Source organism: Sander lucioperca, chromosome 7 (genome assembly GCF_008315115.2).
Source record: "Sander lucioperca isolate FBNREF2018 chromosome 7, SLUC_FBN_1.2, whole genome shotgun sequence".
Classification (NCBI taxonomy): Eukaryota; Metazoa; Chordata; class Actinopteri; order Perciformes; family Percidae; genus Sander; species Sander lucioperca.
The window spans coordinates 41,742,432-41,864,327 of NC_050179.1; the positions used below are offsets into that span (position 1 = coordinate 41,742,432).

The 121,896-nt window shown below is 40.7% G+C and overlaps 4 protein-coding genes and 1 long non-coding RNA gene across 6 annotated transcripts in view; 2 read left to right on the forward strand and 3 right to left on the reverse strand.

Annotated features, from left to right (window-relative positions):
• LOC116048675 (cholesteryl ester transfer protein, plasma) overlaps nucleotides 1-23,126 on the forward strand; it is a 28,821-nt gene extending 5,695 nt beyond the window's left edge. For both annotated transcript variants that reach the window (XM_031297872.2, XM_031297873.2), the window contains exons 9-17: nucleotides 8,415-8,514; nucleotides 9,618-9,697; nucleotides 9,984-10,034; nucleotides 10,123-10,275; nucleotides 11,474-11,541; nucleotides 16,319-16,361; nucleotides 16,824-16,896; nucleotides 22,713-22,798; nucleotides 22,895-23,126. In XM_031297872.2, the coding sequence (XP_031153732.1) occupies nucleotides 8,415-8,514; nucleotides 9,618-9,697; nucleotides 9,984-10,034; nucleotides 10,123-10,275; nucleotides 11,474-11,541; nucleotides 16,319-16,361; nucleotides 16,824-16,896; nucleotides 22,713-22,798; nucleotides 22,895-22,972 (732 nt within the window). In that variant the 3' untranslated portion in view covers nucleotides 22,973-23,126. The remainder of the gene's footprint in view (nucleotides 1-8,414; nucleotides 8,515-9,617; nucleotides 9,698-9,983; nucleotides 10,035-10,122; nucleotides 10,276-11,473; nucleotides 11,542-16,318; nucleotides 16,362-16,823; nucleotides 16,897-22,712; nucleotides 22,799-22,894) is intronic.
• On the reverse strand, nucleotides 13,264-20,190 carry LOC118495459. The gene is made up of 3 exons (XR_004897890.1): nucleotides 20,180-20,190; nucleotides 19,033-19,044; nucleotides 13,264-13,458 (listed from the first exon to the last, which is right to left on the reverse strand). It is a non-coding gene; the product is annotated as an uncharacterized LOC118495459 (long non-coding RNA).
• A 32,566-nt stretch (nucleotides 23,127-55,692) lies between the features above and the next one.
• On the forward strand, nucleotides 55,693-93,880 carry slc12a3 (solute carrier family 12 member 3). The gene is made up of 26 exons (XM_031297871.2): nucleotides 55,693-56,087; nucleotides 57,487-57,624; nucleotides 60,912-60,987; nucleotides 61,123-61,218; nucleotides 61,380-61,519; nucleotides 61,631-61,741; nucleotides 62,979-63,090; nucleotides 63,273-63,403; nucleotides 69,069-69,153; nucleotides 74,879-75,036; nucleotides 75,626-75,733; nucleotides 75,891-76,014; nucleotides 81,628-81,729; nucleotides 83,372-83,527; nucleotides 83,638-83,737; nucleotides 84,497-84,608; nucleotides 84,777-84,914; nucleotides 86,332-86,438; nucleotides 86,578-86,660; nucleotides 86,867-86,944; nucleotides 87,136-87,234; nucleotides 87,382-87,493; nucleotides 89,842-89,928; nucleotides 92,461-92,599; nucleotides 92,744-92,811; nucleotides 93,041-93,880. Exons 1-26 carry the CDS (start codon nucleotides 55,803-55,805, stop codon nucleotides 93,180-93,182), a joined length of 3,087 nt encoding a protein of 1,028 aa, XP_031153731.1. The 5' UTR covers nucleotides 55,693-55,802; the 3' UTR covers nucleotides 93,183-93,880.
• Nucleotides 93,881-94,632: 752 nt separating this feature from the next.
• LOC116048692 (perforin-1-like) lies at nucleotides 94,633-97,705 on the reverse strand. Its single transcript, XM_031297888.2, has 2 exons — nucleotides 97,596-97,705; nucleotides 94,633-95,329 (listed from the first exon to the last, which is right to left on the reverse strand). Exon 2 carries the CDS (start codon nucleotides 95,313-95,315, stop codon nucleotides 94,929-94,931), a length of 387 nt encoding a protein of 128 aa, XP_031153748.1. The 5' UTR covers nucleotides 95,316-95,329; nucleotides 97,596-97,705; the 3' UTR covers nucleotides 94,633-94,928.
• Nucleotides 97,706-98,899: 1,194 nt separating this feature from the next.
• LOC116048691 (perforin-1-like) lies at nucleotides 98,900-101,987 on the reverse strand. The gene is made up of 2 exons (XM_036003771.1): nucleotides 101,875-101,987; nucleotides 98,900-99,596 (listed from the first exon to the last, which is right to left on the reverse strand). The coding sequence occupies exon 2, from the start codon at nucleotides 99,580-99,582 to the stop codon at nucleotides 99,196-99,198; it is 387 nt and encodes a 128-aa protein (XP_035859664.1). The 5' UTR covers nucleotides 99,583-99,596; nucleotides 101,875-101,987; the 3' UTR covers nucleotides 98,900-99,195.
• Between the last annotated feature and the right edge of the window lie 19,909 nt (nucleotides 101,988-121,896).

Below are 121,896 nucleotides of genomic sequence, written 5' to 3' on the forward strand. Positions count from 1 at the left end.
AACAGGTAATTGCATTGTTTAAAAAATGAGTGGAATAATTACATCTGGCATGACCAGATATTTTATAAATATCTTAAATAACACAAAACAACTAAATGGTGATAGGTAATACAGAGTTCATATACTGTTTTAGTAAAAAAAAAATATTACCTGGCTGACGATGGGAGCAGCAGGACGCAAAAAAACAAAAGTTACTGTTGCACTAGTCTGGACATCTTGCCGTGCCAACCTTGCAATAAAGGTTTCCTAAATGCCATGTATATAAATGTGATGTCAGCTTACTAATTGATTGCGGGTTTTGTGTAGATTTGGACTTGTATACGTTTATTCCACTTTGTTTAAACGGCGAAGTGGAGAGGCCTCGTTCACCTGTTTGGAGCTGGCTGGTGAATGTGACGCTCGTATCGGCCTTGCTGGATACACCGTATCATTTACCTTTTTGTGGATCTACTTTTTATTCGTGTCATTGGATTACGGCAAAATAGGGATCTTTTTTCTCAACGTGTCTTAACGTTTTATGGTGAGTTTGGAGAGGCATCTCAACAGACTGTAGGTCGAACACTGTTCACTGTTACATTTTAGTTGAGTTTAAGCGTCTGTCTATTGCGTTCCAAAACAGCCGTGCCGCGATTGGATTTCATAAGGGCGAATTGTTAAATTGTTACAATGTAACTTAAAATCTGCTTTAAAAATAAACATATGTTTTGGAATATAATGTTCAGCTGGCAGCTTTACCTATGTGCTAAAATATACAATGACGAAGCCTAGTGACAAGTTCATAGCAACCAGTGTTGAATTGGTTAGCCTATATCCCAGTGTCCTTTGCTGAATGGTGTGTGTGTGGTGGTGTGAATGTTTTGTTTTATTGTTTTATTTCATGTGAATACTAGTTTACTAGAGGAGTAACTTAGGATCTGAAGTAATGCAGTAATGCATGAAGTGTGCATTTAGTTTCCATGCTTATTGTGTTACTGTGTTAGTGAGTAAATCAATAAGCTGTGTTAGTGAGTAAATCTACTGAAATGGCCACCACACCATAACAGAGGAGTGTGATGTGTAAGATGAGAAAGCAGAGGTTAACTCGTGTATGTCATGGCTGTAAAAATCAAATGGTATCTGTACTTCTTTGCTAAGTAGAAACTTGCATGCAAGGGGAGGGTCATTCCTCTTTTTCAAATCATTTTGGAGGGTCATAGGAAAATTATTACTGACGAGGGGAGGGTCACGTCTTTTTAGGTTAGAGGCCACAAAACTCCTCCGGTGGCTCCTTAAATAATGAGCAGTCCCTTAGTAGGCTCGGTGAAGCTGAGTCCAGCGCGAGGGAGATCCGACTCAGGAGAGGTTAGTGAGGCCAGCGTCTCTACGGCAGGTGACAGTGCACACGGATCTGCTGCGCCATGCATGGATGAAATAATAAAATAGTAAATAGGACTATACAGCAACAGAAATATGTGCAGAATTAAGACAGTCAAGACGGCCCAGTGTTTGGTGGACCGGGTACACCTTGTTCACTTAATAACCTACAAATCATCCACGGGATCAATATGCATAACATGAGTTTGCCCTCCCGACACAGTGTTTGTTCCTGGGGAAATGGATCTGTGCGTCCCGCCTCCTGTGCGCCATGGATGTCTGAGCCTGAGCAACTACTAACTATAAAGATACAATGTGCCTGTTCCCAGCATTAGCACAACACTTTGCGATGGTTAGCTTGTTACCTGTGACGATATATGCTAAATGTAACGTCTCTTTCACATTAGCGTGTGAGTGACTGACCTATTTGGGTGCGTTTTGAGATGCCTGATGAAGTTTGAAGTTGTTGATCCGGCATCATTTATCTTTGTGCCACACACCTTGCATGTAGCTGTGTTACAGTGAGCAGGGGATAGTGGACCCGAACGCAGGGAGAAGGCAGGCAGGCAGGCAGGCAGGCAGGCAGGCAGAAGGTTTGAACTCGAGGATTTATTGAACCAAAAACGGCAGTACAGAGGCTGGAAAAAACACAGGGAAAAAAATCATAGGGAAAACTTACAGGAACAAAAGAACGCAGGGAAGAATCCAAAACAAAAGCACCAGGCTAAGACATGCAGACAGGGCACAAACAGACAGGGAGTAAACACAAAACGATCTGACAAGACACAAGGGGAACAAAGAAGCTAAATACAAGAGGTGATGAGCAAACAATGAACAGGTGGTACAACAGGTGAAACACATTAGGAGAGGGAGAGTAATCACAAAAAGGCGGGAAAACATAGGAAGTAAAACAAGACAAGACAGAAAACCAGACTATCACAATAAGACAGGAAACAGAAATATACACAACAGGGAACAGAAATATACACAATGAAATATACACAGTCCACAGAAACAATATACAAAACAGGAAACATACAGAATTGTAATAACAGGCAACAGAAATATAAACAACCCCAACAGAAATGTCCATAACCACAACAAACTGTTCGCTTACTGCCACTGTTTACGAAGTTATTGAAAGCAAAACTAAGGACAAAAGGGACAACTCCGGGAGGACTTGATATCGCCATGTCAATGTATTTTGTTTTATGTGAGTGCGCGCACATAAGGCATAACGCATGCGTTACGTTGCACATTATGGCAAAGGGCAGGGGACATGAGGCTCGTCATACGTTTCCCCAACGTATATGTGCCAATAAAAGAAAATAGAAATACATGAATGAATTTAAAAAGCAATAAATGCATGAAAACATGTTGTTGACGAGTCTCGAAGCTCGAGTCTGAAGTCTTTTGGGTCGAGTCGCAAGTCAAGTCTTAAGTCTTTTGGTTCGAGTCCGAGTCAAGTCTGAAGTCAGCTGTGCGACTTAAGTGCGACTCGAGTCCCCATCTCTGCTAAAAGGAAGTAGGAATGCAGTACAGAATCAAACATAGGTATCCAAAAAACACTAGATTCCAAAACACAAAAGGCAAGTTCTAATTGCCAACTAGGAGAAAAAAATGGAACATCAGACAACTTGGGACAACTGAACTCCAAAGATGAACGTGTTCATATATTAACAAGTTAAACTGGACTCCCTGGGGAATGTAAACAGGTATTTTCTGTTACCACTAGCTGAGTTCCTTTTGTTCTACAGAAAACTTTCTATAGATTTTATACTGTGTCAGTATAGTTGTGTTTATCTTATTCTGATTTTGTTTTTGTATGTTCTGTTGTGTTCTTGCATAGCCAAAACAAATACGACCACTGCCCAGTTGGTTAATGAACTGCCCAGATGTTACAACCTTAAATCAAATGACAAACAAACTATTTTTATCTATAAACTATTCATGCAACAATGCCTGTAGGACCACACATTGTGGAATTCTGATGCCAATTGGAGGATGTTAAGACCACTGAACCAATGTCCACCAAAAATGAACTCATTTTTAAATATTAATTAATTATTATTATTAATAATTTCATCTTAAACTAGACTTATTGGGAAATAAGTAATAAAAAGAATAGTATAGTAATAGTAATAGTAAACAGGCATTTCCCAAAACCTCTAGAGGTCCAGTAAAGCCATGGAACTCAGCTTCCAAGAATTCTCTAATTTTCACATCTTTTAGGTCCCTATAAAGGCCCTGACACACCAAGGAGATCGTCGGCCAGTGGTCCAAGTTGGGCCAATAGTGAGCATCCGTCGCTGTAGTTTTTGCAGTTTGTCACGCACTGTCACCACGCATCGGCCTTTGTCTGCCCAGACTATACCAAAAAAAGGCCCTGATTTCCCCAAATCTTCCCTGCAAAACCCAAAGAGCATCAGCCCTGTTTACAGGTAAACAAAGTTTGACCTGGAGGGATGGATGAATGGATGAAGACACGGCCTGCAGGGAATTTACAATGAGATGTTGCGACAGCGGTTCTGCCGGGCCTGAGGCACTTGCTTTCCTCAGCTGGTTATTTCCCTCAGACTGGCTCAATAGGCTGTTACTGTCTGTCTGTGCAACAGCAGGTTAAGTTTTGAGTAAACTCAAGATGGTGACCAGAGAGGTGTTTAGCAAGTCGGAACACAAGGATGGCAGATCGACCAGCACTGTTTCTTCAGCTCTAAATATTTAAAGGATTGGAACTCAAGGCTAGAGTGAATGAAAGAGCTATTTCCATCTTTTAAATGCAGCTCCAATATTTACCCGTGTTACCACATCTCTGGTCATGCAACTCTTAAGAAAGTAGGGTATTTTGTTTCATCCTCTACATCGCGATGTGCGCATGTGCGATAGTCACATCGCAGAACGTGCAATGTTAACGCTACAACTTTTTTGCTACTTGATAGAAAAGTAAACTTTCACCATTCTCCTTTTACGTGATTGTTACCGGCTGACCCTTCCCCTTTAAGACAGGTGGCCATGTGGGTAACGTGTGTATGTGATGTAACGTTAGTCCGACGGGGTTGTGATGGGAAGTGAGGCTCTCTCGTGTGTAGAAATGTACCATAAGTGGCAGTTGTCGCAGACACAGTGATGTACATGCTTTTCCATGGGTAGTGAACCTACAGTAATCAGAGTTTTATGTTTGCTGCAAAGACAAAATAAATCACATAATAACAACGTCTCCTGGCCATTTTTCACCACAGTGTTGCAAGAAAGCTGCTACCAGCCAGGCTAAAGCTAATATAATTAGCCTTAGGAAACAAGGGGTCTGTCCCAACTAATGTTACGGTTCAAGGCCGCGAAGCTGGAAACTTAACTCTAATCTACAACAGAATAAATATCGCAATGTCAGTTTTTTCCTATATCGTGCAGCCCTATAAGAAAGATGCCAACAGTTTTTAGATCGGGTAGAATTAATCTATTTCTGTTGATCCTGTTTGTTTGGTTGCTGCTTCTATGGCTGCAGCACGCCGTGTTTGCGTTTCATATCTGGCAACCAGACCAAAACAAAAGCAGACGTTCCAGATTGGAATAGAAATTTTAAAGGAGAAAACACTGTCTTTAGTATTTTTGCCAAAGAAGAAAGTATTTCAACTTAGCATTAGAGTTTAGATTCTCTGCCTGAGCCCGAGCCCGATCTTGACCCAATCTGACCCAGGGGCCGATATTTCCCGCCACTATCCTTGGGCCCTTGATCAAGCATTTGTGTTTTTTTAATCATTAATTTATTAGCCTAATTGGGTGGGGAGAAAGCTATGCCATAATCCTCCACTCGCACGTATCCACTGGGCCTGCTGTGCTGTATTGTGTAGCTTGCAAGTGCAACATGGAGCTTGAAGATGTAAAGAAAAAAAGAAAAACAGGAGAATTAACTTTGAGCAAGTTTGGAGGAAAGTCGTAGGTATGGAACCATTTTAAACAAGTCGTGGGCAGTGACAGAATATGTGTTGGCTTTGTCGAGTGCATTTAGTGCGGCACGCTGCTCACCTATGACAGCAAAAAAACGAGGACGATGAACAGACTAGACACATGAAGCAGGCTTGCCATGGCAGAAAAGATGATAGTCAGCCTTCAATGTCCTCTTTTGTTACTTCTCCAAGCATACCCCTTCTAAACAGATTTCTGCAGTTCAAACAACTCGGAATTGTAGTTGAGAACGTCAGAACGGCCCACGTATTAAAAAATTGTCGGGTTAAAATTGGGCTCGGGCTCATAATTACAGTTAATGTGTCGGGCCGGGCTGGGCTGGGACACAATGTGCACGGGCTCGGGTAGGGTCAGGCTTGATTTTTTGGGCCCGATCTACACTTTACTTAGCATGTTTCCATAATATCTGATGACATATGTTCATTTTATGATTTAATACAGTAATTATATAACATATTTCTCCTTTAATATTTCAGTTCATAATTATTGTTTAAAGCTACATTGTGTAAGAATTTCTCCCATCTAGCAGTGAAATTGTATATGATAACCAACTGAATATTACTTTCTAGCCCTTCCCATTCCGAGCACATTTTAACTCCTACGGTGGCCAAACCCGAAGTTAGCTCTTAGTAGCTCCATCGTTTACACACAGCTGTTCTAGCTGTAGCCTAGTCTGTGTTACAACTACATGATGTGAGTTGTCTGCCAGGGAAATCACAACGTTATGCACAACCATGCTATAGTTAGCCAAGCAACTATAAAACTTTGAATTTACACAAATAGGCTGAATTACCTCGAGAAGAAAGCAGGCAACTTCGTCGTCCCCTTTTAAAATCCTTGCTCCTCATAGGCTCTTTCCATCTTGAAAAAGCTTACAATTTTCATTCATTTATTGGTTTATTATTATTATTATTATTATTATTATTATTATTATTATTATTATTATTATTATTTAAAAAAGAGACAGTGCAGAATAAGTGTATTGCACCAGATATATCACAATTCTTATTTCGATCTGTTGTCCCTGGGGGGGTATACAGTACAATATAACAATATTAAAAATATTATTCCACATAACACTAATTAGTATACTTGTAGGACAGACCAATGTGTATACAATACAGTCAGTGAGGCATCATTAGACCTTAATGACAACTACATTATTTTTTAGTTCAAACTAACCAAAACTCATGCACTCTCCAATATTTGTGGGGTTAGCATTCCACTGTTTGTTGCTGTAACTGAAAAAGTATTTTGAGCACATTTTGTTGAGCAATGTTTTATATAACAGTATATAACAGACTCCCCTTGTTTATGATCTTGTTTGTTTTATTTCACCACGAGCTGTTGTAATAAATTGTTTAAGTGGTGGGGGAGCTAAACCATGCAGTATATTTTAAAGTAAACACACAATGGTCATAAAAAAGCCCAATAATTTGTCTTTTTCAATTGCAATAGTGGTATGAGTTTGTTTTCTTTTGTCCAGTGCTTTAAAAGCTTGTTTAAAGGCTAAGCCTGACCTAGCATACAGAAAAAAGTATTGATTTAACATAACACTTCTACTGCATACTACTGAACAGTGCAATATGCAGTAGGTACTACATACTGTATTCGTTGGTTGTACTGTATGTAGTAGGCAGTCCTGAATACAGCCAAAGTGTAGAGTGCAGGATAAGTATTTCAAAATGAAACAGGAAATAATAACTAAGAACTAGAAACAAGAAAAACACTAGACCTGCAAGCACGGGTCCTGACTTTGAATGAAGTGTGTTTTACAATGATAAAATTAATGTTTATTTAATTTGAGTCTGGTGGATTTGGATAGGCTTTTTCATGTTAAACAAAAATTATCTTACTCTTCAACCAAAATATCGACTTCTGAAGGGATATTTTTACATACTGTTGTAAGAAACTTAGAATAGTAATCTGAGGATGTCAGTGGCAAAACAAGCACTTTTAGTGGAAATAAATTGAAGTTGCGCAATTGCCCATTAACGTTCCATTGCAGCTTGTTTCACTGCTGCCAACTGCAGTGGTATTGCTTAATATTGGAGAAAAAGATTGTTCCCATCAGTCACATAAATACAAAATCATGCGCAAATCGGTTCCAGGTTAAAAAAACAAAAAAACTGAGTTCCATTTAATAGGAGTAATTGCCAATATACCCAACACTTCCTGTAAAATAGCACCACCTAATGGATGATTGACATCAACACACAGCCTTAGTGGAGCATGGGGAACAACTGAGTCTGGGTTTTTTGGTTAATTGGAGTAATTGTTGCTAATATACGCATTACTTCCTGTTTTGACTGCAACCTACAGGAAGTTGTTCCTCCATAACTTGCAGATTTTTTCAGATTATCATAATTCTTTTGATAACTTTTGATCGAAATTGTCAACTTTGTCAAACATTGATAATACACAGTAGTTTATGGAGTTGGCTGTAATACATCATATACATAGGAATTTAGCTCTTGGTCAGCTCCCTGCCCACCCCTAATCATTTTTGTACAGTTCCTTCTGTATCATACATGGATAGCAGTAGCATTCAGAGTTTAACAATTCACATTGAGGTGTACATTGTTACGGGGAGGCGGAGGAAAGAGGACCCAAACGCAGAGAGAGGCAGGCAGGCAGGCAGGCGATGGTTAAACACAGGTTTAATGAACAAAAATGAGGAGAGCAAACAACGAAGGAAGTCCTGAAGGCACAGGCAAAAAGGTCCAAAATACAAAAACCAGAATAGGGAATCCAAAAACAAGGGCACACCTTACGACACGCTGACAGGACAGGAACACAAACAGACACAAAGTAAAGCTAGACAAGACAAGACAGAAAACAGACTATCAAAATAAAACAGGAAACCAGAACCACAGACAGGAAACATGAAATAAACTAAACACAGAGACTTGACACAACAAGATAAGACACAACAGGGAACAGAAATATACAGAATAATGCAAAAAAAACTGAAAATGTACAAAACCATAACATACATGTAGATAAGAATCACTTTGTTTTAGGTGTAAAAGCTCATATTGTTGTCTCTCTGTTCATCCCTCGCCTTATCTTTCCTTTTTTTTTTATAAATATCCCAGGGGCTGACCAACTACAATAATGCTTCCGCTGTCATCAATGACTCTGTTTTCCACCCCAAGCAGCTGACGGAAAACATGATGCTTTACTTTTGGGTCTCAGGTCAGTAGTTGGCTTAATTCAAAAGTGCAGGTACATTAGAAAGGAATGGAACAATAAAGCAAGTATCCAATGTGAAATGTCCCGATGTTCTTGTTGGTTTTGGGACTTAGGTTGTAGGTGTGATGCTGTGAAAGTTGGTCATTACATTTCTCAAAACTAGAATCAACAGCATCAAAAGTAATCTCTTGCCATTTAGATTTTGATGTATCTGTTTAGTCAGGTGTAGTATTTACACCCAGTCTGTCCTTTATGTAGCGAGTTGGATAGTGAGGTTAGGATGGAGGATGGCTGTGAAGGGAACTTTTATCCACACTTTGAATTTAGTGACAGACCTGCAATTAACTTTTGCACTTTTATTAACCATAACCTTAATCTTTCCCTAACCTTTTACATACCATAATTGATATGCGCAGATATATTTAGAAAGCAAGAATTAAATAAAGTCTGTCACTGAATGCAATTTCAGGTTTTAAAGAATCATCTAATTTTGTTGTCCTTGTCTAAGGTTGGTGTAGTTATTGATATTATTGTAGACAGCAACTTTTTGTTTTCCCTGAGAATCTTTGTGCGGTAAAATTATGTAGAAACTTGATTTTCTAGATATCTCTTGTGTAAGGCAGTTTTCACATGTATTTGTTTTCTAGCTGTTATGACTGGTAAAACATTTAAAGTAATCTACGGACATTTTAAAGCATAACCTCAATAAACCTAAAGTATAAATTCAGTAAGTAAATATATATCTAAATTACTTCACGCTTCTCGCTTTCTGTCTCATAGCCATCTGGTTCTGCCCAAACTTTCTACCTGTTAAAGGGGAATTTCTTCTTGCCCCTGTTGCTCATGGGGGAATGTTATGTCTCTGAAAATGCTAGGATGTAGTCTAGACCTGTTCTATATTATTAGATATCTTCTGTTATGATTTGACACTATAAATAAAATTGAATTGAATTGAATTCTCCAGTATGGTCAAAGAGCAGCAGCTCATGAGCAGCAGGGTAGGCCAGTGTCTCAGTTATAAAGATTATCTCCTCTCTTTGTGAGTTACAGGTGTATTTCTACTAAACATCTTGTTTAGTACAGCTATAACTTGTGTTTAACCCCAGACCAGGTCTTCAACCCCATGCTTACTGCTGCCCACCAAGATGGCCGTTTCCAACTCTACATCTCTGGAGCAGAGCTAACTGTAAGCACATCACTTTCAAACATGTACTGTAAAACATCCAGGTGGGGCACATTTAACATCACATATGGATGTGGTATCTTATTGATAAAATTGGCTTTGATGGTAGCTTACTTACTGCTTTTTTGAACCTGAGTAATACTCTTATTGGTTTTGCTTATGCAAAAAAATACTACAAACATAAAATATGCTATGTGCCTGTACATCTTAGCTAACCAGGTCATCTGGTCAGAGAAGTTTCAACTGTTGCAGTTTATTCTCTTGTTTATATTGATAAATGTGATTTCAGGAACTTTTCAAGACAAATCTCTCTAGTGCCATGCCTGAATTTATTAGAAAGGTAACACTTCTCATCCCTGCACACTCCCAAATGCAAACATATACACCTTTATCAGGTGAGACATATTATTTTGCGTTTGTGTGTTCAGTGTCTGCTGGAATCAGGTTCTCCAGAGCTAAGAGTCTGGAGTTCATCTGTTCCCTACCTGAACACCTCCACCTTGGGTACGACTGTCTGGGGGAAGGCCTCTGGGCAGCTCCACTGTGGGAGTCAAGGCACACCAACACTCTCCTTTCAAACGGTATTTTGCTACTTTTTTTGTGACAGGACATTTTCAGACATCTGATAGAAAGTTAAAGAAAACAGAATTTTTATGAGTTGAGTGTTGATGCTGTTTTGATGCATCCCACACTACTAAAAGACATTTTTCCTGAACACCACTGTACTGCTCTATGGTGTCGTGTGGTACAGTGATTCCCAATCAGGGGTAGTTGTACCACAAGAGGTGCTTTTCCAGTTTTCATGGAGTATGTGGAATATTGTAGAGCAGCTCATTCATTTGAAAAATAGAAATAATTATTGCATCCATCCATCCATACATACATACATGATTTTTAAAGGGATATCCATCCCATTATATGGATTATATTATCCATATATTTGTGTTCTATTCAAGGAAAAGGTCAAGGTAAACTTTATTATCTCAAAATACTGAAATGTGTGGTCAAGGTGCACTTACTATATATTCTGTTAATGCAATGCATATATCTATATCTATATTATTCTTACTACTAGTATAATGTCACTGCTACCACATTGCACATTTCTGTACATGTTGTTCATACATTGTTCATATTATATAGTTTAAGTGTTCTGAATGAGGCCTTTATTATAATTTAAATAGGCATTTTTTGTTGTTATTTAGTACAAGAACAAAATGGTTTAAAAGCAGACCAATGTACTTAGAAAGCCATTAATGTGTTATCAATATGTTTGATGCACATATGTGAATCTGCTGTGTTTGGAAAGCATTTCATACAGTCAAAATGGCGACATCTGCCAGGCAACCCTTGGTATTGCATTTGTAAGGAATGATAAAATTAAATACCACAATACCACTGAGATAGACTATAAGTGTGTTCTAATAAAAGAGTGAAAAAAAATGTTATTTCCCTTGTGGGATCAATACAGTATAAATTATTTATTATAAGAGGTCACAATTATACAAACTTTACAGTCTACAGCTTTGCTTTCAAATTCTGAGGCAGATTGACATGCACATCCCATATTAAAATCTGACGCAAAACCTTTCTGATGCGAATGCAACAAAGCAAGGCATTTAATAAAGTATTTTTACATCTTGGCATATTACGTGACTGAGGCTTAGTTAAAAAGTGAAAATATGACCATCTGTGATAATGTGATTATATAGTTGTAAATGTTGTGATGATTTCACTGTGTTTGAGTGACATTTTTATTGTTTGTTTTTTTATATCTAGGATGTGGCCATGGACGTCACAGTTTCCTATGCTGACAAGAAACTTTTCCTGCATGGTAACCCGTCAGAGTAAGACATTTCTTGTAGATTTTTACAAGACTTAGGGGCTTTGAACGACTTTCATGCAGAGTTTAGGCTGCAAATGAATTTATTATAACTTATATATATATATATATATATATATATATATATATATATATATATATATATATATATATATATATATATATTAGGGCTGTCAATCGATTAAAAAAATTAATCTAATTAATTACAGACTCTGTGATTAATTAATCGAAATTAATCGCATACATAATTAACGGTGCCTGAACCGATACTTTTTAAGAAAGTAAAAAAAGAAAAGAAAACAAAGGGTACTAAACAACAGTTGGTGACATTAAAGAACGGCTTGTTTATTGCTAAGGCCATATGGTCAAAATTAAATGATTTAATAATAATGTATAACAATAACAATAACTTATTTCACTAGTAAATTGCTGTTGAACGACAAAAACAACCACCGAGGACATTTACAATAACTTCAAATGCACCACGAAGCTGTAGTTTACCAGTTTCAATGAACGCACCGTCTGTGTTGTTTTTCCGGCGGCAGCTGCAGATTGTTACATCGCGCTGTTGAGTCACAGTCCTCTACAGTAAAACACAGTCAAACTTTACACCGTTCAGCGTTAGCTGTCAGCATTGTAAATGTGTTTAATCCAGCTACTAGCTAGCGGTAGGCTAACGTTAGCTGCTGTCGAGTATAGTGTTAACTAGCGTCACATGCAGCGGTGTTTGTATTGCCTGTATCATCTTAAGAGCACCAGAGAGAAGTGCAGACATATCAGTGGCACCAGATTTCGGTAGCCAGGGTTGGCAGGAAGAAGATTTTTACAAGTAAATGTTCCAGTTAATGATCCAGGCAGCGCATTCTCGTCTCCCTCCTTCATTTTTACAGTCGAATGGTGGCTAGAACGGCTCCGGGTCAAACGTCAATATGGAATGGATTAATCTGCGTTAATCTGCGTTATTTTTTTTAACACGTTATTTTTTCTCAGATTAATTAATCGAAATTAACGTGTTATTTTGACAGCCATATATGTATGGCATACATCTATATGTGTATATATATATATATATATATATATAGTTATATTTTTGGGTTTCATGAAAGCACCCACACATTTTTGCATTAATCAGTCAGAAAGCTATTGGTTCTACAATAACATAGATAGATGGAGAACTTGCTTCCGTACATAGGCAGACAGTCACAAATGTGTCAGTATGCTCAAAACAAACCATTTCATACAGTCATCCAATCGTGTCTGAGGGAAAGTTGTTACAAATGGCCTCACTCGAAGGTGCGCTATAAAGCCTGCGGTCATGGAGAGGGCAAAATGTGATATGTGTTCTAATGTAGATAATGGCGGACATTTCCCCAAAGGCATTAATGGTGTTGCACTTGATTGTACACACGACTAAGGTCTGGTAGAGAGCTTGGAAGAGAAGTTTAAACACTGTTTACTTTCTCACCTGCACATGTCTGGCCCATCTCTGTGTTAAGTCTGCCCGATTGTTGGATTTCCGGTTTTGGAAAGTTACAGAAATTATCATTTGCAGACCTTCCATTTATTTTCACCACAATATCAAGTCCAATTCTTATTTGTTTTACTGGATGACTGTCACATTCAGCACAAAATGTTCTACTCACATCGCTCTTATCATTTCAGACATATTTCCGTTTTGCTTTCATTAGCTCCACCCAAGCAGAAGTCTGCCATTTTGTATTTTGCGCAAGGTGTTTGCTAGAGGATTTATCAGATTAGTTTAATTTTTGGTTGGTATAATCATACGACTAATGTGACCCTAAATTGTGAAGGAATAGTCGATAGCTCGGACATGATGTCATAGGTCATGTGACAACATATACATGGAACTTTTTAAAAATTCCTCCTAGAGGCCTTAAAGGGATATTTCACCGCTGGAAAGCTGAATATACCTTTAAATTGGGTCACTTATGTAGTATAAATGTGATTTTTTTTTTTAAATTGGTGCCTTCTAGGCCGAGAAAAGCCAGGAAATGTGTTTTTGGCTCATGTGGCTGAAAGACACCAAATCCCAGAATGCACTTGCTTCGCTGCTCTGAGTATACTCCCAAGCCACGCCTACCGTTTACAGACAGACAGACAGTGAGACGGTCAACTCAATTCAACTGTGTTTTATTGTCATTTCAACCATATAGTTACATGAAACAACGTTTCACCGTGGCTCAAATGGTTACACAATTAACATATATAAAAATGGCATATAAAAACAACATACGAAACAGGCTACATTTAGTGCACACACATTATATGCTCCGTAAAGTTCAGCTAACACATACTAGCATTAGTGCTTGGTAGGCTGTAAAACACATTGGAGAGACAGCAGGTCTCATATTTCAGACACTGCAAAGTTATACATTGTTTGTTGGGCTATTTCGTTATTAAATTCACTTCTGATACTTTTTTAAGCGAGAAATCAACTATATAAAGCTCAATTATGGGCCGTTTTACGAAAATTGATGGCTAATTGTAAATTTGGTAAGACGTGTCGGACTTCAGGAGCTCCACACAGTCTGACGAGAAAGCTGCAACCTCCATACCCAGTGAAAGTCACCGTTTCTCGGGTTTCGTTAGCTGCTACTGTCCCTCCAATCCTATGTGTACAGATAGCAGCTAGTTAGCTTCATTTTCGGCATAACTTTCGTATATTTACAGTTTGAATTTCGTGACACCACTTACATAACATCTACCCCAAGGTCTTATAAAGCTAACTATGGTGTCCGATTTCAATTTAATGAATTTTTGTGAACATTAGGGGTTTTGTTAGCTGCGACTGTCCCTCTAATCCTATGTGTACAGATAGCAGCTAGTTAGCTTCATTTTCGGCATAACTTTCGTATATTTACAGTTTGAATTTCGTCACGCCACTTACATAACATCTACCCCAAGGTCTTATAAAGCTAACTATGGTGTCCGATTTCAATTTAATGAATTTTTGTGAACATTAGGGGTTTCGTAAGCTGCGACTGTCCCTCCAATGGACACGCATGATATGCTCCGTAAAATTCAGCTAACACATAGCTAGCTACTAGCATTAGCGCTTGGTAGACTGTATCACCAAGTATACAAATTTGCGTGTAATGTAGAATGGTCGGCATTTAACAGTCACAAACTCCACCAGCAGTTAGTTGGATACAAGCACCCCCATTTCTGCACTAGGCAGTCCGTGTTAACACAGCTCACCTCCACTAGCTAGCCTTACCTGGCGACAGAGCTAGTAGAGTAGCTAGACTGGTAGCTGGATAGTCCGTAGCTGGATATTCCGATACAGCAATTGTTTCCACAACAACAAAAACACAGCAGTCTCTGAACTTGCGTTGGGAGTTTCGTTGATTGGATGTAGTCCAGTTTGTTGTCTAATGGGCGGACAACAAACACGATTTTGACACCCACAAACTCGTTCAACGTCCCCCGCTGATGATGTCCCTTTACCGGCCAGAGGCATCGAGCTGCACAGCTGGTCTCCATAGCCAGCGGGCGAAGCTGTGTCGAGTATTCCGTCTGTAATAAAGTGTCCTGCATAGTCTCCGATTTGTACCAATGTATCCCGGTGGTACACGTGTGCGGTAGTTTGAATGCACATAATTGTTGTTCTAAAATTTCCTTCGGGACGAATAAATCTATCTATCTAAAGTTTTGATGCTGAGAAGCCACGCTACGCGAGGATTCAAGATGGCTGACAGTCGTTTTGGTTCGTAAAATTTCGGAGAATGCCGGAGTCCAACCCCCTATTGGCTATGCGGAAGTAGCTCCTAGTACTGGCTGTAGTCCTTTGCCTCTGGGCAAAAATCTTCCGATGACGCAAAAATCGTCGTTTTACGTCATCGGAAGATTTTTTTGCAGACCCACAATACAGAGATCTCCCCTCTCAGGGGGACATGAGGGGGGGAAGCACGATCATTCAAAAATACTACCGTGTTTCTACTGAGACAAAGCTTAATGCTAAATTGGTGAAGTATCCCTTTAACAGATCCTTCTCAAATCTGATGAGCAGTAGGTGGCACCTTGTATGGCAGCCTCTGCCACCAGTGTATGAATGTGTCTGTGAATGGTGCCTACACTGTGTAAAGCGCTTTGAGTAGTTGCAGTGCTTTTTTGCTTTTTTTTTGTGACCCTATACTTCGGGCCCTTACAAAAAACATTTTACGACAGGAAGTGCTTAATAAAATTGCAATACATAATTTCCAGTGCCACACACTCCACGCAGGAAATAACGTGTTACTAATGCAGTGTCAGATAGTCAAGGAAAGGCACAGTTTACATGTTCCTTGCTGCTTGCAGCTTTATTTATTATTATTACTGTTTTAATGCACAAAGTGAAAGAAATTATGGGATTAAATTTAACTGGAATTGTATTTTAAATAAGATTTAATTTGACAAATGTATTGATAGATTGAGCTAAATTAGGCATAAATCAACAGCAATGTTATTATTTATACACAAATATATCTACATACTGTAGATAAAAATAAAACTGAACTCACAGGCATTTAAGATATGTATCATTGATGACTGATTCAACAACATCAGGATGTCAGGAGAATGTCGAAAACACAAATTTTACGTATTTATGTCAGCCCCGTCATTTGTGTTGCCCAGCACAAATTTGCGTCCGTTCGGATCTTTGCATAGACTTTGTATGGAATTGCGCCGCACAAAATATTTGCTTTATGTTTGGTGTGAACACACCATAAGTCCATGTCCTGTGCTTGGTGTGTGTGATTGTGATTCTTCTTCCTCTCTAGGATCTTTGTATTGCAAGCTGAGCTGCCCTTACAACATCAACCAGTAAGAGCTATTTTCAGTTGATCTCACTAACCAAAATGTTCTTATGTGAAAAATACTATAGTTAAAACTGCATATGAAATTTGACATGATAGTGATGCAGATCAATTCTAGCTTAAATACAGCTAGAGCCACAGGACATGGAGGAAAATATTTAAGATGGGAGATGAAAAAGACCTGCTTTTGCTTTCTTTGACTTCGGCCATGACACGTGTATGATAAACAATATATGTCTGTTATGTGTAATCCCTAAAGTAAAAATGACACATATTGTAGTACATGATTATTCTTCTGATACCAATTAATAATAAGAAAAGAAACACAAAGATTTTACAAGAGAACACAAAAGTAAGTATTTTTCTCCCATTTCAATAATTTTTTGTCCATGTTGCTTGTTGGAACTATGCTGTTGTTTGAATGTTTGATTGGACTTGTTCAATCACCAATCAGTCTCTCTTTTTCCAGCTGCTAGATGAGGCACAACTGGAATTCATAAGAGAAGCTGTGGAGAAGATAGGCATTCCCAAGGTCCTGTCTGGTAAGGAAAAAAAAAATTACACACAATAAAGTGAAACCTGGCTTAAACTTCAACCTATTGACCCCACCATCAGAACGTATTCTCTTAGAATGGCTTTCATACAATTACTGTCAACATAACATTTTAAAAATATATGGACATTACTATAATAACTTATTTAACAAGCGAGTCAATTACTGAGATGAGAGATTTGCAGCTTCAACAGGCAAATGCATTTCATTTTACAATAATGATGATGAGCTTGATCTGCTAGATTGCCTTTAAACAAATGGTTCCTGCAGCTGATTTCACCATGGAAGGCTCCTCCTCAAATGTATTCATGTTAAATTGTTGGCTGTTCCAAATTCAGTAGAAAAATTAAAGTTATTGTTTTGCTATAGCAGTAGTAGTTGTGATGTTACAAAACATTTATATGAGCAATCATAATCAACAGCATTGCTAACTTGACCTGAAAATACCCTTAACTTGGAGTATCAACTTATAGCAGGGTCAAAATGTAACTTCAGGAGATGAAAGTGGAACCTATAATGGTTGCATGTTGTGTTATGTTTTATTTAATTCCAATTGTGTAAATAGGTAGATGCTAGAATGTAGGTAACCAAATGAGTCGCCGAACAAAATTGGCATACTGCATCAAGCATTAACACTTAAGTTAGCAGCTAGCTATGAAGGGTTAAAGGAGTAATATGTAATACTGACAGCTATCGTTTAAAATGGGTACTACAGTCCAAATTCAAAATACTGGAGAGAGTCGTCTCCTCCCGGCCCCTTCTCCCCCATACCGAAGCTCACGCAGTTTGCCAGGTTGAAAAAAGCTGAACCCAACACCACACAACATCAACGTTAGCTAGATGCATGCTAGTGGTGTAATCTGTGGTCCGTATGGATCAACACTCGCGTCTGTCTCTATCTTTCAAATGCATCTCCAACATTTACCTGATATGATATGATCTGTAGCCATGCAAATGTTTAGAAAGATGCCAAGGTTTTTTAGATTGGGTATAATCTAACTCTGTTGATCCAGTTTGTTTGGTTGCTGCTTTCATAGGCGCAGCACGCTGTGTTTTTGTTTTATATCTGGAAACCCGGTGTTTCAAAATGGGCAGTGGGAGGTAACACACAGGCCAAAAAAAAAGCAAACGTTCTGGACTGGAATAGAAATTTCAAAGGAGAACATACTGGCTTTAGATAGCTAGCTAGCTAGCTAGCTAGCTAGATAGATAGATAGATAGATCTTTATTGTCATTGTCATTGTATGCAATACAACGAAATTCTGTTGGAGCCATCCTCTCCAAATAGCAGCATAGAGTAAAAAGATTTTAAAATATATATATATATATATATATATATATATATATATATATATATATATATATATATACATATATGCACATACACCAGCACATTCTCACCCAAGCACATCTCGCACATACACATTCATCTCGTACATACACATTCATTCCAGTTCTCAAAAAATAGCTAAAAAACAGTAAACACAGCAGTTATTGCACAGAGTCCGATTGCACTGAGGGGGTAAGGGATGTGTGTATGTTTTGTTTTTTGTGTGGATCAAGCCCCCAGGAACAGCGCCATGTCTTAAAGCAACCATGGGCTTAGCGGCCAACGGTGGAACTGCACCCCTCTGGACCAGAAGGACTTTTCCCATAGAAAGATGTTTTTTTGGGGGTACATCAACTTACCTGCCCGAACACAACCTCTTAACGGTCACCGTACCGTCTACGGTACACCTTGTGGCTGTGGCGTCGCTGTAACCTCCACTCATAAACGTTTTTATAACTTTAAAGCATTAAATCTTCAAAATATACAGCCATGCGACACACCAATTGAAAGCTTAGACTCTCAGGATTCCATTAAGCCCACACACAAAGCATAAGATGATTTATAGCAGTTACACAACTGCTAAAAAGTTATAGAAAATAAAACAATACAGCGTAAACACAGCAGCTGGTGTGTAGTGCATGCATACCTTTTTCCTTGTCCCTTTAGCCACTGTGGGGATTTTTTGCCCAAAACTTTTTTTCTTAAATCCAAGTGTCCAAGGAAATGGAATATCCAAGCCATTATATCCAAAACAAGCTGTTCGCCTCACAATCTTGATGTTTCTGGCCGAATCACAATGGAAAATCGCTAAACTGTTTTTCATTTCCGTAGGGGAAAGTGGGGTGAGTTGTGCCAGTTTTTACTCAAAGTGACTTTAAAGTGAGGCCATGACAGTAATGCCTTTAACTTAAGGATGTACATATATTTCAGGATGTGGTGCATCCCTGAGAACAATAACTTTGGATCTGAAATAAATTGTTTCAGAAATATAGCTTTTGGGAAAAAAGTGGTCTCGTGGCACAACTTGCCCCTGGTGCGGGGTAGGTTGTGCCTTTGGGGGAATACATTGGGGTAAATTGTGCCAGTGATTTCTGAAGTAAAACAGAACATTTTAATGTTATGAACTGTAATGCTATATGAAAGCAAGACAAATTCAATACAAAATTACTCAGTTAAGGTTTATTTAGATATTGTCACCCTATTAAACTGTTGGAATGAAGTCATATTTTGTAGGTTTTGGGAAAACACAAAAAACCTAAATACACGATACAATATATGATATTTGTGAATCATTTCAGGCAAAAAGGCTTTGGCAATAGATGCCTGTTGACATACATAGAACGCTGTCTGTCAATTATGTAACATATAAGAATAAAGTGACTAGGCTAATTTCTAAACATTCTATTGTGACTTAGGCCACTTAAAAACTTAATAAAACTTTACTTTTAACTCTTTAATAACATAGTGCAAACTCAAAACTGAAATCAGTGTTAGCTAAATTAAACAAATGGCAAGTAGGCCTAAATCAAACACTGATGAGGCATGCCCATCTCCTCACTTCTCCAGATTATCCCCTGTGAGTATGTAGGTCTAGGTGGTCTGGATCTGGCCTACTAGTTAACATCCCACTTGTCAATGCTGCAGGGGAATATAAATGTCTGCTCCCTTCTGGCTCTACCACCAAGTTTTTGGGGTGTGGGTAGTTTCTTGAGCACATCACCTCTAGGGATGACTCCTTCATCACTGGCACAACTTAACACAGGCCCTTTGGCACAAATCACCCCAGACCCACAAGTTTGAAAAACTAGCATGATCCAGCAGTTAAAAGCTAACATCATGCTAACTCTATAGACTCATTGTGTAGCCTGCTAAAGCACTAAAACATGTGTGAAATGTTTTCAAACTTGTCTGTAGACAAGTATATATATATATATATATATACATTTTACTTTGAAAGGAAAAAAACAGTTTTTTGAGCTAAAATGTGCTTACCTCTCATGCCATGTGTCTCTTTTCTTTGGAGGATGAGTAAAATGGATGGCTTTTCAAAATGATGTGGTCACATGACCAATTTCTTCTATGGTTTTCCAGAAACAAGGGGTGGATCTACTTCCCCCCTGGCACGAATCACCCAAGGGGGTAAGCCTCTCCTCGGACCGCGAACCTCCTATGGCGCCATTATAATGCTACAAAGCGATCACCCCCCGTTAGCATCCCATTGACTGCCATTCATTTTGACGTCACTTTGACAGTGAATAACTTTACATCTGAAGAGTTTAAAGACTCTATTTGTCCATTGTTTATTTCTAAAGAAACACGACAATGTATAAAAGGCTCCATTACCTTGTACCTCACGTTATGGCTCCGTAGCAGACGTTTTTGTAAAAATAGGCTAACGATTGCGTCATAACCACGCGACTTACTGTCGCATAGTAGAGGAATTACCGTATAGTACAGGAGAAGTGCGCAGGCAGTTTCGTCTCACATTAGCTGTTTAAATGTAATTACTAATGTTAACTATCATTTTAGTGATCAATAATTAGCCTGTGCCTATGTTATCTCCTTACATATACCTACGCTCTCCGTCTCTGCAAGATTGGGAATGATTGAGATTTCTCTTGGCACAGCTACCAGAAGACTTACAACTTTCAGACACGTTGCTCACGGCACATTTACGTCGTCTCTCTCAGTTGGAGGCTGCGCAGTAACGCTCAGCGCTCACCGGAAAAGTGCTTCTAACGGCCTTCACTGGTCTCCGTCCAGAGCAACGGGATCTGTTGGTCCATTCTTATATACAGTCTATGGAATCACCCCACTCTCCCCTACTTGTATCGCTGCTCGCTTCTCTCCTGAGGCTCCTAAGCCAATCGGTAAAGGTTTGCCTGTGATACACCAATAGAAAGCTGAAGCTCTGACGCGATGTGAGCCCACGTGTACACGAGCAACATTTGCTCGGACCAGTTACATTTAAATGCTATAAGACCCATCTACATTTTTAGCCAATGAGCAGACAAGTTGATAGATACCAAATGTGCCACTGAAATTTTAACCCTGTAATGGCTGGAGCTGTGTCAAAGCAAAAACAGGGCCTCCTATAAGCATATGACAGCCTGTGCAATATATAATGACTTATTTCTATATATTTATGTATATAGTTATTTCAAGTATGTGTATGATTGATGTGGGTGTGATTGTGTATTTGAGAAGTTTTTTATTTTGTATTTTATTGGCTTTTTTCTTTGCACTTTTCAAATGGAAATCAGAAAAACGCATACACAGACATATATGTAGAAAAAAATTCATATAAAATCCATTTTTGAGTCTTTTGGCTTCTGGATTTTTTCTGTAGTACACTGAGACATGTGGCTATTACATTGTGTTGTATCTCTAGATGTGTTTACAGCAGTGTATTTTAATAATTTTACAGATGTATGACTTGGACGGAAATAAAAAACCTCCATTCTAGCCTCTGTAACTCTGTGTCAGTGAGGCCTAGAATCACCCTGACACTTGTAACAAACAGTGTTTCTTTTCCAATGATATCAGGCACACCCCAGGGTGTCAAAGTATATGGGAGCTGTACCACTTTTAATTTGGGTATGACGTTTAGACCAAAAAGCTTGAAAATGCAGCCGTTTGTAGGGTCTTTGTTTAAAACGTCACGTTTTTAACATTTTTAACTTTCACTAGTAGCCGAATCCAGAGTTATTAAACTAGGCATGATGAACGCGCGTAGTAGCTAGCTAGTAGCACGACATAATGATTACATCTCCTTGGTTCTCTAAGTACATCCATCGTTTATTTAGATAAGCATGTAAACAATCATGAACAACAAAACACGTTTAACATTAGTGAATATTTTATACAATGAAACAGCGAGTCCATGAGTTCGCCACGTATACCATGGATGTATTAAGAGAATGAACTATACTTGAGACACGAGAGAGAAGCTCATGAACGAGCATGTTGCTACCGGTTGCTACGACAACACAAACAAACTGTTGCTAGTGCGCATGTCCATCGTGACGTCATGGGCCAGTCAATGCGGAAGATCCGAGCTCCATGATTGCTTTTAGCGCTTTTGAGCACTCTCATTGGAATGAACGGGGCTTCCCGCCGTACGCTGTTTCCAGTTCTCTTAATACATCCATGGTGTGGATGTGTGTATGATTTCTGTAATATTTTCACAGCATTGTTGTCACAGAGTATAGTCACAAGTAGTATCTGATGACATATCATGGTCATTTTATGATTGAATACAGTAAATATTTGACATATTTCTCCTTAAAAGTTAGGGTCAGGTTAAAAGAAAGGGTTTGGGTAGACGTGTTGTAGCAGGGTTCAAATTACCAACTGTGTAGTTGTTCGGTGGCTACATTCAAGCATCTACTTTCAAGCATCTACCGTGGAAAAGGGGTAAAGTGGTGTGTTATATAATGTGGTTTTCTGTAATACCTTTGTGGCGTGTGTTCCAGTTCTTGAGATTGAGCTAACCAGGCTGTTGGACAAACAGGGAACTAACCTATTTGACATCATTAACCCAGAGGTGCTTCCATGGGATGTAAGTGTTCTCTTGACTTTTTTTCTTCTTATCATGTGCCTCTATTTGTTGTACTTCTTAGTCACATTGCTGTCTCCCCCCCCCCCCATGCTGCAGGGCTTTGTGGTGATTCAGATGGATTTTGGTTTCCCTCATCACCTCCTGGTTGAGTTCCTCAGGAAGACACTACAGTAAATGAGCACCCATAGGCAATTTGGGCCAGATTTGGTGTTGCTTGCAAAGAAATTGTACCTCTCAAAAGAATTATCAACATGTTAAGCCATATAAAACATGCTTCTGTTGCATACTAGTAGCACATTTTGATTTTTATATTTATACTACTGTCAATCGATTAAAAAATGTAATCAAGTTAATAACAGTCATGGGCTATGATTAATCACGATTAATTAATCCATTTACTTGTAAACATGCAGTGTTGAAATAAATAAATGCATGACAAACTGGTTTAAATAAACATATTCTTCAGTTTTATTATCTCAACCATTAACATTTATTAAACAAGTGTTCAATAACAATCTTAATTTGTTGAGGCATATGAACTGCAGACATATTTAGGAGTAACCAACAACTGTTAATGTGGGCTACAAAGCCACAAATAGCTTATCTGCAATTTCTTTGCATAGTAAAATCAACTCAAATGAATGCAACAATAAGTAGGCCCATTTTAGAAAAAGAATGCCATAATGTATGTGAAGGGACAGAGGGTCTCTACATTCTTGGTTAAAGATAATTACTTCAAACAGATGTGCATCATGCCTCAGGTCAACCAATCATACAGTCTAGTCTTCTTTCAACCAGTTGCTCAGGCAGACTAGCTTAAGATTTTCAGATGATAGAGCTGACCTCTTCTTCTGCAGAATTTTGCCTGCCAAAGAGAACAGTCTCTCACATTGCACTGTTGAGGGAGGTGTAGCCAAGTACGTTTTTTCAATATGGGCCAGCTTACCATATGCACCTGCTTGTGATGTCCATGTCCAGTGGTCTCCAGTAAGTGCAATAAAGGTACCTTCTGTAATTGCCTCACTTTCCTAACTTTTTCAGCATCATGCAGTTCATGTATTCTCGTAAAACTTGCCATTCAGCAGAGCGGGCACTGTCACCTCTGCTGTCATCGTTTACTCACGTTTGCCGTGCCACACGTATCACATGAAGCGCAACCATCGATGCAATAATGGGAAGATGTTGGGGTCACATTTGATAAAATGCTTACTTTGCGTCAAAAATAATAATGCATACATTTTTTTAGATTAATCTCATGTGTTAACGTTGACAGACCTAACTTATACAATATATCAGATCACCGGAAATATTCAATTTTTTCTCCTTTCTTTTTCTGGGGTTTGGGGTGGGTGTTAGTTCTGTTTAGTTCAGAGTGCACGTTACACGGAGAGGACGCTGGCGCTGTTTGTTCGCTGCTTCTCTGCCTATTATTGTCACGATTTACTAAAGCGGAACCCAGAAGCAGACCAGGACAAGGTGAGTAGAATAAAGGTGAGTATTTATTTAGTGACTTGAATGTGGAAGCAGGAGAATCCAGGTGACGGAGCAGGCAGTGGAGGTGAGTAGGTGGGAGGGAATGAGCAAGGGGCGGATTGGCCATCTGGCAACTGGCAAATGCGGGCTGGTCGGTTTTTAATGTGGGCCGGTCAGATTTTTTTTGTTATATATAGGCTATACAAATAAATTGTCTTTACAGGCCAACAGCGCAGAGGACGGGTTTTTATCGCTTGCACGATTTCACTATGGTTATAATAATAATAATAATAATAATAATAATACATATTAAGCATTTGGCCAGTCGGCAACGGCCGACCGACCCAATCAGAAGTTACTCAAATTGGGACATTCAGTCAAAATCAAGCACGTCACCTTCAAACGGAATCTCCGTTTGCAGGGTTCAGGCTGTACTGGACCCTCCCGGTGATCATGCTGCTCTGGGGGACCGGCTGACGGGCAGAGAGCTCGGCCGGAGCTCTGACTGCTGTCTGTCCGCGCAGCCGTCTGACGGCATCAGTATTAAATTGAGACAGTTTCATTACCGGTTAAAAACGTCTCATTGTCGCGTTAAATAGTAGTCTAATTAGGTGTTTTGGTACAGTTGGTTTAAACACCTGATGCGAAGTGTAGGCCTATAGGAGTACACATGAAAACCCTGAACAAGCAGCGTCGCTCTGCTCCGTCTTTCTGCTGCATTTTTGATCAATAGAATATAGAAAACATTACACTTCACAACGTTTTGTATCCATAACATGATTGTGTTATTGTACAATTTAGCAGTAAAAGCAGCAGCCTCTGTAAGTCAATCCTACATTTTTCAACTTGGGAGCAAAATGTGCTCCTTGGGGAAAAAAAGTGACCATAAAGCCCTGTTCATGCTAATTAAACAACTGGACTTTGGGGTCAAGTGTTGTTGTATCCGGCCCATGTCCCAGATGTGAAAGCTCCCTTACTGGAATACTGAATATAATAATATTCCATTATATTTTGTATTTTAAATTGTTACCTGCCACCAGAATTTTGTGATTTCCTTGCCATAAATATAGACGTTTTTACCATAAATTGGTGCCCAAAAATGTATCAGAATGCAGGAATTGAAGACTTTTATCCTCAAAATTTCCTGGGGGAGACCAGACCCCCCCTGCTTTATGTGTTCCCCCAAAGGCCAATTCTGAGCAAGGAAAAACCCTGAAGTATAATCACAGACAGCCATAAAAACATTAAAATTGCAGAGTTAGAGTTAAAACAGATGGAAAGATGGAGAACCAGACAGACAATATGTACAGTATCAACAGAGAGAAACATGGACAATCAAACAGACAGTGACAACAAAGAACAACATACTGTAGAGAATGATAGTAACAGCATACAAACGGCATAAACAGACAGTATGTGTACATTTGTTATAAACGTGTGCTCTTTAAAAAGTAGTAAGCATTGTTTGCCAGTTACTTACATTAAATGTTTAAAAATCTGTTACATAAGGTACTGCTTATATTATTTCACCATCTGTACACAAATGTAATTAGTGAATGCACGTGTCCGTGGGTGGGGCTGCATGGTAATGTGGGCTGGTGTGACTACAGTGCCAGGGCTGAATTTTGGTCCCAGTCCGCCCCTGGAATGAGCAGATCCAATGTTGTTTCTGATGCAACAGACGACCAGGCAGAGGTGGAGTGAATATCCTGGGAGAGTAACTGCAGACAGTGGAAACGAAGGTAAGTTCACAGCAAGCAACTTTTAGCAAACTGAGGCTGATACGCAGGCACAACATACTGTTAATGGCTAACGATCCGGCAGGGAATGGATGTCAGGTCAGAGCGTATGAAGTGAAGAGGTGATGATCAGGACCAGGTGTGCAGATAGCTGATGAGATGCAGGTGTGGGTAATTGAGAGATCTCCCGCCTTGCTTCGTCGCCAGGCAACCAGACAGGGTGCGTTCAGGAAACTCAGGAAAACAGACTCCAGGACAGAATACAGGCAAATCAGGCAGAAAACAGACTCAGGAAGCGGGATTCATGACAGTACCCCCCCCTCCGACGAACGCCACCGGGCGGACCACCCGGAATGCCAGAATGGAGGCGGTAGAAGTCACGAAGGAGGTCAGCATCAAGGATTTGACGCCGAGGAATCCAACTCCTCTCCTCAGGACAATAACCCTCCCAGTCCACAAGATACTGGAAACCCCGACCCCGCCGTCTGGAATCCATGATTCGGCGCACCGTGTAGACAGGACCACCTCCGATCATCTGAGGAGGAGGGGGCAACAGAGGACTGAGGAGAACAGGCTTGAGGCAGGAGACTTGAAAGGCGGGATGGACTCTGAGTGTCTTGGGCAATTTGAGTCGAACCACAGCAGGATTAATGACCTTCTCCACCACAAACGGACCAATGAACTTAGGTGCCAGTTTCCTTGACTCTGTCCGCAGAGGAAGATCCCGTGTAGCCAACCAGACCTTATCTCCGACAGCATAAGCGGGAGCTGGGCTACGGCGACGATTAGCCTGGAGCTGATACCGGTCAGAAACTCTAAGGAGGGCCTTTCTGGCTTCTCCAATAATCGCTGCAGGACCTGCTTGACATGCTGGATGTTGCTGGAAAGCTCCTTAGAGAAAATGAGAATGTCATCCAGATAAACAAACACAAAAAGACCGATCATATTTCTCAGAACGTCATTCACCATACTCTGGAACACAGCTGGAGCATTGGTCAGTCCAAACGGCATCACTTGGTACTCGAAATGTCCCATAGGTGTATTGAACCCAGTCAACCACTCGTCCCCCTCTCTGATACGGACCAGATGATACGTAAAGCAAGCTTAGTGAACACAGTAGCACCCTGTAAGGAGTCAAAAGCAGAGTTCATCAAGGGCAGGGGATACTTGTTCTTGACAGTGATAGCATTCAAACCCCGATAATCAATACAAGGTCGAAGAGAGCCATCCTTTTTACTCACGAAAAAGAATCCTGCTCCCAGGGGTGATGACGAGGGACGAATGACACCGGCAGCTAGAGACTCCTTTATGTAGGTCTCCATGGCTTCGCGTTCAGGTCGAGAGATACTGTATAAACATCCCTTGGGATAGGCAGCTCCAGGGATCAGATTTATAGCACAGTCATATGGTCGGTGGGGAGTAAGAGACAGAGCCTTCTGCTTGCTGAACACTTCACCCAAATCGTGATAGGTTTCAGGAACTAGGGACAAATCTGGGGGAGCAGAATCAATGACCTGACTGGGAACAGAATGAGAACAGGCAGTTTTAAGGCAGTTAGCATGACATTCAATACTCCAACTTGTTACCTTGCCAGTAACCCAATCGAACGTGGGATTGTGTTCCCTCAGCCAGGGGTATCCAAGAACCAGGGGGGCACGGGGAGATGGCAGAATGAAAAGGGAGATTAGCTCCGAATGATTACCTGACAGCAGCATTTTAACAGGTTTAGTCCTCATAGTGATACGTGCCAGAAGTCTGCCGTTCAGAGTGGTAGCTTCAATGGCTGCCGGTAACTGCTCCTTGGAAAGCCCCAGCTGTTCCACCAAGTTGGCATCCATAAAGCTGAGAGATGTTGGGAGACTGAAACTGGCTCGCTAAAAGTCCTCCCAAACTTAGCGAGCCGGGCAGTGTAACGGGTGCTGGGGACAAGCGGAGATGTAATGCCCCGGGTTACCGCAGTAGAGGCAGCTGTTGGTCTCACGTCTACGTTGGCGCTCCTCCTTGGTTAACCTGTGCCGCCCCAGCTGCATGGGTTCAGGATCTGAAGGTAGAAACTCTCTTTTACTCTCGTGTGGTGAAGAAAGATCAGCTCGTTCTGGTCTATTCCCAGACTTGGATGGTAACAGAGTAGATGACTGGTTGGAAGACCCCCATCGTTTCTCCCTCCTTCTCTCACGACATCTGTTATCCACCCGAATAGATAACGCTACCAAACTGTCCAGGTCACTAGGCTCAGGATAAGAAATCAGTTCATCTTTAAGTTGCTCCGTCAACCCCTGAAAAAAAGCCGCTTGTAGTGACTCCTCATTCCACCCACTCTCTACTGCCAATGTCCTGAATTCAATCACATAATCTGCTACACTGCGGGATCCCTGGCGGAGAGAAAACAGTAGTTTAGCTGCGTCCTTACCTCGGACTGGATGGTCAAAAAGCTTCCTCATCTCTGCCGTGAACTCCTGGTACGACGCCATACAGGTGTCCTGTCGTTCCCATAGGGCTGAAGCCCACTCCAGAGCCCTACCACACAGCAGTTCAATTACAAAGGCTATCCTGGCCTTATCTGTGGCGTAAGAGTTGGGCTGCAGGTCAAAAACTAATCCACACTGCATGAGAAATGAACGGCATTTTCCCAAATCCCCTTCGTACTTATCTGGTGTCGGAACCTTGGGCTCACGGAAAGAAACAGCTCCAGAAGCGGCAGGCGTGGGGGGTGAAACAGGTGGTGGATTCTCAGCCGGTAAACTGAGCTGAGCCTGGATACTCGTCAGACTGGCAGAAAGGTTCCAAACCGAAGACGCTATCTACTGAAGTGCCGTGCTGTGTTGTCCCAACATATTCCCTTGTTGGGAAATGGCATGGCGAAGTCCAGGTCCGCTGGGTTCATCCTTGGCCGGATCGTTCTGTCACGATTTACTAAAGCGGAACCCAGAAGCAGACCAGGACAAGGTGAGTAGAATAAAGGTGAGTATTTATTTAGTGACTTGAATGTGGAAGCAGGAGAATCCAGGTGACGGAGCAGGCAGTGGAGGTGAGTAGGTGGGAGGGAATGAGCAGATCCAACGTTGTTTCTGATGCAACAGACGACCAGGCAGAGGTGGAGTGAATATCCCGGGAGAGTAACTGCAGACAGTGGAAACGAAGGTAAGTTCACAGCAAGCAAAAATAACAGAGCAGCAAAACTAACTTTTAGCAAACTGAGGCTGAGGCACAACATACTGTTAATGGCTAACGATCCAGAAGGGAATGGATAATTGAGAGATCTCCCGCCTTGCTTTGTCGCCAGGCAACCAGACAGGGTGCGTTCAGGAATCTCAGGAAAACTCCAGGACAGAATACAGGCAACCAGGGCATGGAATTAACACCCGACCACCCGCCAAATGCGGGTGAATTTTGCAATTGGCGGGTAACACTGTCAATCTACCTGCCACATTGGCGGGTAGCCAATGAGAATTGAGTGATTCAGACGTGTAACTATTGGTAAGCAGGGTACACGGTTGCTCAGGGGCCCGCATCACTGGAAGACATTGATTGACAGCCGGGGCCCCCTCATTACTCACACAATCCCAGCAGTCCCATGTGCAGCCACTGAGCGAGCGGGAGTGAGAATGGGTAAAATTAATTTCCTAGTTTCTGATATGAAGACGAGACGTGTGTGTGACTCGAACATCTCACATTTACCAACAAAACATACAGCGAAAGACCATGCAAAACATTTCAGACCGTCCTGCAAACCTGTATATATTTTAACATTAATGTACGCTGTAACGTTTTTTCACTCTAAAGTCAGCGGCTGCTGTTTTAATCTGTTGGCTCTCTGCAGCGGGCGGGGCTGCTCCGTTTCCCCCGCGACTGACGCACACACTATCACACACAAACACACACACACACACACACACACAATCACACAAACACACGCACAGACACACACACAATCACACACAAACACACACAGTGGATGCAGGAAAACATGCAGATGAGACGTACAGGATGACCTAAATTGAGGACAGCTACACTCGTTATTGTAAGTGCAATGATAAGTACTTTATTAAACCGTATGAATATGTGTCCCAGGCCAGGATAGGAAATTAACTAACAATGTAAAGATCAACAAGCCACTGACAATGACAGATATGTTCATATTTGATTCATTCAATAAATTATTATTTTGTGTCTTAAATCCACCAGCCTTTTTCATATTTTACCAACATTTGCAGCGTCCTGAGCCTTTTTGGTAAGGTTCCTAATCTCAGCCCAGAATAATTAATTAATAGTAATAAGTATTATTCTCCCCAAAACAAGTTTCCTTTTTATTTATTTTTTTATTTTTAAGAACTATACAAAAAAATTCATGTGTTATGGTGCGCATTCACCAGTGTTTTGTTGTTGTTGTGGTGCGCGTAGGCTACTCCTGATTTTGTCAGTCATCTGTGGCGTAACAAGCCAACACCGTGCAGGATTATCAAGGCGGGCCCCCCTACTACAGCACGTGATGACGGCGCAATGTCCACGAGTAGGCTACCATCAGTAGGACAGGATAGGATCATAGAGACACAGCAAGTCCTGTTTTTCACCTTTATGACGCAAAAAAAAAACTGGCTGGTAAAAAGTCTGGTCAAAAAAGTTAACTTCATGCCCTGCAGGCAACTCAGGCAGAAAACAGACTCAGGAAGCGGGATTCATGACAATTATTGCCTCTTGTGTTCTTGTTTGTTTTTGTTCTGGATCAACTCTACCTGTTCTCAGCTGCTTCCCGAATGCGCTAAGGCTCCTTGACCAGACCGTCGCCTCTTCGGTTAGCCGCTAGCTAGCTGGCTGCCCTCGTTCACCCAACGAGTGGCAGCTAATTCTAGCTGCTACAGTGGCTAACCCGATTACCCCTGTCCTTCTCACAGGCAATCTCCACCAGATGCGAGCCGTGACCGAGACTGGATTTTCATCTCCTCCTATCGTGGCGTGGATCATTTTAGCACTCACATCTTTAATCCACCTCTGTGCTCCTAGCCCACGGCTAATCGCTATCATGGAGCTCTGGAGTCCGTCTGGTCATCATGTTCAATTCTGCAATGGTCGAACTCTTCAACTACTCCATTCCATCTTGCATCCTAGTCATCAAACAGCTCGGACTTCTACGTCGACCCCGTTACATCCACAGAAGCTCTCGCCGCAAGTTTACTATACTTGTTTACTTACTTTCACATAGGGCTGAACACACCGTCAGGCTGCACAGAAAACCCGGACTGAACTACAGTGCTCTCTGCCCTTCACATACACCTATTGTCCAATCATTTGCAAATCCATTCACTGTCCCCCCTCAACAACTATACCCCCCCTCCCCACCGACCACACGCACTGTTAACCGGGACAACCTCAGATCTCTCCAGCCTGCCCCCATCCTATCACCCTCTCACCATGCCAACTTTGCCCTCCTCAACACCCGATCGCTCAACAACAAAGTCCCTGCCCTTCATGAACTAATCCTGGACAACACTCTGGACTTCCTTCTGCTCACCGAAACATGGCAACAACCCAATGACTTCTTCAACCTCAACCAAGCATCCCCCCTGGCTACAGCTATATCTGCAAACCCTGCCCCTCCCGCCGTGGAGGTGGCCTTGCCGTTATTTTCAATCAGAACTTCCGGATCACAGAACTCACCCTCCCCTCAGTATCATCATTTGAATTTCTCGCTCAAAACTCCTTCCTCCATGACAGTCATCCTCTTTTACCGGGCACCTAAACCAAATCCCTCCTGCACCAACAGCGGTAGGTGCAACGACGTGACAGTGATCCAGCAGCATTGTTCTCCTGACCTGGAGTTTTCACCATAAACTGTAAGCCTTTTTATTCACCCCGTGAGTTCCATTCATTCATTCTGGTCGGTGTTTACATCTCACCGCAGGCCAACGTGCTTGACGCGCAGCGCATGCTTGCCGACCAGATACTGTGTGTGGAGCGGACCAACCCAGACTCCCTAGTTATTGTCCTTGGTGACTTTAATAAAGGGAACCTCACTCATGAACTCCCTAAATACAGACAACATATTAAATGCCCGACCAGAACATTCTGGATCACTGTTACACCACAGTCAGGGATGCTTATCACGCCGTCCCCCGTGCTGCACTGGGGCACTCTGACCACGTCATGGTCCACCTGATCCCCGCCTACAGGCAGAAACTAAAGCTCTGCAAACCTGTAGCGAGGACATCAAGGAAGTGGACCAGTGAGGCTGTGGAGGATCTCCAGTCGTGTTTGGATTGTACTGACTGGGATGTGTTCAGGACTGCTACCAACAGTCTGGATGAGTACACAGAGGCTGTGACGTCATACATCAGCTTCTGTGAGGACTGCTGTGTTCCATCAAGCACCAGGGTGAGTTACAACAATGACAAACCCTGGTTCACAGCCAAACTCAGAAGGTTAAGGCTGGCTAAGGAAGACTCGTTCAGGAGTGGGGACAAAGACAGATTTAAAGAGTCAAAGTACAAATTTAGCAAGGCAGTGAAGGAGGCTAAACATCGGTACTCTGAGAAGCTCCAACGCCAGTTCTCAGCTAATGACTCTGCGACTGTCTGGAAAGGACTTAGGCAGATCATCAACTACAAGCCTAAAACCCCCCACTCCTTCAATGACCGACACCTAGCCAACGACCTGAACGAGTACTACTGTCGATTTGAAAGACAAAAGGACACCATCCCCCACGACACCTCCCTACAGCTACAGCCACTGTGCATCACCTCCACCTCCCCCACCTCAGCAGGGGCCTGGGCCCCCCCACCAATGCCCTCCTTAAAGGTCCCCTCCACCTCCACCCCCCGTCCCACCTCAGTGACGACTCTCTCCATTCACGAGAGGGACGTCAACAGACTCTTTAGGAGACAGAATCCCAGGAAAGCTGCTGGACCGGATGCTGTCTCCCCATCCAGCTTGAAGCACTGCGCTGACCAGCTGTCTCCAGTGTTCACAGACATTTTTAACACCTCACTGGAGACATGTCACGTGCCAGCCTGCTTCAAGACCTCAACTATAATCCCTGTCCCCAAGAAGCCAAGGACCACAGGACTTAATGTCTTCAGACCCGTCACCCTGACCTCTGTGGTTATGAAGTCCTTTGAGCGCCTTGTGCTTTCACACCTCAAAGCCATCACCGACCCCCTCCTGGACCCCCTGCAGTTTGCCTACAGAGCCAATAGGTCTGTAGACGATGCAGTCAATTTGGCCCTCCACTACATCCTCCGGCACCTGGACTCCGCAGGAACCTACGCCAGGATCCTGTTTGTGGACTTCAGCTCTGCCTTCAACACCATCATCCCGGCTCTGCTTCAGGAGAAACTCTCCCAGCTTGGTGTGCCTGACTCCACCTGCAGGTGGATCACTGACTTCCTGTCTGACAGGATGCAGCATGTGAAGCTGGGGAAACACGTCTCCGACTCACAGACCATCAGCACCGGATCCCCCCAGGGCTGTGTTCTTTCTCCTCTGCTCTTCTCCCTGTACACCAACAGCTGCACCTCCAGTCACCAGTCCGTCAAGCTTCTGAAGTTTGCGGACGACACCTCCCTCATCGGACTCATCTCTGATGGAGACGAGTCCGCCTACAGGTGGGAGGCTGACCACCTGGTGACCTGGTGCAAGCAAAACAACCTAGAGCTCAACGCTCTAAAGACAGTGGAGATGGTTGTGGACTTCAGAAAGAACCCAGCCTCACCTGCCCCCATCACCCTCTGTGGCTCCACAATTGACACTGTGGAGTCTTTCCGCTTCCTGGGAACTACCATCTCCCAGGACCTCAAGTGGGAGCTGAACATCAGCTCCCTCGTGAAGAAAGCACAACAGAGGATGTACCTCCTGCGGCAGCTGAAGAAATTCAACCTGCCAAAGACAATGATGGTGCACTTCTACACAGCCATCATTGAGTCCATCCTCACATCCTCCATCACCATCTGGTACGCTGCTGCCACTGCCAAGGACAAGGGCAGGCTGCAGCATGTCATTCGGTCAGCTGAGAAGGTGATTGGCTGCAATCTGCCGCCGCTCCAGGACCTATACGCCACCAGGACTCTGAAGCGTGCTGGAAAGATTGTGGCTGACCCCTCCCACCCCGGACACAAGCTCTTTGAGACACTCCCCTCTGGCAGGAGGCTGAGGTCCATCAGGACCAAAACCTCACGCCACATAAACAGTTTTTTCCCCTCCGCCACTAGCCTTATTAACAAGGCCCAGAACCCATCCTGACTCTCTCCACACCCCACTGTAAATACTCTGTACCTACTGTACCTACTCTGTACCTACTCTGTACCTACTCTGCTGTAGCGTTCCTTTAGACTACTGTTTAACTTATTTTACTATTTATTTAATTTAATTTTATCGTTATTAATACATACTGTGTGTATATGTTTATACTTATATTGTTTATATTCTTTTTATCCTTCTTATATTTGTATGTGTGACATGCTCCAACAACACCATGACAAATTCCTCGTATGTGCAACGTACTTGGCAATAAAGCCCTTTCTGATTCTGATTCTGATTCCTCTCTGATTTTACTGACCTCCTCACACTGGCCTCATCTCTCTCTCCATGTCTGCTGCTACTCAGTGACTTAAACATCCACATGGACTCCCCCACCTGCAAGCTCTCATCAGAATTCAACTTTTTACTGGACAACTTCACTCTCACCCACCCATGATAAAGGACACATCCTTGACCTGGTCTGCTCCACAAATCAACCGGTACTCGACCTTTATCCATGCCTCTTTCCCCTCTCTGATCACAAACTCATACGGTTCACCATCCCTTCTCCAACCCCACGCCCCCGCCTTCTCACCTTCTGCAACCTTAAATCAATCGATCCCCACCATCTCTCTGACCTGCTCTCCACCACTCTCCACCTGGACTCAACCCTCACCTCACCTGATGACCTCACAAACCACCTCAACTCCACCTTTTCTACCTCCCTCAACAGTCTGGCTCCCCTCAAAACAAAAAACGTCACTTTTAACACCTCTTCACCCTGGTACACACCTGCACTCCGGAAAATGAAACAAACCGCCACTAGTACGTCTGACAAAGAAATCATTTCAGTTTGAACATGTATTTCGTTAAAAAAGCAACCCAGCGGCTGCTGTAAAAGAGAGAGAATTGGTGTGGGAGAAAATTGCTGCTCGAGTCAATGCGTAAGCATTGACAGTGTGTTAATTTCATATTTAATCACAGGTAACCTATAATATTACTGGTGAAAACTGGAATGGTATTACACTTTTTCATTTAGGTGCAATCCTGTGGGCGAAAAAGTAAGATACTAATCCCATTCTAAGCCTGGAGCAGCATGATTATTAACAGAAATATAATTTATAATCATTTAATTCTTTTTAATGGCTCTCACTGGTTTGTGGCCAGGGAACACTACAAAAACATTTAAAAAAAACGTTTCAGAGCGAGGCACACTTTTCTGATGGCTCTGCATACAGTGGCTTTAGTAATATTATCCGCATCACCAATGTTGTAAAGAAAACTGCCGTTTGCAAAAAAAAAAAAAAAAAAATCTGACAAAGAATCTGCTGGGATGCAGCATGAAGCATGTCCACGATAGTGGATGTTAGTGATATGAGGAGGGATAAGGTATCTACTAGGGCTGTCAAAATAACGCGTTCATTTTGATTAATTAATCTGAGAAAAAATAACGCGTTAAAAAAAATGATGCAGATTAATCCATTCCATATTGACGTTTGACCCGGAGCTGTTCTAGCCACCATTGGACTGTAAAATGAAGGAGGAAGACGAGAATGTTCTGCCTGGATCATTAATTGGAACATTTACTTGTAAAAAATCTTCTTCCTGCCAACCCTGGCTACCGAAATCTAGTGCCACTGACAGGGCATGGAATTAACACCCGACCACCCGCCAAATTCGGGTGAATTTTGCAATCTGCGGGTAACACTGTCAATCTACCTGCCACGTTGGCGGGTAGCCAATGAGAATTGAGTGATTCAGACGCGTAACTATCGGTAAGCACGGTTGCTGAGCCCGGTCCAATCAGGGGCCCGCATCACTGGACGACTTTGATTGACAGCCGGGGCCCCCTATCGCATTTTCATTACTCACACAATCCCAGCAGTCCCACGTGCAGCCACTGACCAAGCGGGAGTGAGAACGGGTCAAATTCATTTCCTTGTTTCTGTTATGAAGATGAGACGTGTGTGACTCGAACATCTCACATTTACCAACAAAACGTACAGCGAAAGACCGTGCAAAACATTTCAGACCGTCCTGCCTACCTGTATACATTTTAACATCAATGTATGCTATAACAACTTTCAATCCTGTCGGCTGTCTGCAGCGGGCGGGGCTGTTGCTCCATTCCCCCGCGACTGACGCACACACACACAAACACACACAATCACACATGGTGGATGCAGAAAAAAACGCAGATTAGACGTACAGGATGACCTAAATTGAGGACAGTTTCGCTCGTTATTGTAAGGGCAATGATAAGTTAACGTCCAATAAGTACTTTATCAAACCGTATGAATGTGTGTCCCAGCCCAGGATAGGAAATTAACTAACAATGTAAAGATCAACAAGCCACTGACAATGACAGATATGTTCATATTTGATTCATTCAATAAATTATTATTTTGTGTCTTAAATCCACCAGCCGTTTTCATATTATACCAACATTTGCAGCATCCTGAGCCTTTTTGGTAAGGTTACTAGGAAATCTTAGCCCAGAGTAATTAATTAATAGTAATAATTATTATTCTCCCCAAAACAAATTTCCTTTTTATTTATTTTTTTATTTTTAAGAACTATACAAAAAAAATTGCAACTTTTTTGCAACAACTCATGCGTTATGTTGTGCATTCACCAGTGTTTTTGTTGTTGTGGTGCGCGTAGGCTACTCCTGATTTTGTCAGTCATCTGTGGCATAACGAGCCAACCGGGCCCCTATGCAGGATTATCAAGGCGGACCCCCCTGCTACAGCACGTGATGACGGCGCAATGTCCACGAGTGGGCTACTATCAATAGGACAGGATAGGATCATAGAGACACAGCAATTCCTGTTTTTCACCTTTATGAGGCAAAAAAAAAACTGGCTGGTAAAAAGTCACTATGGCAGGTGTATTTAAAAATCCACCTGCCACAGTGGCTGGTGGTCAAAAAAGTTAACTTCATGCCCTGGCCACTGATGTGTCTGCGCTTCTCTCTGATGCTCTAAAGACGATACAGGCAACACAAACACCGCTGCACATGACGCTAGTTAACACTTTACTCGACAGCAGCTAACGTTAGCCTATCGCTAGGTAGTAGCTGGATTAAACATGGTTAAAATGCTGACAGCTAACGCTAAATGGTGTAAAGTTTGACTGTGTTTTACTGTAGAGGATTCAACACCGGTATGTAACAATCTGCAACTGCTGTCGGAGAAACAACACAGACAGTGCGTTCAATGAAACTGGTAAACTACAGCCTCGTGGTGCATTTGAAGTTATTGTAAATGTCCATTTCCATTCTGGTGGTTGTTTTTGTCGTTCAACAGCAATTTACTAGTGAAATAAGTTATTGTTATTGTTATACATTATTATTAAATCATTTAATTTTGACCATATGGCCTTAGCAATAAACAAGCCGTTCTTTAACGACTGTTGTTTAGTACCCTTTTTTTTTCGTTTCTTTTTTTACTTTCTTAAAAAATATTGGTTCAGGCACTGTTAATTATGTATGCGATTAATTTTGATTAATTAATCACAGAGTATGTAATTAATTAGATTACATTTTTTAATCGATTGACAGCCCTAGTACCTACATATCTAATCGACTGAAGAAAATACCTCTCAAATCGGTTATCTGGAAATGAGTCGGGACTCATAGCATCCCGACGTAAACTCTCTGTGAAGTAGGCCTAATACAGCTTTTTCATCAACGGGATCATCGACAAAAGGAGATGAAAGGTTTGAGAAAAAAACGTTTTATAATCTGCCTAACATAAACCAATACGTTTTTTTTAGTCATGCAGATAACAAACTGCGCTAAAATGCGCCTGATACAGACTGAATGAATGAATGAGGAAATGAAAGAGTGCTGTGTCAGAGGGAGGAGACTGAGAGAAACTCAAGGTTTCTTGAAGAAAACCTGCTCGACCTTGAGGTTAATACCACCAATACATCTTAAATAAATAAATCTGTAGCTATCCTCTGTCATTCAGAGCTCCAGAAAAGTTCCCAGATATTTTGAAACACCTGTCAGCAATACAATGCAATCTCTGATGGTGGAATATTCAGTGAATAGGCTTCCCGACAACATCGCAGTGCAAATTCCAAAATTGTTTGTCTATTTATTTCTACGGTTCAACACACGAGACTGAACACCCAGGTGTTGTTATCACTACGTGCACATTATAAGACTAGAACATAGTTTGGCTGTGCAATGGCTTTATTCATTTCTGCCAGTTAGTGCATTTTCCCTGTGTATAAGTTAAAGACTACATGCATTATTGTGTTTGACACTGAGGATATCTGAGACGGTGGTCTGGTTCATGAGTTACATTTTATTTCATTGTGAAATTGAGAATGACACTCAGACTAAATCGTTTAGTCTATTTCTTTGTATTGCGAAATTGAAATGAAATATGTACTATTACAATCAGTGATATGTTAAAATTAATTAAAAGGACTCCATTTCTGTAAAAAAACAAACAAATCTCTGTCTGTTGTGTGCGTGTATCAATATAATAGCCTAGGCCTACCGTGCACATATATTTTGCGCAAAAGCACCACTCGCGCCTAGGCTATTTAATTGTATAGCCTTGTAAGGGTGTGCCAACTTTCTTTTATGAGATAGAGAGACCCCCTTAAAGACAAAAAGATAATTCGAGCACTGTTAGGTTCACAGGCTCAGTTACCATAGTAACTGACTCTGAGGTTAAGTTACCTCTCTTTCTGAAACGGGCTGGAGTTACCCCTCTCTCAGGTTTGATTAACCTCCCTTTCTGAAACAGAAAACCCAGCGTTTCCCTCATCTCATGGTTAACAAACTCAGAGTTTTCACTAAACCTGCTTTCTGAAACGGACCCCTGATCTACCACTTTGGCTGAAACAAACTAAGATCTTCTGGGAAAAAATGGCAGCTTAAAGATATAATGTGTAATACTTTATTTATTTTTTCACAGAGAAATCTATAATGTTAATGACACGGACCGTGTGGTTTGGTCGATCTCACGCAACCTCGCAACATCATCAGTGTTTACATCAGGGCGTTTCTAGGACTTGATGAGGTTCCAGGCTTAGCCTGGACCTATTAAAATAAACTACACACAGATCAGATCACAAAAATGGCGTTTGGATTGCCCAGTTTGTTAACACCCGTGTGCTGTATGTTAATTTCAGCTGCCCAGTTTGTAGATGTTAGTTAGATGGCAAAAACATTTGGCTTAATCACAGCTGGTAAGGCAACCCAAAAGCAAAGGTTTTGTTGCCATTTGTGACACATGTGATGTGGGGGGTCTGGGGATCGTCCCCCAGACATTTTGAGCATTAAACACTTAATTTCCTGCATTCTGGCGAATTTTCTGCACCCATTTCTACCCTTTTCTGCATGAATTTATGCTGGAAATATCTTTATTTATGTAAAGGGAAAGAGATGACAATTCAAAAAATAAAACTATATTTGTATATAATGCAGTAACGCTCTAGGGCATTCTATATTGCATTTAACTGTAGATCAACTTTTTCCCCATTATCTTTGCTGACTGAGTCAGCACACATGAAGGGATAATGTACTCTTCCCTCCTCTTTTGCATCTTTTGTTGGAGAATTAACCTCTTTAAATGTGCATGTGGGGGTGCCTGCGTAGCTCACCTGGTAGAGCGCGCGTGCCCATATACAGACGTTTACTCCTCAACACAGTGGCACGGGTTCGACTCTGACCTGCAGCCCTTTGCTGCATGTCACCCCCCCCTCTCTCTCCCGTTTCATGTCTTCAGCTGTCCTATAAAAATAAAGGCCTAAAATGCCCAATGCCTCATTGATACATTAAACCCCTGGATTTTAATAGCAGATATGTTTCATCAAGATTTCTGCTCATGTTCAAAAACTTCTGCACAAAAAACTCATCCCATCTGGGTTCTCTGAAAGTGGAAGAGTCGTGATACTTTAAGTAAAATAAAGTTATAATATTACAAGAATAAACTCATAATATTTCAGAAAATCCACCTGCCCTATAGTCTGCTGTGCTTTACGTCATTGCTCTGCTGATATGGTAGTATCTCAGAACTTCTGACAGACACACAGAGCCCCATTTGGGTCTCTGGTCTCTGAATGAGACAAAGTTAAGGGAAGCGGCTATACACTGCTCTATCAGAGGTGGAAAACTGAAACTACAGCAAAAATACATGGAGCACAAGCGTGAGTTGTGACACGTCTCCTGCAGCTACGCTGCTCTTCTTTATTTTTACAGAGAGAGTGGACGCAAAGCGAAGCACGGGTCTGCTTCAGAGCTCTGTGTTCTGATATTCATCTTTTTCATTCAGCTGTGGAACCGGATGAACAGTACACGTTATACTACAGTGTTTCTCAGAGTCGGACCTTATTTCAGCTAACCAGCGTTGCCAACTCTTTGCCAATGAAAGTAGCACTAGCTCCAAAAGTCGCTAAAAGTAGCTTGATGACATCATACGTTATTAGCATATTAGTGGCGTCATTACGCAATCATTTCCATAAAGCTTAGTGGTTGTGTCAGGTGCAGCAAAGCAAAGATCAAGAGCAAGGTAGATAGAAAACTCACAGAAACACAGGAATTTATATTAAATTATAACTTAGGTATATTTGAGGGGAGGGAGAAAGATAGATAAAGAATTCTCAAAGAAGGCTAGCTTGGTTCACACAAAACACTGGATTCCCAGGCCAGACCTTTCTCCCGTCCCGCTGTCTCTTGTCTCCGCCGCAGGCAGGCCGATGGCCCAGCCCAGCCCCTGCGACCTGTCCCCCCCTTCTCTTCTAACTGCCTGTGCAATATTGCTGTACATGCGGAGAGAGCACAGGGGGGGGGGGCAGCCTGCTCCTCACTTACAGAAAAGAACAGAGAGGTGGCTGTTTTGGCGGCCACAAGAGAGAAAGATCTTGCATGCTCGCCGGACAATACAGAAAGTCGCTGATTTGTCGCTAGTCGCTTTTGTGAAAAAAAAAGTCGCTAAGGGGGTCTGAAAAGTCACTAAATCTAGCAAAAAAAAAAATAAAATCGCTAAATTGGCAACACTGCAGGTAGTCTTTATCCTTCGCGTTCCACTTCTGGGATTGCTCCTGTGCTGAAGGAAATTCCGCCGGCTGCATGTATTTTCCGTTTCCTTTGTGTTGGGATTTAAAATTCGGTGGATTTATGAGGACTATTGTTAACTGCTCCTCAGATCTCTGCATGGTAAATTGAGACAGCTAGCTAGACTATCTGTCTCGCACAACTTTTTTGCAGAGGCTCTGTGCGGAGTTTAGCACCACCCATGACGATTCTGATTGGTTTAAAGAAATGCCATTAAACCAGAGCACGTTTTCCTCCCAACCCTGAATGCTATGTGGCGTAGCCAGACTGTCCTTCTTTGGAGGAGGGTCTGGCAGAGCGAGACTACACTGCAGGTAACGCGTTAGCTAAATCTGCCAGATTTCTGTGCTTTTTGATGATTTTAAAAAAGTACAGACATAATAGGCCTACATTTCGTCTGTTTTTCTCCGTTTTATAATAGGTTAATGTTGGTGTTATTTCTGCCCGTTAAATTAACCTGTATGTTAATGGTGCGTTTGTCCGTCAAACGCTTAATGAAGCTCAGCGTAAATTCTTTCACGAAGACTTCTAAACTTCATCCAATTCTCTCTCTTCCTAAAACTGATCAGCTGTTTCGAGGCGTTCACTTTTCAGTTAAACCAACCAGAATTGGCCATGAATTTCACGAGCCAATCACAGCATGGTATCCCTGCTTTAAATGTTTCTCTCTCTACTGCTGTCAGTTGTCATTTCAGGCAAAAGCGTGCAACCCTCCTCCTCCCATTCCACCTCCAGTCATTGTCACCCACGGCACCCTGGGTCCTCCTCCGGCAGACCGCTCCTGTCGGCTTCTTCTGTCCGGTCTTCGAGCTCCTTCACCACCACCACCACCAGTGTCTAGACTCCATCGGGGGGATATGTTTTGGTTTCTCTACCCCTTTAAAATTATTTTGTAACGATGGAGTCCAATCTCCAAAAACTCTGTACATTTCATATTATGCATATGTACAAACCTTTAGCATATTTGCAACGAAGTCTCTCCTGATTGAATTAGCGTTAGCTGATATGAGATCGAAGAGACAGAGTATAGAAACTTGTTTACAGTTTTTATAACACTGCACTCTGCACACATGATGTGATGTGATTGGTCGCACTGATGGAACATAATTCCTTTAATATTGGTTAAACATTCGTTTAAAAATTTGTTTTTTTTTTATAATAGGCTTTGTATAGTATGGATGTGTTTTACCAGCATTTCAGTGACTTCGTTTTGATTGACAGTTTGTAAAACCTGCTTTCTGAAACAGGGCCCAGGAAACAAACACATTTAGAACGTTAACTTATAAAACTGAAATAACAACTGTTAGACTTTTCCATTTAATACTGTAGGTCGCCTGATCTGAACTGGAATCTGAACTCTGAATCTGAGCTGCAATCGAGACATTTTGGACCTCCAAACTCACCAGAGAGGCCTGCCACAATGACATCCGACCACTTGGACAAATTGATACCGCAGGTCATTGCGTTATGTAGAAAATACACGTGAATAAACTGCTAACCCTAGCCAGGTTAAAAGCTGTTGGATTTCTTTTATCTTTTCTTTTGGTGTACTGTAGGACTGACATTACTATATTATACTTAATACACAGTATTTGTTTGTGTATTCATCAATAAGCTATACTGCAAAAACTAAAGAAATGTGTTACAGTGTACACATTTCATCAGATGTATTGAATTATAAGTCCAATAAATGTCTTGAATCTATCTATTGTCTGCCTTTTTTAGTTGTGTGAATAGCATTCGGTATCTTCACTAAGATTAAGTTTTCTGTAATTTATCTTGTTTTTGGGATAGGTCTTTACGGAGCCCTGGAGTTGACATGGACGATTATTCTTTTTAAAGCGTGTGCACGCTTTACGCACGCACGCTTTACAACTCACACGCACGCTTTACTAAAGCGCATGCTTGCTTTAACTTGCATGCACGCTTGCTTTAACTTGCATGCACGCTTGCTTTAACTTGCATGCACGCTCGCTTTAACATGCATGCACGCTCGTTTTAATTTGCATGCACGTTTTACTAAAGCGCAGGCGCGTTTTACTAAAGCGTACGCTCACTTAAACTTGCATGCACGCTTTACTAAATAATAGGGCTGTCAAAATAACGCGTTCATTTCGATTAATTAATCTGAGAAAAAATAATGCGTTAAAAAAAATAACGCAGATTAATCCATTCCATATTGAAGTTTGACCCAGAGCCGTTCTAGCCATTTACCTTTTCTTCTTCCTGCCAACCCTGGCTACCGAAATCTGGTGCCACTGATATGTCTGCGCTTCTCTCTGATGCTCTGAAGACGATACAGGCAACACAAACACCGCTGCACGTGACGCTAGTTAACACTATACTCGACAGCAGCTAACGTTAGCCTACCGTTAGCTATTGCTGGATTAAACACGGTTAAAATGCTGACAGCTAACGCTAAACGGTGTAAAGTTTGACTGTGTTTTACTGTAGAGGATTCAACAACGGTATGTAACAATCTGCAACTGCTGTCGGAAAAACACAGACGGTGCGTTCAATGAAACTGGTAAACTACAGCCTAGTGGTGCATTTGAAGTTATTGTAAATGTCCATTTCCCATCTGGTGGTTGTTTTTGTCATTCAACAGCAATTTACTAGTGAAATAAGTTATTGTTATACATTATTATTAAATCATTTAATTTTGACCATATGGCCTTAGCAATAAACAAGCCGTTCTTTAATGTCACCAACTGTTGTTTAGTACCCTTTTTTTTTCTTTTCTTTTTTTACTTTCTTAAAAAGTATCGGTTCAGGCACCGTTAATTATGTATGCGATTAATTTTGATTAATTAGATAACATTTTTTAATCGATTGACAGCCCTACGAAATAAGTCTACATTTTGCACAGTTTCGATTTTTTTTTAAGATTATCTCTTGGGCATTATTCAACAGGACAGCTGAAGACATGAAAGGGGTGAGAGAGGGTGAATGACATGCAGCAAACGGCCACAGGTCGGAGTCGAACCCGGGCCCACTGCGTCGAGGAGGAAACCTCTATATGTGGGCACCCGCTCTACCAACTAAGCTAGCCGGGTACCCTAAAGTTTAGATTTTAAACAGGAACAAGACACACAAAAAAAAAAAAAAATTACAGAGCACAACGAATTATACATGAAAAGCAAAGGGGAAAAAAGAAGAAGAAGAAAAAAAATATATAAACCACATGTAAATATAAACGAAAAAAAGCACACAACCCACCCACCCCACCCTGGCTTAGTTGGCACCATATGCATACATACAAAATAAAACAGAACTTAGTCCGGTAAGAAAATATGATAGAAAAGGCTGCCATATATGAAAAAACTTTAGTGTTTCCTCTCATCATGTACTTTTTTTTTAAATTTCAAGACAAAGATTACATCTTTAAGCCCCTGTGAAACTGAAGGAGGGTTTGGAGACTGTAAAATAATTAGGAATGTGTAGTTCTAACTATTTTATCACACTTGTGAACTATTTTACTCATTGAAAGTACCGAAAGCATTCTGCTGTGGACAGCTTCTTTTCAATTGTAAGTTGATCTGGCGCTCCCCAGAAATTATCTCGCGACCCCCAGGTTGAGAACCACTGCTCTTGAGCAGCCGTGAAAATGTGCGGGCTGTCCGCAAAGTTTTGTCTGGCTTTGTAACTTAGCGAATTCAATCTGAAAAGTACCAAAACTCACCAAATATTTCAAAATAAAGTCTCTACTTCAGTTACTGTCCTACGTCTATGAAGTTGTCTATGAAACAAAACATAATTATATCTGCTGATGCACCATAAATGTTTGGTCATTTATGTGGATTTTGTTTTACATCAAAAGGCCAAAACCCAAACAGGGAATGCTATCAACTGTTTAATTTGTAGGCTACTTAATAACTTATAATAATAATAACTTGTTAAACATGAAGGTGTCAAATGAATAAAAAATCCACTTAGAAAATACTTTCAGTCACCCTATATTTTCCCACAGATGAAATATCTTACTCACTGTGCAACGACAAGATCGGCACGGACAAATGCAATCCATGACGCACAGCAGGCATGACGCACGGATCCACATCCCCAGGACGAAACACAGTGTAGGTTGGGCAAACTTAACTGTGATGCGTAACTGATCCTGTGTGTAAGTTAGTGAACAAGGTGTAGGAAATTAAAAACCTGGCATGCACATGAGGAGCAGGCGACACGACGCGGCCTCTTAAAAACTCACGAAAATCTTTTAAACTGACCGTTGTCGATCTAAAATAAAGACAGATTCTGCAACTGCATAGCCTATTTCTCTCCTATTTTCAGAAACTAATGTCGATTAACTATTTTCGTAAAATAAGAGATTGTTTTTTCAAACGAGCCGCCATTATGGTCTGCATTGAAATCTGGAAGCAGGCAGCCCCACGTGAAGCATTCGTCCATTCAGGTGCAGCCATCACGGTTGTAGGAGGGTGTAGCTTATTTTCTTTGCTTGTCCGTGGTCAGTGAAGAGAAACTGATAACAGTCCTTTTTACACCTGTGCGCTGTCCTCGTCTGAGACAACAGGTGAAATCACTCAGCCATGAAGTACCAACACTGTTGGCCTTCAAAGATCATGTGACAAGATGAGTTACTTCAAACTCCCTTTGTCAAAGCAAACTCTGTCCAGACAGGTTTAAAAAAACACAAAAGGTCAATGGTAACTAAAAGAGTGGCCACAGCTCTTATAGGGAAGCAAACTAAAGCCAGTTTCAGCCAATGTTATGCCACCTGCATCTGTGTCACTCAACTTTAGTAAATTAGTGTCATAGAAGAATAATTTTCCATCACCTGAACTCAACAATTAAATATTCAAGGGTTTTATGAAGTATAATAAGTATTACAGTACAGCAAAAAAAAAAAATGCCAACAGCTTTTGTACTACCTAGGGTTAGCAGGAGGTACAATTAATGATTTTGTGTGTTTATCTGGGTTACATATAATTGACACACAATTTGCAGAGCTAACACATTTATGTAGTAAGCCATGTAACACTGCTGGCGTGTAAAAATGGTTTACAGCTGACGTCAGAAGTCAGTCTAACAGTCTTGGGTGAATCCTTTATTTCTTTACAACAGAATCTGATCAAATATGTAAGAGATAAAATAGAGTGAGCCAGTGTTATTGCGAATAGAATTTGCCAATCATATTAATTAACGGAATAATCGAAAGTGGTGGAACGCCGTTCCGTATCGTTCCAGCCTACTTTGCTTGTCCCTGTCCAAACTCACTTACTTACCACCAGTTCCACAGGAACTCCTACAGGTCATCAATGCACCTGCAAGAAAGACTAAAGTGCACATGCAAGAGACATGACATTGAGTGGTCTGTTGCATGTATCATCTGCAAAGGATCAGGGTGAGCAAATTCATCTCAGGCTGCATGTGATGACGATGAAGATGAGTCAGAAAACTTACACTGATGATGACCAGCAATGTCAAAGTCACAGGAAGCTTTAGTATTGTAGGTCGCCTGATCTGAACCGGGATTGATGGCTGCAATTGATACATTTTAGACCATCAAACTCACCAGACAGGCCTGCGACATGACAACAAAAAGGGATACATTGCATAATGTATGGGTCTCCATACATTCACGCGTCATTGTGTGATGTATGGTTCTCCTGCTAAATCTAGCTAGTACAAAAGCTGTTTATGCATGTTGCATGTTTTTGCTGTACTGTAATACTTAGTATACCTAATAAAACTCTTGAATATTTCATTGGTTAGTTCTAGTGATAGTTAATGCATTGAGATTATTTTATGACACACGTATTTACTGAATTTGAGTGACACAGATGCAGGTGGCATAACATGTGCTCCCCCATAAGAGATGTGGCCATGTTTATGACAGTTAACTATTTACCATTGACCTTTTGTGTTTTTTTTTTTAACTTGTCTAGACAGAGTTTGCTTTGACAAGGGAAGTTTTAAGTAACTACTCTTGTTACATGATCTTTGAAGGCCAACAGTGTTAGTACTTCGTGGCTGTGTTCAGGGACGTCACTTGAAAGACAGGGGATCTTAGCCCCCAGGTTATGCAAAACTTTCCCTTGCAAAATCTTACTTACAAACGTTATTCTAATGTTAGCTTTTAGATACATCAAAGCTGCATGGGGGGAACATACTTAGGCCAGACTGTGCTCCTGCTTAGTTATTCTGTAGGCTATGACTTAAATGCTATCCATCTGCTCGTGTAAATGTGTGATAAAGTAATACCATACCTAATTCCTCTCTCTATTAGATAAGTTGCAGGTCAAAATAAGACTATTTAATTACACTAATTACTGTTACTGCATGGTAGAGTAGTTGAATCAGTGTCATGTCAACATCCAAAATGTCAGGTCCAGCACAAATCAGTAAAACAGAGGTCAGTGTACCATTACAAATGACAGTACTAAAAGAATAAAATAAGAAATAGCCATTGTTGCATACTTTATCATGTAAGCTGTTGATAAGGATCCTATTTAAAGTAGTTACTTTCTGAATGTAATAAAATGATGGCGGAGGAATAAAAGTTTCAACGATTACTATATGTCAGTCCCTCCAGGTTTTCGCAGCCTTTTTTTGAGATAGTTGCATCCCAAAATGTCTGATTTTGCGGCAGCTTTTGTAAAAAATTGCGATAAAAGTTGCGATGTCTTTGGTATTTTTGTTGCAATGAAGTTGCGAGACAGTGAAAATTGCACAAAAAAGTTGCGATTTTTTTATTTTTTTATACTTACTTTTATAGTTAAAAAATAAAAATTAAGGTGATTGGTTGAACCTGTCTGACAGGAAACAGCATGTGAAGCTGGGGAAACACGTCTCCGACTCACAGACCATCAGCACCGGAATCGCGCACATGCGATCGCGACATAGCGAATTCCTGGAGGGACTGATATATATGTATATATATGTATGTATGTATGTATGCTCATGTATATCCTAACCTACAACATCTACATACTTGTTTAATTTATTACAGCAAATTAATGCAGAAAGTTAAGTTGGTCAAAATATAGCATATATAATAAATATAACACCGCAAACTGGGACACATTTAGAATGTTTACATTTAAAATTGAAATAACAAATGTTTGACTTTTCCAATTAATGTTGTAGGCCCCCTGATCTGAACCAGAATTGGAACTTGCAATTGAGACAATTTGGACCACCAAGCTCACCAGAGAGGCCTGCGAGGGGCATCTAACACTTGGACAAAGTGATACCGCAGGTCATTGCGTGATGTATGGGCCTCCTGCTGACCCTACAAATGCTGTTGATTTTTTTTTTTGCTGTACTGTAATACTTACACTTAATGAAACCCTTGACTATTTCATTGTTGAGTTCTTGTGATGGTTAATGCATTGAGATTATTTTTTATGACACACATTTACTTGTAGTTGAGTAACACAGATGGAGGTGGCATAAAATTGGTTAAAACTGGCTTTAATTTGCTAGAGAGCTGTGGCCATGTTTATGACCCTGTTAACCATTTATTATTGACCTTCTGTGTCAATGGTAAATAGTTATAGGTAATAGTCTATATTACCCTATGACTGATTGCAAAGACTATTTTTTTAAATGAAGGCTGACGTTAAACACAACGGGGCTCCATTCACTTTCAGCTAACTTCATGGAGAACAATAAGGACAGAACAGCATCAAGGTCTGTTTTAACTGAACATTCTCAGTCTAGCAGCTAAAATCACCGGATCTGCAGCATGTTACCGTGTCCTTCACACAGCCTGTTTGTAACCGCTAGGCTACCGACAACGTGATCTTCACGTGTTCAACTAACTTTACCAGATAGCAGTAAGCAACTATCCTGTTATTATTACGAACGTGAACTAACCACAGACAGTTGCCTCGTTCATGGCAGTGGGCTGCTGAGAGTGAATACGAGAAACGCTGGAATGGATATTTGCCGTTATTTTAAATGAACGGGAAACACTGATGTATGAAACTGCCAATAAGATTGATCAACTTATTAATCGTTGCGACCCACTTTAACCTCTGCTTGTCCCTGTCCAAACTGACTGACCACCAGTTCTCCAGGAACTCCTACAGTTCATCAGATGCACCTGCAAGAAAGACTGCAACACCTTGAGGTTACATACATGCAAAAGTGCCTTGGGCATTGGGCCTTGTTGTCCCCGGTTTCCGGGGACAGTCCCCGGTTTCGGTGACCTGTCCCCGGCTGGAGCTGTCCCTGGAAATGTCCCCGGTTTTCACTTATATATATGTCAATGGGTTTTCACTGTGACTGACAGACCCGAAATTGGAATGAAAGAAAGAAAACATTGACCAAACGTATAGTCGTGCACCCTACACACGCAGGCTCAAGACAGCCAGAGTAAGCGCTGCTCAGAGCTCATGTAAACTATTTATGTCAGCACAGACATTTTTGTAAATTGCTTAGTCAGTGTATCCCATCATAATGGTTATTATATTGCCATATTCCAGACAATCCCACTTACTTATATACATCCCACTTACAAATATGAATATATATTTCTACTGGTAAGCTTCCTAGTGACATTAATGCAAAAATATGAAAAAAAAACTATTCCACCATGTGCATGGTTAAAATTCTGAAGTGCAAAATAGTTCAGGTTACAGCACAAATATTTCCATCCATAGATAAGAATAATCAAGTCTAACCTCTGAATTTCTTTTCAAAGTGCACCAGATTGATGCAAAACGTTAAAATAGACAACATTTTCTTACAGGGGAGCATGCCCATGGACCCCCCCTAGGGAGGCTTGTGCCCCAGTGCAGCTATAGGTCTAGTGAGGGGCAGTGTCCCCGTTTTAAGTTTTACAAAGATAAAAACATTACCTGCTTTGGAGGTATTTACACTTCTGAGCTGAAAATATCCCCGGATTTTGTCTCAGAAATCTTTTCACCTTAATTTAAAGGTCCAATATGTAATATATATATATATGTATATTATATATATATATATATATATATGCATAACATGCATATATATATATATATATGCATAACATGCTAAGTTGAAATACTATCTTTTCTGACAACAATGCAATTTCTGTTATCAACTGTCCAGTTTGACAGCCAGGCCGGGTTGCAAGATATATTTGTAAAAACGTAAACCCAGCGCACTACAGCTGTAACGTTAGTACAGCCATGAAAGCAGCAAACAAACGAACAGGATCAACGGAGATAAATTCTACCAGACCTAAAAAAACAGAAACCAGACCAGAAACATTACAAACCCTGGGTAAATATTGGAGATGTATTTACAAGATGGAGACAGCTTAGCGCCAAAAAGGACGCAAGTTGGCTAATTTCCTCCTGAACAGGTAAACATTAGCTTCAGGCTAATTTATCACGGTTACAAGGGACGGGCATTTTATGTCATTTCAACATTTGTGTACTCACATTGAATTATTTAGCTAGAGTACCCAAGTTGGTTACTCGCAAAAACAAATTGAGACGCAGCCAGTAAAGTGATCCCGACTGGTCCTAGCTAACCCCGCCTTCTAACCCTGCTAACGTTACCAGAGGACCAGGCAAGCAGACCACAGCTGTTTACAACATGTAGCCTGTTCAGCAGCCGTAGCCGACAACGGTGAGTTATTTTAAGCCAAGAGAAGGGGGCTGTAAATCGGGAAGAGGACCGTGAGTTTGCAGTGTGTTTAGCGAGTGTTGCCGTAATTCTAAGCCAATAAAGTGTGTTCATTTGGGTGGAGAGGACGGCAAGGTAGTGTTATTGTTGGAATAAATATGCCTAAAGAAGTAGTTATGTATATCTCGTTGTACGTTATATCTTACAGACATAATGTGCAAAATAGTTATTCCAATAGTTCAAACCTGTGTGTTTTTAGAAGGAACAAGCTCCTTTTCCTTCCAGGGAAGGGCTCTCCTACCCAAGACCTGACTATAACAATTGACAACTCTGTGGTAGCCCCCACCCAGACTGTTAGAAACCTGGGTGTGACACTTGACGACCAGCAACATTGCTGCAACTACCCGATCGTGTAGATACATGCTGCATAACATCAGAAGGATATGTCCCCTTCTAACGCAAAAGGTGGCTCAGGTTCTGGTTCAAGCTCTAGTCATCTCACGTCTAGACTACTGCAACTCCCTCCTGATTGGCCTGCCTGCATGTGCCATCCGGCCCCTGCAGCTCATTCAGAACGCAGCAGCTCGACTTGTCTTCAACCTCCCCAGTTTCTCTCACACTACACCATGCTGCCCGCATCCGCTTCAAGACACTAGTACTTGCATACAGGGCCACGAACGGATCAGCCCCAGCATACATCCAGGACATGGTCAAACCCTATACCCCAAACCGCCCACTCCGCTCTGCATCAGCCAACCTGCTTGCTGCCCCCTCATAGCGAGGGAGAACTAATCACTCAACGAAATCCCGACTGTTTGCTGTCCTGGCTCCTAAATGGTGGAATAACCTCCCTATTGACATCAGGATGGCCGAAAGCATATGCGTCCTCTGCCGAAGGCAAAAAACACATCTCTTCCGAATACACCTCGGATAAACATAAAAAAAAAAAAAAAAAAAAATTAGTATATATATATATATATATATATATATATATATATATATATATATATATTGAAGCTTGAAGCTGCACTTTCATATGGCTCTTTGTAGTTTCACTTATTTAAAGCTAATGTACTTGCACTTACTACTTGTTGTCTGGAGTTTGAACCTTCAGGGTTGAAAGCACTTAATTGTAAGTCGCTTTGGATAAAAGCTAAATGACATGTAATGTAACATTCAAACGTAATTATTTTTTTTTTTTGCATTTCTGCCTTTACTAGAGAGGAAAGCTGAGATATGAAAGGGGAGAGAGAGGGGAAGACATGCAGGAAAACCTTTACAGGTCAGACTCAAACCCTGGACCTTCTGCGTCTAGGAATAAACCTCTGCATATGTGCTCCCACTCTACCAACTGAGCTAACCGGCCACAATTCAAACATCATTTTTGACCAGTTTTGACAGCTCTATGTGTATTGGATTGATCAGATGAGCTAAAAATGAGTGCCTGTCACATTCCTTTGTTTGTTTTCCTAATTCTTGTTTCCAAGCTGAACAGCCAATCAGATGAATTCGCTGTTAAACATTCTCTTCATCCTCTGTCAGGGTAGTAGTGGCTCTAAAGCTGCTAAAGTAGTGCCTAAGCTAAATTCTATTATGCATCTAATGCATGTTCCTTACTTAAACTGTACTTAAACTACTTAAACTGATTGGCAAAATGGCTGTGATTGTTTGGATGACCCTTCAATCAATCTAACTTGGTTTTCATGTATGGTAAATTCATTCACTGGACTACTGTTTCTACAGATTTTTAGCAGCTGTTGTTGAAAAAATGACAATGTTTGTGGCCTTGGTTTGTTTCTGGTCAAAGCAACAAGTTTATATCCTGCTTGAAATTCAGTTATTCAATGTCAAGCTCAAGGGTTCACACAGCTTCAGAGGTAACTTGTGTAATCATTTAACAATGTCTGAGAACTTAAGAACTTTAAAGTAACAAGCCCCCACCTTTCAGTGGAAAGTGTGTCTTTCATTTTTGTCAAGGACACTCAAACTATTCTGTTAAACTGCTGCCGATAGTGGTGGTTGTTGTGAACATCAAACAAACTATTTAAAGAGGCACTCCTTTGATTTTACAAGTTGTTCAAGTTCAGTTTGCTCGTCAAAAGGAGTACTACTCAGCCTGTGAAAACAATATGTCTCCTGTGGCTCTGAAGGAGCTTTGTCAAGTTTGAAAAATGACTATAATGACATCACAGTGATAAATCTTCATTGCGATCTATGTTAACTTTCAAGTGACAAAGCCTCAAGCTCCTGTAGTAAGTAAACGAGTAAAGAAAAAAATGAGTAAAAGAGGAGGTCAGGTAAACATCGGCCTTAAACACCGGAGACTGCTGTTCTCAGTGGTGGAATGTAACTAAGTACATTTACTCAAGTACTGTACTTAAGTACACATTTGAGGTTTGATGTTTCAATATAAATTACCCAATAATATGCAGGCCTACAAGTACAGCTGAAATAATTTGCTGATTAAACACTTGATTGACAGAACTGTTTTGATCATTTCCAGTTTCTAAAATGTGAGGATTTTTCTGCATTGAGTACTTTTACTTTAAATACTTAAAGTACATTTTTCTGATGATACTTTCATACTTTTACTCAAGTAACATTTTCAATGCAGGACTTTTACTTGTAACAGAGTATTTTTACAGTGTGGTAGTACTTTTACTTAAGTAAAGGATCTGAATACTTCTTCCACCACTGGCTGTTCTTTTCCCGTTTCCAACTTAGAGTCAACATTGTTTCTTTAAAGCATACTACGTGGTTATTATTGTAACTTACCGAGGGGCATCAGATCAGGAAACGTTTCTGTGTTTTGTTCTGGAGGACATGTACCAACAGGGTATAGGGTACAGGGTTCAATTTGGAGAACTTGTTGGCTTTTGAAACTTGAGCCATACTAGACACTGAAAGTCAGGATATCTCAGTCACTGCTACTTTGACAATTTGCTATGAATATTCTCATAACTACTTATAGAAAATTATGCTTTTAACATTTCTTGTATAACAACATAAATTGTTATTTTTCTATTGTTTAGTACTGTTATATCACAAAAATATGTATATTTGTTAGCAAACGAGAAACAAGCAATTCTTTTGGCATTATAGTAGCAATACACTTACGTGGGGAAGCTCCTAAAGTAGAATGAAATATATGATTTTAATGACAATGAAATTAAATTTATATTCAGTTCGAAGGGTACAATACAGAAAATACGAATCTGCCATTCTATCGTATTGTTTTACATTTTTATATCATAAAAACGTATGCATATTTATATAAGAAAACACAGCGAAGTTCTTTTGTCATTATTGCAGCAATACACTGTCATAGGAAAGTGACATTATAAATAAAATATATAAAATGATTATAGTAACAATAAAATTAAATTTATATTCAGTTCGTAGGGTAGAATATCATTTAAACCTCTTTCCTTAACAAGCATGCATTGTTGCCCTTGTGTTGTCTCAGTCAAGGTTATTTTACAGGTTGGTCTGTGTGTGTAATGTGATTTTATGACCAGAAACAAACTAGATCCAAACTCAACAGAAATATACACACAAAAGACACAAGCCTAACATAATATAAAGTGGAGATAAGGGGAAATAAGAAATCAATACTTAGGCTATAATACCTAATTTCTGTTAATTCTGCACTATTTAAGCTACTGGGAAAGGAAAATGTTTAACCTACAGAGACATTTTGTAAATACTTCTTTATAAGGTGTAACACTGGGTCAGCTCAGTCCAGAATGATTTTTTGGTTGATCCTGTAATGTGGAATTTACCACGCCATGCTTAATAGATCCTGTAATGAGTTGTGTTTGACAGTTCACTGAACAAGCCTTTTTATGTAGCCCTGGGCTCTTCTTGCTTGGTTAAGGTTAAATATAAACCCTCACACCACAGCCTACTTCATACACCTCAAACTTCAGAATGGCTCCATCACCTTGACAGCTGTTGCAGAAAATATTTTATGCAAAAACTGCCAGTCGTAGCTGTCTTTGCGGTTACAATACAGAAAATATGAATCTGCCTTTTTATTCTATTGTTTTAGATTTTTATATCACAAAAAGAAGTGCATATTTGTTATAAGAAGACACAGATAAGTTCTTTTGGTATTATTGCAGCAATACACTGTCATAGGAAAGTGACATTATAAATATAATATATGATGATTATAATGACAATAAAATGAAATTTATATTCAGTTCATAGGGTAGAATATCATTTAAACCTCTTTCCTTAACAAGCATACATTGTTGCCCTTGTGTTGTCTCAGTCAAGGTTATTTAACAAGTTGGTCTCTGTGTGTAATGATCTCCTCTGGAGATTAATGATTAATAATTGTGATTATATGACTAAAAACAAAATGCAACTTCATGCAAATGGATTCCAAACTCAACAAAAATATACACAACAAAGACACAAGCCTAACATAATATAACGTGGAGATAAGGGGAATTAAGAAATCAATACTTAGGCTATGATACCTCAATTCTTTTTATTCTGCACTATTTGATCTTCTGGGAAAAGACTATGTTTAATCTGTAGAGAGATGTTTTATAAATACTTATTTATTAAGTGTAACAGTGTATTCCCTGGGCCAGCTCAGTCCATAGTGATTTTTTTGGTTGATTTCGTAATGTTGAATTGTCCATGCCATGCTTAATAGTTCCTGTAATGAGTCTTGTTTAACTGTTCACTGAACCAGCCTTTTTTATGTCGCCCTGGGCTCTTTCTGTTTGGTTGAGGTCAAATATAAAGCCAACCCTCACAATACAGCCTCCTTCATACACCTCAAACTACAGAAGGGCTCCATCACCTTGACAGCTGTTGAAGAAGACTGTCTTAGCTGTCTTTGTGGTTACAATCCACTTAAATACAGAAAATACGACTGCCATTCTGAATGGAGTTACCAATAGCCAGCGACGGTGTGCATCTGGCTGCATACAAAACCAGACTTCCTCTGTCAGTAGCCAATGCGAATGCAACAGCTAGAGGGTTTGATGAGTCTGGTTACTATCAGTGTTATGGTGATGGGAGCAGTGTAGCATCCCTCGGATCTGATGCTCTAACTGGCTATGAGACTCTGGATGCCCCGCCACACTATGACTTCTACGCTAACACAGAGGTGTGGGGCCGACGGAGGCGCTTCAGACCATCTCTGTACCAGCTGCACGCAAACCCTGAGGTAAGGAAGCTCTGCTTTTCTTCTCAAATTACCAAAATTAAGAGAAAGAATAACAAAAAAGTGGTTTATAATTTTAGCCTCTAATTTTCACTGAATAGGCTTTAAATGGTCTGAAATTAATCCTGATCGCATGATACATTGGTATTAGGTAATTTATCTCTCCTTGAGAAAGTTTTAGTTCTGTCTAAGATGAATCAGTAGCACGCATAAATTCAATTGTGCGTGTGTGTGTGTGTGTGTGTGTGTGTGTGTGTGTGTGTGTGTCTGTCTGTCTGTGGATTTTGTAGTGTCTAAGTGACTCTTCTTGGAAAAAAAGATCATTAAAGGAGTTTTCTCTGCTGTAAAACAGAAAAAAAAAAAAAAAAGAAGACAAACAAAAAAAGACAACACAAGGGTTAGGAGACAATAAAAAGAGACAATAAAATGAGATGACATCACAGTGGGTTTTGAGAAGTGATTTAAAAGAGTTCACTGATTCTGCGAGCCTTATCTCCCCGGGCAAGTCATAAAAGAGACAATAAAAAGAGAAAATAAAAAGAGACAACATCACATGAAAGCAAGTCTATAAAAATGGGTTTTGAGAAGTGATTTAACAGAGCTCACTGATTTCTGTGAGCCTTATCTCCTCAGGCAGGTCATTCCAAAGTCGAGGGGCCCTGATGGCAAAAGCACGGTCACCTTTAGATTTAAGCCTTGACTTTGGGATGGCAGGAAGGGCCCCACCTGATGATCTAAGGCTGCGAACTGGCTCATTATGGGTCCACATCTCTGCTATTTAGCTAGGAGCCAGAACCACACAAGCTTTTTAAGTGATCAGTAAAATCTTAAAAATCAATTATAAGAGGGAACAGGGAGCTAATGAAGCGAAGCCAGGATTGGCTGCTGCATTCTGAACTAGTTTTATGAACTCTGATTATTGTCTGACAATAGCAACAGGCAATTTTTTTCAAACATTATGAAATAGGCCTACTTCGAATTTCAACTTAATTCTGTCCCTGGAGGACAATTGGTTTTACAGCAAGGCATACAATACATAAAAATAACAGACATACAGCACAGAAGGAGATGGGGGGAGGTGACCCAATAGTTGCAATTTGACCAACTTTCGCATTTTCATGAAATATTAAAATGTAATAACTCTGTATATGTTAAATTGATTTGAATCCCTCTATATTTTTGTTACAAAGTCTACTCTTTCTACTGTTGATTATGTCAGTATCTCAGCAAAATCTGAAGGCAGAATTAAACTCATTTCAAAAGGACTTCCTTTCTTCCTTTTCCTCCCCGTTGAAAGTTTTGAATCTGAATTGGGTTCTAAAGATAAAGTGTGTAAAGGATACATTTGTGACTGGTGATTTTGGCCTATATAAATAACATTTACTTGACTTTACATGACTAGGTTGACTCCAAACCTCCCTTGTATGAGGAGACAACAGGTGGAAAGATGGAAGGAAAAGACAGCTCAGAGGAAGACGAGAAGGAGAAGGAGGAGGAGCCATATGAACCTACTCGCTTTGGCTGGGTACAGGGAGTCATGGTAGGTAGGGTTGGAACAGTGTGGGTTTTGTTGGATATCTGTGAGTTGTAGGTGTACAAAACTAATCTTTAAATTTTAAGTAAAAATAAATAAAAAGTATCTAATATAATATAAAATAAATTATAGACATATTTATTTAACATATAATCATTTTATACATATCTGTAGTGAAATTTTGCGCTGCTTCCTCATAAAAGAAATTTACTGTATCTGAACTCTACCAGACATTAGCAGCATACTGTATATAAAGAACATATCACACTTCACTCTGACATATTACACAAGCCTATACACTGACATACTATAAATAACTATTTTTAAGAAACACAATAAAATTGTGTAAACCAAATAGACTATGTTGTGTTCATTTTTAGAATTTTTATCGAGGCTGACATGAAAGAACCTTTTCAAGAGCCAGGAATTCCAAATATTCAGTATTTCTCTCAGATTTACAGCTACGATGGAAGCGATGGCGCATGGCACCGCACCGGATGTCAGGCTTTGCCCCTCCCCGTCTGCTATCTGAGTGTTACAGTTCTCAAAATCCCTTCGCTACGGGAAACAACAACAACCTCCGAGCTAGCAAACTACACTCTGAAAATGGCAAATTTTGATGAACAGTAGCAACCTTTGCAGACCATTGGGTCTGGTAACTAATGCTATTAGCTAAAGTTATTGTGTTGACCTGTCATCAGTAAGATACAAACAAAAGCATGGCAGCTTAAAGATAACTCGTCCATCTTTCCGTTATGTAGTCAGACACTTATATTAACAATCTGAGCCTGTCAGCGGCAAAAACAAGCAAACAAACAACTGAGAAGTTAGTCTCCCTCCTTATGGCTGCTGCCAAAGGCTCTATAGCTAAACAAAACAACAAAGGAGACAGAGGTGAGCCCTGTCTTGTTCCCCTTCCAAGAGCAAAATATTCAGAAATTAACCAGTTAGTTTGCACCGCAGACTCTGGGTGCTTATACAGCATCTTAATCCACTTTATAAAAATGCTGCCAAACCCATACATTTCCAAAAAACTTTAACATATAGCCCAATTCAACCATATGAAACGCCTTTTCGGCATTGAGGGAAAGAGCCGCTACTGGAGACTGTCTATCAGCTACAGACCATGCAATATTAATGAAACACCTTATATTATCTGCTGAGCTACACCCGTAAATAAACCCCACCTGATCAGGATGAATTAGAGAAGTAATAACCTTATTTAATCTATTTGCAATATTTTTGAAATAATCTTAATGTCTAACTGCATTAGGGAAATTGGACAGTACTTCTTACAGTCTCCTGGGACTTTAGGAAGCAAAGTTATTGGTGGCAGTGTGCCCTTCTCCAGTGCCTCTCTATATACCTCTAACAGAAGTGGAGCCAGTTGAGCTGGAAATTTTAAATTCTGACGTGAAGCCATCAGGCCCTGGGGCCTTACCCACAGACAGGGTCCCCATTACCTCTTTAATTTCCTCTATAGTCAAATCTGCATCAAGGAGTTCTCTTTGCTCTTCTGTCAGTTTGGGAAGACCTAGTGGCTCTACGAAGGAACACATTTATTCATCAGTAGAGGTAGATAATGACCTATAGAGATCAGTGTAAAATTCTGTGACATTCTTTGTTTAATCCCTGTTTCAGTGTGTTTAATTTTACTTTCTAGTTCTAACAGTGCTTTAGCACTATTCCTCTTACTAAATGAAGCATGTTGTATAATGCGCCCCCTGATCACAGCCTTTAACGCCTCCCATGCCACCCCTGAAGACAACACTGAGGACCAATTGATCGCCAAGTGATCTTTTAGCTCAGACCTATTCTAGTATTCTATATTTTCTGGCTCCTGTAAAAGGGAGGAGTTAAGGCCCCACCTATAAGAGCACCTTCTCTCACTTTGAGGCAGCAGGTCTAGGTACACCCATGCATGGTCAGAGATTACGATATTTCCTAGCACACATCCTATAGCAGAGGGAGCCAGTGATTTGGACATTAAAAAAAAAGTCTATCCTAGAATATGTCTTGTGCACTGATGTAAAAAATGTATAGTCTCTCCCAGCTGAGTTCAACATTCTCCAAATATCAACCAAGCCTAAACTCTTACTCATCTTCTGTAATGTGAGAGAGGCTCTGGGGGCCCTGCGTGCTGCAACCCCACTGTAGTCCAGAACTGGATCCATTATCAAATAAAAATTGCACCGTAGAACGATATTGTCGTTCCCTACAGCTTATAATTTCTTTATCAAATCTGCCTACATTAGGTGCATATATTCTTGCCCTTGTATTTCAGCCAGAACGATAATAACTCTTCAAGAATTATCCTTAATTTGTTTAATTAATTTAAATTGCAGGTGCTTGCTAATCAGTGTAATGAACCCTCTACTCCTGCTAGACCCCACACTATGAAACACATGTCCTAACCATCATCCACAGCATTTTTCAGATTCCACAATCAACATATGCGTTTCTTGCAAAAATATCACATCATGTTTTGTTTTACACTGTGTTGATTTTCCCAGAGCATGTCGACCTCTCTTGCTGGCAGCTCAGCAGCTGACAAAAAAGCACTGCAGAGGGTCATCAACACCGCACAGAAAATCATCGGCTGCCCTCTCCCCTTACTTCAGGACATTGCACACACCTGCTATCTTTCCAGAGCAAAAACATTGTTAAAGACAGTTTTCACTCTGGCCACCATCTCTCTGATCTCCTGCCCTCAGGAAGGTCATCAGAACACGAACCGCTAGATTAATGAACAGTTTCTTTCCAAAAGCCATCCAGACTCTAAATCTACACACATAACGTCTCTGCACCCATATTCACATTTCTTATTAGTGTTTTTACAATCCATTTTATTGATCTGTGCAATATTATATTATTATTTCTATTAATAACAACTGCAATGCAATATTTTTATAATAGCAACTACCTGCCCTTGTTTCATGATTAATGTTGAATGACTGTTGTTGTTTGTCTTATGATATATGTGGATGTGTGGAATATAGTTTTATTTTAAGCACCACTGGGAGGGGCACTTGTAATTTTGTTGTATTCATTGTAATATAATGACAATAAAGGCTTCTTCTCTTATATTATATACTGTCATGCTACTAGCTAGTTGGCATATATTTCTATAGTAGTTATAGTGTGTTAGAACTCTGGCTGTAGAACCATGTAGTTTGTTTAGATCTAGAAAGACTATTTTGAAAAAAACTGGCATATGGTACCTAATAGTGATGTTGGTGTTCAGATCGTATGCATTTGGTAAATTCTGTCAGTAACTGTCTGTCTTGTTGTAGATCCGTTGCATGTTAAATATCTGGGGGGTGATATTGTTCTTGAGGTTGCCTTGGATTACTGCTCAAGCTGGTATAGGTACGTCCATCAAAACCTGTCATGCTTGGTCAATTGTAGATGTAATGCACCAAATTTTAAATATTTCTCAGATTCTTGAGTCAATGAAAGCTTCAGTCTGGCTCACTGTCATACTTTTTCGTGTCTTTATGTCAGGTCTGACCTGGGTGATTATTCTGCTATCCTCTTGTATAACTGGGATCACTGGTCTCTCGACCTCAGCAATCGCTACCAACGGCAAGGTCAAAGGAGGTCTGTTCACTCAGTGATACATGCAACAATCTACTAATAAATTAAATATTACTGTAATCAAAATTACTCATATTAGAAAAAAACATGGACTGTATCTGACATTTCATTGCCAGTGATTCCTAAGCTGATGTCCACATATTGCCCCTCCCCCCTGTATTTAGGTGGGACCTACTTCCTGATCAGTCGCAGCCTCGGTCCAGAGCTGGGTGGGTCCATCGGTCTGATTTTTGCTTTTGCTAATGCTGTAGCTGTGGCCATGCACACTGTGGGCTTTGCTGAGACTGTTAGAGACCTCATGTTTGTAAGTAGGATGCTGTGTGCTGTTGTTGTATGTGGAGCAACTTTTACAATGATACTGTACAGTAAACACAGTTTTTAATTCTGATTAAACACATCTGCACTTTCTTCTCAGGAAAATGGAGCTGTCATGGTGGACGCAACCAATGACATCCGCATTATTGGCATCATTACTGTCACATGTTTACTAGGTATCTCAATGGCTGGCATGGCATGGGAGTCAAAGGTTAGCTCAAGCAAATATATGAGACCAAGGTTACCTTCCATTGTGGTTGGGATTTTAACATGTACTCAAAAAGTGATATATTTTACTGCTGCAGAAGTTACAGAATAAATACTTTTTGAGAAATGCTTCTTCTATTCTATTCCATTACTCACTAAGAGTTCAACATGTTCTCACACTCATCTCGTAAAATATGGACGCTTGGTCAGGTGCCTTTGTCGTTCTTATTGACGCTAAAAGTCTCCTTTAGTGCTTTAAGTAAACGCGCTTGGTCGGGACTATTGCCGTCCCTCTAGCGCTTTAAGTAAACGCGCTTGGTCGGGACTATTGCCGTCCCTTTTGACACAGTTATGTTAAGGAAAAGGTTGTGGGTGGGCTTACGGTTCTGTGACACACGGGAACTACGGGACGGTTGGGTTTAGGAAAAGGTCGTGGGTGGGCGTACGGTTCTGTTACACACGGGAAGAACGGGACGGTTGGGTTTAGGAAAGGGTCGTGGGTGGGCGTATAGTTCTGTGACAAGTGGGAGGAAAGAAAAAAACGACTAATGCAAGCGTGACAAGCGGGACGCGAACCCCGCTCTCCTGGGTGAAAGTCCTGTGTTTGACCCTTCCAATGCAGAAAATCGCCCTTACGTACTACTCGCTAAATCCTAGCTAACTGCTGCTCTCCCCGGTGCGTTACACAAACACGCTAAAAGACGCCTTTTTCGTCGCATCAGACGCTGACCACTGACAGCCACTGTCCAAACGTCCTTGTTTTATGTGTTCGGAATGAGAACGGGTTGTAGAGTTAGATGACAACACTGATACCACTGCTCAATGCTCCGAAAAATTAATTTTAGTAGTGCCCTCCTCAGGTGCCACCTGTGGGCCTTATTTTGCACTATTGAAGTATTTTTGGAAACATTGAGCTGTTGTGTGGACTTTACCTTCTTTCTACATTTACTTTTTGTCCTGCACCAGCAACTACATGGATGTGCACTACATCATCTTTTTCTGAAGATTGATACCACTCTCATTTCTATACCTATAATGTAGAGCTATAGTCAGCAGTCAATTAGCATAAGTTAGCATTAAGAATGAGGGCAACAGACACTTCATCATGTTTGTTTTAAGCATGCTATGTAGCTATGTAGCTATATCTGTGGTGATAAACCCAAGTTCATTTAGTGTAGTGAGATACATTATCTCGTTTTTGCATGTAAATGTCTGTGTTTACTTTATTCTGTCCTCCACAGGCCCAAATCCTGTTCTTCCTCGTCATAATGGTGTCATTTGCCAGTTACATTGTTGGAACAATCATACCTGCTTCAACACAGAAACAAGCCAAGGGTTTCTTTAGCTACAAAGGTGACTACTGTTAAGTCCTTGCTCAGAGTATCGTATTTTAAATGCAAATGCACAGTTTCCTCTTTCAATAAAGAGTGATTTATTATGTGTGTGGTGTTTTTTTACACAAATCAAGGATAACCAATCTTCGAGTTTCTCCCTGTCAGAGCTCGTCAGTAAACTGACTATTTCACCTTCAACAGCGGATATCTTTGCCGCCAATTTTGTGCCCAAATGGCATGGACCAGACGGCAGCTTCTTTGGCATGTTCTCCATTTTCTTCCCCTCTGCCACTGGCATCCTGGCAGGAGCTAACATCTCTGGAGATCTGAAGGTATGTTAGTTTTTATTAAAATTAAACTTTATTAAGGACATGGGGGATCCATAGCACAATAAGATACAGAAAAACAAAGAAGAGAAGAAAAGAGGAATATATATATATATATATTCCTCTTTTCTTCTCTTCTTCTTCTTCTCGTGCTAACAAGCACTCACCCCCCCATTAGCATCCCATTGACTGCCATTCATTTTGACGTCACTTTGACAGCAAAAAACTTTACATCTGAAGCGTTTAAACACTCTATTTGTCCATTGTTTATTTCTAAAGAAACATGACAATGTATAAAAGGCTCCATTACCTTGTATCTCACGTTATGGCTCCATAGCAGATGTTTTTGTAAAAATAGGCTAACGATTGTGTCATAACCACGGGACTTATTGTCGCATAGTAGAGGAATTACCGTATAGTACAGGAGAAGCTCGCAGGCAGTTTGGACTTACATTAGCTGTTTAAGTTTAATTACTAATGTTAACTAGCATTTTAGTTAGCAATAATTAGCCTGTGTCCATGTTATCTCCTTACATAAACCTACGCTCTCCGTCTCTGCAATATTCGGAATGATTGAGATTTCTCTTGGCACAGCTACCAGAAGAGTTCCAACTTTCAGACAGGTTGCTCACGTCACATTTACGTCGTCTCTCTCAGTTGGAGGCTGCGCAGTAACGCTCAGCGCTCACCGGAAAAGTGCTTCTAATGGCCTTCGCTGGTCAGAGCAACAGGATCTGTTGGTCCATTATATATACAGTCTATGGATTAAACACGGTTACAATGCTGACAGCTAACGCTAAACAGTGTAAAGTGTGACGGTATTTTACTGGAGAGGATTCAACAGCGGGATGTAACAATGTGCAGCTGCCGTTGTCGGAAAAATACAGACGGTGCGTTCAATGAAACTGGTAACCTACAGCCTCGTGGTGCATTCAAAGTTTTTGTTAAAGGCCCTTTTCCCATCTGCTAGTTGTTTTTCTCATTCAACAGCAATTTACTAGTGAAATAAGTTATTGTTATAGTTATTACATTATTATTAAATCATTTAATTTTGACCATATGGCCTTAGCAATAAACAAGTCTTCTTTAATGTTGCCGACTGCTGTTTAGTATCCTTCTTTTTTTTTTCTTTTTAACTTTCTTAAACAGTATCGGTCAAGGCACCGGGCAAAAATTATGTATGCGATTAATTTAGATTAATTAATCACAGAGTATGTAATTAATTAGATAAATTTTTTTAATCGATTGACAGCCCTAATATATATATATATATATATATATATATATATATATATATATATATATATATATATATATATATATATACACAGGTGCATATACATACATGTATATGCACCTGTACACATTCCACAATGAACATCATATATTTATATACAATATTGGTTCCATATTCTAGATGACAATCTGACAGAGCTCATTTCAGGGTTTGTTAGAGATGACATAGTCTCGCTTTGCCAGACCTTCCTCCACAGCGCTGCGGAGGAGGGTCTGGCTAGTCCACACAGCTTTCCCGGATGGGAGAAAAACGTGCTCTGGTTTATAGGCATTTCTTTAAACCAATCACAATCATCTTGGGCGGTGTTAAGCTCCGCACGGAGCCACGGTGCCGCTGCAAAATAGCCTCGGGAAGGAACTTGTTTAGGTGCAACATGCTGAGCGGGGAAGTGAGATCCAATCATAAGTGGTCACTGAGGACGCATTTGGAGATACATTCTACAGACAGGTGAAAACACACACACTTAGAGCTGTCCCCTCGTGATCCGATCACTCAGGACAGATGTTAAAACCAGGTCAGAACAGCCTTTTTGTTTGCCCTGATGGGCCATGAATGTGTCATCAGTCTCCATCTCTGTAGTGCTGCAATTCCATCACTATAGCAGCAAGGACACACACATAAGCAGCCCCCACACATCTTACACAGCCAGGTAGCTTATCTAGTAGCTTGAACCCGCACAAAACTGGTGCTCTTAGCAGAGTAAAAATTATTTTATCTATTTTTAGAAGAAAAGAAAATTGCGCTGCCACATGATGAAGTAATAGTAGGTTATTGTGAGAAACCAGGCATTGATGCATAGACTGTATAAGTGAAGCCAAAAGATCTCGATTGCTCCCTAGTTGATGGCTGTAGTATGGGTTATAAATCCTGCCCCCTCCATGTTAGCGGATGGGACATGGGCCAAACTAAAAAATCCAAGTATATCTCAAATAAATCTTTCTCAAAGATGGTTTATGTCATTTTAGGTAGTTCTGATCACGGTGATGCTTGTTTAAGTGTTAATTTTTCTCATAAGTTTGTTTTTTTAATTAGTTATTTGATAATTCAACTCTTCCTAGTCAAAAAGAACAATTCAGATATGCACAATGACATTCTTCCTATCTACAATTGTCATTTCAGATATCCACAACGTCATTCTTACCAGTACAAATTACGTCACATGAAGAGTTCTTTAATTGTCATTCTAACTAGTGAGAATACAATTTTATCCAGTAGAAATGCTATTATGGATATCTAAAATGTAATTACAGATGGGAATGTGGTTTGATTAGATGTTAAAACTGCTTGCTAGCCTGAAGCCTCCCGTCTCATGCCCTCCTGTGTCATACCCTCCCGCCTCGTGCTGTCCCCGAGCTTCTACTTTTCAAAATAAAAGCTTGAGTCTGGTCTGCTATGAAGCCACCTACTGTGGTGTTTTGAGTGTTTTTGAACTAAACAGTATGGCAATCATGCTAATGAATAAAATACATAAAAATATATGTCAAACTAAAAGATAAACTAAAAATCCATTCTATGGCTGAGCCCCGTCTCATGCCTTCTTGCCAGGTGCCTTCCCCGAGCTTGCTATGGAAATAATAGCCGCTACATGTGAATTTCGCGGACATACAGTAGCTAAATCTGTCGATAGAAAATTATTTTTTTCAGCAGATGTCTTGGTTACAGCCCGATTGAGCTAGCAAAGCAGTTGTGTGTTTAAATGTGCAGCATTTATACACTTTAGGAAATCCCAGGTCTCTACCTGTTTTATACAGTCTATGGTCTCTACAAAGCTAACGTTAGCTCAAGTTGGTTGGCTGACTAAACAGGGAGGGACTAGAAATCCTGTCTGTTGCTTTTTTATTTTGAGAGCAAATTGCTCCGCAAAATGAATACAGTTTGATTATCACTTTTATTTTCTTGGTAACCATTGTTGTATAATCGCAATATTACACTCGAGGGTACACTTCAGTGATGCTTACGGACTTCGTTAAATCAACCCTCTCGTGTAATATTGCTTAAACAAACGTTAAACACTGATGCAGTTTTAAATGGTCCCTTCACCTATAACAATGTAACGTTGCTTCTTGGTTTTTATGATTTCAGAAAGGAGGAGGTTAACCATTATTTTATCATGAATCTTATTTTTCTTCTTGCCAAATTTCACATCCATAAATGCTGGTTTAGAAATTCTAAACCTTCCTTTGTTGCATAAAACAAGCTTGACTGTTATTTAGATAATATCAGATCACCTTCCAGTGCTAAAGGCATAAAAACCGTTTCATTACTCTTTTGTGGTGTCATATATTGTATAATTGTAAATGTGTATTTAGAGCGTAAATGTGGGTGGCTTCATTGTTGAGCTATATGTTTTTTCCCCTGGCTTAAGTTTTTTTGCTATGTTTGTACTTTTTTTGTACTGTTGTGAATTAGCAAACAAAGCATTAAAGAAGTATATTGTTTAAATGGTAAAGTCTAACAGGTTTCATCAAATAAACAATATACATTAACATCAGGGATACAACAATAGCACCCAGAAATCTGCCAACTATGGCTAAAATCGATAATTTAAAAGTTTAAATGGTTAATTTTAGAGTTCAAACTGTTAATTTGAGTTTAAATCATTAATTTTAGAGTTTAAACGGTTTCCAATTGACTGCAACAAACATGCTCACTAACTTATCCGTAACGCCATCTTGAAAATAATATGCGATTTCATATTGTTGACCCTGGTACATGAGATGGGAGGGCATGAGACGGGAGGCTCCAGGCTGCAGCCATACCTGAGGAAGTGGAGAGTGGAGACACGTCGTTAATCTCAAAAATTGTCAAAAAAAATTATTTTCATTAAAAAATACCACCTATTTGGTTCTATCTGATGCTGTATGAAGTAGTAAGGAACGTATAACCTGCAGCGTAAAACATAAGGTGTGAAAGAAAATGCTGAAACGCATTATTATCAATTTCAGCAAATTTCAGTAAACTAGATGGTAAATATAATCACAAATAACTGTGCAAATTATTACATTAGCACATTTTGTCGAACAAAGGATGACAATAAGTCCCTCACAGCATTTGTCTCTCTATCTCTATGCGCAGTGTGTCTTGAAAAACATCACCATTTTTCTATCATTATGACAATATAGGCATGTGCATGTGAATAGGTATTTAGGAAGAGTCAGGGCAGGAGGGAAACATAGCATACACAATGAGAGAAAAAAATTACATTTTTGAATCACAATGGTAAATGGCATAGGCCATGGCATTTCTAGTGTTAAAGGGAGAATTCAGGAAATTGTGATTTTGTCTTCCCTCCTTCTGATAATCACAATATTACTCTTATTTGCATTAATTACATTTGATGTCAAAATCTGTACCATATTATGAGCATCCTCAATAACTGTTGAAGACCAGCACTACATAGACAGAAAATCACCAAATCATCTGCATACATGGTTAGTGAGAGAGTTACCAACCATGCATCCTGTTCCACATCCGTTTAACTGCAGTGATAGATTATCCATATAGATGTTCAAAAGAAAATGAGACAAAGTACCACCCTGTTTATTCACATGAAACGGAGCAGATACAGAATTTCCCCATTTGACCAGAAAACCAGGATTCTCACAAAAAATGTAGGAACCCCTATTTGATACATCATTTTCCGTGATTAATATAATCAAAAGCTTTAGAAGCATCAATAAATCCATACAAATTGTGGAATTTTGCCTATTGTATTCATCTAAACTCTTATTTAGGGCAAAAATACACATATCATTGCCATGTTTACATTTAATTAAAAAAAAAAAAAAAATTATTTAAAAGGGACAACACACATTAATTAACATGAGTACAGGGTACCAGCTTTATCTTTAATAAAAGGCACTAGTAAAACAGATACAACAGAATAAAGTAGAATACCATGAAATAATGGCCCAGTAAAACAAATAGCAAGCAGAGGGTAGTTTTTAGTGTTAAGCAGTTATATACCAGTTCGTGGCAGCACATCACCCCAACCGTCATCCACCTTCACTGGCTCCCAATTAAGTCCCACATCAATTGTAAAATCCTCCTTCTCACCTACAAATCCCTCCATGTCCTGGCCCCACTGTACCTCTCCGACCTCCTCCATCCATAGACCCCACCCTGAAACCTGTGGTCCTCAGACACTGGCACAGACACTCCATTCCCCACACCAGACTCTGTACCTTCAGAGACAGAGCCTTTAGTGTTGCAGCCCAGAACAGCATGCATTGTTCTCATTTATATAAAAAACTGCCTGTCTCCCACTTCATCCTGTTCTGCACACAAATCTTGATTAACATGTGTGCTGCAAATTATAACTCAATTGTATGTTAAAAAGCCTTATGTTGGTTTCTTTTGTCCCCTCCTTCCCAGAATCCAACAGTGGCCATTCCCAGAGGAACAATGATGGCAATATTCTGGACCACTATGTCATACCTCATCATCTCTGCAACCATTGGTACCGTTATGTCTCAACTGTCTACTAAATCTGTAGACTGCCTTTTACCCATAATGACTTAGTCTTTGAATCACCTTGTTGACGTTCTTTTGCAATAATGACTACCTCTATGCTTCTTACAAAAGGCATTTTCTGTAATCATATGGCATGAAATGATTAATTCAGGATGAAATACGTAAAGAATTATTGATTTAGTTTGTGCATTGGTTGATCCAACAAATCCTGGTGTAAAAGTATTCAAGATCCATCCTTCAATGATCTACTAATGTTCCAAACCAATGTAACCCATAATGTGCTGACGCGCTGCAGTAAGCGTATTGTTTCATTTCCGGTTGCCGGTGTTGTGTCCCTACTGGTTTTCAAACTAACTGGTTTCCATATGTTGTGTTTACCTAACAGCAGCAGGAGTTTGCCTCTGTCCCCAGATTTGTCACACAATAACAAACTTATTACTGGCGAATTTTCAAATTGCTTCCCAGATCTACTTCTGCAAATATGATGGAATAAGTGAGCACTTCATCACAGCCATCTACACTACACGTACGACTATTACATAATTTTAAACATACAACATACACAATTGCTGATAGAGCCAATGAGTCAGCAAATATTCTACCCACAAGTTCTGAAGGCATGGACGTAATGATTTACAGTCATTCTCCTTCCTTTTGTGTAGGCCTATATTGTATAGCAAAACATACCTCTGTGTTTGCAAATAGTGCTTGCAATACAGTGTTATTTGAGCTTTGCTCCGAATTAACCAAGCATGGTGTGTCATTTATCGAATGATTCTATCCCAAGTGATGTCTCGTTCTGAAATCAAACTCCAACACAGCAAAGTAGTAACTTAATTTTGTAATTTAAATTATTTAAGGAGCTTATTGAGCTCAGAAGATATACAGTATGTGTCTCTCTGGGTTCAATAAGTGCGCCCTCGTGATATAAAATACCGCCTAAGCCCAGGGTAACAAGTTGTTTTAGCTTTTCATGTGGCTGAGTGTTGGCTATTGTGTATTTTGACAGTATTGTCTGAGTTATATCGTCACTGTTTAAAAGTATTTATTAGTCATATGTGTAATGTTGTAGGGGGCTGTAATGTAGTGGTAATATAGCCATAGCCGCGAGAAAAGAAACGCGATAAATATGATTGGGCAATTTCTAGAAGAAATTAGTTGTTTCAGATCAAACCAAAACAAACTGTTACCTGGATGCTAATGTAAGTCAAAGAAGTTTGAGCACCCAGCGTAGAACTGCGGACACTAGGCGTATGTTTTTGCTCTCGAGAGATCAAAAACCAGCTCGACGCAATCTTCCAATGATTGTAGGTGGCTGTGATGTAGTGCTAACTTCATATTCACCGCAGTAGATATGAAATGCAACCTAAAAATCGCCAGTAATATGTTTGTGATTGTGTGATGAATCTGATGCCAGAGGCAGGAAACAACTGCTGCTGTTAGGTAAACACAATATACGGAAACCAGTTAGTTTGGAAACCAGTAGGGACACAACACCAGCACTGTGTTGGTAGCGTATCCAATCCAGTTCGTAATCCAGTTCATTTTATTATATTTATAACTCTCTCCTTTAAGCGACTTGCTAATCACACAGTTGTTTACAAGCTATTCAGTTCTGATCACGTTAGCTATTAGCGATGGCTTCTCTCTCTTCCTCTCACTTTCATGCTCGCTCTTGCTCGGCATGACAATTGTTTAGCTATTCCTCTGCCTCTTTTAATGATGTAATAAATGTAGTTTATTTGCCGTGTTGGATGCGAGGCTTAGTCAATTGGAAGCGTGGTTTCGCACCATGGAAACTTATGGAGTTAACACCATGGAGTTAGCTTTTAGGAGCTGGTGCAGGCTGACCTATTATCAGAAGGGCTTTCAAGCATGTGAACAACAAGAAAGCAGCAGGACCAGACAGTAGCAGTGGGCGGGTCCCTAAACCGTGTGCTGACCAACTAGCAATGATATTCAACCTGTCAATGGCTCGGAACGAAAGAAACTATAAAACATAGGGTTGGGTACCAAACGTGGTACTTTTCAGGGTACTGACCAAATAACGTTGGTACTACCGAGGACAGATTCACGTTAAATCAATCAGTGACAATTTTCGGTACCTGACAGCGTGTAAGGAAGGTAGGCTGCTGGATACACAGAGCAGCACTAAGAGACACAGGAAGAGCTTCTACCCGCAGATCACTAGGATCCTAAATGAGTGCAAAATTGAAGTGCTTGGGCTACTCGACATATCATGAAAAGTGGTATACAAGTCAGGCTTGGTAAAAATAGATATCTGATATGGGGCTTGGGTGTGGTAAATTGGCTCAATAGCTCTGCCTGACTTTTTTTTTTTTTTTTTTTTTTTAAGAGTTGAAGCCCTCTCCTTTAATTTTCATGTAGATGTATGAGATGTATGATGTATGGGCATATGTATTATATCAAGACTTACAAAAACTGGTCTTGGAGTCATCCCCTAAACCAATCAGGAAGTCAGCCATATTGAATTTACTGTAAAAATGATTGACGTTTTTGACAATTTTTAGGGGCTGTGTGCCTCGTAGATTTTTTTTATCCGATTGACTCCAGTTCTGGCTTGGTGTATCCTGTACCTTCTTCGCAACCTCAACAGAGAAAAAAGGTGTTACACATGTGGTTTGGAATGATTCTCCGAGCTTTCTTCTTGCAGCGACTGGTGTAAATATCCTTTAGGCAGAGTAGAGCACTGCCCATTGCATGTTCAGCAGAACAAACCACTCTCTTTCACTCTCCTTTTTGGTGCTGTTTTTGTACCAGGCAGTGATGTTTCCCATCAGGATGCTCTCAATGATGCAGGAGTAGAAATTCCTCACTATTTGAGGGGATACTCTGTAATTCCTTAGACATCTGAGGTGAAACAGATGCCTTGCCTTTTTCACTACTGAGTCAGTATGCAGTGCCCAGGTCAGATCCTCAGTGACATGGACACCGAGGAACTGTTGATATTAAGGTGGGCATAGTTCCTTCCCTGCATCTTCCCAAAGTTCACTTTCATATCTTAAGTCTTGCTGAGTAGGTTGTTGTCCTGACACCAGTGGGTGAGTCCTCTACTTCTTTCAGGTAGGCCTTTTTAATTGTTGTCTGTGATCAGGCCCACCACAGCTGTGTCGTTACCAAACTTGATGATGGTGTTGAAGTCAAAAGTGGCTACACAGTCATGTGTGTATAGGGAATACAGCAGGAGACTTATAACACAGCCCTGGGTGCTCTGGTGTTAAGGATGATGGTGTAAGATGTGTGTCCGTCCAAAATCACAACTTGGGATCTGTCTGTCAGGAAGACAAGGATCCACATGCACAGTGAGGTGTTTAATCCCAGGTCCTTGAGCTTCGTGACAAGCCTGGAGGGAACTATGGTGTTAAACGCTAAACTGTAATCAATGAACAGCAATCTCTTCTTTTCCTGGTAAGATAGGGTGGTGTGGAGAAAGTGTGCTATGACATCTTCCCTTGATCGGTTAGGATGGTAGGCAAATTGTTATGGGTCTACTATTGCTGCCTGGGTAGTGAAGAGCAGATTTAATCTTGACCAGCCGTTCAAAGCATTCTATCACTACAGAGGTAAGTGTCACTGGCCGGTAATATTTCAAGCAGGCTAGTCTCTTGGGCACAGGACTGATGGTGGACTCATTGAAGCAGTGTATGTTATGACAGACTGAGCCAGTGACAGGTTGAATATCATGGTTTCATTAGCTACTAACAGAGTCAAAACACATGACATCTTTATTCTGATTAAATGTACATACAATATAAAAGTTCCTAGTTGGCGCTGTTCAATGGTTTCCCATTAAACCTCAATTCTGGAAAGGAAACATAACTTCAGTACTTGTCAGTTGGTTAGTTCAACATAGCATATTAATTCATGTAAATTTTAATGGCAAAATTAGTTTTGTCCTGTTCTTATAAGTTCACATTGTATCAACTGGTTGGTCTTCTACTACTACTACTACTACTACTGCCACTATCCACACCTTGTATACAGTCCTGAAGTACAGTGTTCTTAAAAATGTACGACATTTACAAATTACATATTTTTGCTTGTTCAAGTTATACCTTTGCACTATGTCTACGTCTGCTATGTTTACATTGTATGAAAACAACACACTTAAAGCTACAGTTGGTAACTTTCATAGAAAATGTTATGTTCAGGGGGAAATAGGTGGACCCAAATGCAGAGGCAAGGCAAGCAGGCAGGCAGACAGGGGAAGGATTGAGCTCGAGAGTTTATTTAAACACAAAAATGCAGGAGATCCAAAAAATGAAGCAGACGAAAAACAACAAAAGGAATCCAAAGAAAGCAGGCAAAACTAAAGTCCAAAAATAATGAAAACACGAGGAAACAAACTAACAGCAAACTAATGGGAACAAAGTGAGAACAAAGGGAATAATCCAAACCTGGTAAACTAGGTGCAAACACGCTGGGAACAGACACAAACTGACGGGAAAGAACACAAACACATACACAATGATCTGACACAGGACAAGGGGAAAGACAAAGACTAAATACACAGGGTAACGAGGAAACACAAGACAGGTGACACAAGGCTGGGAAACAGGTGAAACACATTAGGGCTGGGCAGTACAATCAAAAAAAGGCGGGAAAACACAAGACAAAGTAAAACCAGACTAGACAAGACAGCACACCAAACTATCAAAATAAAACAGGAAACTGAGCATGAGCACTGAATATACAGAACAGAAACAGACTACCAAAATAAGATAAAACACAACAACCCATAACAGAAAATGACGTTTTGTCATATTTGCTCAAACTATATCAAGACAGTACTATGTGAATGAAAAAAAATCACGTTTCTCTGCTTGCTCCTGGTACTCCTAATAGCATAAGAAAAACATTCAATCAGAGCTGAGGTGTCTCTAATGCAGTGTCAATGACTACTCGTAAACTGCTGTCAAACTGTAAAAGTAGGCAGCGCTGATCAAAGATAAATCAAGATTCAGCACTGTCGAATTTTACAGTTTGACTGCAGTTCATGAGCCACTGACACTGCGTTAGGGACTCCTCAGATCTGATTAGTTGTTAATCTTAGGACACGGTGAAAACTTGCAAATGCCATCAGTAGCAGTAGGTGGAGTCAGAGGAACATGATTTTTTCACAGATTATCTGTCTAATGTGCTACTGTCAGGATATAGCGACAGTTTCAGGAAATATGACAAAAAGTTATTTTTATAAAAGTTACCCACTGAACCTTACAATTACCTTGCAGAATTTTGCTCATAACCTTTACAGTTACATATTGTATATTTTAAATATTATTAGCAGGTTGCATCTTGACAAGACTGGGGTTTAGTTGTAAGTATGCAAGTATAATGACAAAAGTTGAATTAAATTGAAACATTTACAAAGAATTTGGGTATGGATATGTTGCCATAATAACAACATGCAGACACATTATAGGAAGTCATAACCTTACAATTTTGGAACATTGATTTTATTTATACCTTTAACAAGTGTCAGTGCTTAGTTACAGACAATATGCATGAAATAATAATTGTCAGGATTACAACATACGTTATATATATATATATATATATATATATATATATATATATATATATATTTCAATTTCTTTATTATTTTTGGGATTTAGGTTGAAAATCTTGTGTGTACGCATATGCAATTTCTTTATGCATGCTTGTGTCCATGTGTGTTTGTTTACTCCCAGGATCCTGTGTGGTGAGAGATGCGTCTGGCATGTTAAATGACACCCTATTACCGTCCTCATCTGGGGTTTGTGTTGGTGATGCTTGTCAATATGGATGGGACTTCACAGACTGTATCCACAATAAATCATGCGCCTACGGCATCAGTAACTACTATCAGGTCAGCACAAGCTCACTCACAAAACACAAAAATTACTTAAATCTGTCTTTATTCCGCTCTCTGTTTCTCAATTTGAAGCCTTGCAAGATATTGTTTTTATGTCAAATTACCCACATTGTTTTCCGTCTAAATCACAAAATGACTATGCAAAGCACAAACCAACTCCTTACATGGTTTCTGGGTAATGAAGTCCTTTAGAATTTCAAACAGTCAAACACTGACCTCCTGTTGATACTTGGGGTCGCCAGAACATAAAGCTGTCTTGTCGTCTGTCAGTTCAAAGCATTTATGAAGAAGAATACACAATACACAATGAAAACTGACAGCAATGAGGCAACACAAATCGACAAAGCGACTTTGAGTTCGTGAAAAGCGCTATATAAATTCAATTTATTATTATTATTATTATTATTATTATTATTATTATTATTATTATTATTATGTAATTCTGCATAAATGATTGAGTCTCCCTCTATAATAATCTGTTACATTACCTACACAACAGTAGGTCACCCTGTGAACAAACAGACAGTTTCTCCTCTGGTGAGAGAGATGAAACTAATAATTAACAGCACATTTCCGTCTCTAGTCGATGAGCATGGTGTCAGCCTTCGCCCCTCTCATCACTGCTGGTATATTTGGAGCAACATTGTCCTCTGCTTTGGCCTGCCTGGTGTCTGCTCCCAAAGTCTTTCAGGTACACACAAACACACACCAGATACACTATACACTATATGTTGTGAATATGTTTTTTCTATTTATATATCAGTGCAATATTTTCCATCTCCCTGTGCCTATTTAAACACAAACTTGTTTTCCTTATATTCTCTGTTGTATGTTTTTTTTTCTGGTAGTGCCTATGTAAGGACAAACTCTACCCTTTCATCGGCTTCTTTGGCAAAGGTTACGGCAAGAATGATGAACCACTCAGAGGCTACCTACTAACGTACATCATCGCTGCCTGCTTCATTCTCATTGGTGAGGCTTTGAAGAGAACCTCTGACGCCTATAGGTGACCAGGAGGATCTTTAGCAATTATAGTTTGAATATAACTGGAAATGTCCTGAAACCTCTTTTATTAGAATATGGGCTGGGAAATTAGTTTTGCAAATGGAAAGTTAAAATGGGAAAAGTGGCTCACTTGCAAAAATTTAAAATTATCAGCTGACAAAAACGTCCCAAATCACCATGTCTTGCTTTGTAGTTGTATTTTTGATGAACTATCAATGTTAGTACTAACATCGGTGACAAGTACATTGCGTTTTCTGTGACTGCACATTACTGGTTCTCTTGTTTGCTGAAAGAACCAACAGAAAAATCTCATGTTCATCATTAGAGGATGTGAAGTAGGTTGAGGGTGACCCTGTGGATTAATTTAGCTTTTAGTTATTTTTTGGGGATTTTTGGCTGAAATGTCCTCACAACTGGAAAACTCTTCCACAGGGTCGCCGGCGACCCATTTACGTAACTTATGTGAGTTCTGACATGTTACATAATAAGCATTTAAACACAAAAGTTTAAAACTTTTGTCAATATGGACAATACATCGTTTAATTGGTAAAATTCTCTGCAATTCAATCATTCAGTTCATTCTACTGAAATCATAAGCACCAAAGCATTATTCATGATCTTAGTGCTCATGCTATTGAAAAAAAAGGACAAAATGATGACGCTTCCCTACCTGTAGGCTGTCCTTAAAGCTCAATCCCGGTCCATTCCTGGCTGATTTATATTCATCTAGTTCCTAAGTGTCCACAGATCAAAAGGATAACAAGGGTTTTTCAAAAGAATTAATCCAGGTTATGAATATTGTCCTTTAGAGTCCATGCTAATTCTGCTTACTGTCTGCCAACTTCATTTGCCGGTCTCGTTCCGTCTGAAATAATATATTTCTCCATGCCCTGCACTGTGTTGCTGGGTAGGTTTGTTTTTTTCAGGTTGACACAATGGCCCTCATTTATCAACCTAACGTAGAAACCAGCGCAGATATGAGCGCAGAAATCATCTTACGACAGGCTTCACGTGTGATTCACGAAACGTTCGTATCACACCAATCAGAGCGTAAGAATGGTGTACATTGATAAATGCAGCGGCTGGAAACGATCGTAATTTAAATATCACGCCCCAATATATTCTCGGTTTTGAGGCCTCGCCCCTACAATTTACGACATGGCGAGATGTAATCCGGCTGAGAAGCGGCACTTTTCAGAGGTGGAGATTGAAACTCTGATATCTCAGGTTCATTTGCACTAGCGTTTGTAGTTTTGTCAGCCTGAAAACTGTTATTAAAGGCTGTAGAAAGAATGTGGAATGGAAAGAGATCAATGATGCAGTAAACATGTTGCCGTAGTAAATCGGACACCAGCTGAAGTTTATTTAATTTATACATCCTTGACATATGCTATAGTCCCTATAGTAATATACAGGCTTATATTGCAATCTCTTAGGCCTACATGGTTTACGTATATTTAAATAAACACACAGTAGCGGAGTTTATGCAGTGTCTTTTATTTTACTCGTGTTTGTTTCATGAGTCAGAACTGTGAGGGAGAGCGCGTGTCCTTCGCTCCCCGTGCTGGACCACCACCTCGACCCTGTCTCCTGACAGCAGAGGGGCTGGAAAAGCAAGCCGAAATATATCGGTCAATGGAAGATATAAATCAATTTCCTGTATTGAGTATCATTGCCAAACATAACAATATACCTTTTAAAAGCGAGGAATAATATCCTGTCTCCTTCGTATAGCCCCAGTTGGGGCTGTGCTGGTCATTGCTCTCTGGGCATCGGGTCATCTGGCTCCAGAACCCCACAGGCTAAAACAATGTTGCAGAATTTTTCTGCCGTGTATAGTAGGGTCCCCCCCGCTGATGCAAGACCATGAGCTATCTGCCCTTAATCAATCCGATGGAGCGCTCCACCGTGGCCCGTGTGCATACGTGTGCACTGTTGTACCAGCGAATAGAGGTCTTTTAAAAGAGCCAGATCTGCCATTGCTGATAAGTGATCAACTGATGACTTCTCCTTCTCCTGATAAGCTTTTTATATGCTGCACCGCAAGTCCACACTGACTCGAAAACTTGCGTACACGAGTTCAGACCAGACGTTAGATTTTATCGCAGCCTACGCTTACGTTCAAATTGATAAATCCCTTGCTTTGCGTAGGAATCGGCGTACGCCCGCCCTACGCCTGTTATTGGTCGTACGCACGTTTCATAAATGAGGGCCAGTGAAACTATCCCCACCTTTTTTTGTTTAGTTTTCACCCCGTAATAGCCCCCGACGTCCAGCAAGCGCTCCCACTGTGGAGCGTCAATACACTGCATCGTCTCTCTGAGCAGCCATCTTAGAAAAAGCTGTCATTGGCTATCAACACGTCAATCATGGCAGTTGTAGCCAATCACATTCCCTTTCCAACGGTATATAGCATGATAGGAACATCCAATGGGAGAAAATCCAAATGAATGCACAACAGAGCTAAGTCCCACCTCCCAGAGCCAGCAGGCACACACAGTAGGCTACATGTGATTTATGAGAAAAAATATGTTCAACAGTGTTTGAATGAATGTAAAAAGGTTTTGTAAGTCATTTTAAGTCTTTAGTATGTTTTTCTAATAGCATAGAAGTGAGTAAAAGAATTTAGCAAAATGTGGTCACTTGGAGAGGTTTTGGAAAGGTTTTGGCACACCAGTGACACCTATAATACCAAATACTGAAGACTCCCTAGCTCCCATTAGGTTATGACTTGTTAATATGTACTTTAAAACAATTCTGAAATGCAAAATAAAAGAATTGTAATCATGTGATAAAACATGCAATTAACTATAGAAATTCAGCGATTAATCGCTGAATTTGGGTTTGACAGCCCTAATTATTTTGCATTTCAGAACTGTTTTTAAGTACATATTAACAATGGAAAGCAATTCTTACCAGTGTATCTTGATTGGGAATCAAATGAATGCAATGAAAGTTGCTTTATGAACTTGACTTTAAGATTTGTATTTGTTTATTATTTATTTACTGTAAACAAAAGAAAAATGTGTGAACCTGTCATTATTGCACAATTCAGAACATGCCAACCGTAGTATGTCTTTAAGACCCGAGACTTCTACGATGCTGACAGGTCTGCAGTTAATTGACACCCATTTTGCAAGAGCTGTAGTAATTTTTTGTGATTTGGTTTCATCCACAGGTCGGCAAGTAGCACTCTCCAAAATAGTGCTTTGCCTGAGCCCACTAGCATCAACCTGAGTCACGTTAACTGTACTACTATGCTTAGCTCGTAGGTGGTAGCTCAAGCTTGACGTGCTTCGGTGATATTTTAATTCGGCTTTACACAATGCGCATATGGCTTTCGACTTGTCTACTGAGCCGTCCGGGAGTTTTGGAAAATAAAAAGTGCCATTCAGAATTGTGTTGCTGCTGTCTTTCTCCATCATGCCTGCAGCCTGCAGCAGCAGGATGTGTTACGAGGAAGTATGGCAGCTTGATGATAAGTAAAGGTGCGGCAAAGGGTCAAAATAGTAGCCTAGCTAGAGTCTAGTGATTTTAGAACAGCCAAGGACCGTTGTTAGGCACGACGCGAAGCCAAGTGAAGTATAAAATAAATGAAATGCGATTAAAAACAATTAAGTTAATGCTGACAGCCCTAATATATATATATATATATATATATATATATATATATATATATATTGCACTTACATGTTGCACTTACATGGGACACTTTGTAGTTTGGCTTATTTGAAGCTTATGTACTTATTTTTTGTGATTCTTGCTGTTCCGAGTTTGTACCTTCATGGTTGAATGCACTTATTGGAAGTCGCTTTGGATAAATTGTGGCAATACCCAACGGTCTCTCCAAGGCAGTTGAGGTGCAGTCGTGCCTGCTAGCCCCTGTCCTACTATTAACAGCACCGCTGCCACTACAACCACTACTACAACTGTAGCTCATATTATCCCAAGCACCTCTACTATTATAGAACACAGGTAGGCTTCTCAAACACTGTATTTTTTTGACTAACCCTCCAAATATTCACTCAGAGTGGCTGTGGCTCAGAGGTAGAGCAGGTCCTCCGTCAACCACAAGATTGGCGGTTTGATCCCAGGCTCCTCCATCCACATGTCAAAGTGTCCTTGAGCAAGACACTGAACCCCAATTTGCTCCTCTGCTGCATGTATAGGCTATAGATCAATTGCATTATTGAGAGGAGATAAAGTCAGCACATACAGGCTGTAAATAATGCACAGACTCCCATTAAAAATTGGCAGGACATTGGATAAGACTATACTAAGACTTTAATAATGCACTTAAATAAGATTAGCAATTTAACAATGTTGGAATGTGAACTTCAACTTCCTAAATCCCTTACTGGGTCCCTACTGCACCATCCAAAAATATTTTATACTCATAGATTACAGACAGACTCAAGGGGGTGACATATTTGAAAGATTGCTAGATAGAGACAGATTCGCTAGCATAGCTTAGCTCAACAGTTCGACTAATAATCACCCATATAACTACAATTTGGCACATGCAAAATCAACAACAACCATCAGCAGTCATACCCTGTAGGATCAAATGTTTTTTTGTAATATACAAATTAGAAAAATAAAAGCCCCAGGGTACTACGCTAAATGACATCTGTTTCCATAATTGAAACACATCAATATAGACAGACATAAAAACATATAAAGGTGCTTTTGTGACATTTACTCACCAGTCCAGCTTATGTTCAGTGGCAAATTTACGTTGCCATTAATTAACGTTCAGACGTCCAACAAAGTTTATAACAGTATACTGTACCAGCGCATGATCTCGTGCCTTTATCCTTAAACAAGCAATACATTAAATGGGGTTATGTTATTTTCACAAATATATAAAGTTTTTACATTTTTTAGAAGCATAAAAAGGCTCCCAGTGTCACTATGAGCTTTCTGATTTCACTGTAATCTGTAAATCAAATCAATACATAAAAACACTATTTTTGTCCTATAAATTTCTGCTATCCGTCAGCCTAGTAAGGACTTAGTCCGACCACTCTCCTATCTGTGCTGCGGACAAGACAGCTGGTTCGGACGATGGCGATGGCTGAACAGAGAATGTTCCCTGAAGGTTTAAAAAAAAATAACCTTTAGACAACCTTCTCTGAAGTTTCTTTATAGGTTACCTGTTTGCTGGGGAACAACATACAGCGCAAATGACCGTCACCGGAATATTAGCGCATGGGGTGGCAGAAAAATAGCACATTTTACACTGCTAAGAGTATATCAGTTTTGTCTGGGTTCAAGCTGTTAGACTATCTGGCTGTAAATAGTGTGTGGGGGGCTGTGTGTGTTCTTGCTGCTACAGAGATAAAGAGAGGGGTGATGCTTTAATGCCCCATCAGCCAAACAAAAAGACAAAAGGATAAAGACTTGGAAGTTGGGTCTGGTGGTTACAGTACCTGAAAGGGTCTGGCGGAGCTAGTGTTAATACTGACCATAATTAGTGTCAAAATTGTTTTTTTTTTCATGAAAATCTTAAGAATTATAACTTTAAACCACGGTTCTCTTAATTGCTGTCTTCTCCATTCTGTCTTTTTTCTCCACCAGCCGAGTTGAACACCATCGCTCCCATCATCTCTAACTTCTTCCTCTGCTCATACGCTCTGATCAACTTCAGCTGCTTCCATGCCTCAATCACCAACTCACCAGGTAGAAAACTCAGAAACAAAACATTTTGCTTTAAAGGTGACCTATCATGCTTATTTTCTGGTTCATACTTTGTATGTACATATTTTGTGTTTCTACTAGAACATGTCATGCCTAAATGTTAATAAAACACTCATTTTTCTCATAGTGCTCATTGCTGCTGCACCTGTATTCAACCTCTGTCTGAGACGCTGTTGTAGCGCCTGTCTCATAAGCGCCCCTCCCAAAAAAGCCCAGATGGGCTGTAGCAGCACTTTATACTGTGACAAATCACCAATAAAGGCTTCTGAACCATAACCGGACATGTTCCAGCAGGAATGTGATCTGAAATTAGGGAAAAAGTATCATCTGCAACCAAGATTACAGGTTTCCCTGATGTTAGCATGTAGCTACATGTAGCAGTGTACAGTATGTAAACACTGAAGTAACTGCCTGGAGCAGAAAAACAGTTGGAAGTGGAGTGTTCAGGACAGTCTGAAATCTGAGGATTGTGCTCCAAGGGTTTACTTTTTACATATGTTTACCACATAATTTGAAGCTTTGGACACATTTAATATGAATATTCGACATTGTAACATTATATATGGGCTGTCAAAATAACGCGTTCATTTCGATTAATTAATCTGAGAAAAAATAACGCGTTAAAAAAAATAACGCAGATTAATCCATTCCATATTGACGTTTGACCCGGAGCCGTTCTAGCCACCATTCGACTGTAAAATGAAGGAGGAAGACGAGAATGTTCTGCCTGGATCATTAATTGGAACATTTACTTGTAAAAATCTTCTTCCTGCCAACCCTGGCTACCGAAATCTGGTGCCACTGATATGTCTGCGCTTCTCTCTGATGCTCTGAAGACGACACAGGCAACACAAACACAGCTGCACGTGACGCTAGTTAACACTATACTCGACAGCAGCTAACGTTAGCCTACTGCTAGCTAGTAGCTGGATTAAACACGGTTAAAATGCTGACAGCTAACGCTGAACGGTGTAAAGTTTGACTGTGTTTTACTGTAGAGGATTCAACACCGGTATGTAACAATCTGCAGCTGCTGTCAGAGAAACAACACAGACGGTGCGTTCAATGAAACTGGTAAACTACAGCCTCGTGGTGCATTTGAAGTTATTGTAAATGTCCATTTCCCATCTGGTGGTTGTTTTTGTCGTTCAACAGCAATTTACTAGTGAAATAAGTTATTGTTATTGTTATACATTATTATTAAATCATTTAATTTTGACCATATGGCCTTAGCAATAAATAAGCCGTTCTTTAATGTCACTGACTGTTGTTTAGTACCCTTTTTTTTTCTTTTCTTTTTTTACTTTCTTAAAAAGTGTCAGTTCAGGCACCGTTAATTATGTATGCGATTAATTTCGATTAATTAATCACAGAGTATGTCTGTCTGTTGACAGCCCTAATATATATATATATATATATATATATGCGCATGATAGGTCTCATTTAATGCACAGACAGAATTATGCATGCATGAATTAATTAATATTAAGACAGCAAAATCCACATATGAAATGATTACTAGACTTAGCAATGAAACATCGCAAAATTGCAACTGTTATGAGAAAGCAGAATTCCTAGTCAATGAGAGTGTGTAGACATTGTGTGTATGTGTGTTTATCTACAGGTTGGCGTCCGTCATTCAGGTTCTACAGTAAGTGGCTGTCATTGCTGGGCTCTGTGTGTAGCGTGGTTATCATGTTCCTGCTGACTTGGTGGGCGGCCCTCATTGCCTTTGGCGTTGTCTTCGTCCTTTTGGGATATACACTCTACAAGAAGCCTGGTAAACTCGCACACATACAGTACAGCTAGACAAACCATAATGTGATATCACACACCATCAGCTGTCATCTTCTACTCCATTCTTACTCTGCTGCTCTTCTCTGTGCTTAGCTGTAAACTGGGGCTCCTCAGTGCAGGCGAGCTCCTACAACATTGCTTTAAACCAGTGTGTAGGTCTCAACCATGTGGAGGACCATGTCAAGAACTACAGGTCAGTGACAGAATCACACACCTAGCCTATAATGTTTTACTTTTGTGGTCTAAATTTAGAAGGTGGATGTTGAATGAAAATATCAATTTCATTGTTCTCAAAAAAACTTGCATTTTAAAGGATAATTTATTCTAGTTAGTGCAGCTTTTGTTCTCACTCTTAAAGAAATTGAACTTTTTTTGGAAAAATGCTTATTTGCTTTGTTGTTGAGAGTTAGATGGGAAGATCAATACTCATATCTGTTATCTCTTACTTGTATCAGTTAACTATGAAGCTACATACAGCAGAAGATTTGCCAAGCTTAGTATAAAGACTTGAAACATGGGGAAACAGTTATGTCCAAAGGTAACTATATCCATCTACCAGCACCTCTAAAGCTTAGCTCATATATGTAATACTATTCCTTTAATGTTCCCATGAATGCAGTATGTATTAACAAGCAGTGAGTCAACAAACAGCAAAACAATGTGTTAGCAGTAGCAGTATGCTTTAACAGTGGAGTGGATTGTGAAAGGGTTTCACCATAAAAAGTACTAGCTAAGTAACTTTAAAAGATACAGTGGTGTCAACTGCAAGATCAAGTTTGCGCAAGTTGCTCAAAAGTCAAGATCTTGTCCAAGTCTTTGTCAGTCTCATTTATGCCAACTGTAAAAACAATGAATGGATCATAGAACCAATTAATTATTGATTAAAGATCAACAAAGGTCTGCACTAACCTGCTCAACATCCAACTTTACACAAATTATACTCACCTTTCAGACCGCAGTGTTTGGTGCTAACAGGTCCTCCCAGCAGTCGCCCAGCTCTGGTGGATCTCGTCGCCTGTTTCACAAAGGGTCTCAGTCTCATGATGTGTTGCAATGTAGTCACTGTGAGTCCAACCCAAATGCACATACATACACACCACCCAGTAATGATTACATTTTTGATTCAGTAAAAACACAAGAGCAAACATGTTTTTAAACTGCCATGTTTCAGCTGTCAGAGCATCTTCAGTTAAAGATTTAAATCATTATCTCTTTGACCCTGTATTTTTCAGGCTGGTCCCTCCCCATCAGTTGTGGAAAAGGCGAGCAGCGACCGTCATGTTACCTGGTTGAACCAACGGAAGGTCAGGTCATTCTACAGAGGTGTTGTGGCTACAGACCTAGGATCAGGAGTTAACATGCTGCTACAGGTCAGAATTACACCTCATCTATTCTATTCTAATGAACTGTCTTCATCAACTGAACTTTGTTGGGGCCTGTCTCACAAAGCCAACCAAGTTTGGGGTAAACCCTGGCTTTTTCAGTCTCAGAAAGTTCATGCTGAGTTCATTTGTCAAGGTAACTCAGCCAAAACAATTCCTTACAGACCAAAACATATGAGAGAACCACCTCCTGACCAATCAGCAGTTGTGAAAAAATTGAGTCACCACTCACTCACTACAACTACAGCAGCATTGGTACAAACCAGTAGATAGACTTTGCTTTGCATGGCAAACTTTTTTTACTGGAAATGCAGTAAAGGTGTACAGTCTAATTAGTGTCATACTATGGTTATCATAATACATGTCATAGTTCAACATAGTGAATGCTATTAGGTGACTGTGAAGTTTTATAGATTCAATACTGTTACATATAAATAAAAAGTTAAGTGTACCCTGATGAGAGGTAATGGTCAGCCATTTACTTTAAAAAAAAGAATGTCTGCACACATGTCTGAAAATAAGCTCCCAGTGATTTATTCATGTCGGCACATATGGGTACTTCACAAAATGTCAAGGTTGCGCCCCCTTTTGGGAGATGGATATAGTTTTTTAGATCAACATCTGTACAACAGTTTTTTGGCATTTTCCTGTTTCTCTCCTGATGTGACAGCGTGATTCTTTCCCCCAAAAGGGAGCGTCTGTGATGACGATTTTGGTCAATAGCTTGGAGCCAAAGCCCATCTATCAGGATCTTTTTTAGGACATGGCAGGGGAACAAATTGGAGATCAGGGATTTTGGATGTATTGTTGGTGCAACCAACTACACAACAACTCTATGGCGTTACTAATTTAAAACATTTAGTTTAAAGTAAAGGTTTGGAGATATGTTCAACTTCCCCTGTTTACGGTGTTGCTGTCTATGCGGAACGTGGGATTCTTTTCCCCCAGAAAGAGGCGTGGTGATGAGAGCCTCCTCTGGATGACTTACTGTATTGCTAGTCTGATGGATACCTCATTTTTGTCAAGTATTTCCACTATCATTGCATTACTACATCAACAAATGGCCCACCTGTTAAATGTTTAATCTTATGTGATTATATATTATTGTAGTAGATTTCAAAAATGAAAAAAAAACAAAACCACAATTCCATGTCAAAAACATTCCTCTTCCAGATGCTGGCCATGTGGCAATGACTTGACTTTCATGTCATGCGCACAGCTGGCTTAAAGCCAGAATTAACAAAGCCAGTTGATAACCAGCTATGTGAGATCCGTTATCCAGGATGGTCAATGTTGGGTTAAGTGAAGCCAAATACCTCAAAGAGAGCCTGAGGAAGTTGAACTTGCTTTGTGACACAGGCTTGATTTATCTCATCTTCTTCTCATGTTGTTGAATGTCCACCAGGCGGCAGGTTTGGGACGTATTAGGCCAAATGTTCTGCTGATGGGTTTCAAGAAAGATTGTCGCAGTGACACACCTCAGGCTGCACACAACTACATAGGAATACTGCAGTGAGTACAGTGGGGCTTCATAAACCTGTGTGTGTGTGTGTGTGTGTGTGTGTGTGTGTGTGTGTGTGTGTGCATGTACCATTGTTATAAGTACTAATAATCATATTTTTGCAATAAAGCTGTCCAACGTGTGTTTCAGTGATGCATTTGACCTACAGTACGGCGTGTGCATTCTGAGAATGAAGGAGGGACTGGATGTCTCTCATACCTCTCAATCACATGGTAAGAGCCTTATTTCAAATTAGAGTGGAGCACACAGAGTAAATTAATTTTGCACCATCAATAAACTTTGACTGCTGCTGCAGCTACACTAATGTTAACAAGGGCCATGTTGTCCACATGCATCCATCATCATTTGAGTTACTGACTACAAGTGTCTACTACTACAGAATCAATATACAATGCAAATGCCTCTGTTTTTATTTCAGTTAATCCAGGCTTTGATGGAGGACAAGAGAGCATTAACACCATCTCTGCCCCTTCCCCTATTCAAACAAGTACTACATGTATGTATATGCATGATCGTATCATTAGGATTAATTTATTTTACGTATAATGGAAATTCTGTGAATAGTACTGAATGGTAAAAGTTTAACAATTGTGAACTTAAATACACAGAAATGATATAGTACATTGATTTCATTAAAATGTAAAAAAAAAAAAAACTAATTTGTTGCGTGTACAAAATTCTTTGCAGCTTCTATCTCCATTGAACCAGAGCCTCAGACTAGTACGGTGTTCCAGAAAAAACAAGAAAAGAAGACCATTGATGTGTACTGGCTGTCTGATGATGGAGGTCTAATTACGTATTCATCTATCTATAACCTTCATTACTTCGGTCAAGAATATTCTCACAGGTTTCCTTATCACTGTGTGTGTGTGTGTGTGTGTGTGTGTGTGTGTGTGTGTGTGTGTGTGTGTGTGTGTGTGTGTGGTTTACCAGGTCTGACCCTCCTACTGCCATACCTGCTGACTCGGAGGAAGCGCTGGGCCAGATGTAAGGTCCGAGTGTTTGTGGGGGGAGAAACAGGCAAGAAGGAACAACAGAGAGAGGAGTAAGCACTCAGATTACTGTGGGGTTTTTATACCTAAAGGCCTTTACACACTTCGAGCGTTATGAATAAACAACACGAAAACGCAAAATGCTTGCCTGGAAATATTCATACCGGCAGGTAAACATTTCTGCAGTCCAGGACCTTTATTGTGAAAGTAAGAACAAGAGGAGTGGATCTGGTATGCGCTGCCTTTGTCAAGATTGAAAGAAGTAAAGTTTGTCACCCCTGGTGTGTAAAGGCCTTTAGTCAGATTTTTCAGCACATTTGCCAAAAAGGTGTCCAAAAAAAGTGTATGAATGAAATGAAAGGAAATGCAGAATTGCTTATGGAGATCAATGAACTATCCAGTTATTAAAGACCCAGCAGTCATGTTGACTAGCATAGCAGGACATTTGAGGGGGGATGCCATATAACCTGACGAGCCAGATGGTTCAACAAGTCCTCCAAACCATACGACAATATCGGTTGTTTATTTCTACCCTCTTATACGACCCACAGAAGCGTTTAAGAAATGATTGCCCCTAGCGGGGGCAGGAAATACAACCTTCTATCTAAACCAGAGAACGTAACGGTCACGGTTTTAAACACAGCATTAACGTTGTGAAACGGTCCCAGTTTGGTTAGGTTTAGGCTCAAAAACTACTTGGTTATGTTTAGACACCAACACTAATTAGTTACATTTAGAAAAAGATGGTGGTTTGGGTTCAAATCAGACTCATTTTCAAACATGACTTGAACCCCGGTCTGCTGGGTGAAAGTCCTGTGTTTGTTTGACCCATCCACCACCTTACATGGAAATTTTATACTTTGTCACCTTACTTTCTGCTTTGCTCCCGTCATAACTACTATGGCCACTAGAGGGCGCCTTCACTATAAATGTAAATATAAGTCGTAATTGCTGCTTGAACAAACGACTTGTGGCGATGTGGTCGGTTTTCAGGGTCTCAGATGGTTCAGATGGTTCTGTGTAACAAACCATCTGAAACCATCTGAGACCCTGAGCCTTCATTGGAAACTGTTTTGAAAAGGGCAGAAACTACCTGGCAGGTGATTACAAAAACCATCTGTCTATCACTTCCGCCAGTGTTGTTTTGAACAGTGCAGCCGTCATACACACTTAAACCACGCCTGTTACCTCCTCACCAAGTGCTGATTGGTTTAGTAAGCTGGTAGTTCAAACTCAAACACATTACCTCTACGCCTTACGAGATGGATTTTCATGTGATATCATGAGAATCCTGCTGCTGTGCAAAGTTAGATACCATCCCCCTTGTTAGCAAAATGACCAAAATGCATGCCCCTTGTCAACGTAACAGGTCTGTTCTCCCTGTTGAAAAAAAACAAACAAACCGAACCACGCCTGAGTTTTATAAAAAACAAATTATATAAAAACACACATTCACGAGGTACTTTACCAATGCCATATGGTAAAACCACCTGTGACCGCACAGTACAAGTTCTGCTTTCAAATGTTTAGTTAAAGTTAAAAGAGGCATTGTCAGCACAATGTACTTCAAGGTGGACATTTTCAACTCTAGTATAATGCTGGATAATAAATAATAATGCGTCATATATTAATTGTGATTAATTTTGTGAGTAGAATGTGTATCTGGTAGGATTGTGAAGATCCAGGACTTAGCCAAAAAATTTTAACATTGACAACTTCTCACTCCCCCCCCCCCCTTTTTCGCCCAAGCCCAAAACAGTCTCCTAAGCCCCTCCCCCCACAAGGGAGAATGAATGCGTGTGCATGAGCAGTGATTGACACGCAGTTAGACACCCCCCCTGGCCCTGATTGGTGCATCTGAACAGGCAGCTGTGGATTTTTTGCAAATCACACTACAGGCTGTAGGTGGTGCCAGAGGAGCCAGATTTTTTTTTTTTTTAATTACCTGCTTCATGTAGTTCTACTGGAACATAGGGTCAGTTTCAGCAAATATGACAGAAAGTTAGTTTTATAAGTACTGCACCTTTAAGTCTGACCCAGACAGCAGTGTGTATAATACATTTAAACAACATTATACGATGGTTATCATAACTTTTTAAATCTAAGAAAACTAAGAAAATACTAACTTTTGTGCCTCTGAAAAACCTCAATTTGGAGGGCCTCATAGCCATACCACTTTGCCCTACAACTTTATCACAACAAGAATTGGGACACCACTACCCCTACATGTGAATGCACAAAACAGAGTGGTAGGGCTAAGTGGTAGGGGCAAGAGGTGTATTGGGATTGGGCCAAAATGTCAGTCATGATTAAATGACTATTGCTGTGGTTTACAAGTATGAGATTCTGTGACAAAATTAAAAATGTTATTGTACATTACAGACTTACATTCTCTTTTTAGGGTGTTGGCACTGATCAAGAAGTTCCGTCTTGGTTTCCATGACGTTGAAGTGCTTACTGACATCTACCAGAACCCCAAGCCTGACAAGTAAGACTGCCAAAGCTTGTCTATGAGACTAAAATATAACACAAAGAACATGAGAAAAAATCTGTCATCATGCAATTGGTTTACCAACTGGGCAAAAGCCCAGAATGCCAGGGGCCCGCAAAGGTTAATTTAGTTTACGTTACGTTTCTTTATTAGTAACCAGTGTTGGGAGTAACGCGTTACAAAAGTAACGCAATTACAGTAATGTATTCCTTTTTGCTGTAACGCAGTAATATAACGCATTACTAATTAAATTTCGGTAATATTATACTCGTTACAGTCTCAGTAACGCGAGTTACAACGCATTTTAACGCAACATTTAGTGGTGCGTTTTTTTTAAGAATTCACCAACACCGCAGGAAAAAAAAAAAACGTATTATTTTCCTGTCGCTGTATTCAATGATTGAGATGACTGCAGAGACAGATACATTTGCGAGATGGGTATTATTTTCAGGAGTTATTACACTGCGTTGAAGTGAGCTGTCCTGTTTCTGTTCCCGTGGTCAGAGCCAGAACCAGAGACGGTACGGACAGCATCTATGTCCCAACAGGTGACGGTACGTCAGCGGCTGACAGATATAAACATGTCGGGAATTAATGTTGAGGCTTGCTACACGTAAATATCATTGCATTTTATCAGCCGTAGAGAGTAACTATGCCTGTAGTGGAATGGCTTCGAATGACGACCAAAAACGCTTGTCTTTTACTGTGACCATTTACTGTTCAATATGTTGCAGTTTTACAAACAAGAAAGTGAACAACTTGAGCCTGACGGACATGTTGCATCTCAGTAAGCTAGCAAGAGTAGGCTACACAACAGACAACTTCCGTGTAGCTTACTTCAAAATAAAAAGCACTTCCTGTGACAGTTCGCAGTAAAACTAAATTACTGTTAAATAAGGTTGTGTAGGCTACCTTTTCACAAGTCAGCTGTAAATCAAGTACTGTAAATAATGTAAATAGTGAGTTTTAATCACACTATAATTGAACATTTCCTTTAGAGTGTTTTAGACTAAACAACATGAATTTCTTATTCAAGTGCTATAAACAAACATTTTACAACAGTGCCGTACTTTTTATTGAGTATTTTCATTTTCTCCTAATTGCCTATTATACGTTTTACTTATCTATTTTTTATAGCTTTAGTTACTTTGCATATTTATATTAATTATACAAAATATGAATAATCTATGATGTATTAAAGTGGATTCACAAGCTAGCTGCCAAATCAAACTTCCCCTGTTATTTTGGTAAAAGTAACTCAAAAGTAATGCAAAAGTAGTGTAACGCATTACAATTCAGAGACAGTAATATTGTAATATAACTAATTACTCTCAAATGACAGTAACTAGTAATCTATAATGTATTACATTTTGGAAGTAACTTGCCCAACACTGTTAGTAACCATGGGTAGATTTGCTGTGCAGACAGGGTATATCAATCCAAGGAAACAAACAACACAACATTAGTCAAGAGTACATCACAACCTGATGAATTCGTAAAACATCAGAACAAACACTGTCAAACAGACCTCAATGCAAAACAGGCGACAGAAATGGAACATAGTATGGCCATGACAAGTGCCCTCGTCCCAAATGTATTCAATAACACAATCACTGCAGGTACAAAACTAATTCTGTAGCGCTTGGTTCTACACATAACAGCCAGAACGGAAAAGCTCCAGGCTCCCGAACCAAGACACAAGGGGAAAAGACTGATTAACACTGATTAAATAAAGGCTCGATAGAAAAGGATCAGGAAAGGTCCAGGCTCACTGTGTCTTAATTGGTTTGTGCTACTTTAATTGAAAATATGTTTGGGAATATGCACCACTAAAGCACAATATCAACTGACTGATCAAAGAGTTCTGCTTTTCTTACCTGTTCTTGAGGCCCTTTTGTGAAAAGGTTCCCTGTGTCAGATCTTGTTTTAACTTTCATTATATCAGTTTTGTGCTTACATGATACATATGGGGGATTATGCAAAGAGGAAAGAGGGGGTTAATTGGGACCCAGTAGCTCATTTTTGCCACAGGGCCCGCTTGCAGGTTAATAAGGCCATGTTTACACTTGATTTGCACTTGCATGCATTCAGAGTGCTTTAATTTAAGGGGAAAAAAACAGATAGTACTTGGAGAGCATGAACATCCCATGATGTTGAACTGTGAAACCCATTAGTCATTGCTATCACTAAAAATCCTGTTGCTGTATTGTATTTTAACCCAAGCCTCCTTCATCCTTCTCATAGTTGTCGTGATATTATAGAGATATAGGTTTAATGATGCATCAGATCCTTAATATGCTTTACAGCAACAAAAAAAAACTAAATCTAAGGCATATATGCCCACCAGCTTTCATGGAATTGTCCATATGTTGCTTCAACATACAGTGTGCTGCTGTAAATAACAGTGGTGAAAACCTCAACATTAAGGTTGCCAGATACATTTAAAAAAAGAAGCAATGAATGAATGAATTCATCCATACTTACTTTCTGCAATTACCTATGATTCCTGTTTGTCTCTGTATGCTTCAGTGTTCGCCATTTTGAGAATACAGTGGGTCGCTTCAGGCTAGATACAAGTCCCAAACAGGACTCTGATTCAGAACCACCAAGACAGCAGGAGGAGCCGTGGATGATCACTGACCAGGATTTAGAGAGGAACCAGGCCAAGGTCTCACACACAGAAACACACACTGACGCAACCTGAATCACACATTTGGATATAGCACATATATAATTTCGGAGGAAGAAACAATCCAAACTTTTTTCCACGTGTTCCATGACTAAAATTATAAACTTTCTCTGTGTGATTCAGTCTCTCCGTCAGATTCGTCTAAATGAGGTTCTGCAGGATTACTCCAGAGACGCTGCTCTCATTATTATGTGAGTACAGTAATTCTTCTTTTTTAGGTCATGATAGTGCTACTTTATTAGAAGGTAGACAATGCAGAGTAAAAGGAGTGGCCTTGTAAGAACATGGCATGCTAACTGCACCACTGAGTCAATGGCTCTTTTTTATTTATGGATGCTTTGAACTAATTATAAGTAGTCAAACACAAACTGTTCACCTTATTAAACCTCCTTTGCTGTGACTCTGTATGTCTCCTGACAGCACCATGCCGGTGGGGAGGAGAGGAGTGTGTCCCAATACTCTCTACCTGTTGTGGCTGGACGCCTTGTCACGCGATTTGAGACCCCCAGTCCTGATGGTCAGAGGAAACCATGAAAACGTCCTCACCTTCTACTGCCAATGAAATGTCTTCTCGAGACCAATATACAGATACTGAAATACAGCTTATAATTCACCAACATCCTGACATCAATCATTTTGATTCAGACATATCAATGCCTTGATGACTATATATGACGATTGATGATTATTGATGATTATTGATGATCGTTAATGTATGCAATTTGTAATTACAATGTTTTGGTCCTTTAATTCAACATCTTAACTTGCTGAGCTATTTGTGAAGCTTTTAATTCAACATCTTAATGATGTACACATTTTCTTGCAAACGTAAATCACTATAGGAAACATATTAAAACTATTAATTGTAAAGACAATTGTTTATCAAAATGATTTGTAATGTTTAACATTTTATTTTATTTCCTTAAATTGATGGCACAAGAGTGAGTTACTTTTGTTCAGTGTGTGTGTGTTTAAAATAACATTTTAAAGTGAAGTTAAGTACGTGTTTGATAACCACATCGCTGTACCCTCTTCTTCTAGTAAAGCTTCTCCATGTTTGCGTGTCGAAAAAATCTGATAATTTACCACGATGTATAGATTTTCACAATGTTAAATGCAGTAACAAAGCCTGATTCCTAGCCATTGCCTCGTGTTGAGGACTGTATTGACTGATTGAAGTTGGTGCTGTAAAGTATGTGAGTAAATTCAATCTATTAAAGGGGTACTGTCAGGTATTCTGGTGCCTTTTAGGTGTTTGATACTTTTATCTGGCTATACTAGCATCATGACAAAAATTAAGGATACATTTTGTAATTTCATCCAGAGGAAGTGGTCGGCCCCAGACCACATATTTTAAGCTATTAAAAAGCTAAAAGTACAAAAATGTATTCTGATAATAAAGGGCCATCTTTAATAATAACCAGTCGTGTATTTAAACTTGAGGATCTCTTTATGCTTACATGCATTTGCAATTTCTGTTTATGACCCAGAGAGCCCCAGGTAGAGGGGGCAACCCACGTTGTAGTTAAGAAAGTTGCTTTTTCATTATCATCTATTTATAGAAGATATGAATGTTATCCAGTTTTAAAAAACATTAGATTTTCAGCTTTCAAAATTCACAAACCAATTGGCTGTTCTCAAAACTGTCTTATCACAGAGTATTTTAACAGTAAAGTCCTAAAAATATAAACTTTGTAAATATAATAAGAAGTTGTAATCAAAACATGACATGGCATGCTTGGTGTGCTATTTTCTTGGAAAACGAGCAGTCAAACTTCATATTTTACAGTCAATAAAGAGACTTTGTAACAAAAACAAGAAGACTGTAATCAACACGTGGCTTCATCCCTCATATAATGGCTCTGGTGCCCATGCTCATGTTGATTTTTTTTACACTAAGCTCTCTGTCAGCCTTAGAAGGAAGTAAACTATTTTCAAATAGAATACAGGTAAGATGATTATTAATGTCTCACACCCACAAGAATAGTATGCTAAATGACTGAGAACACACGTTTGGTTGTTGCAGTACAGTTTATTTGCTTTTGACAACCTTGGAAACAGGGTAAAATAGCCACTGGTTTAGTGTGACAAAGTCACCAGAACAAGGTTTATTGATAAAATTTTGAGTTTGAGTAACTATTTTACTGGTCTAATCCTGAATGACGAATCATAGATTTGGGACAGAGAACCTTAGCACTCACAGCTAGTCTATTAGGATGAAAACGTTCCTCGCAGCCAGTCTGAGAGAATTGGAAGCTGCATGTAAAGACTTAACGTCAGATACATTTATACATGCCTAATGACTGTCTCAGCCGAGGGTGTAGGTATAATGGAGCGTGCCACCTTTCTCCAGGAAGCAGTCATGCTCATGGGTTCCCAGCTTGATCTGACGCTGGCAGACTCCCAGCAGGTCATCGAAGATTAAATCACTGTCATGAACCTCAAGCCTTAGTACGTTATTCTCCTTGGCCTGGAAGTGGGTGAACACCTCTTCCCACCAGGGGTTTGGGTTGTCGTTGCGAACAGATGTTTTACCCAGAGTGGCAGATCCGCAGAAACCCTTGACATAGCTGTCTGCGGTTCCCAGGATGCTGGAGTGAAGATTGCTTGCCCGCATGTTAAACACCTTTAGCTGGGCTTCAGCCACAGTCAGACTGCACAGGACCAACAACAGGAGGGGACAACTGGAGGCCATGGCTTCACAGGAGGCTGTGAAGGAGGAACAGCAACATTTTAATCTGGGGACATGGATTTACACAGCAATGAATCATGTGTCTACTGCAGTAATTTACTCCACAGTGGGTAGTTTTCAGAAAGAAATTGGTATTGAAAGCACAATCCCAGACTGGTTTATAATCTATCAGATTCCACTTTTTCAGTCAATAATTGGCAGTTTGATATCTTAGCTGGCATAAGTGGGATAATTTAAGGATCACTATTAGGCCCCATTATATTACTTGCTTACTGTTGTCAAATCATTTAGGACTGTAAATTATTTTATCTTATTTTATTTTATTTACACCCTACAACCTCTTCTAAAAAAACTTTTTACCAGTGTGATGCTAATTTTAGGGTGTTTTTAGGTTTTTATGTTGTCTGCCAGACTCAGACAGGGTTTTAGGACAGAAAACAAGATTTTAAATCTCGGAGACAGTGGTGGGATTGTAGGAAGGCAGAGATAAAACAGCTCTATCAACAATACACTCTCAATGTCACACAGAATATGCTTCATGAGAGATTTAATAGTTTGGAACCTCTGGGAGACACACGACACGCATAAAAAATTATTTTAATATGTTGGTCAAAATAAGGAAATGTGCAAAGAAATAGGCCAGTATAACATCTAATTTCAACCCTCATATGAAACAGATCCAATACACATACAGTATATAAAATCATGAATACTTAAGGGGGAACAAGTTATCTAGACCAACTATGAAGACACTACAAAGAGGATAGTGCAACATGGCAAAATGTAGAAAAGCCATGTTGCCATGATTCCTAAAAAAAAATCCTAAAAAAAGCAGCTCAGTCAGATCATACACATTGCATATAAACTCACTGAGTTCCCAGTAGCCAGAGATAAGTTTTATCATCTTCAAAGTAAAGAAAGTGGAAAAATTTAGTCTGATAACAGCTGTATTTGTTTGGACTGTTATTCCATTCACTTTGTTATCTCTAATCATTGCAAACATACACTTCCTTCAACTTGACCTATTTGTTTCAGACCCTCTGTCCATTTCAATGTCCATTATTGTACCAGTAAGCTTATGCCAAATCTTTTTCACGTGTTACCAATCAATGCCTCTTAGAAAGCATTATTTTGTAAGTCCTAATTCTAAAAATGTAAAGTGTTCATGCTCTCAGTCTGCACATCTGTAAACTGAGATTGCGAGAGAAAGTCCATATGGTTGAGTTTGATGGGGTGACAAGCCGTTTGTTTCATCATAAGAAAGAAATGATGTGTTGAAACAGTTTTTTTTTGCAACTGTGAAGTTATCATAAATCTTTTTTTTTTAAACAGACCTTCATACTTTCTCAGTCCCCACATACATTTAAATTCACGATAACATTTGCTATGAAAGTAGCATTTCATTTTAAGGACAGAAAAAGAAAATAATCCCATAGGATTTAATTGAATTTAAATAATCAAAAGGAGGCTATGGCTTAAACAAAAATCAGAAACAAATGTGATATATTGGATACCAGAGGTATACCCTAAAGTAAGAATTATCAAGTATTAGAGACTAACCATTAACATAGCAAAATAGAAACATAAGAAGACAGAAACATTAGCAAATAAAGGTTACGAATAGAGGATACATGTAGTTAAATGACATAAAACAAGAATTCATTAATAATCAAAATATTTTATGTAGCAAAAAAAAAAAAATATATATATATATATTTCCCATTTTGTTTATAACATTTCAATTATTTTTCAATTCAAGGAAAGCCCATTAAACTACTTTCCAGTATTTTTTTCTTTTTATTATGTTCACACCATTGCAAATGATCTTCATGTGCCTTTTCCCCATCAAACTGTTTTCACATATTTCCTATAGAGTCCTATATAGTGTCCTCAGAAAACTGTTCCATTGAGTTTTATAATCACATTTCAACTACAACAGGACAGCCTATTAAAAATGCCATCAGGCAAAGAAGTTTACAGGGAGTACCTGGTATACAGATGATTACAAATATTTGCAATGCAATTAAAGCTTCGACTCCCTGCCATGTGCAACAGGCTATCACAATACAACAAACAAAACATTAAACATTAGCAACACATTGAGCAAATATGCCAGTTTTAGAAACTTAAAATAGCTTGTTCAGAGGGGATAAAGAGTGTAGATACCGCTTGCCAAACATGCAGAGAAAAAATGGCCTATGGGCACAGATTAGTTTGAAGAAATTAAAAAGGAAAACACAAATGCTAAGCAAAATTACAGTAACTGTAATTTCAAAGTCTTACCTGTAGTCTTGATAACTTGTCTCTCACCACGCTGTACGCTGTTCCATGTTTTTAAAGGCCATCAACCTCGAATCAGCTTCATCTCACCCTCCCACAATACACTGACAACACAACCTGCTACATTCTCAGCATTTCACAATGTGACAGAACTAGAATTTTAAGCTTTGGGTTGGGTTTGTTTGCTCAATTGATCACCATATCCAATATATTTTGAAAGCACTATAGGACCACAATAATATAAATAAAATATATATATATTTTTTTTCATAAAATCCTCACAGTCTCAAAGGGCAAAGACACAAATATTTAAATATATTCCAATATTGTCTAAAAAAATCAGATAATTTACCACGTACAGATTTTCACAATGTTAAATGCTGTAACAAAGCCTGATTCCTATTGATTGCCTCGTGTTGAAGGCTGTATTGACTGATTGAAGTTGGTGCTGTAAAGTATGTGAGTAAATTCAATCTATTAAAGGGGTACTGTCAGGTGCCATTAACCATAAGTGGTTAATGGCAGCATTCTGGTGCCTTTTAGGTGTTTGATATTTTATCTGGCTATACTAGCATCATGACAAAAATTAAGGATACATTTTGTAATTTCATCCACAGGAAGTGGTCAGCCCCAGACTGCATATTTTAAGCTATTAAAAAGCTAAAAGTACAGAAATGTATTCTGATAATAAAGGGCCATCTTTAATAATAACCAGTCATGTATTTAAACTTGAGGATCTCTTTATACTTACATGCATTTGCAATTTCTGTTTATGAACCAGAGAGCCCCAGGTAGCGGGGGCAACCCACATTGTAGTTAAGAAAGTTGCTTTTTCATTATCATCTATTTATAGAAGATATGAATGTTATCCAGTTTTAAAAAACATTAGATCTTCAGCTTTCAGAATCCACAAACCAATTGTATGTTCTCCAAACTATGTCTTATCACAGAGTATTTTAACAATAAAGTCCTAAAAATATAAACTTTGTAAATAATGTATAATAAGAAGTTGTAATCAAAACATGACATGGCATGCTTTGTGTGCTATTTTCTTGGGAAACGAGCAGTCAAACTTCATATTGTACAGTCAATAAAGAGACTTTGTAACAAAAACAAGAAGACTAATCGACAGGTGGCTTCATCCCTCATATAATGGCTCTGGTGCCCATGCTCATGTAGATTTTTTTTTACACTAAGCTCTCTGTCAGCCTTAGAAGGAAGTAAACTATTTTCAAATAGAATAGGTAAGATAGTTATTAATGTCTCACACCCACAAGAATAGTATGCTAAATGACTGAGAACACACGTTTGGTTGTTGCAGTACAGTTTATTTGCTTTTGACAACCTTGGAAACAGGGTAAAATAGCCACTGGTTTAGTGTGACAAAGTCACCAGAACAAGGTTTATTGATTAAATTTTGAGTTTGAGTAACTATTTTACTGGTCTAATCCTAAATGATGAATCATAGATTTGGGACAGAGTACCTTAGCACTCACAGCTAGTCTATTAGGATGAAAATGTTCCTTGCAGCCAGTCTGAGAGAATTGGAAGCTGCATGTAAAGACTTAACGTCAGATACATTTATACATGCCTAATGACTGTCTCAGCCGAGGGTGTAGGTATAATGGAGCGTGCCACCTTTCTCCAGGAAGCAGTCATGCTCATGGGTTCCCAGCTTGATCTGACGCTGGCAGACTCCCAGCAGGTCATCGAAGATTAAATCACTGTCAAGAACCTCAAGCTTCAGTACGTTATTCTCCTTGGCCTTGAAGTGGGTGAACACCTCTTCCCACCAGGGGTTTGGGTTGTTGTTGCGAACAGATGTTTTACCCAGCTTGGCGGAGCCGCAGAAACCCTTGACATAGCCGTCTGGGGACCCCAGGTTGCTGGAGTGAAGATTGCTTGCCCGCATGTTAAACACCTTTAGCTGGGCTTCAGCCACAGTCAGACTGCACAGGACCAACAACAGGAGGGGACAACTGGAGGCCATGGCTTCACAGGAGGCTGTGAAGGAGGAACAGCAACATTTAAATCTGGGGACATGGATTTACACAGCAATGAATCATGTGTCTTGTGAGGGTCTTTCGAGACACGCTACCGCAGTAATTTACTCCACAGTGGGACGTTTTCAGAAAGAAAATGGTATTGAAAGCACAATCCCAGACTGGTTTTTAATCTATCATATTCCACTTTCTCAGTCAATAATTGGCAGTTTGATATTTTAGCTGGTATAAGTGGGATAATTTAAGGATCACTATTAGCCCCCATTATATTACTTGCTTACTCTTGTCAAATCATTTAGGACTATAATTTATTTGTCCTTATTTTATTTTATTTACACCCTACAACCTTTTCTAAAAGAACTTTTTACCAGTGTGATGCTAATTTTAGGGTGTTGTTATGTTGTCTGCCAGACTCAGATGGGGTTTTAGGAGCAGAATACAAGATTTTAAATCTCTGAGACAGTGGTGGGTTTGTAGGAAGGCAGAGATAAAACAGCTCTATCAACAATACACTCTCAATGTCACACAGGATATGCTTCATGAGAGATTTAATAGTTTGGAACCTCTGGGAGACACACGCATACAAAATTATTTTAATATGTTGGTCAAAATAAGGAAATGTGCAAAGAAATAGGCCAGCATAACATCTAATTTCAACCCTCATATGAAACAGATTAAATAAATAAATACCTAAAGTGGAACAGTAAAACAACAAATGCATCTAGACCAACTATGAAGACACTACAAAGAGGATAGTGCAACATGGCAAAATGTAGAAAAGCCATGTTGCCAGAGTTCCCAGCAGCCAGAGATAAGTTTTATCATCTTCAAAGAAAAAAAGTGGGAAAATTTAGTCTGAGAACAGCTGTATTTGTTTGGACTGTTATTCCATTCACTTTGTTATCTCTAATCATTCCAAACATGGATATTTATGGTATGTACACTTCATTCAACTTGACCTATTTGTTTCAGACCCTCTGTCCATTTCAATGTCCATTGTACCAGTTAGCATATGCCAAATCTTTTTCACGTGTTACCAATCCTTGCCTCTTAAAAAGCTTTATTTTGTAGGTCCTAATTTTAAAAATTGAAAGTGTTCATGCTCTCAGTCTGCACATCTGTAAACTGAGATTGAGAAAGAAAGTCCATATGGTTGAGTTTGATGTGACAAACCGTTTGTTTCATCATAAGAAACAAATGACGTGTTGAAATTGGGTTTTTTTGCAACTGTGAAGTTATCATGAATCTTTTTTTTTTAAACAGACCTTCATACTCTCTCAGTTCCCATATACATTTAAATTCATGCTAATATTTGCTATGAAAGTAGCATTTCATTTTAAGGACAGAAAAAGAAAATAATCCCATAGGATTTAATTGAATTTAAATAATCAAAAGGAGGCTATGGCTTAAACAAAAATCAGAAACAAATGTGATGTATTGGATACCAGAGGTATTCCCTAAAGTAAGAATTATCAAGTATTAGAGACTAACCATTAACATAACAAAATAGAAACATAAGAAGACAGAAACATTAGCAAATAAAGGTTAAGAGAGGATACATGTAGTTTAATGACATAAAACAAGAATTCATTTATAATCAAAATATTTTATGTAGCAAAAAAGGATACCTAAAAAGATCTTGTGATTTAAATGTTGTTATTAATGCGGTGAGAAAAAATATGGTATATATATATATACATATATATTCCCCATTTTGTTTATAACATTTCAATTATTTTTAAATTCAAGGAAAGCCCATTAAACTACTTTCTGGTATTGTTTTCTTTTTATTATGTTCACACCATTGCAAATGATCTTCATGTGCCTTTTCCTCATCAAACATTTTTCCTATAGAGTCCTATATAGTGTCCTCAGGAAACTGTTCCATTGAGTTTTATAATCACATTTCAACTACAACAGGACAGCCTATTAAAAATGCTATCAGGCAAATACGTTTACAGGGAGTACCTGGTATACAGATGATTACAAATCTTTGCAATGCAATTAAAGCTTCGACTCCCTGCCATATGCAACAGGCTATCACAATACAACAAACAAAACATCAAACATTAGCAACACATTGAGCAAATATGCCAGTTTTAGAAACTTAAAATAGCTTGTTCAGAGGGGATAAAGAGTGTAGATACCTCTTGCCAAACATGCAGAGAAAATATGGCCTATGGGCAGAGATTAGTTTGAAGAAATTAAAAAGGAAAACACAAATGCTAAGTGAAATTACAGTAACTGTAATTACAGTAACTGTAATTTCAAAGTCTTACCTGTAGTCTTGATAACTTGTCTCTCACCACGCTGTACGCTGTTCCATGTTTTTAAAGGCAATCAACCTCGAATCAGCTTCATCTCACCCTCCCACAATACACTGACAACACAACCTGCTACATTCTCAGCATTTCACAATGTGACAGAACTAGAATTTTAAGCTTTGGGTTGGGTTTGTTTGCTCAATTGATCACCATATCCAATATATTTTGAAAGCACTATAGCACCACAATAATCAAATCAGATTTCGTTTTTGTTTTTTTCATACAATCCTCACAGTCTCAAAGGGCAAAGACACAAATATTCCAGAATGTTTTTTTATTTTTTATAGATTATTTTTGGGGCATTTTTTGGCCATTTTTTTTCTTCACTTTAAATAAATAGAAAATAAATGTTCAAATATAGATCACAGGTTGTCAGGTTTAAATCCTTATTGTTTTCTGTATTTATCAAGACATCAGTATAACGACAGAAGACCAGAAGAACTTTCCTGCGGATTTATTGTGCAGATATCTAGTAACAGTAACATGTATCCCGGTCCAAAATTCCTGGACCTTATCACAGGACCATAGGACATGAAGTAATTGGCCATCCTCTGTCTTACATTTCCAACAATTTGGTGTGTCGTTCAAACCAAGTCTAAACAATCTGGAGGGAGTCCAATAGAAGCGATGCATACTCTTGAACTAGATGAGGCGCACCCTCACATCGTGTGACATAGTTTTAAAATTCCTATAAATTCTGTCCCACTCCTCATCATCCAGTGTAATACTCAGATCCCTTTACCATGTCTTTTTGAGGGCTGACCAGGCTCCATCCCACAGGTTCTGCATAAGCATGGAATAATACCCAGAAGCCTCATGACCTTTTCCATATTTCAACAACACCTTATTTAAACATTCAGGTACCGTCAGGGCTGAAGATCTGGATTCAAAAGTCCCCCACTAACAAATGGCATAGCAAATATCTAAAAAATTAAGACCTGGTGATTACAAATTGCTGTACACATCCTCAAAGGATTTCAATATGCCTCCGAAATACAGATCCTCCAGTGTGACAATTCTCTTTTCCAACCAATCCCTCCAAAAAAGGGGCGATCTAGCAATACATAACTTTGGATTTCGTCAAATACTTGATGAAGTATTTAGATATAGATCTAGTTCAAACAGCCAGGCCACTTTGGTCCAAACAACATTTAAGTGAGAGATTATCGGATGTGTTTTTGCCTTCCCATACAGTTTGACAGACAGGCATTGTAAGGGCGATAATAGGGCAAGAACTCTTTAAATTTGGAGTGCTGTCAGAGAAAAACGAAAACAATCGGTGTTGCCTACACCGTGTTATCCTCCTGCTAGCGTTAGCATCCAGGAGGCTGAAACCGGGTAAGTTTCAAAAGTGCTTTTAGCCTCTTAACATGTTCGAAATGTCATTACAAGTGCCTACTCTGTATCTCTTTTCGGTGTTGTAGTTTGTAGACAGTCCCTAAGCACTCGTCTTGCCATCTCAACACCGGAACTAAACAGAGCTGAAATAGCAAAACTTTTATGCATTTCTTTCACATCTACTGCAGTCAAATTCACTGTGTTCACTCGGAAGGAATCACTTCACATGGGTAGGCACTTGTAATTAGGTTGAAAAAAATGGTAGTTACCCTTTAATTTTACACAATGTGTATGTAGTATGGGGTCCCTGCTCCGTCTCGGTTTAAGTTAAGGAGTCCATGGCTCAAAAAATGCTGAAGACCCCTGATCTAGAGGAAGTAATTCAGCACCTAAAGTCTTGCACTTGATTCCATCCCTACCAACATGTTTAAATCAGCCTTTCGTTGCGTCATAAATACCATAGAAAATATTATTAATAGCTCCCTGGAGACTGGCATTTCCCCTGCTTCTCTCAAGCGTGCTGTTGTCACACATCTGTTTAAGAAAAACAATCTGGATCCAGGTACAAACAGTTTGGGTTTACATGTAATGAAAGGTGCTGTACAAATAAAATTGCCACTTCCATATCTCAAGAACAAACATTCTGAAGAGAGGCCTTCTGCAGTGGCAACGTCAGAAAAAACATTCACCCACTGCTACTCTGAAAGTTACCTATTTTGGGCAGGCAGGAGTGGACACATCTCTCCGAAAAGAATTTCTCACAGGTAAAACAAAAACATAGTCCATTGAAACAGTTTTAGGTTTTAGCTTATGAATGATTTCAGTCATAATTTGGTTAAAATGGCAGCTAACCAAAGATTTATAAATACATTTTACACTTTTATCTGTAATCGAAGGAATAATGTAAATAGTGAGTTTTAATCACACTATAATTGAACATTTCCTTTAGAGTGTTTTAAACTAAACATGAATTTCTTATTCAAGTGCTATAAACAAACATTTTACAACAATGCCATACTTTTAATTGAGTATTTTCATTTTCTCCTAATTGCCTATTATACGTTTTACTTATCTATTTTTTATAGCTTTAGTTACTTTGCATATTTATATTAATTATACAAAATATGAATAATCTAAGATGTATTAAAGTGGATTCACAAGCTAGCTCCCAAATCAAACTTCCCCTGTTATTTTGGTAAAAGTAACTCAAAAGTAATGCAAAAGTAGTGTAACGCATTACAATTCAGAGACAGTAATATTGTAATATAACTAATTACACTCAAATGACAGTAACTAGTAATCTATAATGTATTACATTTTGGAAGTAACTTGCCCAACACTGAAACTTGACAGTTCTCAACAGGGATGCAGTGGCATATGTCCTGTTGCCAGGTTAATTGATCAGGTAAGACCTCTATCTGATGATGCTGGATTAATGAAAAAATACACTCCTTGTCAAATTATATTGTCATGATATGTTCTTCCTGGTAATTATGTTTTAATTTTCAGGGTTGAGTTGTCGACTGAACATTTAATTGCAGGCCTATCTGATGAAATACTGAAGCCATTTACTTTCAAAAGAAGGAGTCCATTGTTCGGTATGCTAGGGGACCGTTGTATTTATGGAATGGACCACCGGAGGAAAATAGGGGAGGGTCATGTCTTTTTAGTCTTTGTTGAGGGAAGGGTCACCCAACATTTTTTAGTCTGGGGGGTGGGGGAGGGGGGTCACCCAACTTTTGTATTCATGAGCACTGCTCCCCTGGTGGCTGAAACGGGTAATTGCATTGTTTAAAATATGAGTGGAATAATTACATCTGGCATGACCAGATATTTTATAAATATCTTAAATCAGTGGTTCCCAACCTTTTTTCCTTAGCGCCCCCCCTACTCATGTCTAAGAAAAGCTGAGCCCCCCCCTCCGAAACCGAAGTTGAGGTAACTCTCGAGATAGAGCCTTTCTTTTTTGATACAGAGGAGTTATCAGCACTTTTACGTTTCTCTGCCATGTTTCTTTCATAAAATAGTGATGCCGTGGCGGGATGCTAGCTGCTGACCTGATGACAGCAGGGTCCCAGGTTAAGAGGTCCCGTTGGTTTGGCCTACCAAGTAGCCTGCCTACAATTTTAGGCAACAAAAATATATAGTTTTTATACAGACTTTTGTATACATTATATATTCTAGTGTATTATCATAATTTGTTTAACATGTGCAAATATTTTTTTACCTCAACCCAGATAAAGACTTGCGCCCCCCCTGTGATCTTTGCCGCCCCCAACCTGGGGTCCCCAGACCCCAGGTTGGGAACCACTGTCTTAAATAACACAAAACAACTAAATGGTGGTAGGTAATACATCAGATTTCATATACTGCTTTAGTAAAAAAAAATATTACCTGGCTGACGATGGGAGCAACAGGATGCAAAAAAACGAAAATTACTGTTGCACTAGTCTGGACATCTTGCCGTGCCAACCTTGCAATAAAGGTTATCAAATGCCATGTATATAAATGTGATGGAAGCTTACTAATTGATTGCGGGTTTTGTGTAGATTTGGACTTTTATACGTTTATTCCATTTTGTTTAAACGGCGAAGTGGAGAGGCCTCGTTCACCTGTTCTGTCACGGTTAAAACTGAATTGAACCCAAATGCAGACCATAACACTGAGCCAGAGAAGGTTTAACAGGTTTATTATAAAGTTAAATTGTTCAGGTCTCCAACAATAGGGGAAGAGCAGGTCCAGGTCTACAGAGTGGGAAACAGTTCCAGAGTTCTGAGCAGGAGTGGTACCGTACTGTCCGTGGTGAATCCAAATGACGTCCAGTAGTGGAAAGCAGGATGATGGTGGCAGGAGTGAAGCGGAGGCAGGAGTCGGGTTCCGAATAGCTGTAGCACAGGAGAAGATATAAATTGAACAGGCCAAAAACACGAAAGGCAAACAAGCAGGTTTGAGTCAGCAGCGAGACTAACGTGGAAATCTTGGCTATGATCTGACGATGAGTGGCAAGGTTGACCGGGTATTTAAGGCTGAGGTGATTATGGTGAATGAGCTGCAGCTGGAACCCTGACTCCCGCACACCAGACTTCACTCCTGCAATAAAGAACAGACAGAGGGGAGGGGAAGAGCAGAGAGAGAGAGCTACCTAGCAGCAGTAGGCCTAACAGTACCCCCCCCTCTACGGGCGCCACCCGGCGGCCGACAGGGTTTATCAGGATGCAACCGATGAAAGTCACGGACCAGAGCAGGATCCACAATGAAGCTCCTGGGAACCCAGGAACGTTCCTCAGGACCATAACCCTCCCAATCCACCAGGTACTGGAAACCACGGCCTCTGCGGCGAACATCCAGAAGTTGCCGGACAGTGTAGACAGGACCCCCATCCACGACCCTGGGCGGAGGAGGGGGACGAGAGGGCGGGCACAGAGGGCTAATAGACACAGGCTTAATCTGGGACACATGAAAAGTGGAATGAACCCGTAGAGAGGCAGGAAGCTGTAGTTTAACCGCACATGGGTTAACAATAGACAGTATCTTAAACGGTCCTATAAAACGCGTCGCCATCTTCTTAGATTCCACTTTTAATGGAAGATCACGTGACTTAAGCCATACCTCTTGCCCAGGAGAGTAACCGGGAGCCTGGGACCGTTGACGGTTGGCTTGCCTCTGCATGTACGACGAAGCTCGGGACAGAGCTACCCTGGCCTTCCTCCAGACCTTGAAGCAGCGGCGCATGTGGGACTGCACCGAGGGTACCGCCAGTTCCCTCTCTTGGGAAGGGAACAGGGGAGGTTGATAACCCAGAGCACACAGAAAGGGAGACAAACCAGAGGAAGCGTTAGTCAAGGTGTTATGAGCATATTCCACCCAGGGGAGCATGGAGCTCCATGACCCAGGGTTGGACCCTGTGACACAGCGGAGAGCTGTCTCCATCTCCTGGTTCGCTCTCTCGGCTTGCCCGTTGGTCTGGGGGTGATATCCAGAGGACAGGCTGGATGTGATGCCCAAAGCTTTACAGAAAGCTTTCCATACCTGGGAGATAAACTGGGGACCCCTGTCAGAGACAATATCAGTGGGTAGACCATGAGAGCGGAACACATATTTAACCAAAATATCAGCAGTTTCTATGGCAGTGGGCAGTTTAGGTAGGGCCAAAAAATGAGCAAACTTAGAAAAACGATCAATTACAGTCAGAATGACAGTCTTTCCAGACGAGGGGGGAAGTCCAGTGACAAAATCCAAAGCAATGTGGGACCAGGGACGGCTAGGTATAGGCAGGGGTCGTAGATGACCAGCGCTTGCCTGGGTGGAGTTCTTACTTCGTGCACATACCGTACAAGCAGCAATGAAGGCTCGGGTGTCCGCCTCCATCCTGGGCCACCAGAACTTCCGTCTCAAAAAGTCAAGGGTCCGAGTAACTCCAGGGTGACAGGTAAGGGGAGACGAGTGAGCCCATTGAAGTACCTGGGAGCGAACAGACTCAGGGACAAACAACCGGTTAGGAGGGCCGCTCCCAGGGTCAGCTTGTAGATGTTGAGCCTGTCTAACAATCCCTTCGATGTCACATGTAATGGCAGCAATACTGCAGGTAGGAGGCAAGATGGTTTCAGGGTTACTACCAGTATCAACAGCAGAATGAACACGAGACAGGGCGTCAGGCTTGACGTTGCGGGACCCAGGACGGTAGGACAGGGAAAAATTGAATCTACCGAAAAATAGTGCCCACCTGGCTTGACGGGGATTGAGCTGCTTCGCAGACTGGATGTAGGCAAGATTCTTATGATCCGTCCAAATGATGAAGGGTTGTTCCGCCCCTTCCAACCAATGCCGCCACTCCTCGAGAGCCAGCTTGACGGCGAGCAGTTCACGATTGCCAACATCATAATTCCTCTCTGCCTGAGAAAGTTTACGTGAAAGAAAAGCACAGGGATGCAGTTTGTTATCTTCAGGTGAACGTTGAGACAACACCGCACCTACCCCAGTGTCGGATGCGTCCACCTCCACGACAAACTGGCGGTCGGGGTCAGGCTGCATCAGAATGGGAGCCGAGGCAAAGCGATGTTTCAACTCTTTGAACGCTGAATCGGCCCCTTCATTCCATTCGAATGATAGTGAGAGCGGTGAGTGGCGCAGCAATGCGGCTGTAGTCCTTGATGAACCTCCTGTAGAAGTTCGCAAACCCCAGGAATCGTTGCAGTTGTTTGCGGGTGGAGGGGGCTGGCCAGTCCGTGACAGCAGAGATCTTAGCTGGGTCCATCCGCAACTCCCCCTGAGCTATCATGTAACCCAAAAAAGAGGTGTTAGACACATGGAATTCACATTTCTCCATCTTCACAAATAGTTTGTTTTCCAACAACCTTTGCAACACCTGGCGCACATGCAGTTCATGTTCCTGGGAGGACTTTGAGAAAATCAGGATATCATCCAGATAGACGAAAACAAAACGATTCAACATGTCCCGAAGGACATCATTCACTAGTGCCTGAAAAACAGCAGGGGCATTAGACAATCCAAAAGGCATAACCAGATACTCAAAATGTCCCAAGGGTGTGTTGAAGGCAGTCTTCCATTCATCGCCTTTACGAATGCGCACCAGGTGATACGCATTTCGTAGATCCAGTTTTGTGAAGATGGTTGCACCATGAAGGAGGGGAAAAGCAGAATTAATTAAAGGCAGAGAATATTTGTTCTTAATGGTGATGTTGTTAAGTCCACGGAAATCAATACAGGGTCTGAGGGTCTTATCCTTCTTCCCAACAAAAAAGAATCCCGCTCCTACAGGTGACGAGGAAGGACGAATAATACCTGCCGCCAAGGAGTCCCGAATGTAGTTCTCCATAGCCTCCGTCTCCGGGCAGGAGAGATTGTACAGGCGACTGTTAGGGAGAGGGGCTCCTGGCTGGAGGTCAATGGCGCAGTCGTATGGCCGGTGAGGAGGAAGAGAAGTAGCTCGGTGTTTGCAGAAAACGGATGCCAGGTCATGATACACGTCAGGAACAGCAGAGAGATCCATGGACTCCAGTGGAGGTTGAGGAACAGTGCTGGCAGGGGTCTGAGCAGAACACAAACAGTTAACATGACAGAAGGTGCTCCATGAGACAATTCTACCTGTCACCCAATCAATGTGTGGATTGTGTTTAATGAGCCAGGGGATACCAAGGACCAGGGGGGTCTGTGGGCAGTCAATTATGTGGAATTGAATGTTCTCCTGATGATTACCCGACACTCTGAGACAAACAGGAACAGTCTGATGAGTAATACGGGTCAACAATTGTCCATTAAGACCCTTAGCCTGCAGCGGACGGTCCATAGGAATAGTCTCTAAAACCATTTGTTTAGCCAATTCCCGATCTAAAAAGCTTTCATCTGCACCAGAGTCAACCAGCGCACTAACTGGGAAATTCTGGGACTGCCACTGGAGGGATGCCTGGAGCAGAATGCGGGGAGAAGAGGAAGAATCCACTGCTCGGCTCACCAAAACTTCTCCCATTAATGATGAGCCGGCCCTTTTCCCGGACGAACTGGGCAGGAAGGAACGAAATGACCAGCTTCTCCACAATACAGGCAGACACGAGCCTGAATACGACGTGCACGCTCCTCAGAGGACAACCGTGCACGCCCCACCTCCATGGCTTCGGGTTCAGCGCTCCTAGTATGGACTCGGGAAGACTCGGCCTTCTCCGTAGGGAAGGGGCGGGGAGGAGTTGGTTGACGACAGGCAGGTTGCTTGGAACTAACACTCCTCTCACGGCGGCGCTCCCGAATCCGATTATCCAACCTGATAGTGAGTGAAATAAGATTATCCAGCGTAGGCGATTCATCATGTGACACCAATTCATCTTTCAAAGTCTCAGACAAAGCATTAATGAACACTTCTTGTAATGCCTCGTCATTCCAACCACTCACTGCCGCTAAAGTCCGAAACTCCACTGCCATCTCCGCCACACTGCGAGACCCCTGCCGAAGAGAAAACAACCGTTTAGCAGCCTCCTTTCCCCGTACGGGGTGGTCGAAAACCTTCCTCATCTCAGTGGTGAAGGCAACGTAAGAGTTGCAAACGTCCGACTGACTCTCCCAGACCGCTGATCCCCAAGAACGAGCGGAACCGCTAGTAGAGTTGATAAGGTAGGCAATACGGGATCTTTCCGAGGCGTAGGTGAGTGGCTGTTGTTCAAACACTAGCGAGCATTGAGTCAAAAAATCACCACAGGTTCCCATGTTCCCGTCATAGCGCTCTGGAGCAGGAACAAAAGGCTCTCTGATTTGGGCTGGAAGAGCAGGAAAAACAGGCGGAGTGGGAGAAGGAGCAGTTTGTATGCCTTGAACAGGGGGTGCAGCATTTACTTGGGTAGTAAGGGCAGACACTTGATTGGTGAGTAATTGAACCTGATTAAGCAGCATCTGACTGTTCTCAGAAATAGTCTTAAACAAGGTATCATGTTGGCCAAGTAAAATGCCCTGATTGGCTATGGCAGTCCGAATTTGAGTGAACTCTGGGGTGGTATCTGAGCTGTTGTCTGCTGGGTTCATGTTTATGGTCAGATCATACTGTCACGGTTAAAACTGAATTGAACCCAAATGCAGACCATAACACTGAGCCAGAGAAGGTTTAACAGGTTTATTATAAAGTTAAATTGTTCAGGTCTCCAACAATAGGGGAAGAGCAGGTCCAGGTCTACAGAGTGGGAAACAGTTCCAGAGTTCTGAGCAGGAGTGGTACCGTACTGTCCGAGTGTCCGTGGTGAATCCAAATGACGTCCAGTAGTGGAAAGCAGGATGATGGTGGCAGGAGTGAAGCGGAGGCAGGAGTCGGGTTCCGAATAGCTGTAGCACAGGAGAAGATATAAATTGAACAGGCCAAAAACACGAAAGGCAAACAAGCAGGTTTGAGTCAGCAGCGAGACTAACGTGGAAATCTTGGCTATGATCTGACGATGAGTGGCAAGGTTGACCGGGTATTTAAGGCTGAGGTGATTATGGTGAATGAGCTGCAGCTGGAACCCTGACTCCCGCACACCAGACTTCACTCCTGCAATAAAGAACAGACAGAGGGGAGGGGAAGAGCAGAGAGAGAGCTACCTAGCAGCAGTAGGCCTAACATGTTCGGAGCTGGCTGTTGAATGTGACGCTCGTATAGGCCTTGCTGGATACACCGTGACCCTTTTTGTAGCTCTACTGATTGCTGTGGATTACTTTTTTTCCGTGTCATTGGATTACGGCAAATCTTCTTTCTCAACGTGTCTTAACGGTTTATGGTCAAATCATTTTGGGGGTCATAGAAAAAGTATTACTGGTGAGGAGAGGGTCAAGTATTTTCAGCCTAAAGGTCCCAAAACTCCTCTGGTGGCCCCTTAAATAAATAATAAATAGTCCTTAGGATATGTATTTTTGTTTGTATAGGAAATTATAATACATGAGTAAGGTTTTGTAGGAAATGTTTTGCTTTATACTGTTATAGTGCCATCACTCTCCATGCAGTGCTGAGGAGGTTGCAATCATACAGGCGGACAGGACATTTTTTAAATCTGGCAAGATGCTTTGTACACAAAGTTTTTAAAACTATGCATTCATTTTTGTTATGAGACATATCATAGAAACTATCTTCAAAAATGTTTTATTGCTTATTCAGATTTACAGAGCAGCTTTGGCACATTGTCGTATAATGACTCAGCTCTTGGCTGGCTTGGTTTGAGTTGCTCCTGAAGGTCCACAGCATGTGTGGACTCTTTGTGCCGGCAGTCGTTTGTTGATGTTAGCAAACTCCATTTCTAATCAACTTTAGTGTTCCACCTAACGTTAGCATCAAATTCCAAGGAACTGACTCGTGAACTGAACGCTGAAGGCTCTGTCTCAGAAGGTACGGAGTCTGGTGTGGGGAATGAAGAGCAGGACAGCGTCTGAGGACCGGAGGTTTCTGGTTGGGGTGTAGGGATCTAGGAGGTCGGAGAGGAACTGTGGGGCAAGGGCATGGAGGGATTTGTAGGTGAGAAGGAGGATTTTATATTTGATGCGAGAATATTGATGCTTCCCTTACTTCCTTCTGGATGGCTCTTTTCACATAAATACAGAGTACTCTAATAAGATCATTCTGTGTTCTATTGGAAAGGATAGACACTTGGGTTTTTTGATTTGATGCCTGCTTTTCCTTGATTACATCAAAATAAAGCTTGAGGACACAATCATATTGGGCTAGCAAATCCAGCACATGCAGGACATTTCGTTAGTTTGAATTTAGCCAGCTTTTATCTCTACCCCTGAAGGCCAAGCCTTGTCTTGCTAGGTTCACTGTGATCTATATTAATCGGAAGATGATCTCTCTGTTCTTCTGCCTCTCCCTTTCTTTCTCGGCTTGCATTTGAGAATCTACCACAACAATAGCCAGGTCTAATGCTTTCTTTTATATTCATTTCACCTGGTCATGTAAAATTAATGTGAAACAGCCTATTTGGGCATACATGTCCCGGGACCTCCCTACATAGTTGGAGTCAACTTCCGTGTTTTGGTACAGTTGGTTTTTACACCTGAACCGTATGGGAGAACAAATGAACTGTAATGACCACATACAGTATTCAAGTGGACTTGGGCATGGATGTGTTCACACTTATCAAACGAGCAGGACTTTGGGGTCAACTTTAGGATCCGGTCCCAGGTCCCTAATGTAAAAGCCCCCTTACTGCCTTATATTCCTTCAAGGTTGAACGCACTTAATTGTAAGTCAGCTAAATGACATATAATGTAATGTAATGTATTCCATTATATTTTTATACTTTGAATTGTCACTTGTATTTCCTTCACATGCCGTTAGTCTGAAAATGGCAAGTTTTCAAGAAAATTTGGATCGTGAAACAAGGCAGGCCTGCTTAGTTCTTTCAGGGAATGATTGTAAATATTTACAAAGAATATGTCCTGGGATACACCACATACATTCCTGCATAGCAGAAAAAAATGCTCTGGATTGTTTGCATTTCTTTTTCTTCACAGAGGTGTGGAAGTGAACTTAATATAATAGGCACAGTAAAGGCTCATGGCGCAATACAATAAGTAACAATCACTGTCAGTATCACAAAAGCAGACAAATGATCAAAGTCTGGTAAATTATGATAGAGATACTGTAAATATTTAATGTCTAGGCCTATTCATGTGAAACACAATACAGCTAGAGCCAACTATTATGTAACATATAGACTAATGATCCCCTGCTGGAGCTGCTACCCCCGCGACCTGTTACCGGATAAGCGGAAGAAGATGGATGGATGGATAGACTAATGATATGACAAGACGCACAATCTCTTTTCCTTTTAGTTTATATTCTTTTTTTCTCTTTTGATTCAAGTTCACAGCACACAGGTGGTATGCATTGGGAGAACATAGCTTATAAATGCTTTATTACAAACCAAAAAGTGCTCTTGGAGAATTAGGCCTCCAGGAATACGACTCAGTCATTTCAGTCCAACTTCAAAAAGTTAAACATAGCCTACAATTGCTAAGAAATAAAATGCAGGCCAAACAGAGGAACCCTGCTACTTACCAAACAATGGCTAAAACATATATGGCAAAATAACAAATAATGGCTGGTAAAATAAATAGAACTATGAAGGCACTTATGGCCTAGACCTATGTAGCCTATTTATAGCTCTATGATGGGTATCGTTTGGATTTTTTCTGATACTGGAGCTAAAACGACACTTTTAAAATGGTGCCAGTGCCTAAACAGTCCCTGAACTGATACTTAAAATAATAAGATTAAAAAAAGGAGCACACAACGACAGTTGACGTATTTCACTGGGAAACCGAAGTGTTCCCAAACAGGAGACCTTAATGATATGGGTGGCTCTTCAAGCTCCGGCTTGTCCGTACTGTCTATGGGCTTGTCTGCATTGGCCATGACGCTAGCTAGCGAGAGGCTGGGCTAAAGCGTGCCGTGTATGTTGTTGTACAGCACGCGGTGTGGGATTTTTATTTTTTTCCCCAAACCACTTCAGCGGAAATCCCGCCCTGCAGTCGATTTCATTGGTTTAGGTTACAGTGATGGCGGGTAGGTTTAGAGATCAGTGTTTGGTGTAGGCAATCTGTACAGTGATTGACAGATTGACATGACCAATGAAAACTTTAGAATCAGCTGCAGGGCGGGATTTGCGCTGAACGCGGAGACTTCCGCCACTTAATATGTTTGTGTGGAAACACGAAAATTGACCTATGTTCCGCACTCAAAAGATTGTGTTCGGCCGTTCGGTGTACACGTGCACCTGTACCGAAACGGTCCGGTACGAATACACGTACCGTTACACCCCTAGTGGCCATATAGTGCAGCTAGTTTCTGTCTTTAGCTGCAGACTGTTGTACGTCCCGGTGTTGGAATCCTCTACAGTGAAATACAGTCACAAGTTAGACCATTTAGCTGTCAGCATTTTAACCGTGTTTAAGCCAGTTAGTAGCTAACGTTAGATACCGGTCGTTAAGGCACCGGTGCCGTATTAGCACCGGGTCTCGGTACCCAACCCTAATGATGTGCTTGACAGAAATATCTGTTGAAGCACATCAGAAGAAACTGAAAGTGTCTATCAGCAGCAGGTTGAGGGGCATCAGGCATCAGGGCTGCAGGCTCTTCTATTGTTAGGGAGCAGCACTCCATTGTTCAAAGGTTTTTTTATTGAATGACATATTTACAAAAACAATGACTGTACGATTTTTCCATTTTTGTTTTTTACCAGAACATACCCCATCCTTATCCCACCCTCCCACCCAATTACAAACAAACCTGCATTAAGAAATTCCTACAAGAGATGATTTAAATCACAATCTAAATTATAATACATAAAGGTTGAAAGGGTTAAGAATGGCAGAAACGAAATACACACCTTAAAAAAAAAAGAAATATATATATATATTTAAAAATAAAATAAATAAATAAATAAAATGGAATAAAATAAATTAAAAGAGGGGAAGGGGGTAGCTACTCTGATATTTTTGTACTTGGTTTCTCAAAAAATGTCAAGAAGGGGCGCCATATTTTGTAAAATTTATTCTCAGATCCCTGGGTAGTGTAACGTATTTTCTCTAAATTCATACAGGACATAATGTCTCTAATTCAGTGTGAGTGGGAAGGAGGACAGGATCTTTCCACTTGAGTAAGATAACCCTATGAGCCAGTAAAGCGGTAAAGGCCAATACCTTCAGCTTCACTTTAGGCAAGCCCAAATTTGGAGCAATGCCAAAAATGTCAGTAAAATGGTTCAGCTCAATTTGATGATGAAGTACTTCAGAAATTGTTTGAAAGACTGATGTCCAGAACTCAGTCAAGGTGGGACACGTCCAGTACATGGCCCAATGGAGGTAGAGTGTATCCGATCCAGGACTGAATCCCACATGTGATCTGTGAAGGTAGAACCTAGGTCCTGCTCCCACATGGTTCTTATAGCTGCTAATGAGGGGCTATGCAACTTCGAAATAAGGTTGTAAAAGACAGAAATTATGCCTTTTAATGTGGGGTTAACAGAAAGAAACATATCGACAGGATTGGCTGGGTGTTTATTAGGGAATTGGGGAATTAACTTCTGGTTAATGATGGGAATGCCTGATTTGTAGAAATCTGAAAAAAAAAGTCTTTACTAAATCAAAGTTTTTTGTCAATTGAGAGAAACTAGCAAATAGAACATTAATAAATAATATTTTTTTTAATTTTAAGCCTTTTTTATGCCAGATCTTAAATGCACCATCCACCATCGAGGGAGCAAACAAATGATTAGCTGCAATTGGGCTGAGAAGTAAAAAAATCTGCAGTCCAAAATTCTTCCTAAATTGGGTCCAGATTCGAAGGGAGTGCTTAATCACGGGATTACTGTTGGGAATGGCAAAAGAGAGTTAGAGTGCGGCGCTTAAGAGGGCTGACATGAATGAATTATCAACAAAAAAATAATCTATTCTGATTTAGGTGTGGTGGACATGTGAAAGGATGAATGTGTGACACCCCACAGGAACTGGACGTGACGTCCAGTTCCGCTCTTATTGTGTTTTCTGTTTGTTTCTTGGACTTCCTGTTTTATTTTGACATTTTCTGTTTTGTCTTCATTCACTTCACTTGTCTTCCTGCCTTTGTTGTGATTCACCTGTGTGTAGTTGTCTTTCCATCTCCATGTATATATACCCCCTTGTTTCACTTGTTCCCTGTCAGATTGTTACTCCTCGTGTGTCTCACTCTCCAGTGTTTCCTAGTGTTTGTTTTCCAGTGTTTCCAGATCTTTTGTTTGTATTTTCGACCACGTCTTCAGAGTTGTACCGTTGCCTGGATTGTTTATATTCAAATAAACAAACTTACCTTCTACTCCGAGTTGAGTCGAACATTTGAGTCCGACATTGTACCCGTGACAGTACAATCTGGCCAAGATGGACTCAGCCGACTCTGGTATGTATCCCTCGAAGACTGTTTCGGACGAACTTTGTGATCTTGTTTGTGACTTGGTGGAGCTGAAGACCAGGTGGATGGAGGCTAGCAGTGAGTACCTGAAGGAAGCTATTCTGTCATTAGCCCGTGAGAAAGTTTTGAGGAAACCGTGGTTAAAGGACGCTGTTCCTCCCTGGGCAATAAGCTTCATTTCCACTCTCACTCCTCCAACTGCTAATGGACTGAATTCTGGACTGGGGCCCGTTCTGTTCAGCGGCCCCGAGTCCGAGCTGTCCAGCGGTTCTATGCTCGTGCTGTCCGGCGGACCCGAGCCCATGCTGTGCAGTGGATCAGAACCTGCGCTGTTCAACGGTCCAGAGCCAGAGCTGACCAGTGTTCCTGTTCCTGAGCTGACCAGTGTTCCTGTGCTGACCAGTGTTCCCATGCTGACCAGTGTTCCCATGCTGACCAATGTTCCTGTTCCTGAGTCTACCAGTGTTCCCGAGCCCGAGTTGATCATTATTCCCCAGCTGACGTGCAGTGGTCCCGAACCCTAGATTCTCAACTGATGACTACCCTTCCAGGGTTTCAGCTGTTGACGAGTTTTCCTGAGCCTCAGCGGGCCCGCCTACCAGAGCCTTAGCGGACCCGCCTACCAGTGCCTCAGCAGACTCGTCTGCCAGAGCCTCAACGGACCGGCCTTTCTGAGTCTCAGCTGAAGTCCAGCCGTCCAGAGTCTTCGATGACCGATCTTCTAGAGCAGGGGTGGCGAACCTGCGGCTCGTGAGCCGCATGCGGCTCTTTGCCTGCTCCTGTGAGGCTCTAACTGAGCGGCTGGGCTCTGGGTTAAAAAAATAAAAGGAAAAAAATAAAAATACTGTGTATATATTTATATATATTAAACCTTTCGCGTTTCGTATCGCGTCGGTCGGTAACATCATAGGACGGTAACTATGTGGTTTGTTTAAGTGGTGTTGCCGTAGCTAGCTGTATATCGTGTATTGACAATGCAGGGTAGGTGATGCTAGTGAGTGAGTGAATAATGGCAGAGTCAGGAGGAAAAAGTAAAGCTAAGCGCAAATATGAAGAGGAGCACAGGACATTTTTATCTGAGTGGGAGGAACTGTATTTTTTTGTGGAACGAAATGAGAAGCCTTTCTGCTTGATTTGCGAGACTTCGCTATCGCATTTTAAAGCATCAAACCTGGAGCGCCATTTCACCTCAGTCCATGCTAACATCGCCCGGGATTTCCCCAAAGGCAGTGAACTTCGCAAGCACAAGGTAAACACGTTGAAACGGCAGTCAGAGAAGCAGACTCAGCTTTTTCGAAAATTCGCGAAGCACTCAGAGACTGTCACGTTAGCATCATATCAGGTAGCATGGAACATTGCTCGTGCCAAAAAGCCATACAGTGAAGGGGACTTTGTGAAGACATGTCTCAAAGATGTCATTGCTATCCTCGCGCCTGAAAATGACAATTTAAAGCGGTCTGTGTCCGACCTGCAGCTGTCACGGCACACAATTGAACAGAGAATATCGGATATTAACAACTCCATTGAAACACAGTTACATACGGACCTTGAGAAATGCCTGTATTTCAGCATTGCTTTGGATGAGAGTTGTGACATTCAAGATAAGCCTCAGTTGGCAATATTTGTACGGTCTGTGTCAGAAGACTGCACAATTAAGGAAGAGCTGCTTGACATTGTGCCGTTAAAAGACAGGACCCGTGGCATTGACTTGAAAGAGACACTCATGACTGTTGCTGAGAAGGCACATTTACAGTTGTCAAAACTGACAGCAATAGCCACAGACGGTGCGCCAGCTATGTTAGGAGCTGCAAATGGCCTTGTTGGGCTGTGTAAAGCGGATGACCGTTTCCCGGATTTTTGGACATTTCACTGCATTATCCATCAAGAGCATCTGGTGTCTAAGAAGCTGAACTTGGACCACGTCATGAAACCAGTGCTAGAAATTGTGAATTTTATTCGCACTCATGCTCTCAATCACAGACAGTTCAAAAACCTCATAGCTGAACTTGATGAGGATCTTCCCAGTGATCTGCTTTTCCACTGCACTGTGAGATGGCTTTCAAGAGGTAACATGCTTTCCCGCTTTTTTGAAATGTTGAACCCAGTGAAGCTGTTTCTGGGAGAGAAACATAAGGAATATCCTCAGCTACATGACCCCCAGTGGATTTCAGATTTGGGGTTTCTGGTCGACATGCTGCATCATCTGAACAAACTGAATGTAGAGCTGCAAGGAAAGTTAAAAATGCTGCCTGACCTGGTGCAAAGTGTTTTCACATTTGTCAGCAAGCTCAAGCTATTCCAGACCCATCTTCAAAAGAGAGAGCTCACACATTTCCCCTCCTTGTTGAAGGCAAGTGGAGGAGCAGCTGAGGTCTTACAAAGGAGCACTGCACGCTATGCAACACTGGTTGAAAATCTGCAGCAGAGTTTTGAGGACAGATTCTGCAACCTGAGGGAAAAACGGCCACAGATCACCTTCCTCATTAACCCTTTCACTGCTGAATCTGACTGTTTGAAAGCCCCTTTAGTGACAAATGAAGCAGCGTCCCAGTTGGAGATGATTGAACTTTGTGAGGATGACAGACTGAAATCTGTGTTGAGAGAAGGAACCACAGAGTTCTGGAAAACAGTGCCCACAGACAGATATCCCAATGTTAAACAGGCTGCACTCAAGCTAATGTCAATGTTTGCAGCAACTTATGTCTGTGAATCAGTGTTTTCTACACTGAAACAAGTAAAGTCAAAACATCGTTCTGTTCTTACCGACACACACGTGAAAGAGTTGCTTCGAGTGGCCACAACTGAGTACAAGCCAGACCTGAAAAGGCTTGTGGATAACAAAGACTGCCAAGTTTCCCACTGAGTCAGTCTAGGTAAGAAAGAAACCTATAAAACTGTTCTGCTTTGTATTATGACTGTCATTAGATCTGCAAGCCGCTGTTGTAGTGCGGGCGTGCATGTGTTGTGTGGCTCTTTACTATGGTGCGTTTTTTTTTTTGGCTCTTTATGCTGGACTGGTTAGCCACCCCTGTTCTAGAGTCTTCGATAACAGCTCTCCTAGAGTCTTCAATGACTGATCTCCTAGAGTCTTCGATGACCGATCTCCCAGAGTCTACGTCGACTGACCACCCAGAGTCTACGCTGACCGTTCTCCCAGAATCTACGCTCACCGTTCTCCCAGAGTCTACGCTGACCAGAGAACCAGAGTACTGGCTGCCCGATACCACAGAGACTGTGCCGCTCCCCGGCGTCTCAGAGACTGTGCTGTTGTCCGGCATCTCAGAGTCTGTGGTGTTCCTCGGCACCCCAGAGACTTTGCCGGTGCCCAGCTTCCCAGAGACTCCTGTCCCCAGTGTTTTGTCGGTGGTACGGCCGACTCCTGCTCCCCGTGTTTTGTCGGTGGTCCGGCCGACTCCTGCCCTCCGTGTTTTGTCGGTGGTCCGGCCGACTCCTGCCTCCCGTGTTTTGTCGGTGGTCTGGCCGACTCCTGCCCCCGTGTTTTGTCGGTGGTCCGGCCGACTCCTGCTCCCTGTGTTTTGTCGGTGGTCCGGCCAACTCCTGCTCCCTGTGTTTTGTCAGTGGTCCGGCCGACGTCTGCTCCAGTTACCCTGTTGGCGGATTTGCCGACTCCTGATCCTGTTGCCTTGTTGGTGGACCCTGGCCCAGCTGTCCCCAGTCCAGTTGAACCATTGCCTGGTTCTTAGCTCTTCGCCGACCGGCTCGGTCTCCAGAGGGGCTTCGCCTTCGCCACCGGTCTCCAGAAGGATTCTGCCTTCGCCGCCGGCCCCCAGAACAATTTCGCCTTCGCCGCCGGCCTCCAGAAGGATTCTGCCTTCCCCTTTGGCCACCAGAGGGGTTTCGCCTTTCACCACCAGCCGCCTGAGAATCCTCGTTGTCCCCTTCGGCCTTCAGAGGGGTTCCGTCCTCATCGCCGGCCTCCAGAGGGGTATCGCCTTCACCGCCAGTCACCAGAGGGATTCTGCCTTCGTGCTCAGCCGCCTGAGGGGTATCACTTTCATCACCGACAGCCTCCAGAGGGTTTTCGTCTTCGCCAACATGCTCGGTCTCCAGAGGGGATCCGCCTTCACCGACCTTTTCGGCCACCAGAGGGGTTTCACCTTAGCCGCCGGCCACCTGAGAATCCTCATCGTCCTGTTTGGCCGCCAGAAAGGTTTCACCTTCGCCGTCCTGTTTGGCTGCCTGAGACTCCTCGTCGTCCTGTTCGGCTGTCTGAGGGTTTCCACATTCACTGCGGTTTGCAGTCCTGGACCCCAGGCTTAACTGACCACAGCTTTTCTGTCCCCAAGCTCCACTGTCCCCAGTTCCCTAGTGCCCACCTTCCTCAGTTCCCTAGCTCCATTGTCCTTTTGTCCTTCCTGCGCCCTTCTTGGGTTGTTTTGTGTTCACCAGTCTTTATGGCAATGTTAGCTTATCTTGTCATTGGTGGTGTTGACGAGGATTTTGTTGACAAGCTTTCTAAAAGCCAGCGATTCCACTGTTGATAGAGGCAGCATTTCTTCAACAACAGACTTTACCACGAGTCTCTTCACTTTTCGGGTTTCAAGCAGCATGAAAGATTGAAAGAATCTTAATTTCTGTTGTTTAGTCTTGCCTGCACTCTCATCCTCAGCATTGTTTCTCTGCTCTGCGCCTGCAGCTCTCTTGGTTAGCTAAGTGTTAGCGTGGCACCGGTCCAGATGTTTCTTTGTTACTAGTGCTATTTCTCGATGTAGAGTTTTCTCGGTGTGGCATATAGATTGCACTTGACTATAATGTTCTTCCTTCACCCCAAGTGAAGGAGTTCAAATACCTTGCCATCTTGTTCGTGAGTGAGGGGACAATGGAGCGGGAGATTGGTCAGAGAATCGGCGCAGCAGGGGCGGTATTACATTCAATTTATCGCGCTGTTGTGACGAAAAGAAAGCTGAGCCAGAAGGCACAGCTCTCGATCTACCGGTCAGTTTTAGTTCCTACCCATACCTACGGTCATGAAGGCTGGGTTATGACCAAAAGAACGAGATCCAGGGTACAAGCGGCCGAAATGTGTTTCCTCCGGAGAGTGGCTGGCGTCTCCCTTAGAGATAGGGTGAGAAGCTCAGTCATCCGTGAGAAGCTCAGAGTAGAGCCGCTGCTCCTTTGCGTCGAAAGGAGCCAGTTGAGGTATTCCAGGCACGTCCAGCTGGGAGGAGGCCTCGGGGAAGACCCAGGCTAGGTGGAGGGATTATATC

What these genes read in the sequence shown, in the direction of transcription:
- slc12a3 (XM_031297871.2), top strand. Translation starts at nt 55,803, where the DNA reads ATGGAGTTACCAATAGCCAGCGACGGTGTGCATCTGGCTGCATACAAA. An exon ending in AGCTGCACGCAAACCCTGAG is followed by an intron (nt 56,088 to 57,486) that starts GTAAGGAAGCTC and finishes TTACATGACTAG; the next exon opens with GTTGACTCCAAACCTCCCTT. An exon ending in GGGTTTCTTTAGCTACAAAG is followed by an intron (nt 63,091 to 63,272) that starts GTGACTACTGTT and finishes CACCTTCAACAG; the next exon opens with CGGATATCTTTGCCGCCAAT.
- LOC116048692 (XM_031297888.2), bottom strand. Translation starts at nt 95,315, where the DNA reads ATGGCCTCCAGTTGTCCCCTCCTGTTGTTGGTCCTGTGCAGTCTGACT.
- LOC116048691 (XM_036003771.1), bottom strand. Translation starts at nt 99,582, where the DNA reads ATGGCCTCCAGTTGTCCCCTCCTGTTGTTGGTCCTGTGCAGTCTGACT.